Genomic DNA, 144,179 nt, shown 5'->3' on the forward strand with positions numbered 1-144,179 from the left:
TCATAAAGTGACAGTGGTCAGAATTGTAAACATTGGCCTGTTCATTTTAAGCTGCAAATTGGCTCTGTCGCTAAGGGGTTACTGGACATAAAGAGTGGCACAAAACAAAAACAAAACACCTCTACTCTATAAGAAGTTGTGATATGTACAGCTATCAGAAGGTTACATTCATGTGTAGAGCAGTGTGGATGCCTGTGGGACAGTCCTGTGGGATATGGACAGGGCTCAGTGTTACACAAGAGTAATTACAGTAATTAAGCCCCCCTCCCCCAAATGTGGGTCTAATGACACAAACTGACATCACCATAGATATCTATGATGTCATTTTGTGTCATTCCACCCATGGTTCACTTGGACTTGCAACCATAACATGGGCTTTTTTGCACTAATGTAAAACTGTCCTAAGAGACATTATAAAAGTAACTTATAATTCGAAGAATAAAACACATTCAGTGCATTTCAATCAGCCTAGTAGAACTACTATTTGTGACTGCATTATATTGCTACAGTATTAATGTGCAGTTCATTTGATGAATAATATACATAATTAATTCAGCACCAAAAAAAAAACATAAATTCACAAGATGTCTTTAAAGGGAACCTGTCATGTTGCACATGAGGGGTGATCTGTGGATATAGAGGAGGAAAAGCTGAGCAGAATGATATATAGGTTTGGTGGAAAAGATCCAGTATAAAATTTGTATTTTAATCATAGAAATCCATGGAGTCCAGTGGGCGGTCCTGCTCAGTGATTGACAGCCATCTCTGCATGCACAGTGATACAGGGAAGGCTGTTAATCACTGTGTAGCCCCTCCCACTGGACTATTCTCCTGCAGATCAGACATTTTCAGCATAACGGTTTCCCTATAAAGTACACATAAATCACATCTCCAAAATATTTAAACCTACACGTACTAATGAATGTTCATTAGCATTTGACTTGCTAGGGCAGCAGTTTGTGCTTCAGAGCTGTTCTTCCTACTGTACATGGAGACTAGAAGTTTGAATGAAATGTAGCCATTATAGTCGCCAGGTTATCCGGTCCCCCATTTGCATGCAAGTACGCAGAAAATCCTTCACCCCTCCTCCTCTCTCCACACCTCTCAGTTTGGGTTTGCCCGTAGCCTTGCCCCTGTGTCTCCTTGGCTTTGGTGAACATGGAGAAGGTAATTTGGCGCTCTATGGGAAGTATGAGCAGTTGCCGAACAAGCGTTCTCAGCAATTCTCGGATCTCTCGTATAAAAATGAACAAAGAAAGCCATGCATGATCGGCCACCTCTCCTCTTACAGCAGAGCATCAACATAGTTATTGATTTTTATTTTTAAAGGGAGTATTTGAGATGTTAACATTGATGGCCTATCCTTATAATAGGTCATCAATGTCTGTTTGAGGGAGATGGGACACCCGGCACCCCCGACGATCAACTGATCCTCATGTTGGTGGCGGCTGGAACTGCTCAGTTGTGAGACTGCACAGCACAGCCCTGCTTACGGAATAGTGGCTCTTGATTTGAATAAGGGGCGGATGTGCAGTACCTGGCCGCGGCCACTATACAGTCTGTGAAGCTGTTCTGTGCAGTTCTGGCTGACACTGGGAACAGCTGATCGGTCAGGTGTCCGGGTGTCACATCCCCACCGATCAGACATAGATGACCTATCCGAAGGATAGATCATCAATGTTAAAGTCCAAGGCAACCCCTTTAACTGAGTCCCTCCTCCAACTGGCGCTACTCCACTGCACCAGGAACAGTTTTTCTTTTTCTTAGGTGTCTCACTATTCCAAACTTATGCCCCCCCCAGAGATACAAATTTTTCTTTCAACCAATGGGCTGTATACCATGTAACCTCTCCTTTGTTTGATTGGTTGGCATCAGACGAGAAAAAGCAAATGCCTACAGAGACATTCTGTGGTAGACGCCCACTTGGTTGATGGCAAAAATGTGCGCAATTATTACCAAAGAGTATAACCTTGGACTGGAGGGGCACAAAAGACAAAGAAAAACTGTTCCAGAATCAGTTGAGAAGCGGCAATTGGAGGGAATGCTCTTTTTAAATAGTGAAAAGTTCTCTTTAAGTCCCAGTGGTGGGGCCTGTAGCCATCATACATTTATGGTTTATCCTTTTGATATGTCAGATGGAAAAAAACCCTTTTAAATTTATATTCATTTTAAAAGAAGGCATAACTATAAGGAAAACAGCTATAAATATGGTATAATATGGCAAGCTTAAAATTAAATATGGCACATCCTAAGGGACATCTGTTCACAGAATTAAAAAAAAATCTATTATCTGATTTCAATGTAAGTCAGTAAAATATTTCATAGTGTTGGTCATCCTCCTTTGATAACATTCATCTGAACCCTCATCCTTTGAGCCAACTGTTCCTGATGACCCAACGTCCACATGAACTCTTGCGTTGGCTTATCTTCCTTGAGAAAAAAAGATGGGGCATGCTGACATCCAACATGCCCAATACTTCTCTCTTATGACTTTTGATGTCAAGCAAACTTGGGCCACTACCATATACATAAACGGCTGGAGTGTATGTCCAAAACTAGCAGGTTCAGTCAACATTCATCTAATATGTATGGCAGCCTTAAGATCAGAAACCCTGAGACATGGAAGTCATCATCACATTGAAATGAAGATAAAAAAAAATAAAATCCACGACGTCCTAAATGGCACTGATGGTGAATTGGCACATTTAAGGAAATGTTTAATTGAATCCTTCAGTTTCAAGAGTAGCCTCCCTCGCTTTATTCCACGTTATTTTTCTGTAAGAGTAAAACAAAAGACAAAAGCACCGTAACGTTGTTGAATGGATGAACATTATATGGTTTACCTTGTAACTAGGGATGGGCGAATAGTGAAGTATTCGGACTCGCTATACTCGTACCGTGTATACCATAATACTCGGGTATTCGGTACGAGTCGCGAATCAATTGATAGTTAATGGAAAATGCGAGTAATTGTCTGCTGGACCCTACAAAGTGATCTGGGGGCTGAGGAAAAGGCTAAAAAATGTGTAAATGTTAAAAAAAAAGTATGCTGTAAACAAATATATATAACATGGGGGCACCTGTTCAGGCGCTGCACGAGTGGTTTTACACCACTTCTTCACTAGAATGTGCAAACACTATTTGAAGTCTTGTGGGTTTTTGCCGGAACAGCGGGACTCGTACGCCACTTACGCAGTGGCAGTGATATATCAGAAGTGCCGTAAGAGCGAGTGATGATGGAGGCAATCTTCTGACAGCTAAGTGTGTAAGTGGTGTAAGGAGATCAATCTGCCCTATGGGCTGTGTTATGGTTAACGCAGGAATAAGCCACCCATCATCATCGTCATCACAAGGGATTCACAATTAAAAAGCTTGGACTACTGTCCTTGTTGTGACACTGGCCAATGTGTAGGCATAGACATAGTGTCTTCAAAGCATTAGCCCTAGGGGCTGTATCATGGTTGATGAAGGAATGAAGGAAGCAAAACAGGTCTGAAGACTCAGAGCCAGACAATTATGACGTAGCTAGGACTACTAGCATAGAGGTTGCAGTGCCCAGTGTCCAGACATAGCCATAGTGTCTCCAAAAATTAGCCCAAGGGGCATGATACCATGGTTGATGAAGGAAGAAGGGTCTCACTCTTATCACAAGTGCCTCAGATAGGAAATATTAATTAACGTAACATTGTTTTTAGCTTATTGACCATGAGGTACTTGTGTCAGAAGCAGGTTTTGAAAACATGTGTAAGAAGAAGAAAAGGGGCTTGTATGGGAAGAGATGGATGTGATCAACAATTTAAAAAAATAGAGTTTTGGGTGACTTTAGGTAGGGATACTGTCATCTGGAGGGATTAAATACTATTGTGAAATCCAGTCCTTGTTATATTTCATCAGAGTCAGCCTCTCTGCATTCTCTGTAGTTAACAGTGTGCGTGTATCTGTGATGATTGCCCCAGCGGCACTGAAAACACGCTCTCATATCTCACTAGCAGCAGGAGAGGCCTGCACCTCCAAGGCATAGAAGCAGAGGGCGGGCCAACTATGCAGCTTAGATACCCAGAAATTAAACGGTACAGAAGTGTCAGCGAGGATGCAGGTATGGTCACTTAGATAGTCGCTGACCATCTTGTTCAATGTCTCCCTCCTTGACATTGCTACTGTTGCAGCTATTCCTTGGTGATGAGCTGGTTTATTGAAGATGGCCCAGTTTGTGGACATTTTACCTCCACCTCTTTTGGTCCTGCTTGGCGTATCTCTCCCCATTAATGCATGCTGTTGCACAGAGCTGGTATCTCTGCTAGCAGTGGTGTCTGAGGGTGCTGTTGCCATCAAATTATCGACAACGGCCTTCTTGAAGGATTCCATTTTGAAACCCCTTGGTCACTGCAACAGTAGCGAAGGAAATTTGTCCTTGTACCATGGGTCTAGAAAGATGGCCAACCAGCATAGGTTGCTATTGAAAATGTGGATTACGCGAGGGTCTTGGCACAGACAGTCAGATATGAAGTGTGCCATGTGTGCCAAGCTGCATAGAGGCAAATTTTCTGTGACCCCTGAAGGAGGAACAATACCCATCCTCTCCTCACACTGACTCTCCTCCTCCACCTCCTCCTCTTCAGCCCACCCATGCTGGACAGACATGAAGCTGGGGTTTGGATTCCCCTCTGTAGCATGACGTGTCCACTCGGTACCACTGAAATAAAATTCCTCTCCCTCCTCATTTACATCATCATCCTCTTCATCCCCCAGTGTTACCTGATGATATTGGCTGGGCTGGGTAGGATCACCCATTGTGAAATCTTGCTCCATGTCCAGCTGCTGGGCACGCAAAGATTCAATTTTTTGAATCTGCAGCGATTTTTTCAGCAGACATAGCATAGGGATGGTTACGCTGATAATAGCCTGATCACCGCTCACAAGCTTGGTGCAGTACTCAAAGTTATCAAGCACCTCGCAAACATCAGCGATCCACACCCACTTGACATTTCTTTTGTGTCTTGGCTGAGTCTCAGTGTGATGGGCATGTTTAAGCTGGTATTGAGAAAGTGCCCTCTGCTGCTCACTTACCCTTGCCAACATACAGTATGACATGCTGAGTTCCACCATGTTGGCAGGTCGCAAATCAGTCTGTGGTTTGGCAAATTAAATTGCTTTTGAAGCGCTGCAAGACTGGCAACAGCGCTTGAGGAGTGTCGGAAATGGGCGCAAATACAGAGAACTTTCTCAAGTAGGTACGACAAGTCAGGGTATGTTTTTATAAATTTCTGCACCAACAGGTTCAGCACGTGAGCCATGCAAGGCACGTGTACCAGCTTCCCGAACTTTAAAGTCGCCACCAGGTTACATCCATTGTTGCAGACAACCTATCTGAGTGTGACTCTGGAAAAACAAGCCGAGGAGTTTTTCCATTTTTCCAGACCTACACCTTATAGAGCTGTCCGCTTTTCAAACAGTTTCGTATATCTGCTGTTTAATAACGGTCAAAACTAGACAGAGACAGCGTGTGTCAGTCCGTATACAAATAGACGGAGATTGACAATTTTCCAAACAGACACCGTATAACAGTGTACGCTCCTCACAAACTACCGAGTACCGCCTTGTATCACGGATAAATAGAAGCTATCTGTGTGTGACTCTGGAAAAACAAGCCGAGGAGATTTTCCATTTTTCCAGACCTACACCTTAGACAGCTGTCTGCTTTTCAAACAGTTTTGTATATCTGCTGTTTGATGACGGTCAAAACTAGACAGAGACAGCGTGTGTCACACCGTATAAAAATAGATGGAGATTGACAATTTTCCATACACACCGTATAGAGCTGTCCGATTCTCAAACAGTATTGTTTATCTGCCATTCGCATTACAGTCACATCTATACAGAGTCAGCGTGTGTGTGTGACACTCCGTAAATACATATACGGAGATTGTCAGTTACACAAAAAACGTATACAGCTGTACACTTCTGATACAGTTCCGTATATCTGCTTCTTGGATTACGGTCAAATACATACTGTGAGAGTGTCTGTGACTAACAAAATATATACGTAGACTTAATTTTTTTAATTTACCTTACACAGGTGGACGCTCCTCATGCAGTACCATCTCTCTGCTGGTATTTTTGGTACATTTTCCCAAACATGAGGAAGTATGGTGGAAGAGGCCGCGAACGTGGGCAGGGGAGCGCAGCTGGTACTTATAGTGATGGTGCATCGGCTGGTTCTGGCAAAAGCACAATAGCAGCTAAGGCAGGAGGTGTTGAGCCTGCGTCATCGTCTGGCCCAAGAAGGCCTGTAAGGTTGCTTTTTCTTGGAGTAGGAAAACCGCTTTTAAAGCCGGAGCATCAGGAACAGGTTTTGGCGTACATTGCTGAAACAGCCACCAGCTCTCTTCTGAACGCTCGAAACCTGCAAGCACGGAGTCGTCAATGCAGGGTTCTGGTCAGGAAAAACACCATTCCTTGTGTCCTTTACCTCCACCAAAAGTTAAGGATGCGGCAGCCCACACTTCAGATTACTCTATGGAACTGTTTTCACATACCATGCCTGGGCTATCCAGTCAAATCCTGAATTCCCCAGTCCAAGATTAATCTGACATGGAGTGCACTGATGCACAGTCACTGCTAGATGATTCTGCTGGTACATTGACCCAAAGCACTACATTGTCCTTGCAGTCTATTGAGCCAGAATCTGACCCTGATGAAACTAAGGTAACCCTTCCCGCATACTATACCACCTTATATGGTGACACAGAGGAAGTTAAAGAGGAAGGTGCAGATGACTTTGAAGAGGAGGTGATGGATGACCCAGTTCTTTACCCAGATTGGCAACCATTGGGGGAGGAGGGTGGCGCTGGCAATAGTTCAGATAAGGAGAAGGATCCGCAGCAGGCATTGACATCACTGCAGCGGTTATCTGGCAGACCTGTAGCTGTCCAAAAATGTGGACCAAAAACTAAAAGTTGCAGGGCTTGGCCAGACGGTCAACTTAGCACAGCGTGCAAGGACAGAAAATGTATATCAGAGTAGGAAGAGTGCAGTGTGGCACTTCTTTGTTCAAAATCCTACTGATGAGGCAAAGGTTACCTGTAAGAAGTGCGGAAGGAACTTTAGCCGAGGTAAACAACTCAGAAATTTGAATACCAGTTACATGCTTAGACACTTAATCAACATGCACTTGCAAGCGTGGATGGACAACAAAACCTCAGGTAGCACATGTGCACCTGCTCCAACTGAAGGTAACCAGCAACGCTCCATCACTTCCACCACTGTAAGACCACCGCCACCATTAAGCATACCACCAGCGCTAAATGTGGATGTGTTGTCGCAAGGCCAAAGCACTCAGGGAATCACAATGGTTTTGCAACACAACACTGAATCTAGGCCATCACCAACAATACCATCACCAACCCCCTCTCACTCCATCCGGTCCACCGCTACTTCCCCCATATGCAGCTCTCTAGTCCAGCTCTCCCTACCAGACACTCTGAGTAGGACAAGAAAGTACTCATCCTCTCATCTGCGTACACTGTGTTTGAATGCCTACTTTGCCAAACTAATCTCAATAGAGATGATGCCCTACCGTTAGGTTGAAAGCGAAGCTTTCCATGAGCTCATGGCCTACGCTGTCCCACGCTGTGACCTACCCAGTCGGCACTTCCTTTCTCGAAAAGCCATCTCTGCCCTCCACCGGTATGTGAAAGACCGCATTTTCCATGCACTAAAACAGTCAGTGAGTGGAAAGGTGCACCTCACAACGGATGCATGGAACAGTAGGCATGGCCAGGGCCGTTATGTGTCCATCACTGCGCACTGGGTTAATGTGGTGGATGCAGGCTCCACAGGGAACAGCGGTGGTGGAACAGTGCTGCCTAGCCCACGGTATAGGAAACAGTTGGCTGTAGGCTTTCGACCCTCCTCCTCCATCAGCGAAAGCTGGTCCACAGAGCTCAGTCACATGAGCACTCCACCCACAGCTGGTAGCGTTGCACACATCAGCAGGCTGTGATAAAGATGATGTCTTTGGGTGACAACAGACACACCGCGGAGGTACTGGCCGACTACTTGCAGCGGCAAACTGAGTCATGGCTGGGCAGGCTACATCTTGAGGCAGGCAAGATCGTCAGTGATAATGGCCGTAATTTCGTGGCAGCCATAGCCCGTGCAAAACTAACACACAAACTGTACCTTGCCTGGCTCACACTTTGAACCTGGTGGTGCAGTGATTCCTTAATAATTATCCAGAGTTAACATCCCTGCTACATAAGGTGCGAAGACTGTGCTCGCACATCCGTCGCTCAAACGTCCACTCCACTCGTATGCAGAAGTTGCAGCAATTGCTCCACCTCCCCAAGCACTGCCTAATCATTGACATTGCAACAAGGTGGAACTCCACCCTGCACATGGTTGAGAGGCTGGGCTAACAGAGGCAGGCTGTAATGCATTTGTGGGAGGATACACGGGCAGGCAGTTTGAGGGAAGACATGGAATTGTCGGGCGTGCAGTGGTCAAAGATGAAAGACCACTGTAAAGTCCATCAGTGTTTTGAGGAATGCACACAGCTGGTAAGCACAGACGACGCCATCTTAAGCATGAGCATCCCACTTATGCATCTGCTCATGCAAAGTTAATGTCACGCGGGGCTTAGTTCAACTAAGGCTGAAATATCCGGGGCCCCTGTGATGTCCCTTTAACTAGGGAAAACCCTGTCTGACCCTCAACCCAGGGTTTTTGCTGATGGTGCAAATGCCTGAGCCTCCAATCTTTCCTTATCTCCTGCTCAGCCCTGCACTTAACCCTCCACCCTCCACCCAGTGAGGAGACACACCACCAAAGCCCCGACACAAATAATGACAGACAGGGAGAACTTAAACTGCACTGCGCCGCACGCACACAGGAATATACAGTAATGTGAACAGGGCACAACTAAACACAAATATGGGAAGGAGAAAGGATAACAACGGATCATACGCCACCAGATACGAATCTCTCTCTCTTGAACACCTCCACTCCAGACCAGAACCACTTGGTATGAAACACAAGCAATAATCGGTGACGCCCATAGGCCAGTATGACTATTTAAAGACCGTGGGCGTGACTAAACATCCAACCTGGTCACCAGCAAGATTAACCCCCGAGAGCCTGAAGATCAAGCCGGCACCACTGAGGCTATAGTGGACGGAGGTGGAACTACCTCTGCCTGCCGGACGCTGTGGTGTGAATAGCGTCCGACATGACAGTTTGATGTACATTAAGGATCAGGCATCTGTAGCGGAGGAGGAGGGAAGCCTTGATGACAGTCAGTCATTCTCTGGTCAGGGAACTGTCCTGGACGAGGTGGAGGAAGAAGAATTGTCACGTGCCCCGTCCTGAGTAACACGGCCAGCAGGTCGGTAAATGATACAACAGGACATGACACGTGTAATTGTCCTATGTGATGCGGCTCGCAGGCCAGTAACTAATACAATAAGACAAGGGAATAGGGAAAACCTGGGTAACAATAACATTGGTGGCCTGGCGATAGGGAACGTTGAAGTGGAGACCTCCTGCACTTCCCTGAGTCAGTGTCTCTACACTCCTAACGTTCCCCAGGCCGGTTACGCACCAGGCACCGATCAGTAGCCTAAAAACCCTGACTCGCCCTGCACCTAAACCCTTGCTAGGGAATTGGTCATTGCGGAAACTAATCCTATCACTGCACTAAACACACATAAGGAAAAGTGACAAAACAGGGGAACACCACTTAGCTTTGCTCTGTTGCATACGGTCCCAGCAACAGAGCCCACCACCTGCGTGCATCTTTTCCTCCACCGAGTCCAACATCTGGGTGCACTGTCCAGCAACGGAGTCCAGCACCTGAGTGCAGCTGTCCAGCAACCAGGCTCAGCACCTGAGTGCAGCTTCAGCAAAAGAGTCCAGCAACTGAGTGCAGCTCTACACCTTATCTGCCACTCCACCAAGCTTTGCAAGAATTCATCACTGACAACATAGCTGCCACTCCACCATGCTTTCCACGAACTCCTCGCTGACACCATAGCTGCCACTCCAGGACTCTGACTGAGTTGTCCTGGACTCTTCTCAGCACCATAGTGCAGCCTTGGAGCAAATAGAGTCCACACCTGCGTGCAGCTGTCCAGAAACAGAGTCCAGCCAATGAGTCTAGCTTTTCTGCCAAAGAGTCCAACATTTTGAGTCCAGCTTTCCGCAACCGAGTCCAGCATCCTGAGTGCAGCTCTACACCATAGCTGCCACTCCACCAAGCAATGCCAGCCCTCCTTGCAGACACCATAGCTGACACTCCACCAATCCATGCCAGCCCTCCTTGCAGACGCCATAGCTGCTACTCCAGCACTGTGACTGGGCTGCCCGTGACTCTCCTTCAGCTCCCTTCTTTACCCAGGCTTGCTTGCTAACGAGGAACTATCACCGACAGTGATTAACACACCTGATACGCTTTAACAGAGAAATCACACCTGTTACATAATCACGTGCACAAACTAAGGTAGCCAAAGTGTAATGACCCTAATGGCCACCGGGGGGAAAACTACAAGTGAAATCACCACAGTGCAATGACCGTAATGGCCACCGGAGGCAAACCCACCGTTGGCACACAACCAAAGGAAAAAAAAGGTTACTTTGTGCATTTAATCTGTACGATCCAACCTGGATCGTGACAAGAGGAAGAGGAGGAGGATGAGGGGGATGATTATTTTGGGCAGAAGGATGCTTCTTAGGGGGCAAGAGAAAATGTGGGCGTGCCAAAGTCAGGTACAGTGTTTGTGCGTGACTGTAGGGATGTGGATTTGCCAGAAAGTGCTCCTCCACCCTGCAGTAGCAGTGTAGCATTGACACCTGGAACATTGGCCCACATGTGCGATTATGCCTTGCGGATCCTAAAAAGGGACCTCCACATTGCCAAAATGATGAGGGTTGATGGCTACTGGCTGGCCAGCATCCTCGATCCACGCCACAAAGGCAAATTGAACAACATCATGCCACAGGAGAACCTAGAGATAATATTGGCTAACAAACAAGCAACTCTGGTAAACCGTTTGTTTGAGGCTTTCCCAGCACACAGCAGCGGTGCTGGTTCTCCCACGAGCCATAGTGGGAACAATGGAAGAGGTGTTCGTGGTGCACACAGCCGAAGTGGCGTTGGAGACAGGGGTTTAATGACCATGTTGTGGAATGATTTCTCAAGTACCGCTCACACAACTGCTAATACTGCATCGATTAAAAGTGACAGGAGACAGCAGTTGTCAACTATGGTTACAAACTACTTCTCCTCCCATATCGATGTTCTCCCTCACAGGTCATTCCCCTTTGACTATTGGTCCTCTAAACTGGACACCTGGCCTGAATTGGCACAATATACCTTAAAGGAGTTCGCTTGCCCTGCTGCTAGTCTGTTTTTTGAAAGAGTCTTCAGTGCTGCTGGATCAATCCTGACAGAAAAAAGGACCCGTCTGTCGACCAAAAATGTTGATGATCTAACCTTCATTAAAATGAACCATGCATGGGTTTCAAAGGATTTTGTCCCACCTTCCCCTGATGACACATAGGTTGCCAGAAAACTGCCTTGCTTTTGTCCTCCTCTTCCTTGGACTTGCCCAATAACGCCCTTTTTAGCAGCTGAATGTCCAGCCAGCACATCAACATATGCCAGTTTTTAAACCTCCCTAACTGGGCCACCCACCACCCCAAGGGCATGGGGTCAACATCTGGCGCACCCGGGCAAGTGCCATTAATCTGAACAGGTGAATGGGCCCACTGATGGCCGACGGCTCTGGCACAGGGCCCCTCATAGTACAAGACAGTGTCTCTGATGGTGGGGGGCCCACCCGCCGTCAGACGCACCAGCGTACTTTGACGGGCCCTGTGCCAGTACCGTTGACCATGAGTGTGCTCCCCCTGCTTGGTCATGGCCACAGCACTTGCAAGTTGCAATACTTACCTCTCCCTGCTCCAACGCTGTGTAATCTGGGCAGTTAAATCCTTCACAGGGATGGCCACTAGAAATTTGGGGTATTGATCGAGGATGGTTAAGATGTAGCTATGGCCTGTTCTGCTGGCCTCTTCCTTCAGATGATCAATGGCTACCTTTTGTAATGGATGTCAACTTACAAGCGGATGCAGTGGTGATTTATGATCACCTTTCACAGTTGTGATAGTCACAGACGTGTGACATTCCTGCCACCATTTTTCATTGTCTCCTCTCATGCCAATCCAATAGAATCACCTACGGCATGTGGCTTCTGTCTTTTGCACTCCAAAATGACCAGACACATCATGATAGGCAGTGAGGACCATGTCTACATCTCTAACTGTGATGACAATTTGATGGAGACAAGTAAAGGTGATGTGATCAACGCTACTGCGATAAAGCAATCCTTTCTTCACAAAGAACCGTTTTCGCTGTCTCCACAGACACAGTAATTGAAGGTCTGCATCAACTCTGCAACTTCTACGGGGAGGTGTTCCCACGATGAGTAATTCACAAATTTCTGCTAACACTCGACTTTCTGTCTGTACTTGTATCCATGCAGTTTCCAGTAGCGGAAAGTCTGGACTGGCTTACTGAGATTGAAATATATACGAAGATTTAAAAGTGCCACATCACTGTATACTGTTGTACGCTTCGACTACCTTTCCCATTTTCCACTTTTTAAATTCTGGTGTAATACATAGAGAGCCTGTGTTTGCCTGTGTCTGATGCCGGAAATATAGACGGAAATTTACAATTACGTCTAGACTGGATACACTTGATATGTGCTGATATAGTACCTTTGTTTCAAATTTAGTATTACGATATCATCCATAGTGAGTGAACGTGTGTGGTTTACGCCTTCTATATATACGGTGAATCGGAGATACCAATTTTTACCCTATACTCGATACAGCTTGTATCTTGTTATACAGTACCTTTGTTTGATATTTAGTATTACGGTCAAATCCGTACTGAGTAAGCATCTAAGAGTGACTACGGGACTATGTATACAGAGATTTCAGTTGTACCATATAATATATGTACTTGCTATTTTGTTATCCAGTACCTTTTTTACAACATTTTTTATTATTATCAAACCCAGACTGAGTGAGCGTCTGAGGTTGACTCAGGAAATATATACCAAGATTTCAAATTTGGTCAACACTGTATACAGCTGTATGCTTCTGATACAGTAACCTTTTTAGCTATTTAGATTCTGGTGTAATCCATAATGAGCCTGTGAATGTCTGTCTGTTACTCCAGCAATATATTAGGAGCTTTAAGATTACCCCAACACTGTATACAGCTGTACGCTTGTGTTACATTACCCATTTACAGCTGTTCATATTCTTGTGTAATCCATACTGGGCCTGAGAGTGTTTGTGTCTGCCTCCTGAAATGTATACGGAGATTCAGAATGTTTACACAATACTATATATACCTTGTATCTGTTGATACTGTACCCTTTTTCAACTTTTTTTTTTATTGGGTAGTTCATACTGAACCTGTGAGAGTCTGTGTATGAATCATGAAATATTTACAGAGATTTACTGTTATCCCTAGACTGTATAGAGCTGTACGCTTCAGATACAGTACCATATATCTGCTGGTATTTTGGGTCCATTTTCCAAAACATGAGGAAGTATGGTGGAAGAGGACGTGGACATGGGGGGCCATCTGGTACTGATGGTGGTGGTGGTGCATCTGCTGGTAGTGCCTAAAACACAATAGCACCTAAGGCAGGAGCTGTTGAGCCTGCGTTATGGTGTAGCTCTGGAAGGCCTGTAAGGCTCCGTTTTCTGGGTGTAGGTAGACTGCTTTTAAAGCCGGAGCATCAGGAACTGTTTTTGGCTTACATTGCTGAAACAGACTCCAGCTCTATCGTCTCCTCTTCTGAAGTTTAACAAAATGCAAGCACTGAGTCATAAGTGCAGGCTTCTGGTCAGGAGCAACCCCTTTCCTTGTGTCCCTCACCCACACCAAAAGTGAAGGATGCGGCAGCACACACTTCAGATTACTCCATGGAGCTCTTTTCACATACCATGCCTGGATTAATTAAAAATGGGGCCCATCATATACTGGAGCATTCCAAATGGGGGACATCAGACACTGGAGCAGCATTTACGGGGCCCATTATACACTGGAGCATTAGAAATGAGGCCCATTATATATGGAGCATTATTAGGGCCCATCATACACTGGAGCATCATCCATGAGGCCCATCATATACTGGAGCATTATGTGGAGCTCATCATATACTGTATGGAACATTATATGTGACCAATTATTCTGTATGGAGAAATATATGGGGCTCATTATTCTGTAGGGCGCACAATGTGGTGGCCATAATACTGTATGGAATAATATACTGTCCTTTTTTTGAGCTATTGTACAATTTAAAATAGATCAGTCATGTCATGTAAGCAGTGAAGTATTAGAAGTGGCCGCAGCAAGCCTCCCAGCCCCCCCATAGGAGGCATAGGCGGAGGCCAACATGACGGGGGGTTGGAAGGTTTTAGTGGGGGGGAGGGGTTAACAGGGAGGGGGAGTCAGGGGGTATTTAGATGATGGTCAGGGGTGTGCCCTCCCTCTGTTCCTGCTCTCCCAGCACCGAAGCAGTCCCACCCCACATCATCCACTTACCGGGATGTCCGGAATTGCAGAGGCCCTGGATCGGCTGCGGGCTGCAGCGCTGGGGCAGCCTCTTGGATGGCTGGAGGCACGGGTCGCTGGCTTGCTCCCAGGTACCCCCGGGCAGGCTGATGAGAGAGTGCGCAGATCAAGACCCCCGGGCCTCGCGTCGCCACTGGAGCCCCTCCCGGGACCCTCCAGGTCGCGCGATGCGCAATCCCCCTTCCCCTTCCATTTGTGGGGGAGGGATTTCAGGAACCTGCGTGTGCATTTTAATTGCAACAACGTGGGCGTTGTGAGCGCGATTAATGGTATTACCGGGCGTCTCCTCCAGTCCTTCGAGTTTTGCAGCAATTGGTGCTATTGTGTTTGTTTTTTAACGCACTCGTGACCGCGGTGCACGTGCTTGGCGTAAGGAACGGGTTAGCTGACTCTCTCTCTCGTTTGCAGCAGGATTGTTTCGTTCTTTGGCTCCGAAAGCAGTGATTGACGGGCTAACTTGTCCGGAGGGGCTGGGGAGGGGGCTTACGGGCTGCAGAGTCGCTGATTGAATTGTCTCTGGCATCAAGAACTTGGGAGGCTTACCGGGCTGTGTGGCGGATGTGGGGTAGAGGTCCTTACGGCTCGTCAAACTAGTTGAGTCGGACCTGATCAGGAGGGATTGTTGTTGTCCTGGTTGGGGCGAGGAGCGAGCGCGCGTTGGTCGCGTGAAAAGGTAACGCGCTTGTTAGCAGGTTTGTCTTTTGGTTTTCGGTTGCGCGGGAGCAGTGTTTTGACGTAAATAACTTTTGGTCAAACAGGCGGCGAAAGGTCTCCGCCGTTTCAGAGGTGGGGGTGATTTAAGACGGCCGGTATCGTTTAATCTGCTGGAGCAATTGGGTCAGGTTCTTGAGTCGGTCTGTTCGGATTGATGAATGGTTGTGTTGTTTCGCCTGGTCCTCTCATTTGCATTTTTTGGGGCATTGCGGGTTGGGGAGCTTGTGTCGCCTAATAAATGTCGATGGGTGGCTTATTAGCCAGGTGTACGGTATTGACCTCACAGGGGGCTGAATTATGGCTGCGAAGGTCTAAAATGGTCCAGCCTGGTAGAGGCCGGCGAGTTGTGTTGGGTGGCGTGTCGGGTTCTGTAATGTGCCCGATTTAGTGTTTGCGTAATTTTTGGGAGCTTCATCCCAGTTTGTGTGGATCCTTGTTGTCCCACACAGACGGGGGTAGTTTTCCCGGTATCAGTTGGGCGCGGGTTTTTCAAAAATCCATTAGGTATTTGGGGATAGATGGTTTTCGCTTTGCTTCTCATTCATTTAGGATGTGGGTGGCGACCGAGGGGGCAGCACGTGTTTTGGGTCCCTCTTTAGTACAGCGCATTGGTGTGTGGAGGTATAATCGGTACCGTAGTTGTGTTCGGCCTTAATGGGTCGAACAGGTGTGGTGTGGATTGGGTACAATTTATGCTGTAAGTATGTTTTTCTGATAGTGTCGTTTTGCGTGTCAGGTGCTGGACCGCTGCTGGTCTGGATTTTGGTCACTCCTTCGTATATTGGGGAGCATTGCGAGTTGATGTGAGGAACGAAGGCAGACAGCTGGAGATTCCCAGGACTGTGGTGGTGGTGCAGTGGCTCGGTTTCAGGGGCCTGGTGTGGCGAACGGTGTTGCCAGAGGTCCACGAGTGCGTTCGGTTGGACCGGGCACCAGATGTTCTCATTATTCATGATGGGGGGTAACGATCTGGCGGTTCGGCCTTTTCGGGAGTTGGTCAAGGACATTAAGCAGGATTGCTTATGGTTGTGGTGGATGTATCGGGAGATCACTTTTGTGTGGTCTTCGATGGTGCCACGCAGGCGTTTGTGGCCTATGAGATCATTGGAAAGGTTAATCGGGCCAGGAAAAAAGTTAACAGAGCGGTGTCTGTTTCTATTGTTAGAAATGGGGGTGTTGCCGTGCGGCATTTCAATTTGGAAACGGGCGAGGGTGATTTTGGTTGGTGGACGGGATCCATTGAAATGCGGTGGATTCCGATATTTGGGCCCTCACTCTTCAGGATGGTATGGAGAAGGCCGTCGCATGGCGGGTTGGGGGGTCTCGGGTCATTGAGGTGTTCAAGGCCCCTCGTTGTGGCGGTTTTGGAGGAGGGGGGAGTCCTTGAAGTCGATGGAAATTGGTTTTTGGACTCTCCTCCATTAAAAGGTATGTTGGTTGTGATCTGGTGAAAGGTGGATGGGGAGTTTTCCGCCATAAGTGGGAGGATCTCCAAATAGTTTGTGAACAATATCTATTGGTGTGCAGGTGCTCCTGAGCCTGTGGGGTAACGGCTGGGAGAAAATGGACGGGGGTTGTTCACAGTATTTTGGATTACTTCACCATGATCTTTGTGGCTTCAAGAAATCCTCCTCTCAGTGTTCAAGTCATTGTACTTATGATATTTATGATACAGTGTTTATTGTTGTTTTGTTGGTTTAATAAAAGGCTGCTGTGGCCATAAAAATTCCAAAGAAAATACTTGTGTTCGTGTCTTAGTTGGTGCTGGTGAGGTTGTGGGGTTTTCCATGGTCACGTGGGGGTAACGGGGAAAGCCAGGATGCTTGGTCTCCCCTGAGGTAAACCACTTGACAATACCAACGTCAAGAAGTGGCCGGAGCAAGCCTCCCAGCCCCCCCCCCATAGGAGGCATAGGCGGAGGCCAACATGACAGGGGGTTGGAAGGTTTTAGTGAAGGGAAGGGCATAACAGGGAGGGGGAGTCAGGGGGTATTTAGGTGAGGGTCAGGGGTGTGCCCTCCCTCTGTTCTTGCTCTCCCAGCACCGAAGCAGTCCCACCCTCCCTCCCCTTTTTGTCAGCCTGGAGCGTTATTTTAATTTTGGGTCATGGCGGTTTTGGAGGAGGGGGGAGTCCTTGAAGTCGGTGGAAATGGGTTTTTGGAGACTCGGTGTGTTGGGTCTCCTCCATTAAAAGGTATGTTGGTTGTGATCTGGTGAAAGGTGGATGGGGAGTTTTCCGCCATAAGTGGGCGGATCTCCAAGTAGTTTGTGAACAATATCTATTGGTGTGCTGGTGCTCCTGAGCCTGTGGGGTAACGGCTGGGAGCAAATGGACGGGGGTTGTTCACAGTATTTTGGATTACTTCACCATGATCTTTGTGGCTTCAAGAACTCCTCCTCTCAGTGTTCAAGTCATTGTACTTATGATATTTATGATACAGTGTTTATTGTTGTTTTGTTGGTTTAATAAAAGGCTGCTGTGGCCATAAACATTCCAAAGAAAATACTTGTGTTCGTGTCTTAGTTGGTGCTGGTGAGGTTGTGGGGTTTTCCATGGTCACGTGGGGGTAACGGGGAAAGCCAGGATGCTTGGTCTCCCCTGAGGTAAACCACTTGACAATACCAACGTCATGTCATTCTACTATACCTATATTTCTGTGCCGTATCAGAACATCATGAGTTGTGGTATGTGTTAAAGGGGCGCACTGACACTCTTTGGCCCAGGTCACACAAAAACCTGGAGCCAGCCCTACACCCACAACTTTAGCCAAATAAGCCCCAGTTTTCAATGCGTAACTATTATTATGAAGTAAATTAAGGTTGACAAGCTTCAGTAATAAGATTTGATGTTTTTGGCATTGAAATGGGCACTGTAGGTGTGTTTTTTTGTCCTCCACTCCCTGCTGACTTTGCTTCCCCATTGACTTGCATTGGGTTTCGTGTTTCAGTCGGCCTCCGACTTTTCCCTATAGTCGGCCGATTTCGTTCGACCCGACTTTTGCGGAAGTCGGGTTTCATGAAACCCGACTTGACCCTAAAAAAGGCAAAGTCGCTCATCTCTAGTGTTGATGGTCCAGTTTGAGACTTTGTCCCACCCTCCATCAGGTTGAGCCAGTGTGCCGTGACAGAGATGTAACATCCCTGGCCACAAGTACTTGTCCACGTGTCTGTTGTAAGATGGACCTTCTCGTTAGTGAGAGCAAGCTTTGGATTGTTTAAGACGTGCTGGTGTAACGCAGGGACAGCACAGCGGGAAAAATAGTGCTGGCTGGGACCGAGTATCGTGAGGCAGCCACAGCCCAAAGATCATGGAAAGACTGTGTCCCCACAAGCCTAAATGGCAACATCTCCACAGCTAGCAACTTGGCAATGTGCACGTTCAGTATTTGTGCTTGTGGGTGCGTAGCATGGTATTTACGCCTCCTTTCATACATCTGGGGCACGGACAATTGGACGCTTTCCTGGGACAAACAAGTGGATGAGCTTGTTGTGGCCTGTGTCTGTGCAACCGCAGCTTGTGAGCAAGAGGTATGATGATCACCTGCTTCCTGCCCAGCAGATTGGAAAGGACGTATCACAGGCGACATGGCAGTGGTTTGACCAGCAGTCGCAGACACTGATTTGGTACCCTGTTGTTCAGCCCACCGACTAGGGTGCTTGACTGCCATGTGTTTCCGCATAGTGGTGGTGCTTTGGCTACCTTTGCCCTGGCCTCTGCTCAGCTTCCTATGGCTGATGCTACAGATGACAACATTTGGTTCAGAAGGACTATCGGAAAAAAATTTCCAGACAGCGGCTGAACGCACCCTTGCCTTGACTTGGGGCACAGAGGGATTGCTCTTGGCAACAGTTGACACACTTTGCACTCTGCTCAAACCAGTAGCCCTTGGTGCCTTTGTTGGTAGTACTATGTATCCACCTTCTTCCTCTGTGCTACTGTGCTGGCTATGTGTGCCAATGGCCCAGGTCGGATCGGTGGTCTCATCATCGACCACCTCGTCGTCCATGTCATCCTCCTTCCGTGTTGATATTGGCGACTGGACAGATGGCAACTGTGTGCCATCACCATCAGCCTCCACCTCTTCACCCGGTATATCACGTGGATGAAAGTGGCTTTCTTCTGGACGTGGGGTTTCAAATATTTGGCCATCTTCAACAGACGATACCCCCTCACGTTCCTCTTCAATTTCGTGCGGTGAGAGGCCAGAGGCAATGAAAGAAAGTGGACCAAACAGATCCTCGGAGTGACCAAGGTTTTGGTCAAATGTTTCCTGTGACTCCTGACCGGGTAATGAACTAGGAACAGGTTGAGAATAGGATGACCCAGCGTTATCTGTATGGACAGTAGACTGTTTTGTCATGGACGATTGGGTGCTGCTAGAACATTTCGTGGAGGCCTTGTCAGACATCCAAGACAGTATCTGCTCTTGTTCTTCTGACTTCCAGGTCCTTTTTTGGTCCAGACCGGGAAATTTCACCAGGAAACTAGATGCATCAACCTTCTTCAATCTCCCAGACTCTGTGCATTGTTGGGCACCAACGACCCCACGTCCACGTCCCTGTCCCTTCACAATAGCCATTTTAGGAAATTTGGATTTTTCTGCCATAGTTGCAGATGTTCAGATGCAGATATTGGGGAACAATGAGCAGTTAGTTAGTACTGCTTTGTGTTTTACAAACAGCACCGCAGCAGCAGAAAAAAATTGCCCTGAGGTTTAAGGTGAGATTACACACCCCAGGAACCACACAAGACAGCGGTGCTGCCACTAAAAAAATTGCCCTGAGGTTTCAGGTAAGAATACACACCCCAGACACGACACAAGACAGTGGTGCTGCCTGCGTGTCAGTTTTGCAGTACCGTACGTGCGTACTATTTGCTGTTATTATGTGAGCGTAGCATGGCAGCAGCACAAGAAAATGCCCTGAGGTTTACGGCAAGAATATGCACCCCAGACACCACACAAGACAGTGGTGCTGCCTGCATGTTAGTTGTGCAGTACCGTGCGTGCGTACTATTTGCTGTTATTATGTGAGTGCAGCACGGTAGCAGCACAAAAAACTGCCCTGAGGTTTATGGCAAGAATATGCACCCCAGACACCACACAAGACAGCGGTGCTGGCTGCGTGTCAGTCGTGCAGTACAGTGCGTGCGATTCGCTATGAATGCAGCACGGCAGCAGCACAAAAAAATCTGCCCTGCAGGGGTAAATGTGACCTAAACAAAAGCTGGGAAAACAGTCACTACTCGGTCCCTGACCTTTTACTTTCAGCTCTGAAAAGAGCTTTTGGGTTTCACAGAGGATTTCTGGCTGATTTGAATCAAAAAACACAACTCTCCCTAGCAGCTGCTCACACTCTCCCTACACTAGCTGTGTTCTGCATGCAATGTGCAGAAAATGGCGACAGCAGGGCTTAGTGCCAGGCTATGATTGATGACTCATAGGACGCTGGGCGGCCAGCCAATCATAGTAATGCCGCCCACAACCAAGAAGGGTGCGGCATTACTGTGATTGGTAACTGCTATATAGGAGAACCAAATAGCGAGGCGAGTAGTGGAATACTCACTTTGGGCTATCCCCCCCCCGGAAGAAACTAGTGAGAAATACGTGTTGGGGTGAAGGAGGTCGCGTCATTCACATTCACCAGAGACCTGGCATCAGCATTTTCATAGGTATTACCCATTTTTACCTTTATTTTGAACCTTTGTGGATTTATGCAGCAATCCTCTAGTACTTTCTCAGCCGTGATATTATTTAATCGTGCTGACATTGAAGTTGATTACTTTTACCTGCAGCATATATCAGACTGGGTTACCTTCATTCAGGTGCAATTTAATGTGGGTCTCTGTTACATTCAGAGTGAGTTGCCTGTAGTGTTGTCACAGATCATTTCCACTCAGTATTTTTTTTTTCAGTCACGATATATTCAGTTATTTTGACACTGAGGTTATTTAATTAAGTTACATATATTGGGCCTGATTTATATTCAATATATTTTTTAATACTGTGGTGTGAATATTTTCTACATTTAGAGAGATATTATACTCTTGTTGGAAACTATTTTTAATTACTTATGTGCAAGGATTCATATTTGTCTGTGTGACTATAATAACTAATGGCATGAATGTTTTGAGCGCCTCCTGCTGGGCATTTTTGTAATTTTACAATTTTTTTTGTTTTTTCAATAAAATTTGATATTTTATTCTCATAATGGATCTCTTCATATATTTAGTTTGATCAAGTATAGTGAGTGCTCAATCGCCATGCTCAAGTCCCCACGCCGCATGTTTTGCAGCTGAAAATGCACCTAAAAAATGCATCACAGACAAATATCATAAATATGTATTTTTTAAAAGATGTGAAGTCTCCCTTTTTTTGGTAACCAGTCAATGTAAAGCAGACCGATCGCAGGCTTATATTATCAGATTGGGAAGGTCTATCGATATTGAGCCCTTCCCAACTTAGAAATACCAGTCCGCAGCTGCTTCAGAATTGGTGCAACACATGAGATGCTCCAATTCTGTCGCTTTACCCGACTCTTCCCGATTGCCCTGTTGTGGCAATTGGTGTAATATTTTCTGGCGTTCATGTCAGCTCAAGCCCAGGGGTTAGTAATGGAGACAATTGGTGTAATTCTTTGGGGGGTTGATGTAAGCTGTGTAATGTCAGGTGAAGCCCAGGGGTTAGTAATGGAGAGTTGTTTATAAGACACCCCCATAACTTCACCCAATCTAGAAGAAACGGGCAAAGCCCAAGAATTGGCACATTTACTGTGATATACCAATCTTGGAGAGGCTGCAGGGTTTTTTTAGGCTGGGAAGGGACAAATGATTATGGCCATCCCATCGTGATAATATGAGCCCTCAGCTGTATGCGTTGACTTACCTGGTTTTAAAAAATGATGAGGACCCCCACATCATTTAAAATTATTTACTTAGCTCCCAGCAGAGATCTTGGAGTTAGAGATGCATCCAGGCGTCTTCCACGTGGTGTTCCCATTCCATTTGAGCACAGTTTTTATCCAATTTTCAGTGATTTTCCTGCCCCTCCAGCTCTCCTGTTTGGAACTTTCCGAAAAATGCTTGAATTTCTCATTGACTTCCATTATACTCGATATTTGAGTCAAGCCCGCAATTATTTTCTATGAGGATAATAATTTCCACTACTTCAGATATCTTGTCTGTGGCTCTATTGTGTGCATTATAAATACAGACATTACATTAGGAGACACATAATTACCACTCTTGTATTTCTGTATACCTTCATAGTCATGGATCATAAATGAGAACTAACATATACAAATACCTGAGTATGAAATAAAGATATAAGGACACAGATCATTGATTTTAAACATATTTTATTAATTACAATCTCTACCCCTACCTAAAGCCAATGATCCAGAAGAAGGCAAAAAACCTGCACACATTCAGCCAATGTGTGTTACAGGGAAAAAATTCCTTCTTGACCCCGGGAAAAGGCGATCAGTTCGAGAACCCTGGACCAAGGCCATACTACAACTAACTAACTGATTTGTATAGGTCAATGATATTCAATATGGAGACTCGTTTCCGGATTGCAGATCTTCTTTGTCCTGGTAACACGCCTCACCTTTCTTCATCAGGTTGGAATCTGGAGCTCATAACCTGACTATGTTCATCTCCCCTGTGAAAAAACAGAACACTACCCCCGTACAAACACTACCCCTTAATATACAGACATATAACTGTCCTATCAGGACCCTATACAGTTGGAAAACAAATAAAGTTGCACTCTGTAGTGCTAAAGCATATAAATATGTACAGTATGCACAGACACATTAAATGATTAATACTACACAATCGCATTGATCGCTTTAGATTCTTCAGTCTTCCTTCCAGGATCCAGATTTTCTCCCTAAAAAGTAAAAAAAAAATGAGTATCTGTATAAACCCTGTAGAAAAGCATAAAGTGCCAGATGTCCATGTTCCCTTTTACTACGAATTTTAAGTTTTGATGTAGGCAATTAAAAATGGTGTAATAAATATGATTTGAAAAAAAAATTGCTTCAAATGCCTTTATATATAAGTAACATAAATAGTAAAATAAATAAATAGAAAGTATATGAATAAATATATTTCCCCCAATGTATGTACACTAACCTCTCTCCCATGTAGGGGCATTATGGTAGACTTTTTTGCCCCAATAATCTTAAATTAAAGTGACAGAACCACCAGCAGCAATCTGTGCCAGCCACTGACCGAAGTAGCTACTGTAATGTCTCCATTGGATGTGCCGTCTTTGTGTTGACCTCTCTGATGTCCCCATGTTTGCTGCATAGAACTCTCAGTGTCCAACATTCCGCTGTGTGACCTCACAAAGACCCTTCATCACCCAAGTGTAGAGATTCTACCAGCAAGGACTGAAGAAATCCAGCACCTTACAGCCCCAATCTGTAGACAATGAGGGTCCATGTTGGGGGTAAGCTCACTAAGAAATCCCTGTAAGGTTTGTTATTTACCTGTATCCTCCATCCTGGATCCTCCGCTCTCCTCGTCTTCATCTTCTGAAATGAGCCTTTTCCCCCTGAACACCCGTTTGTATAGACCCACAGTCATTGTGACATCATGCTGTGAGGTAACAATGGCCTCCTGTATTTGATGATGTCACAAATGACCATGAGTGATATCTCCACAGGTGTTAATATTGATAACAAGTAGTAATAATATGGCAGATCACATTGGTCAGCATCAAGGCTGGAGGAGTCGGCGATTAAGGGAAAGTTCCCAAAAGTAAAATGCATTTAGAACAAGAACATTGAGAGTTTCTTTGCTGGTGATACATCTAACAATACACAAATGCCATGTAAGAGCAGGAGTCATTGTCTGTGAGAGAAACCATTCCCATTGCTTCACATTTTCACACATTTAGTAGTTGAAGGAACTATGGACATTCCAGGTTTTGTGAAACTACAACTCACAGCATTCTCAGCATAGAGCACAGGATACATATAAAAATTAGTTTCCATTTTTTCCATGATATTCACCGTGCGATATAAGTGATAAGACAGCTTTATTCTTTAGGTCAGAACAATTACAGTAACATCAGATTAATACAAATTCTTTTAATGCTTTCCTACTTTTGCACACTAAAATTGATCTTTTTTTAAATTCTTTTGGGTGCCTAATATTTTTTGAACTTTTTTTATTCATATATTTTGGAATATGTACAGACATATTAAATGACTAATACTAAACAATCACATTGCTCGCTAAATTCCTCAGTTTTCCATCCAGGATCCAGATTCTCTCCCTAGTAAGAAAGAAAATAATATGAGGGGAAGTATCAGTATAGAATCTGTAGAAAGCATAACGTGCCAGGTATCCACGCTCCTTCTATTACGATTTTTTTTGTCCTCCATACATTATAATGCACGCCCATAGTCCTCCATATAGTAAAAACACACCAAAAAACAGGCAAATAAGCTTACCTGTCTAGGCCTAAAGACAAATGCACTATAAGGGTGCAGCGGACCCAAATAAAGATGGCGACTACACAGGTGCAGTAATACCGATGAGACAACCAGCCTACAATCAGGGATTGGTCGTTTGGTACACCAGTGCAAACAAATACAATCTGTATGCGGCACTGTTCACACACAAAGGATGCAGAGCATCAGGCTTACAGCCTATTAATAACGCAGCCCACCATAGGTTCTCTTTAAGTCCCAGTGGTGGGGCCTGTAGCCATCATACATTTATGGTTTATCCTTTTGATCTGTCAGATGGAAAAACCCCTTTTACATTTATATTCATTTTAAAAGAAGGCATAACTATAAGGAAAACAGCAATAAATATGGTATAATATGGCAAGCTTAAAATTAGATATGGTACATCCTAAGGGACATCTGTTCACAGAATTAAAAACATCTCCTATTATCTGATTTCAGTTTAAGTGAGTAAAATATTTCATAGTGTTGGTCATCCTCCTTTGATAACTTTCATCTGAACCCTCATCCTTTGAGCCAACTATTCCTGATGACCCACCGTCCACATGAACTCTTGTGTTGGCTTATCTTCCTTGAGAAAAAAAGATGGGTCGTGCTGACATCCAACATGCCCAATACTTCTCTCTTATGACTTTTGATGTCAAGGAAAGTTGGGCCACTACCATATACATAACCGGCTGGAGTGTATGTCCAAAACTAGCAGGTTCAGTCGACATTCATCTAATATGTATGGCAGCCTTAAGATCAGAAACCCTGAGACATGGAAGTCGTCATCACATTGAAATGAAGGTAAAAAAAATAAAATCCACGACGTCCTAAACCGCACTGATGGTGAATTGGCACATTTAATTGAATCCTTCAGTTTCAAGAGTATCCTCCCTCACTTTATTCCACGTTATTTTTCTGTAAGAGTAAAATAAAAGCACCGTAACGTTGTTGTATGGATGAACATTATATGGTTTACCTTGTATCATTAATGTACAGTTTCTACAGTATATGAATCCAATATATATAATGCTGAGTAACTTTGCGTTTTTGTGTTTTTCCAAGAGCTGTACATTTTTAAAATTTTTCCCTCGAAATAGTGATATGCTTGGTTTCATGAGATGAGTTGTAGTTTTAATAATATAATAATAATAAATTTTATTTTTATAGCGCCGACATATTCCGCAGCACTTTACATTTCAGAGGGGATTTGTACAGACAATAGACATTACAGCATAACAATAATCACATACAGTAGATTATAACAAATACCAGGAGGAGTGAGGGCCCTGCTCGCAAGCTTACAGTCTATGAGGAAAGAGGTAGACACGAAAGGTGGGTGGTAACAGTTGCCCTGATTGTATGGACCAGCCATAATGTTAAGTGTGTAACAGTACAGACACAGAGGGCTAATGGATGCATAAAGCATGTGGGAACATGATGCTGGGAACCTGGTTATGGTAAAACTTTTGGCTCTGCCACACAGGGATAGGTTAGGTTAATGTGTTGAGGCGATAGGCCAGTCTGAATAAATGCGTTTTCAGGACACGCTTAAAATTGTGGGGATTGGGGACTAATCGTATTGACCTGGGAAGTGCATTCCAAAGAATTGGCGCGGCACGTGTAAAGTCTTGGAGACGGGAGTGGGAGGTTCTGACTACTGAGGATACTAACCTCAATGGTGTTTTGAAAAACACCATTCATTTTACCGTATACTGCATTGAGAAACGCAAAGAAAAATTCCAAGTGCATTGAAGGTTGAAAAAAAAAACACAATTCCGAACTTCAGAACTTTGTAAAATAAAAAGAGCTATAACTTAATGAACGGCTTGATTTTTTTTTTATATATGCCGAGTTGCTGTTTTTAATGGCACCACTTTGGGGTACATAGGTTGCCTTCTAAATAGTTTGATATTTATATAGATTGGACCAATAGAAAAACAGCAATATTTATTCTTTTAGCTTTTTTATTTTTAAATTTGGAAAAAGTGGTGATTTGAATTTTAAGGTGTATATATATATTTTATTGCTTTTTATTTTATTACTTTTTCTTTTACTTTATTTTTAAGCTTCCTTAGGGGACCTGAACCTGGATGGAATCAATGCCGAAACTTGTGGTTGTAATGGCACATGCTGGTGGTTCAGTGTTGAAGGAGGTAATGAGGCGTGCTGTGACAGCACCAAGGGTGCGTCCCCCCTATGAGGTGCACTGCAGCTTCCACAGGAGCTGAGAGCTGGGGAGAGCAGGCGGCAGCGTGTTCCATCATACACGTGCGCACCAGCACCAAAACAGTGGCAGGTGAGGGGGCGGCTGACATCACCGCAAGTGGGGATGGGAGTGCAGGAGGACCAAACCAGTGCCGACGCTTTTCCAATGTTCACAGACCTTCTTCGTCAAGGCTGGTGTGCACGTGTACGCTGGAACATGCTGCCTCCGCCTGTTCTCCCCAGCTCCCAGCTCCTGTGGAAGTTGCAGTGCACCTCATAGGAGGGACGCCCCCTTGGTGCTGTCACATTACCAACTTTTTTATTTTTCTGTCAGTGTGCATTTTATTGCAATGTTGCTGGACCAAAAAAACATAAATCTGGCGTTTTTAATTTTCTTTTTACTGCGCCGTTTACCAATCGGATTAATTCTTTCTATATCTTGATAGATTGGGCGATTCTGAACGTGGCGATGCCAAATATTTGTATTTTTTTATAGTTTTATTTTGAATGGGGTGAGTGGAGGGTGGTTTAAATGTTTATATTTTTTTATTTGTTAATATTTTAATAACCTTTTTTTCTCGTTTTGCTTGCTTCAATAGTCTCCAGGGCATACTAGAAGCTTTAATAATTCGATCACATCTGCTACACACAGGCGATGATCAGATCACCTGCATGTAACAGAAATGCTCACTTGCTGTGATTGCCGACCGCATGGCGGTGCTCACAGCAGTCCATCAATGACAGCCACATGGATCTCCTGCAGACCACGGGTTGTCATGGCAACCCATTGGCGTCCTGCGGTCATGTGACACAGGTGCCGATGGGCAGGATTAGTGATGCGCTTCTGGCACGATCACACTAAATGCCGCTATCAGAGATTGACTACAACAGCGGCATTTAACAGTTTAAGAGCCGTGGATGGATCATGATTCCATCTGCGGCTGTTGGTAGCACATGTTAGCTGTTCAAAACAGATGACATGTGTCGGGAAAGGTGTGAGCTCAGCGCCAGAGCCCACATCAAAGGGAGGGACATGACATGCGCAGTACATGTACAGCGCATGTCGTGAAGGGGTTAAAGTAAAACATTTTTTGATGGAAAAAAATTTGTTTTTCAGCTTTGTATTCTAAAGTCTATAATGTTTTATGTTTCCTCCAACAGAACTGTACGAGGCTTTCTTTTTACGGGACACATTGATGTTTCCAGTGTTACTATACTTTTTCAATATACATATATTTGATTGTTTTGTGTTCTCTTTTTTTTTCGTGTTGATATCATGAAAAAGCTACATTTTTGTCAGTTTTTATTTATTCATGGTGTTTACAACACAAAACAAATAATGTAACAGTTTCCGATCTTGCGTTGTTACAAATGAGGCGATACCAATTTTGTGTATTATTGTATTTTTTTGTTATTTCTGTCTTTATATAAACATTTTTACACATTTGATGTCAATAAAGCCCTGGGGAAATCAATGGTGCTATATAAGTAAGTAAAAAAATAATAAATAAGCACAAATTTTTTCACAATGTTTACCTGTTTTTTTTTTATTTGTTATTAATTTTATTGACTTTTTTTCTTAGTCCTTCTGCAATACTACATCCGTACTGCTGTACTGTAGATCACTGTTAGGCCGGAGTCACACTAGAGAGAAATACGGACGAGTGCTATGCGAGAAAAAATCGCATAGCAATTGAACCAATGATACGTGAGAGAAAAATCACAGATCTCGCCCTAGATTGTATGGCAGACAGATATGGGATATTGTTCCTTTTTTATTTTGGATTTTTTTACAGTAGATCGATGGCTTCGAATGGATTGGGAGTCTAATAAAGATGGAAAAAATGTGTGTTTATTTCATCAAGTCTTTTTTCTTAATGTATGTCTGTTTTATAACCCCTTTCAGACTAGTGGATTAATAATGGATAGGTGCCTTATTAACACCTCTCCACTATTAGCCAGGGATTAATGCCACCTTACAATAGCAAGGCGACATTAACCCCTTATTACCCCATATGCCATCTACTGCAGGGCAATTGGAATAGAGCAGGTAAGTGTCAGAATTGACACATCTTATAGATGCACCTTTTCTGGGGTGGCTGGGGACAGATTATGTTAGCCAGGGGGGCCCAAAAACAATGGTCCCTCTCTTGGCTATTAATATCTACCCTCAGTCACTGGCATGCCCTCTCTGGCGGAGAAAATTGGGCGGAAGCCGATGCCAGTTTTTTCGGTGAATGAATCCTTTAATTTAACACCTACAGCTCCAAAATTTAACACACGTACACTACTAACATTATTAGTGAGGGATATGCAATGGATTACTATATGTAAACCATGTCTCATATCCTGTCGGGTTCTGTAATGATTTTACAAATGCCGACAATTGAATATTAACCTATTCTGCTATCTAAATCTCTATGAAATATAAATATATATATATATATATATATATAAATATATATATATATACACTACCGTTGAAAAGTTTGGGGTCACCCAGACAATTTTGTGTTTTCCATGCAAACTCATACTTTTATTAATCAAATGAGCTGCCAAATGAATTTAAAATCTTGTCCAGACATTGACAAGGTTTGAAAAAATATTTTAATAATTTTCTCCTTCAAACTTTACTTTTGTCAAAGAATGCTCCCTTTGCAGCTATTACAGCGTTGCAGACCTTTGGCATTCTAGTAGTTAATTTTCTGAGTTAATCTGGAGAAATTTCACCCCATGCTTCCAGAAGCCCCTCCCACAAGTTTTTTTGGCTTGATGGGCACTTTTTGCATACCATATGGTCAAGCTGCTCCCACAACAGCTCAATGGGATTGCGATCTGGTGACTGCACAGGCCACTCCATTACAGATAGAATACAAGCTGCCTGCTTCTTCCCTAAATAGTTCTTACATAATTTGGAGGTATGCTTTGGATCATTGTCCTGTTGTAGGATGAAACTAGTTGCATTCAAGCGCTGCCCACAGTGTATGGCATTGAGTTGCAAAATGGAGTGATAGCCTTCCTTATTCAAAATCCCTTTTACCTTGTGCAAATCTCCCACTCTACCAGCACCAAAGCAACCCCAGACCATCACATTACCTCCACCATGTTGACAGATGGCGTTTGGCACTCTTCCTGCATCTTTTCAGTTGTTCTGCATCTCACAAATGTTCTTCTGAGTGATCCAAACACCTCAAACTTGGATCCGTCTGTCAATAATAGTTTTTATCCATTTTCCTCAGTCCAATGTCTGTGTTGTTTTGCCCATATTAATCTTTTCCTTTTATTAGCCAGTCTCAGATATGGCTTTTTCTTTGCCACTCTGCCCTGAAGGCCAGCATCCCTGAGTCGCCTCTTTACTGTAGATGTTGACACTGGCGTTTTTCTTGTACTATTTAATAAAGCAGCCAGTTGAGGACCTGTGAGGCATCGATTTCTCAAACTACGTACTCTAATGTATTTGTCTTGTTACTCAGTTGTGCAGCGGGACCTCCCACTTCTCTTTCTACTCTGGTTAGAGCCTGTTTGTGCTCTCCTCTGAATGGAGTAGTACACACCGTTGTAGGAAATATTCAGTTTGTTGACAATTTCTCGCATGGAATAGTCTTCATTTCTGAGAACAAGAATAGACTGTCTGGTTTCACATGAAAGTTCTTTTTTCTGGCCATTTTGAGAATTTAATGAAGCTAACAAATGTAATGCTCCAGATTCTCAACAAGCTCAAAGGAGGTCAGGTTGCTTATCTAATCAGCCAAACTGTTTTCAGCTGTACTAGCATACTTGCACAAGGGTTTTCATGGGTATTCTAACCATCCATTAGCCTTCTTACACAGTTAGCAAACACAAAGTACCATAAGAACACTGGAGTGATGGTTGTTGCAAATGGGCATCTACAGTTGTGGCCAAAAGTATTGACACCCCTGCAATTCTGTCAGATAATACTCAGTTTCTTCCTGAAAATGATTGCAAACACAAATGGTATTGGTATTATTATCTTCATTTAATTTGTCTTAAATGAAAAAACACAAAAAGAATTGTCCTAAAGCCAAATTGGATACAATTCCACACCAAACATAAAAAAGAGGGTGGACAAAAGTATTGGCACTGTTCGAAAAATCATGTGATGCTTCTCTAATTTGTGTAATTAACAGCACCTGTAACTTACCTGTGGCACCTAACAGGTGTTGGCAATAACTGAGGCTGGTTTCACATTAGCGCTTTTTAAGCGCACGCACGGCCGGGGGTAGCTCCGCCCCCGAGCCGGCTCTCTGCCCGGCGTGCCCGCCCCTTGCTTGTAGCGCCGCCTCCTAGCGGACAGCGGCGCCTGCGATCGGCGCACCCTATCTTTAGCATAGGGTGCGCAGATCGTGCGCAGGCCGTGCGCTAGTTGCGCTTTGACCTGCGCTGCGCACTTTTGACGGTGCGCCGTGCGCGCCAAAATCATACTTTTTAGATTTTGGCGCGCACGGCGCACCATCAAAAGTGCGCAGCGCAGGTCAATGCGCAACTAGTGCACGGCCTGCGCACGATCTGCGCACCCTATGCTAAAGATAGGGTGCGCCGATCGCAGGCGCCGCTGTGCGCTAGGAGGCGGCGCTACAAGCAAGGGGCGGGCACGCCGGGCAGAGAGCCGGCTCGGGGGCGGAGCTACCCCCGGACGTGCATGCGCTTAAAAAGCGCTAATGTGAAACCAGCCTAAATCACACTTGCAGCCAGTTGACATGGATTAAAGTTGACTCAACCTCTGTCCTGTGTCCTTGTGTGTACCACATTGAGCATGGAGAAAAGAAAGAAGACCAAAGAACTGTCTGAGGACTTGAGAAACCAAATTGTGAGGAACCATGAGAAATCTCAAGGCTACAAGTCCATCTCCAAAGACCTGAATGTTCCTATGTCTACCGTGCGCAGTGTCATCAAGAAGTTTAAAGCCCATGGCACTGTGGCTAACCTCCCTAGATGTGGATGCAAAAGAAAAATTCACAAGAGATTTCAATGCAAGATTGTGTGGATATTGGATAAAGAACCTCGAGTAACATCCAAACAAGTTCAAGCTGCCATGCAGTCCGAGGGTACAACAGTGTCAACCCGTACTATCCGTCGGCGTCTGAATGAATGGGACTGTATGGTAGGAGACCCAGGAAGACCCCACTTCTTACCCTGAGACATAAAAAAGCCAGGTTGGAGTTTGCCAAAACTTACCTGAAAAAGCCTAAAACGTTTTGGAAGAATGTTCTCTGGTCAGATGAGACGAAAGTAGAGCTTTTTGGGCAAAGGCATCAACATAGAGTTTACAGGAGAAAAAAAGAGGCATTCAAAGAAAAGAACACGGTCCCTACAGTCAAACATGGTGGAGGTTCCCTGATGTTTTCGGGTTGCTTTGCTGCCTCTCGCACTGGACTGCTTGACCGTGTGCATGGTATTATGAAGTCAGAAGACTACCAACAAATTTTGCAGCATAATGTAGGGCCCAGTGTGAGAAAGCTGGGTATCCCTCAGAGGTCATGGGTCTTCCAGCAGGACAATGACCCAAAACACACTTCAAAAAGCACTAGAAAATGGTTTGAGAGAAAGCACTGGAGACTTCTAAGGTGGACAGCAATGAGTCCAGACCTGAATCCCATAGAACACCGGTGGAGAGATATAAAAATGGCAGTTTGGAGAAGGAACCCTTCAAATATCAAGGACCTGGAGCAGTTTGCCAAAGAAAAATGGTCTAAAATTCCAGCAGAGCATTGTAAGAAACTCATTGATGGTTACCGGAAGTGGTTGGTCGCAGTTATTTTGGCTGAAGGTTGTGCAACCAAGTATTAGGCTGAGGGTGCTAATACTTTTGTCTGGCCCATTTTTGGAGTTTTGTGTGAAATGATCAATGTTTTGCTTTTTGCTTCATTCTCTTTTGTGTTTTTTCATTTAAGACAAATTAAATGAAGATAATAATACCAAAGAATTTGTGTTTGCAATCATTTTCAGGAAGAAACTGAGTATTATCTGACAGAATTGCAGGGGTGTCAATACTTTTGGCCACAACTGTATACACCTATGAAGATATTGCATTACAAACCAGACGTTTGCAGCTAGAATAGTCATTTACCACATTAACAATGTATAGAGTGTATTTCTGAATCTTTTAATGTCAGCTTAATTGGAAAAAAATGTGATTTTTTTTCAAAAATAAGGAAATTTCTAAGTGACCCCAAACTTTTTAACGGTAGTATACACTCACTGGCCACTTTATTAGGTACACCTGTCCAACTGTGTGTTAAGACTTAATTTCTAATCAGCCAATCACATGGCGGCAACTCAGTGCATTTAGGCATGTAGACATGGTCAAGACAATATCCTGCAGTTCAAACCGAGCATCAGTATGGGGAAGAAAGGTGATTTGAGTGCCTTTGAACGTGGCATGATTGTTGGTGCCAGAAGGGCTGGTCTGAGAATTTCAGAAACTGCTGATCTACTGGGATTTTCATGCACAACCATCTCTAGGGTTTACAGAGAATGGTCCGAAAAAGAAAAAAAATCCAGTGAGCGGCAGTTCTGTGGCCGGAAATGCCATGTTGATGCCAGAGGTCAGAGGAGAATGGGCAGACTGGTTCGAGCTGATAGAAAGGCAACAGTGACTCAAATTGCCACCCGTTACAACCAAGGTAGGCAGAAGAGCATCTCTGAACGCACAGTGCGTCGAACTTTGAGGCAGATGGGCTACAGCAGCAGAAGACCACACTGGGTACCACTCCTCTCAGCTAAGAACAGGAAACTGAGGCTACAATTTGCACAAGCTCATCGAAATTGGACAGTAGAAGATTGGAAAAACGTTGCCTGGTCTGATGAGTCTCGATTTCTGCTGCGACATTCGGATGGTAGGGTCAGAATTTGGCGTAAACAACATGAAAGCATGGATCCATCCTGCCTTGTATCAACGGTTCAGGCTGGTGGTGGTGGTGTCATGGTGTGGGGAATTTTTTCTGGGCACTCTTTGGGCCCCTTGGTACCAATTGATCATCGTTGCAACGCCACAGCCTACCTGAGTATTGTTGCTGACCATGTCCATCCCTTTATGACCACAATGTACCCAACATCTGATGGCTACTTTCAGCAGGATAATGCGCCATGTCATAAAGCTCGAATCATCTCAGATTGGTTTCTTGAACATGACAATGAGTTTACTGTACTCAAATGGCCTCCTCAGTCACCAGATCTCAATCCAATAGAGCATCTTTGGGATGTGGTGGAACGGGAGATTCGCATCAGGGATGTGCAGCCGACAAATCTGCGCCAACTGTGTGATGCCATCATGTCAATATGGTCCAAAATCTCTGAGGAATGCTTCCAGCACCTTGTTGAATCTCTGCCACGAAGAATTGAGGCAGTTCTGAAGGCAAAAGGGGGTCCAACCCCTTACTAGCATGGTGTACCTAATAAAGTGGCCAGTGAGTGTATATAGTCTGTATGTATACAGATGTCACACAGATACTTTGATGCGAGGAAATTTTTTTTATACGTTGTGTGTGACTCCAGCCTTACACTGGCTCTTTGCCTGTTAGGCCATGCCATAAGCAGTGTCTAACAGGCCACCGTAGCTAGCACCCCACAATCAAGTGCCCATGGCGTTAAAGAGGGAGCTTCCTCCCACTGTTAACCATGTAGATGCTGCTGTTGCTATTGACGTATGGCTGATGCATTTTCACCTTACATCGCGCGCAAGAAAATTTTTCTTCAATTGTGTTAAAATGAAAAAAGTTGCAATGGCGGTCATTAAAGGGATAGTCCAGAACAAAAATAATATCTTGACTAAAATTGAATAAACTTATTAATATACCTATATTATGATTTCAGGCCTGATTTGTCGGTTTCACCACCGATCATACTTCACTTCTGGGTTAGTAGTAAGGGGAGGTATGTTTCGTCAAAAAGAAATCTAACAGTTGCCCCGCCCTTTATCATAGTGATATCAAAGTGTATCAAACTGATATTAAAGTATATTAAATAGATATCATAAGGATATCGTAGTGTATCAAAGTGTATTAAATAGATCTTAAAGTGTATTAAGTAGATTTCAAAGTGATAGGAGTGTTATTAGGAGGGACGTGCCACAAGGAGTGTTATTAGGAGGGACCTTCTACTAGTAGAGTTATTAGGAGGAAACTGCCACTAGCGATGTTATTAAGAGGGACGTGCCTATGACGACTCATGGAGTGGACCCTCTGGGTCGTGGCACCAACTCGCCCAGGGTGAGCTGACCTAGTGAGGACCACCCCCTATACAGGGAGTGTCAGGGGCAAGCCCCAGGGGGTTAGGTACCGCGACTGCTGGCACCCGGCTGCCAGCTCACAGGAGACACGAGTGAGTGTGTCTGCAGGAACGTGCAAAGCGGGATGCGTGCAAAGGAGCACGCCAGAATACAGAGCTAGACAGCAGGTGTGCCAGGAGGCACAACAGAGTACTGGAATGGAGTACAGGATAGAGCGAGTGCCAGGAGGCACAAAAGGGTACCAGGCAGAGTGCAGGATCAGAGCGTGTGCCAGGAGGCACAACGGAGTACAAGGCGGAGTGCAGGATCAGAGCGTGTGCCAGGAGGCTCAACAGAGTACAAGGCAGAGTGCAGGTTCAGAGCGTGTGCCAAGAGGCACAGCAGAGTACAAGGCAGAGTGCAGGTTCAGAGCATGTGCCAAGAGGCACAATAGAGTACAAGGCAGAGTACAAGTTCAGAGCGTGTGCCAAGAGGCACAACAGAGTACAAGGCAGAATGCAGGTTCAGACCATGTGCCAAGAGGCACAATAGAGTACAAGGCAGAGGACCCGAATACAGCGCACAGCCAGGCAGGGACACGGCAGACCAAGTCAGGAAGTACAACAATAATCAGGCACCTCCAATAGGAAGAGGTAGCCTGATATAGCACCTGAGTCCTAGAACTTCCGGGTCAAGTCCTCCAGTATCATAGAGAGGACAAGACCAAAGACAGAGCTGGGCAGAACACGCGTGCACACTAGAACATAGCGCAACCACGGAGCTAGGAGCGAGAGGTGTGCGTGCGCACCCGACGGGACCCTCGGAGCGGCCGCGGCACCGGAGGTGGTGAAAACGAACCTGAGGTCCCGCCCCTAAGTGGGAGCGGCGTGACAGGCGGTGTGACAGCACCCCCTTTGACACCCCCTCTTTCTAAGGCTGGAAAGAAACTTAGACAAAATCAGAGGAGCATGGATATTCTCTCTGGGTTCCCATGACCTTTCTTCAGGACCAAAACCCTTCCAATCAATTAAGAAAAGAGTTCTCCCTCTTACCTTCTTCATGGCCAGAATGTCATTTACCTCAAATTCGTCCCCCATGCCAACAGTCTGGGGAGTGTGGCCAGTAGAAGGATGGAACCGGTTCAGTACCACAGGTTTGAGGAGTGACACATGGAAGGAATTGGGAATACGGAGTGAAGGGGGTAATTTCAGTTTGTACGCAACATCATTAATGCACCTGATGACCTCAAAAGGACCAATGTAACGGGCACCCAGTTTGTAAGATGGTACCTTAAGGCGAATGTATCTGGAGGAAAGCCACACCTTGTCACCAGGAAGATATGAGGGAACGTCCAGGCGCCTCTTGTCAGCGTGTTGTTTCATCCTGTCACAGGCTTTCTCGAGAGCGGTTTTGGTCTCCTGCCATACCCTGGACAACTCCACGGATAGAGAGTCGGCCGCAGGTACCCCCGAGACAGGAAGTACCGGAAGAGGCACACTGGGATGCTGTCCGAAAACGATGAAGACGGGAGACTTGGTGGACGATTCGCTGGAGTTGTTATTGTAGGCAAATTTGGCCCAAGGAAGTAGACCGACCCAGTCGTTTTGATGAGCATTAGTAAAGTGCCGGAGATAGGATGTAAGGATCTGGTTTGTGCATTCCACTTGCTCATTGGTTTGGGGGTGATAGGTGGAAGAGAAGTCCAATGTCACCTTCATGAGTCCACAAAGAGCTCTCCAAAACCGGGACGTGAATTGAACCCCTCTGTCAGATACGATGTGCAGTGGGAAACCTTGGATTCTGAAGACGTGGGAAATGAAGATCTTCACCAATTCAGGAGCCGAGGGTAGGCCGGGAAGAGGAATGAAATGAGCCATCTTCGAGAATCAGTCTACAACCACCAGAACCACCGTGCAACCGGAGGAGCGAGGCAAATCGGTAATAAAATCCATGGCTATGTGCTGCCATGGAACCGAAGGTACAGGAAGCGGAAGCAGAAGACCGGAGGGTGGCTGTTTGGGTACTTTGTTCTGAGCGCAGGAAGGACAAGAGGCCACAAAGCCTTTGACATCATGGGAAAGGGATGGCCACCAATAGTAATGGGAAATCAAGGAAAGAGTCTTCTTGACACCAACGTGGCTGGCAATCTTGGACGAATGTCCCCAGTTCAACACTCGTCTCAGGTTGTTCTCAGCCATAAAGGTTCTTCGCGGAGGTAACGTGTTCAACCTGATAGGAACCACGGTAATCACCTTAGACGAGTCGATGATATGGGAAGGCTCTTCCCCAGCCTCAGTCGACAGGAAAGACCTAGAAAACGCATCTGCTTTAAAGTTTTTATCGCCAGGCAGAAAATTAAGTTCAAAGTCAAAGTGGGCGAAGAACAGGGCCACCTAGCTTGCCGGGGGTTGAGTCTCTGAGCGGACTGGATGTACGCCAGGTTCTTATGGTCCGTATAGATCTTGAACGGATGTATGGTGCCTTCCAGTAAGTATCTCCATTCTTCCAAAGCCAATTTAATGGCCAACAGCTCTTTGTCGCCGATGGAGTAGTTGCGCTCAGACAGGGAGAAAATTTTAGAAAAGAAGCCACAGGTGACTAGGTGTCTGGAAGATGACCTCTGCAGAAGGACTGCGCTGACCCCGGCAGAAGATACGTCCACCTCGAGGGTGAAAGGTCTATTAACCTCAGGACAATGAAGCGCTGGAGCCGAGGTGAAGGCTCGTTTCAAGGCCTGGAAAGCTTCTTCTGTCTCTGAGGACCAAGCATTCGGGTTAGCCCCTTTGCGGATTAGGGAAGAGATAGGACGAACCAACGAAGAAAAATGGGGGGCGAACTGCCCATAGTAGTTCGCAAAGCTGAGGAAACATTGGATTGCCTTCATTCCATAGGGCTGTGGCCAATCGAGAACGGCAGACACTTTTGCCGGACCCATTCGTAGACCGGAGTCTGAAATAATGTACCCCAGGAATGGCAAGGACGTTTGTTCAAAGACACATTTTTCGAGCTTGGTTTAAAAGCGGTTCTCCCTTAAGCGCAAGAGGTCTTGGCCAACGTTTTTTCTGTGAGCAGACAGATCAGTGGAAAACACGAGAATATCGTCTAAGTAGACAACCACGCAGGAGTACAGCATATTCTGGAAGACGTCATTCACGAACTCCTGGAATACCGCTGGGGCGTTGCAAAGGCCGAAGGGCATGACCAAGTACTAATAGTGACCGTCTTGGGTGTTAAAGGCGGTCTTCCACTCGTCACCGGAGCGAATGCGGACTAATTTGTAGGCCCCACAAAGATCCAACTTGGTAAAAATTTGTGCTCCTCTTAGTTGGTCGAAGAGCTCCGGGATTAGTGGTAGTGGGTACTTATTCTTGACTGTGATATCGTTCTGCCCTCGATAGTCTATGCAGGGAAGGAGGGAGCCATCCTTCTTTTTACAAAGAAGAATCCCGCTCATGCTGGTGAAGAGGACTTGTGGATGAAACCCCTGGCTAGATTCTCTTAGATATAATCTGACATAGCTTGTGTTTCCGCAGGCGAAAGCGGGTAAATTCTGCCCCTGGGTGGGGTAGCACCAAGAATAAGGTCAATCGGGCAGTCATATGGACGATGAGGAGGCAGAGTCTCAGCCTCCTTTTTGTCGAAGACATCCGTGAAAGACCAATAAGCCGACGGCAGACCTGCAGGTGCCGATGACGGACAGGTAAAGTTCATGGGATGGACGGACGACAAGCACGTCTCCTGACAAGATGGCCCCCAGCGGAGTATGTCACCCAACCGCCAGTCCAGGGTTGGCTCATGAGTCCGTAACCAAGGGAGACCAAGAAGCAGTCCATGGGAAATAGTCGACAGGACATGAAAGGAAATCTTCTCCCGATGCAGAGCCCCAATCTGCATCTCAATCTCCTCGGTGATATGGGTAACGGCCTCCTGCAAGAGTTTACCATCGACCCAATCAATTACCCGAGGAGTCTCCAGGGATCTGACAGGAATCCGGCATTTTTGAACTGCCTCGAGCCTAATAAAGTTCCCTGTCGCTCCTGAGTCTAAGAACGCCTCTTCAGAATAGCACTTAGAGTCCACATGCAACAGAACAGACACGATCAAGGGGGGAGAGGAGTCACAAATACCCAGGAAGGCCTCTCCTACCAATCCTAGGTGGAGAAGTTTCCCGGCTTTTTAGGACAGGAGCGAGGGAGATGAGAAGGCCTTCTCTCTCTGGCTGATTCACAGGCACACTCTTGGAACTGCAGGTCTATGCGTGTCGCCAGAGAGATAAGATACTCTAAAGAGGTGGGGGTATCGCTACCTGCCAGTTCATCTTTGATCCGACCGGACAGACCACGCCAAAAGACCCCTACGAGGGCCTCGTTGTTCCAACCGAGTTCGGAGGACAAGGTACGAAACCGGATGGCATACTATCCCACCAATAGGGTACCCTGATGGAGGTTAAAGAGGGACTCGGTGGTGGAAGCCAGATGGCCAGGTTCATCGAACACCTTGCGGAAGGTGTCCAAAAAGGTGGAAAGCTGAGAGATGAGTGGATCATTACGCTCCCAGAGGGGATTCACCCATGCGAACGCCTCCCCCTCTAAGTGGGAAACAATAAAGGCTACCTTAGCATGCTTGGTTGGATAGTGCTGCTGCAAAAGCTCAAAATGTAACTGGCATTGGTTCAAAAATCCACGACAAAACTTAGGATCACCACTATAACGGGGTGGCTTTCATAAGCGCGGCAGCGGGTGCGGGGCCGAGGACAGTGCAGAAACGGATTGTATGGAAAGGAGCCGATTCTCTACCGACGCCATATAGTTGAGGATATGGACCTGGGTGTCACGTTGCTGTGTGAGTTCTTGCTGGAGGCTGGCCAACTGGGAAGCATTCCCAGGGTCATAGGACTGAATGGCCGACAAACGGGACTCCATAGATTTCAAAAGGGCCATAATCCTAGTTTGATTAGATGACTGAATGGTCAACAAATGGGACTCCATAGATTTCAGAGAGGACACGATCCTAGTCTGACTCTCCCGGAGGGACACCAGTTCCTTTTGGACATGCGCCGTGCTACCAGCGGAGCCCATGGCCTGATTATACTATGACGACTCCTGGAGTGGACACTCTGGGTCGTGGCACCAACCCGCCCAGAGCGAACTGACCTAGTGAGGACCACCCCCTATACAGGGAGTGTCAGGGGCAAGCCCCAGGAGGTTAGGTACCACGACTGCTGGCACCAAGTGGCCGGCTCACAGGAGACACGAGTGAGTGTGTCTGCAGGAACATGCAAAGCGGGATGCGTGCAAAGGAGCACGCCAGAATACAGAGCTAGACAGCAGGTGTGCCAGGAGGCACAACAGAGTACTGGAATGGAGTACAGGATAGAGCGAGTGCCAGGAGGCACAACAGAGTAACAGGCAGAGTGCAGGATCAGAGCGTGTGCCAGGAGGCACAACGGAGTACAAGATGGAGTGCAGGATAAGAGAATGTGCCAGGAGGTACAACAGAGTACAAGGCAGAGTGCAGGTTCAGAGCATGTGCCAAGAGACACAATATAGTGCAAGTCAGAGTACAGATTCAGAGCGAGCGCCAAGAGGCACAATAGAGTACAAGGCAGAGTACAGGTTCAGAGCGTGTGCCAAGAGGGACAATAGAGTACAAGGCAGAGTGGAGGTTCAGAGCGTGTGCCAAGAGGCACAATAGAGTACAAGGCAGAGGACCCGAATACAGCGCACAGCCAGGCAGGGACACGGCAGACCAAGTCAGGAAGTACAACAATAATCATGCACCTCCCATAGGAAGAGGTAGCCTGATATAGCTCCTGAGTACTTGAACTTCTGGGTCAAGTCCTCCAGTATCATAGAGAGGACAAGACCAAAGACAGAGCTGGGCAGAGCGCGTATGCACACTGGAACATAGCGCAACCATGGAGCTAGGAGCGAGAGGTGTGCGTGAGCACCCGACGGGACCCTCGGAGCGGTAGCGGCACCGGAGGTGGTGACGACGAACCCGAGGTCCCGCCCCCAGGTGGGAGCAGCGTGACAGGCGGCATGACAGTGGCACTAGGAGCGTTATTAAGAGGACTGTGCCACTAGGAGTGTAATTAGGAAGAACCTGCTACTAGGAGTGTTATTAGGAGGGGCGTGCCACTAGCAGTGTTATTAAGAGGGATGTGCCACTAGGAGTGTTATTTGTAGGGGAATGCCATTAGGAGTGTTATTAGAAGATGCTAGTGATGGGCAAGGGTGCTCTCCACATGTCAATACTCGACTGCCCCCCAAAGTAAGCCACAGCGAAACACACATTGTGGCTCCGGTGCAATACTTAGGCTTAAACAGCATATGGGTAAGAGGCATGTTTCTCTGGTTTGTGCTTCTGACACCTGTCACACGATGTCATTTCTGTGCTTAAGCTCACATACTCTTTTACCTCTGACCCTTATAGCAGGCTGTGATTACAATGATTTCTGAAACAGGGGTATGTGTCATGTACACTTATATGGAAAATAGTCGATTTTCGTGAACAATCACCTCATTGACTTCTCCTGTGTATTGTAAATTTTAATAAATTTTATGCAAATCCTCACACCCCATGCCTATGGGTCATGTATTATAATGAATCTTACTCTGTATATTACCTTATATATTTTGACCCTATTTACTCACTGATACGCTGTATGCCTATTGTATTTTCCCATGGTTTTATTGTTTTTATAGTCAAAACTTTTTCTACATGGTGATTTGTCCATTTTTGAGTTTTCTTGTTTGTATAAATTTGATTAAATATGTTGTGTAATTTTTGGCAAAAGCAAGGTATAGAATCTACTTGATGTCACATCCACATATTATATTTTAGGGTTTTACGCTCCCAATGTCCTTCATTCTCTAATTGTATATTTTGGAGATTATCCCGAATTTAGGAACATGGTTCTTTTGTTATTCCTAATTTCCAGCTATATATATTTAATTTGATCAAGTATTGTGGGTGCTCAAGCTCCATGCTCAAGTCCCCACGCAGCATATTTTGCGGCTGAAAATGCACCTAAAAAATGCATTACAGACAAATATCATAAATATATATTTTTTTAAAAGATGTGAGGTCTCCCTTTTTTTTGGTAACCAGCCAATGTAAAGCAGACAGCTCGCAGGCTTATATTATCAGATTGGGAAGGTCTATCGATATTGGGCCCTTCCCATCTTAGAAATACCAGTCCGCAGCTGCCTCAGAATTGGTGCATCACATGAGATGCTCCAATTCTGTCGCTTTACCCGACTCTTCCCGATTGCCCTGTTGTGGCAATTGGGGTAATATTTTTGGGGGTTCATGTCAGCACAAGCCCAGTGGTTAGTAATGGAGCCAATTGGGGTAATTTTTGGGGGGTTGATCTCAGCTGTGTAATGTCAGGTGAAGCCCAGGGGTTAGTAATAGAGAGGTGTTTGTAAGACACCCCCATAATTTCCCTCAATCCGGAAGAAACAGGCAAAGCCTCAGAATTGGCACATTTACTGTGATGTACCAATATTGGAGAGGATGCAGGGTTTTTTAGGCTGGAAAGGGACAAATGATCATGGCCTTCCCATCGTGATAATATGAGCCCTCAGCTGTCTGCGTTGCCTTGGCTGGTTTTAAAAATAATGAGGACCCCCACATCATTTAAAATTATTTACTTAACACCCAGCAGAGATCTTGGAGTTAGAGATGCATCCAGGCGTCTTCCACGTGGTGTCCCCATTCCATTTGATTACAGTTTTTATCCAATTTTCAGTGATTTTCCTGCCCCTCCAGCTCTCCTGTTAGGAACTTTCCGAAAAATGCTTGAATTTCTCATTGACTTCCATTATACTCGATATTTGAGTCGAGCCCACAATTATTTTCTATGAGGATAATAATTTCCACTACTTCAGATATCTTGTCTATGGCTCTATTGTATGCATTATAAATACAGACATTACATTAGGAGACACATAATTACCACCCTTGTATTTCTGTATACCTTCATAGTCATGGATCATAAATGAGAACTAACATATACAAATACCTGAGTATGAAATAAAGATGTAAGGACACAGAACATTGATTTTAAGCATATTTTATTAATTACAATCTCTACCCCTACCTAAAGCCAATGATCCAGAAGAAGGCAAAAAACCTGCACACATTCAGCCAATGTGTGTTACAGGGAAAAAATTCCTTCTTGACCCCGGGAAAAGGCGATCAGTTCGAGAACCCAGGACCAAGGCCATACTACAACTAACTAACTGACATGTATAGATCAATGATACTCAATATGGAGACTCGTTTCCGGATTGCAGATCTTCTTTGTCCTGGTAACACGCCTCACCTTTCCTCGTCAGATCAGACCCTGGAGCTCATAGCCTGACTATGTTCATCTCCCCTGTGCAAAAACAGAACACTACCCCCCTACAAACACTACCCCTTAATACACAGACATATAACTGTCCTATCAGGACCCTATACAGTTGGAAAACAAATAAAGTTGCACTCTGTAGTGCTAAAACATATAAATATGTACAGTATGCACAGACACATTAAATTATTAATACTACACAATCGCATTGATCGCTTTAGATTCTTCAGTCTTCCTTCCAGGATCCAGATTCTCTCCCTAGAAAGAAAAAAACATATGAGTGGAAGTATCTGTATAAAACCTGTAGAAAAGCATAAAGTGCCAGATGTCCACGTTCCTTTTACTACGAATTTTAAGTTTTGATGTAGGCAATTTAAAATGGTGTAATAAATATGATTTGAAAAAAAAATTGGTTCAAATGCCTTTATATATAAGTAACATAAATAGTAAAATAAATAAATAGAAAGTATATAAATAAATATATTTCCCCCAATGTATGTACACCAACCTCTCTCCCATGTAGGGGCATTATGGTAGAGTTTTTTGCCCCAATAATCTTAAATTAAAGTGACAGAACCACCAGCAGCAATCTGTGCCAGCCACTGACCGAAGTAGCTACTGTAATGTCTCCATTGGATGTGCCGTCTTTGTGTTGACCTCTCTGATGTCCCCATGTTTGCTGCATAGAACTCTCAGTGTCCAACATTCCGCTGTGTGACCTCACAAAGACCCTTCATCACCCAAGTGTAGAGATTCTACCAGCAAGGACTGAAGAAATCCAGCACCTTACAGCCCCAATCTGTAGACAATGAGGGTCCATGTTGGGGGTAAGCTCACTAAGAAATCCCTGTAAGGTTTGTTATTTACCTGTATCCTCCATCCTGTATCCTCTGCTCTCTTCATCTCCATCTTCTGAAATGAGCCTTTGCCCCCTGAACACCCGTTTGTATAGACCCACAGTCATTGTGACATCATGCTGTGAGGTAACAATGGCCTCCTGTATTTGATGATGTCACAAATGACCATGAGTGATATCTCCACAGGTGTTAATATTGAGAACAAGTAGTAATAATATGGCAGATCACATTGGTCATCATCAAGGCTGGAGGAGCCGGGCGATTAAGGGAAAGTTTCCAAAAGTAAAATGCATTTAAAACAAGAACATTGAGTGTTTCTTTGCTGGTGATACATCTAACAATACACAAATGCCATGTAAGAGCAGGAGTCATTGTCTGTGAGAGAAACCATTCCCATTGTTTCACATTTCACATCCCCCTTATCTCTTCTTCCCACAACCGCATGCAAGACTTCTCCCGTGCTTCCCCCATACTCTGGAACTCCCTGCCGCAACACATCAGACTTTTACCATCACCGGAAACCTTCAAGAAGAACCTGAAGACCCATCTGTTCTGACAAGCCTACAGCCTGCAATGATCCTTGGTCTACGGAACCACAGCATGACCTGCTCTATCCTACTGTATCCTCACCCATCCCTGTAGACTGTGAGCCCTTGCGGGCAGGGTCCCCTCTCCTTATGTACTTGTGTGTCCCTTGTCTTACACATGTTTGCTATACTTGTGTATATTTCTCCTTTTCACATGTAAAGCGGCATGGAATAAATGGCGCTATATAAATGCATAATAATAATAATAATTTTCACACATTTTGTAGTAGCAGGAACTATGGACATTCCAGGTTTTGTGAAACTACAACTCACAGCATTCTCAGCATAGAGCATAGGATACATATAAAAATTGCTTTTTATTTATTTTTTTCATTAAATTCAGCGTGTGATATAAGTGATAAGACAGCTTTATTCTTTAGGTCAGAACAATTACACCAATATCAAATTAATACAAATTTTTTTAATGCTTTCCTACTTTTGCACGCTAAAATCGATTTTTTTTTAATTCTTTTGGGTGCCTAATATTTTTTGAACGTTTTTTATTCATATATTTTGGAATATGTACAGACATATTAAATGACTAATACTAAACAATCACATTGCTCGCTAAATTCCTCAGTCTTCCAACCAGGATCCAGATTCTCTCCCTAGTAAGAAAAAAAATAATATGAGGGGAAGTATCAGTATAGAATCTGTAGGAAGCATAACGTGCCAGGTATCCACGCTCCTTCTATTACGAATTCTTTCGTCCTCCATACATTATAGTGCACCCCCATAGTCCTCCATATAGTAAAAACACACCAAAAGACAGGCAAATAAGCTTACCTGTCTAGGCCTAAAGACAAATGCACTATAAGGGTGCAGCGGACCCAAATAAAGATGGTGACTACACAGGTGCAGTAATACCGATGAGACAACCAGCCTACAATCAGGGATTGGTCGTTTGGTACACCAGTGCAAACAAATACAATCTGTATGCAGCACTGTTCACACACAAAGGATGCAGAGCATTTGTCTTGAGGCCTAGACAGTTAAGCATCTTTGCCTGTTTTTTTGGTGTGTTTTTTTATAGGTTATTGGAGGATTTTTAAATCTTTTTGTGTTTTAGTCCTTCATATAGCATAATGCTCCCACCATAGTCCTCTATATACAGTGGCATGTAAAAGTCTGGGCACCCCTGGTCAAAATTACTGTTATTGTGACCAGTTAAGCAAGTTGAAGATGGAATGATCTCTAAAAGGGCTAAAGTTAAAGATGACACATTTTCTCTGTATTTTAGGCCAAAAAAATTATATATTGTCATTTTTTACATTTTAAAAATTACAATTAGGAAAATAGGAAAATGCATAAGTTTGGGCACCCTGCATAGTTAGTACCTAGTAGCACTTCCTTTTAAAAATATTACAGCTTGTAAATGCTTTTAGTAGCCAGCCAAGAGTCTTTCAATTCTTGTTTGATGGATTTTCATCCATTCTTCCTTGGAAAAATCTTCCATTTCTGTGAGATTCCTGGGTCGTCTTGCATGCACAGCTATTTTGAGGCCTAGCCACAGATTTTCAATGATGATTGAATTGGGGGACTGTGAGGTCCATTGAAAAACCTTTAGCTATCACCTTTTGAGGTAGTCTACTGTGAATTTTGATGTGTGTGATCATTATCCATTTGTAGAAGCCATCCTGTATTCAAATTCAGCTTTTTTACACATGGTGTTATGTTTGCATCAAGAATTTGTTGAAATTTCATTGAATCCATTCTTCGCTCTACCCATAAAATGTTTCCTGTGCCATTGTCTGCAACACAACTCCAAAGCATGATTGATCCATCCCCATGCTTAATGGTTGTTCTTTTCCTGAAATTCTATGCAGTTTTTTCTCTGCACATACCTTTGATCATTGCGACCAAAGAATTTTATTTTAACTTCAGCGATTCACAGGACTTGTTTCTAAAATGCATTGGGCTTGTTTAGATGTTCTTTTGCATACCTCTGATGCTGAATTTTATGGTGAGGGTGCAGGAGAGGTTTTCTTCTGATGACTCTTCCATGAAGGCCATATTTGATAAGGTGTCCTCTGAACAGTAGAACCATTACCACAACTCCACAATCTGCTAAATCTTTCTGAAGGTCTTTTGCAGTCAAGTGGGGGTTCTGATATGCCTTTCTAGCAATCCTACAAGCAGCTCTCTCTGAAATTTTGCTTGGCCTTCCAGACCTTATCTTGACCTCCACTGTTTCTGTAAACTGCCATTTCTGAATTACATATTGAACTGAGGTAAGGACAACTTGAAAACGCTTTGCCATCTTCTTATAGCCTTCTCCTGCTTTGTGGGCCTCCACCATTTTCATTTTCAGAGTGCTAGGCAGCTGCTTAAAAGAACCCATGGTGGCTGTTTTTTCGCAAAAGGTTAGACGAGGCTATGTGTTTCTAAACCTGTGGAATCTGCATCTGCTGGCCTTTCCTAACATTGAGGGTGAACAAGCCATAACCCTTATAGGCTAATTAAGGTCTGAAACCTTGGTCAAAGTTATCTGAGCACGCAAATCTCCAAAGGTGCCCAAACTTTAGCATCAGACCATTTTTCTTTTTGTAATTTTTAAAATGTGAAGAAAATGACAATGTGTATTACTTTTTAGCCTAAAATACAAAACAAATGTGTCATCTTTAACTTTAGGCCTTTTAGAGATCATTTTATCTTCAACTTGCTCAACTGTTCACAATAACAGTAATTTTGACCAGGGGTGCCTAAACTTTTACATGCCACTGTAGTATAATGCACCCCTCGTAGTCATTTTTATAGTATAATGCACCCCTATAGTTCTCCATATAGTATAATGCACTCCCATAGTTCTCCGTATACAATAATGCACCCCTCATATTCCTCCATATAGTCTAATGCACCCCCATAGTACTCCATGAAGTATAATAATCCCCCATAATGTACCCACCATAGTCCTTCTTATAGTATAATGCATTCCTGTAGTTTTCCATACAATATAATCTACCCCTCCATAGTCCTCCATATGGTATAATTCACCCCAATAGTGCTACAAATAGTATAATGCACCCACCATAGTCCTTCTTATAACATAATGCACCCCCATAGTTTTCCATACAGTATAATCTACTCTCCATTGCCCTCCATACGGTATAATTCACCCCCCATAGTCCTCCATATAGTATAATGCTCTCCCTAGTCAGCTGACGCTCCTTCCTTAATGATTTCTTTCAACTGTAATGGCATTCAGGATGACAATACATTTAACTTGAGATGATGGACGGGGGCCGGTGCCGACACTGGCAACTGCCCTCCCGCTCACGGACCCATAGCAGTAGTGTTGCTTGCCACTGCATCACAGGTATTAATTAAAGATGGCTGCAATATCTGAGCAGAGGGGCATATATGGGTCTGATGGGAAGTGTGAATTTGTAGAAGAATGGTGAGCGCTTGTTCACTTCACAAATCTCAACCCATCTTTATATTGATTCTCATAATTTGTATTCGGAAAGCAGTGGAGCAATGATGATATTTACCAACTGGGTAAATAGTTATTGTATATTGTTTAATAGAGATGAGCGACTTTGCCTTTTTTCGGGTTGAGTTGGGTTTCATGAAACCCGACTTTCTGAAAAGTCGGGTCGAATGAAATCAGCCGATTATCGTGAAAAGTCGAAGGCCGACTGAAACACGAAACCCAATGCAAGTCAATGGGGAAGAAAAGTCGGCAGTGAGTGGAGGACAGGAAATACACCTACAGTGCCCATTTTAATGCCAAAAACATCAATTCTTATTACTTAAGCTTGTCAACCTTATTTACTTTATAATAATAGTTAGGCATTGAAAACTGGGGGTTATTTGGCTCAAGTTTTGGGGGGTAGGGCAGCTAAAGTTGTGGGGGGTAGGGCTGGCTCCAGATTTTCGTGGGCCCAGGGCCAAAGAGTGTCAATGGGCTCCTTTAACACATGCCACAATTCATGATCCTCTGATACGGCAGAGAAATAGTGGTATAGTACAATGAAAAATATTTCACTTCTTACATCTCATGACTGATATTCATTTTAAATTCTCCAATAGCTCCAAAAATGGACAGTATATTACTCCATACAGTATTATGGACACCGCATAGTGCGCTATACAGAGTATTGAGGCCCATATATTTCTCCATACAGAATCATTGGTCCCATATAATGTTTGAAACAGTATATGATGAGCTCCACATAATGCTACAGTATATGTTGGTCCCCATGGATGAAGCTTCACTGTGTTATGGGCCCAAATAATGCTCCATATATAATGGGCCCCATTTCTAATGCTCCAGTGCATAATGGGCCCTGTAAATGCTGTTCCAGTGTCTGATGTCCACCTTTGGAATGCTCCAGTGTATGGTGGGCCTCATATATCATTCTCCAGAGTATAGTGCTTCCCAAAAATAGCTGTCCCAATATTGAAAACAATTAAATAAGTCTCCTCGCTAGGGAATCCCTGTACTAGTCTGGACTCCTCGTCGTCCCCATCTTCCATCTCACTGCACTTTGACTGTTTAGGCAGAGGGCGTACAGACGTGATGACATCGCTCTCTCTGACCAGAATGTCACTGTCAGGAAACGCGGAAGATGTCACGGCGGTGGAGCAGTGAGAGGTAAGTATTTCAACTTTGCAAGGGCTGTGATCCTGAGCAAGCTGGGGGGGCCCACTCATTGGTGACGGCACTGGCACAGGGCTCCTCATAGTACGCCGGTGTGTCTGACGGCAGGTGTGCACCCCCACTGTCAGAGACACTTGATTCTACTATGAGAGACCTTGTGCCAGTGCCATTGCCAAACAGTGTGCCCACCCACCTGTCCAGGGCAACGGCACTCGCACGGGTGCATGCGCCAGGTGGTGACCCCGGCTCTTTGGGGAGAGGCAGCCCAGTTAGGGAGGTGGAAAAATTGGCATATGTTGAAGTTGGACATTCTGCAGCTGCAAAAGGAGTAATTGGAGAAGTTCGCGGAAGAGGAGGACAAAAGCAAGCCATTTTTCTGGCAACCTACGTGTCAGCAGGGGAGGGTGGGACAAAATCCTTTGAAACCCATGCATGGTTCATTTTAATGAAGGTTAGATCATCAACATTTTGGGTCAACAGACGAGTCCTTTTTTCTGTCAGGATTGATCCAGCAGCACTGAAGACTCATTCAGCTAACACACTAGCAGCAGGGTAAGCGAGCTCCTGTAAGGCATATTGTGCCAATTCTGGCCAGGTGTCAAGTTTACTGACCCAATAGTCAAAGGGGAATGACCATTGAGGGAGAACATCGATATTGGAGGAGAAGTAGTTTGTTACCATAGTTGACAACTGCTGTCTCCTGTCACTTTCGATCGATGCAGTATTACCAGTCGTGTGAGCGGTACTTGAAAAATCAGTTCACAACATGGTCATGAAACCCCTGTGTCCAACACCAATTCGGCTGTGGGCACCATGAACACCTCTTTCATGTTGCCCCCTACGGCTTGTTGGAAAAACATCACCGCCGCTGTGTGCTGGGAATACCTCAAACAAACAGTTTACCAGAGTTGCTTGTTTGTTAGCCAATATTAACTCTAGGCTCTCCTGTGGCATGATGTTTTGGAATTTGCCTTTATAGCGTGGATCCAGGATGCTGGCCAACCAGTAGTCATCATCGTTCATCATTTTGGCAATGCGGGGGTCCCTTTTTAGGATCTGTAAGGCATAATCAGACATGTGGGCCAATGTGCCAGGTGTCAAAGATGCACTGCGATTGCTGGGTGGAGGAGCACTTTCTGGCAAATCCACATCCCTCCAGTCACGCACAAACCATGTACCTGACCTTGCCACGCCAACATTTTTTCTTGTCCCCTGAGAAGCATCCTCCTCCCCAAAATAATCATCCCCATCATCCTCCTCCTCCTCTTCTTCCTCTTCTTCCTCCACCTCGTCCACGAGACTTCCCTGAGCAGACAATAGCTGACTGTCATCAATGCTTCCCTCCTCCTCTTCCTCCTCGGCTGCAGAAGCCTGCTCCTTAATGTGCATCAAACTTTGCATGAGCAGACGCATAAGTGGGATGCTCATGCTTATGATGGTGTCGTCTGCCCTTACCAGCCGTGTGCACTCCTCAAAACACTGAAGGACTTTACAGAGGTCTTTCAGTTTCGACCACTGCACACCAGACAACTCCATGTCTGCCTGCAAAGTGCCTGCCCGTGCATCCTCCCACAAATGAATTACAGCCTGCCTCTGTTCGCACATCTCTGAACCATGTGCAGGGTGGAGTTCCACCTTGTTGCAACATAGATAATTAGGCGGTGCTTGGGAAGGTGGAGCAATCGCTGCAGCTTCTGCATACGACTGGAGTGTACAGGCGACCGGCGGATGTGCGAGCACAGTCTTCGCACCTTATGGAGCAGGGGTGTTAACTCCAGATAATTATTGAGGAAGCACTGCACCACCAGGTTCAAGGTGTGAGCCAGGCAAGGTATGTGTCTGAGTTTTGAAAGGGCTATGTCTGCCACAAAATTCCAGCCGTTATCACTAACTACCTTGCCTGCCTCAAGATGTAGACTGCCCAGCCATGACTCAGTTTGTCGTTGCAAGTAGTCGGCCAGTACCTCCGCGGTGTGTCTGTTGTCTCCCAAACACATCATCTTTAACACAGCCTGCTGACGCTTACCACTAGCTGTTCGATAGTGGGACACCTCGTGTGCAACACTGGCAGCTGCGGATGGAGTGCTCATGCGACTGCGCTATGTGGACGAGCTTTCGCTTCTGGAGGAGGAGGAGGAGGGTCGAATGCCTACAGCCAACTGCTTCCTATAACATGGGCTAAGCAGCACTGTCCCACCGCCGGTGTCCCCTGTGGACCCTGCATCCACCACATTAACCCAGTGTGCAGTGATGGACACATAACGGCCCTGGCCATGCCTACTGGTCCATGCATCTGTTGTGAGGTGCACCTTTCCACTCACTGATTGCTTGAGTGCATGGATAATGCGGTCTTTCACATGCACGTGGAGGACTGGGATAGCTTTCCATGAAAAGAAGTGGCGACTGGGTAGGTCATAGCGTGGTACTGCGTAGGCCATGAACTCGCGGAAAGCTTTGCTTTCAACCAACCGGTAGGGCATCATCTCTAACGAGATTAGATTGGCAATGTAGGTTTTGAGAGGATGAGTACTTTCTTGTCCTACTCAGAGTCTCTGGTAGGGTGAGCTGGACTTGAGAGCTGCATATGGTGGAACTAACGGTGGACAAGGCGGACTGAGAGAGGGTTGGTGATGGTGATGGTGTTGGTAGTGTTGCTGATGGACTAGATTCAGTCTTTCGTAGCAATAACATTGTGATTCCATGACTGCTTTGCCCTTGCGACGACACCTCGACATTTGCTGCTGGTGGTGTTCTAACCGGTGGGCTTACAGTGGGGGAAGCGATGTAGCATTGCTGACTATCTTCATTCAGAGCAGGTGCACATGTGGTACATGAGGTTTGGTAGTCCGTCCACGCTTGCAAGTGCATGGTGGTTAAATGTCTAAGCATGCAACTGGTATTCAAATTTCTCAGATTTTTCCCTCAGCTAAAGGTCTTTGCGCACTTCTTACAGATAACTTTTGCCTGATCATTAGGATTTTGTTTAAAAAAGTGCCACACTGCACTCTTCCTACTATGGAAGACATTTTGATACCTTGCACGCTGTGCTAATTTGACCGTCTGGCCAAGCTGTCCTGCAACTCCTTTGGTTTTTGTAACATGTTTTTGGACTGCTACGGTCCTGCCAGATAACAGCTGTTGCGATGTCGTTGTCTGCTGCGGATCCTCCTCCTCCTCTTCTGAGCTATTGGCAGTGGCACCCTCTTACCCCAATGGATGCCAATCTGGGTCAACAACTGGGTCATCCATCACCTCCTCTTCAATTTCATGTGCAACTTCCTCTGAGTCACCGTGTAAGGTGGTATAGTATGCTGGAAGGGGCACCTGAGTTTCATCAGGGTCTGATTCTGCCTCAGTACACTGTGAGGACAATGTAGTGCTCTGAGTGAATGTACCAGCAGAAAAATCTAGCAGTGGCTGTGCATCAGTGCACTCCATGTCAGATTGATCTTGGACTGGGAAATTCACGATTTGACTTGCTAACCCAGGCATGGTATGTGAAAAGAGCTCCATGGAGTAATCGGTAGTGGGGCCTTCCACATCCTTCACTTTTGGTAGGGGTGAAGGACACAAGGAAAGGTGTTGTTCCTGACCAGGAGCCTCCAATGATGACTCAGTGTTTTTATTTTTTGAAAGTTCAGAAGAGGAGGCGAGAGAGCTGGAGGCTGTGACAGCAATGTAAGCCAAAACTTGTTCCTGAAGCTCCGGCTTTAAAAGTGGTTTACCTACTCCCAGAAAAGAGAGCCTTCGAGGCCTTGTGGAGCCAGATGATGACACAGGCTCAACACCTCCTGCCTTAGGTGCTATTGTGCTTTGCCACTACCAACAGATGCAACACCACCACCATCGGGACCAGCTGGCATCCCACGCCCACTTCCATGGCGTCTTCCACCATACTTGCTCATTTTTGTGAAAATGTACCCAAAATACCACTAGCTATATGGTACTGCAAAAAAAGGTAGAAGGTGTATCTACTATTGGTGAGAATTTGAATCTCACTAGAGATTTGAGGACGCTGAACTACTGTCTCTGGCCATGTAGAGATTACATGTCAATCTAACAGACTGAAATTGGATGGTGTATGATAAGGTGTAGGGTATCTATAGGATTGGTGAGAATTTGAATCTCACTATAGACTTGAGGACGCAGAACTTTTGTCTCTGGCCTAGTAGAGATTACACGTCAATGTAACAGGCTGAAATTGGATGGTCAATTACAAGGTGGAGGGTGTCTATAGGATTGGTGAGATTTTGAATCTCACTATAGATTTGAGGACGCAGAACTATTGTCTCTGGCCCAGTAGAGATTACACCTCAATGTAACAGGCTGAAATTGGATGGTGAATGAAAAGGTGGAGGGTGTCTATAGGATTGGAGAGATTTTGAATCTCACTATAGATTTGAGGACGCAGAACTATTGTCTCTGGCCCAGTAGAGATTACACCTCAATGTAACAGGCTGAAATTGGATGGTGAATGAAAAGGTGGAGGGTGTCTATAGGATTGGAGAGATTTTGAATCTCACTATAGATTTGAGGACGCAGAACTATTGTCTCTGGCCCAGTAGAGATTACACCTCAATGTAACAGGCTGAAATTGGATGGTGAATGACAAGGTGGAGGGTGTCTTTAGGATTGTTGAGATTTTGAATCTCACTATAGATGTGAGGACACAGAACAATTATCTGTGGCCCAGGAGAGATTACAAATCAATGTAACAGACTGAAATTGGATGGTGTATGACAAGGTGTAGGGTGTCTATAGGATTGGTGAGAATTTGAATCTCACTATAGATTTGAGGACGCTGAACTATTGTCTCTGTCCCAGGAGAGATTACACCTCAAGGTAACAGACTGAAATTGGATGGTGTTTGACAAGGTGAAGGGTGTCTATAGGACTGGTGAGATTTTGAATCTCACTATAGAGTTGAGGATGCAGAACTATTGTCTCAGCCCGGTAGAGATTACACCTCAATGTAACAGGCTGAAATTGGATGGTGAATGACAAGGTGGAGGGTGTCTATAGGATTGGAGAGATTTTGAATCTCACTATAGATTTGAGGACGCAGAACTATTGTCTCTGGCCCAGTAGAGATTATACCTCAATGTAACAGGCTGAAATTGGATGGTGAATGACAAGGTGGAGGGTGTCTATAGGATTGGTGAGATTTTGAATCTCACTATAGATGTGAGGACACAGAACTATTGTCTCTGGCCCAGTAGAAATTACACCTCAATGTAACAGGCTGAAATTGGATGGTGTATGACAAGATGTAGGGTGTCTATAGGATTGGTGAGATTTTGAATCTCGCTATAGATTTGAGGACGCAGAACTATTGTCTCTGGCCCAGTAGAGATTACACCTCAATGTAACGGACTGAAATTGGATGTTGTATGACAAGGTGGAGGGTTTCTATAGGATTGGTGAGAATTTGAATCTCACTATAGATTTGAGGATGCAGAACTATTGTCTCTGGCCCAGTTGAGATTACACCTCAGTGTAACAGACTGAAATTGGATGTTGTATGACAAGGTGGAGGGTTTCTATAGGATTGGTGAGAATTTGAATCTCACTATAGATTTGAGGACGCAGAACTATTGTCTCTGGCTCAGGAGAGATTACACCTCATTGTAACAGGCTGAAATTGGATGGTGTATGACAAGGTGAAGAGTGTCTATAGGATTGGTGAGATTTTGGATCTCACTAAAGATTTGAGGACGCTGACAATGATGCTCTCAGTCCAAGTATGGATGCAGGCAGCCTAATAAGCAGGACTGCTGCACAGTGCACATACAAAAGGGTGGAAAAATGAATGCTTGGTAACTGTGCAGAAAAGAGGAAGAAAAGTATTTTTGCTTTTACAAAAGCTGTTTGCACAGCAGTGTGCAAACAGCAATGCAGCTATCAGGAGCCTTATAAGGCAACCTAATAACCAACAGTGCTGATGCACAAAAATAGAGCCTCCCCTGACACTACGCACAAAGTGTTGTGTTGTAAGTGGAAATCGCTAACAGCAGAAGCAGTTTTTTGGTTCTTCTTCCCTGCCTAACGCTCTCCCTACTGGATCAGCAGCAGCAGCAGCTCTCCCTATGCTAAGATCGGCATAAGTAAGATGGTGGTCGGTGTTCACACCCTTTTATAGCCCCTGTGATGCCAGCAAATCACTTGCATGCCCTTCTCAAAGATGGTGGTGACCGATGCCTATGTCATCGCGTTGCCCACAGTGTGCGTCCTCCATCATTGGCTGAAAAAGGGCGCTGGAAGCATCTTTTGAAACGCGACTTTGGCGCTCTGGTCGCCGACCTCGTGGCCAACCTCACGCTATGGTCGGGTTTCGTTTCATGAAACCCGACTTCAGCGAAAGTCGGCGATTTTTGAATATGATCGACCCGTTTCGCTCAACTCTATTGTCTAACATTCAAAAAAAACCACACAGATTGTTTTACTAATTTATAATTTTAACCCCTTAGCAATCGCCGATATGCCTTTTAACGGCGGTAATTAAGTGTACATAAACCACAGCGCCACTAATTCACGGCGCTGTGGAGAAAGTGAATAGCGCCCCCCCAGTGTCGGATTTTCTCCGGGGTCTCGGCAACCAGGGTTAGCCGAGACCCCAGAGAACATGAATAGGTCGGTTTTTACCGACCCCGCTTTTGCGGTCGCCGTTACTAACACTATAACGGCGACCGCAAAAACAAAAAGACGCGATTTTGGATTAAATTTCTCTTTCCTCTGATGTGATCGCACATCAGAGGACAGATAACTAGGGTCCTCGATCCCGGTACCTGTCCGTGGTCCAGGGTCCCCTCCTGGTGGTCCCACGTCCCACCGGCGTCCTCCAGTGGGCGCCGCCATCTTGGATCCGGAAGAAAATGGAGGGGCGCATGTGCAGTACACCCGCTGGGAATCTGCCGGCTCCGGCTGGCAGATTCCATTCATTTTGATCACTATGGGCTAGGGTTAGGTTTAGGGTTAGGAATAGGGTTAGGGCTAGGGCTAGGGTTAGGTTTAGGGATAGATTTAGGCTAGGGTTAGGGCTAGGGTTAAGGTTAGGGTTAGAGTTAGGGTTACGGCTAGGGCTAGGGTTACGGTTAGGGCAAGAGTTAGGGCTAGGGTTAGGGTTAGGGCTAGCGTTACTGCTAGGGTTAGAATTAGGCTTAGGGCGAACTAGGATTAGGGTTAGTATTATGATTAGGGATTAGGGTTGGGATTAGGGTTAGGGTTGGGATGAAGATTAGGGGTGTGTTGGGGTTAGGGTTGGAGCAAGAATTAAGTGGTTTCCACTATTTACCAACTTTGGGGGTCTAAAAATTAGGGTCTAAAAAAATCACTTTTGTGGAAATAAAAAAGACGTTATTTTCACAGCTCTGCATTTATAAACTTCTGTGAAGCGCTTGGGGGTTCAAAGTGCTCACCACACATCTAGATAAGCTCCTTGGGGGGTCTAATTTCCAAAATGGGGTCACTTGTGAGGGGTTTCCTCTGTTTAGGCCCATCAGGGGCTCTGCAAACGCAACATGACGCCCGCAGACTATTCCATCAAAGTCTGCATTCCAAAATGTCACTCCTTCCCTTCCAAGCTCTCCCATGTGCCCAAACAGTGCTCCTGTTACTATTGTAAAAATAAAAATTTGGGGGCGAAAAGATCATTTTTGTGGAAAAAAAATGGATTTTTTATTTTCACGGCTCTACGTTATAAACTTCTGTGAAGCACTTGAAGGTTCAAAGTGCTCACAACACATCTAGATAAGTTCCTTAAGGGGTCTAGTTTCCAAAATGTTGTCACTTGTTTGAGGTTTCCACTGTTTAGGCACATCAAGGGCTCTCCGAACGCAACATGGCGTCCGATCTCAATTCCAGCCAATTCTGCGTTGAAAAAGTCAAACGGCGCTCCATCCCTTGCGAGCTCTGCCGTGTGCTGAAAAAGTGGTTTACCCCCACATATGGGGTATCGGCGTTTTCTGGAGAAATTGTTCAACAAATTTTGTGGTTGATTTTCTCTTTTAACACTTGTGAAAATAAAAAAGTTGGTTCTGAAGTAAATTTTTTGCAAAAAAAAGTTAAATGTTAGTTTTTTCCTTCCACATTGCTTTAGTTCCTGTGACACACATAAAGGGTTATTAAACTTCCTGAATGTGATTTTGAGCACCTTGAGGGGTCTAGTTTTTAGAATGGTGCCACTTTTGGGTATTTTCTGTCATGTACACCACTCAAAATGACTTTAAACATGATGTGGTCCCTTAAAAAAATGGTTTTGTAAATTTTGTTGTAAAAATGAGAAATCGCTGGTCAATTTTAACCCTTATAACTTCCTAACAAAAAAAATTTTGCTTCCAAAATTGTGCTGATGTAAAGTAGACATGTGGGAAATGTTATTTATTAGGAAATTTGTGTGACACATCTCTCTGATTTAAGGGCATAAAAAAAAAAGTTTTAAAATTGCAAAATTTTCAAAATTTTTGCCATATTTCCATTTTTTTCATAATTAAACACAAGACATATTGAAGAAATTTTACCACTAACATGAAGTACAATATGTCATGAAAAAACAGTCTCAGAATCAGCAGGATCCGTTAATGCGTTCCAGAATTATAACCTCATAAAGTGACAGTGGTCAGAATTGTAAAAATTGGCCTGGTCATTTTAAGCTGCAAATTGGCTCTGTCGCTAAGGGGTTACTGGACATAAAGAGTGGCACAAAACAAAAACAAAACACCTCTACTCTATAAGAAGTTGTGATATGTACAGCTATCAGAAGGTTACATTCATGTGTAGAGCAGTGTGGATGCCTGTGGGACAGTCCTGTGGGATATGGACAGGGCTCAGTGTTACACAAGAGTAATTACAGTAATTAAGCCCCCCTCCCCCAAATGTGGGTCTAATGACACAAACTGACATTACCATAGATATCTATGATGTCATTTTGTGTCATTCCACCCATGGTTCACTTGGACTTGCAACCATAACATGGGCTTTTTTGCACTAATGTAAAACTGTCCTAAGAGACATTATAAAAGTAACTTATAATTCGAAGAATAAAACACATTCAGTGCATTTCAATCAGCCTAGTAGAACTACTATTTGTGACTGCATTATATTGCTACAGTATTAATGTGCAGTTCATTTGATGAATAATATACATAATTAATTCAGCACCAAAAAAAAAACATAAATTCACAAGATGTCTTTAAAGGGAACCTGTCATGTTGCACATGAGGGGTGATCTGTGGATATAGAGGAGGAAAAGCTGAGCAGAATGATATATAGGTTTGGTGGAAAAGATCCAGTATAAAATTTGTATTTTAATCATAGAAATCCATGGAGTCCAGTGGGCGGTCCTGCTCAGTGATTGACAGCCATCTCTGCATGCACAGTGATACAGGGAAGGCTGTTAATCACTGTGTAGCCCCTCCCACTGGACTATTCTCCTGCAGATCAGACATTTTCAGCATAACGGTTTCCCTATAAAGTACACATAAATCACATCTCCAAAATATTTAAACCTACACGTACTAATGAATGTTCATTAGCATTTGACTTGCTAGGGCAGCAGTTTGTGCTTCAGAGCTGTTCTTCCTACTGTACATGGAGACTAGAAGTTTGAATGAAATGTAGCCATTATAGTCGCCAGGTTATCCAGTCCCCCATTTGTATGCAAGTACGCAGAAAATCCTTCACCCCTCCTCCTCTCTCCACACCTCTCAGTTTGGGTTTGCCCGTAGCCTTGCCCCTGTGTCTCCTTGGCTTTGGTGAACATGGAGAAGGTAATTTGGCGCTCTATGGGAAGTATGAGCAGTTGCCGAACAAGCGTTCTCAGCAATTCTCGGATCTCTCGTATAAAAATGAACAAAGAAAGCCATGCATGATCGGCCACCTCTCCTCTTACAGCAGAGCATCAACATAGTTATTGATTTTTATTTTTAAAGGGAGTATTTGAGATGTTAACATTGATGGCCTATCCTTATAATAGGTCATCAATGTCTGTTTGAGGGAGATGGGACACCCGGCACCCCCGACGATCAACTGATCCTCATGTTGGTGGCGGCTGGAACTGCTCAGTTGTGAGACTGCACAGCACAGCCGCGCTGACGGAATAGTGGCTCTTGATTTGAATAAGGGGCGGATGTGCAGTACCTGGCCGCGGCCACTATACAGTCTGTGAAGCTGTTCTGTGCAGTTCTGGCTGACACTGGGAACAGCTGATCGGTCAGGTGTCCGGGTGTCACATCCCCACCGATCAGACATAGATGACCTATCCGAAGGATAGATCATCAATGTTAAAGTCCAAGGCAACCCCTTTAACTGAGTCCCTCCTCCAACTGGCGCTACTCCACTGCACCAGGAACAGTTTTTCTTTTTCTTAGGTGTCTCACTATTCCAAACTTATGCCCCCCCAGAGATACAAATTTTTCTTTCAACCAATGGGCTGTATAGCATGTAACCTCTCCTTGGTTTGATTGGTTGGCATCAGACGAGAAAAAGCAAATGCCTACAGAGACATTCTGTGGTAGACGCCCACTTGGTTGATGGCAAAAATGTGCGCAATTATTACCAAAGAGTATAACCTTGGACTGGAGGGGCACAAAAGACAAAGAAAAACTGTTCCAGAATCAGTTGAGAAGCGGCAATTGGAGGGAATGCTCTTTTTAAATAGTGAAAAGTTCTCTTTAAGTCCCAGTGGTGGGGCCTGTAGCCATCATACATTTATGGTTTATCCTTTTGATATGTCAGATGGAAAAAAACCCTTTTAAATTTATATTCATTTTAAAAGAAGGCATAACTATAAGGAAAACAGCTATAAATATGGTATAATATGGCAAGCTTAAAATTAAATATGGCACATCCTAAGGGACATCTGTTCACAGAATTAAAAAAAAATCTATTATCTGATTTCAATGTAAGTCAGTAAAATATTTCATAGTGTTGGTCATCCTCCTTTGATAACATTCATCTGAACCCTCATCCTTTGAGCCAACTGTTCCTGATGACCCAACGTCCACATGAACTCTTGCGTTGGCTTATCTTCCTTGAGAAAAAAAGATGGGGCATGCTGACATCCAACATGCCCAATACTTCTCTCTTATGACTTTTGATGTCAAGCAAACTTGGGCCACTACCATATACATAAACGGCTGGAGTGTATGTCCAAAACTAGCAGGTTCAGTCAACATTCATCTAATATGTATGGCAGCCTTAAGATCAGAAACCCTGAGACATGGAAGTCATCATCACATTGAAATGAAGATAAAAAAAAATAAAATCCACGACGTCCTAAATGGCACTGATGGTGAATTGGCACATTTAAGGAAATGTTTAATTGAATCCTTCAGTTTCAAGAGTAGCCTCCCTCGCTTTATTCCACGTTATTTTTCTGTAAGAGTAAAACAAAAGACAAAAGCACCGTAACGTTGTTGAATGGATGAACATTATATGGTTTACCTTGTAACTAGGGATGGGCGAATAGTGAAGTATTCGGACTCGCTATACTCGTACCGTGTATACCATAATACTCGGGTATTCGGTACGAGTCGCGAATCAATTGATAGTTAATGGAAAATGCGAGTAATTGTCTGCTGGACCCTACAAAGTGATCTGGGGGCTGAGGAAAAGGCTAAAAAATGTGTAAATGTTAAAAAAAAAGTATGCTGTAAACAAATATATATAACATGGGGGCACCTGTTCAGGCGCTGCACGAGTGGTTTTACACCACTTCTTCACTAGAATGTGCAAACACTATTTGAAGTCTTGTGGGTTTTTGCCGGAACAGCGGGACTCGTACGCCACTTACGCAGTGGCAGTGATATATCAGAAGTGCCGTAAGAGCGAGTGATGATGGAGGCAATCTTCTGACAGCTAAGTGTGTAAGTGGTGTAAGGAGATCAATCTGCCCTATGGGCTGTGTTATGGTTAACGCAGGAATAAGCCACCCATCATCATCGTCATCACAAGGGATTCACAATTAAAAAGCTTGGACTACTGTCCTTGTTGTGACACTGGCCAATGTGTAGGCATAGACATAGTGTCTTCAAAGCATTAGCCCTAGGGGCTGTATCATGGTTGATGAAGGAATGAAGGAAGCAAAACAGGTCTGAAGACTCAGAGCCAGACAATTATGACGTAGCTAGGACTACTAGCATAGAGGTTGCAGTGCCCAGTGTCCAGACATAGCCATAGTGTCTCCAAAAATTAGCCCAAGGGGCATGATACCATGGTTGATGAAGGAAGAAGGGTCTCACTCTTATCACAAGTGCCTCAGATAGGAAATATTAATTAACGTAACATTGTTTTTAGCTTATTGACCATGAGGTACTTGTGTCAGAAGCAGGTTTTGAAAACATGTGTAAGAAGAAGAAAAGGGGCTTGTATGGGAAGAGATGGATGTGATCAACAATTTAAAAAAATAGAGTTTTGGGTGACTTTAGGTAGGGATACTGTCATCTGGAGGGATTAAATACTATTGTGAAATCCAGTCCTTGCTATATTTCATCAGAGTCAGCCTCTCTGCATTCTCTGTAGTTAACAGTGTGCGTGTATCTGTGATGATTGCCCCAGCGGCACTGAAAACACGCTCTCATATCTCACTAGCAGCAGGAGAGGCCTGCACCTCCAAGGCATAGAAGCAGAGGGCGGGCCAACTATGCAGCTTAGATACCCAGAAATTAAACGGTACAGAAGTGTCAGCGAGGATGCAGGTATGGTCACTTAGATAGTCGCTGACCATCTTGTTCAATGTCTCCCTCCTTAACATTGCTACTGTTGCAGCTATTCCTTGGTGATGAGCTGGTTTATTGAAGATGGCCCAGTTTGTGGACATTTTACCTCCACCTCTTTTGGTCCTGCTTGGCGTATCTCTCCCCATTAATGCATGCTGTTGCACAGAGCTGGTATCTCTGCTAGCAGTGGTGTCTGAGGGTGCTGTTGCCATCAAATTATCGACAACGGCCTTCTTGAAGGATTCCATTTTGAAACTCCTTGGTCACTGCAACAGTAGCGAAGGAAATTTGTCCTTGTACCATGGGTCTAGAAAGATGGCCAACCAGCATAGGTTGCTATTGAAAATGTGGATAACGCGAGGGTCTTGGCACAGACAGTCAGATATGAAGTGTGCCATGTGTGCCAAGCTGCATAGAGGCAAATTTTCTGTGACCCCTGAAGGAGGAACAATACCCATCCTCTCCTCACACTGACTCTCCTCCTCCACCTCCTCCTCTTCAGCCCACCCATGCTGGACAGACATGAAGCTGGGGTTTGGATTCCCCTCTGTAGCATGACGTGTCCACTCGGTACCACTGAAATAAAATTCCTCTCCCTCCTCATTTACATCATCATCCTCTTCATCCCCCAGTGTTACCTGATGATATTGGCTGGGCTGGGTAGGATCACCCATTGTGAAATCTTGCTCCATGTCCAGCTGCTGGGCACGCAAAGATTCAATTTTTTGAATCTGCAGCGATTTTTTTCAGCAGACATAGCATAGGGATGGTTACGCTGATAATAGCCTGATCACCGCTCAAAAGCTTGGTGCAGTACTCAAAGTTATCAAGCACCTCACAAACATCAGCGATCCACACCCACTTGACAGTTCTTATGGGTCTTGGCTGAGTCTCAGTGTGATGGGCATGTTTAAGCTGGTATTGAGAAAGTGCCCTCTGCTGCTCACTTACCCTTGCCAACATACAGTATGACATGCTGAGTTCCACCATGTTGGCAGGTCGCAAATCAGTCTGTGGTTTGGCAAATTAAATTGCTTTTGAAGCGCTGCAAGACTGGCAACAGCGCTTGAGGAGTGTCGGAAATGGGCGCAAATACAGAGAACTTTCTCAAGTAGGTACGACAAGTCAGGGTATGTTTTTATAAATTTCTGCACCAACAGGTTCAGCACGTGAGCCATGCAAGGCACGTGTACCAGCTTCCCGAACTTTAAAGTCGCCACCAGGTTACATCCATTGTTGCAGACAACCTATCTGAGTGTGACTCTGGAAAATCAAGCCGAGGAGTTTTTCCATTTTTCCAGACCTACACCTTATAGAGCTGTCCGCTTTTCAAACAGTTTCGTATATCTGCTGTTTAATAACGGTCAAAACTAGACAGAGACAGCGTGTGTCAGTCCGTATACAAATAGACGGAGATTGACAATTTTCCAAACAGACACCGTATAACAGTGTACGCTCCTCACAAACTACCGTGTACCGCCTTGTATCACGGATAAATAGAAGCTATCTGTGTGTGACTCTGGAAAAACAAGCCGAGGAGATTTTCCATTTTTCCAGACCTACACCTTAGACAGCTGTCTGCTTTTCAAACAGTTTTGTATATCTGCTGTTTGATGACGGTCAAAACTAGACAGAGACAGCGTGTGTCACACCGTATAAAAATAGATGGAGATTGACAATTTTCCATACACACCGTATAGAGCTGTCCGATTCTCAAACAGTATTGTTTATCTGCCATTCGCATTACAGTCACATCTATACAGAGTCAGCGTGTGTGTGTGACACTCCGTAAATACATATACGGAGATTGTCAGTTACACAAAAAACGTATACAGCTGTACACTTCTGATACAGTTCCGTATATCTGCTTCTTGGATTACGGTCAAATACATACTGTGAGAGTGTCTGTGACTAACAAAATATATACGTAGACTTAATTTTTTTAATTTACCTTACACAGGTGGACGCTCCTCATGCAGTACCATCTCTCTGCTGGTATTTTTGGTACATTTTCCCAAACATGAGGAAGTATGGTGGAAGAGGCCGCGAACGTGGGCAGGGGAGCGCAGCTGGTACTTATAGTGATGGTGCATCGGCTGGTTCTGGCAAAAGCACAATAGCAGCTAAGGCAGGAGGTGTTGAGCCTGCGTCATCGTCTGGCCCAAGAAGGCCTGTAAGGTTGCTTTTTCTTGGAGTAGGAAAACCGCTTTTAAAGCCGGAGCATCAGGAACAGGTTTTGGCGTACATTGCTGAAACAGCCACCAGCTCTCTTCTGAACGCTCGAAACCTGCAAGCACGGAGTCGTCAATGCAGGGTTCTGGTCAGGAAAAACACCATTCCTTGTGTCCTTTACCTCCACCAAAAGTTAAGGATGCGGCAGCCCACACTTCAGATTACTCTACGGAACTGTTTTCACATACCATGCCTGGGCTATCCAGTCAAATCCTGAATTCCCCAGTCCAAGATTAATCTGACATGGAGTGCACTGATGCACAGTCACTGCTAGATGATTCTGCTGGTACATTGACCCAAAGCACTACATTGTCCTTGCAGTCTATTGAGCCAGAATCTGACCCTGATGAAACTAAGGTAACCCTTCCCGCATACTATACCACCTTATATGGTGACACAGAGGAAGTTAAAGAGGAAGGTGCAGATGACTTTGAAGAGGAGGTGATGGATGACCCAGTTCTTTACCCAGATTGGCAACCATTGGGGGAGGAGGGTGGTGCTGGCAATAGTTCAGATAAGGAGAAGGATCCGCAGCAGGCATTGACATCACAGCAGCGGTTATCTGGCAGACCTGTAGCTGTCCAAAAATGTGGACCAAAAACTAAAAGTTGCAGGGCTTGGCCAGACGGTCAACTTAGCACAGCGTGCAAGGACAGAAAATGTATATCAGAGAAGGAAGAGTGCAGTGTGGCACTTTTTTGTTCAAAATCCTACTGATGAGGCAAAGGTTACCTGTAAGAAGTGCGGAAGGAACTTTAGCCGAGGTAAACAACTCAGAAATTTGAATACCAGTTACATGCTTAGACACTTAATCAACATGCACTTGCAAGCGTGGATGGACAACAAAACCTCAGGTAGCACATGTGCACCTGCTCCAACTGAAGGTAACCAGCAACGCTCCATCACTTCCACCACTGTAAGACCACCGCCACCGTTAAGCATACCACCAGCGCTAAATGTGGATGTGTTGTCGCAAGGCCAAAGCACTCAGGGAATCACAATGGTTTTGCAACACAACACTGAATCTAGGCCATCACCAACAATACCATCACCAACCCCCTCTCACTCCATCCGGTCCACCGCTACTTCCCCCATATGCAGCTCTCTAGTCCAGCTCTCCCTACCAGACACTCTGAGTAGGACAAGAAAGTACTCATCCTCTCATCTGCGTACACTGTGTTTGAATGCCTACTTTGCCAAACTAATCTCAATAGAGATGATGCCCTACCGTTAGGTTGAAAGCGAAGCTTTCCACGAGCTCATGGCCTACGCTGTCCCACGCTGTGACCTACCCAGTCGGCACTTCCTTTCTCGAAAAGCCATCTCTGCCCTCCACCGGTATGTGAAAGACCGCATTTTCCATGCACTAAAACAGTCAGTGAGTGGAAAGGTGCACCTCACAACGGATGCATGGAACAGTAGGCATGGCCAGGGCCGTTATGTGTCCATCACTGCGCACTGGGTTAATGTGGTGGATGCAGGCTCCACAGGGAACAGCGGTGGTGGAACAGTGCTGCCTAGCCCACTGTATAGGAAACAGTTGGCTGTAGGCTTTCAACCCTCCTCCTCCATCAACGAAAGCTGGTCCGCAGAGCTCAGTCACATGAGCACTCCACCCACAGCTGGTAGCGTTGCACACATCAGCAGGCTGTGATAAAGATGATGTCTTTGGGTGACAACAGACACACCGCGGAGGTACTGGCCGACTACTTGCAGCGGCAAACTGAGTCATGGCTGGGCAGGCTACATCTTGAGGCAGGCAAGATCGTCAGTGATAATGGCCGTAATTTCGTGGCAGCCATAGCCCGTGCAAAACTAACACACAAACTGTACCTTGCCTGGCTCACACTTTGAACCTGGTGGTGCAGTGATTCCTTAATAATTATCCAGAGTTAACATCCCTGCTACATAAGGTGCGAAGACTGTGCTCGCACATCCGTCGCTCAAACGTCCACTCCACTCGTATGCAGAAGTTGCAGCAATTGCTCCACCTCCCCAAGCACTGCCTAATCATTGACATTGCAACAAGGTGGAACTCCACCCTGCACATGGTTGAGAGGCTGGGCTAACAGAGGCAGGCTGTTATGCATTTGTGGGAGGATACACGGGCAGGCAGTTTGAGGGAAGACATGGAATTGTCGGGCGTGCAGTGGTCAAAGATGAAAGACCACTGTAAAGTCCATCAGTGTTTTGAGGAATGCACACAGCTGGTAAGCACAGACGACGCCATCTTAAGCATGAGCATCCCACTTATGCATCTGCTCATGCAAAGTTATTGTCACGCGGGGCTTAGTTCAACTAAGGCTGAAATATCCGGGGCCCCTGTGATGTCCCTTTAACTAGGGAAAACCCTGTCTGACCCTCAACCCAGGGTTTTTGCTGATGGTGCAAATGCCTGAGCCTCCAATCTTTCCTTATCTCCTGCTCAGCCCTGCACTTAACCCTCCACCCTCCACCCAGTGAGGAGACACACCACCAAAGCCCCGACACAAATAATGACAGACAGGGAGAACTTAAACTGCACTGCGCCGCACGCACACAGGAATATACAGTAATGTGAACAGGGCACAGCTAAACACAAATATGGGAAGGAGAAAGGATAACAACGGATCATACGCCACCAGATACGAATCTCTCTCTCTTGAACACCTCCACTCCAGACCAGAACCACTTGGTATGAAACACAAGCAATAATCGGCGACGCCCATAGGCCAGTATGACTATTTAAAGACCGTGGGCGTGACTAAACATCCAACCTGGTCACCAGCAAGATTAACCCCCGAGAGCCTGAAGATCAAGCCGGCACCACTGAGGCTATAGTGGACGGAGGTGGAACTACCTCTGCCTGCCGGACGCTGTGGTGTGAATAGCGTCCGACATGACAGTTTGATGTACATTAAGGATCAGGCATCTGTAGCGGAGGAGGAGGGAAGCCTTGATGACAGTCAGTCATTCTCTGGTCAGGGAACTGTCCTGGACGAGGTGGAGGAAGAAGAATTGTCACGTGCCCCGTCCTGAGTAACACGGCCAGCAGGTCGGTAAATGATACAACAGGACATGACACGTGTAATTGTCCTATGTGATGCGGCTCGCAGGCCAGTAACTAATACAATAAGACAAGGGAATAGGGAAAACCTGGGTAACAATAACATTGGTGGCCTGGCGATAGGGAACGTTGAAGTGGAGACCTCCTGCACTTCCCTGAGTCAGTGTCTCTACACTCCTAACGTTCCCCAGGCCGGTTACGCACCGGGCACCGATCAGTAGCCTAAAAACCCTGACTCGCCCTGCACCTAAACCCTTGCTAGGGAATTGGTCATTGCGGAAACTAATCCTATCACTGCACTAAACACACATAAGGAAAAGTGACAAAACAGGGGAACACCACTTAGCTTTGCTCTGTTGCATACGGTCCCAGCAACAGAGCCCACCACCTGCGTGCATCTTTTCCTCCACCGAGTCCAACATCTGGGTGCACTGTCCAGCAACGGAGTCCAGCACCTGAGTGCAGCTGTCCAGCAACCAGGCTCAGCACCTGAGTGCAGCTTCAGCAAAAGATTCCAGCAACTGAGTGCAGCTCTACACCTTATCTGCCACTCCACCAAGCTTTGCAAGAATTCATCACTGACAACATAGCTGACACTCCACCATGCTTTCCACGAACTCCTCGCTGACACCATAGCTGCCACTCCAGGACTCTGACTGAGTTGTCCTGGACTCTTCTCAGCACCATAGTGCAGCCTTGGAGCAAATAGAGTCCACACCTGCGTTCAGCTGTCCAGAAACAGAGTCCAGCCAATGAGTCTAGCTTTTCTGCCAAAGAGTCCAACATTTTGAGTCCAGCTTTCCGCAACCGAGTCCAGCATCCTGAGTGCAGCTCTACACCATAGCTGCCACTCCACCAAGCAATGCCAGCCCTCCTTGCAGACACCATAGCTGACACTCCACCAATCCATGCCAGCCCTCCTTGCAGACGCCATAGCTGCTACTCCAGCACTGGGACTGGGCTGCCCGTGACTCTCCTTCAGCTCCCTTCTTTACCCAGGCTTGCTTGCTAACGAGGAACTATCACCGACAGTGATTAACACACCTGATACGCTTTAACAGAGAAATCACACCTGTTACATAATCACGTGCACAAACTAAGGTAGCCAAAGTGTAATGACCCTAATGGCCACCGGGGGAAAACTACAAGTGAAATCACCACAGTGCAATGACCGTAATGGCCACCGGAGGCAAACCCACCGTTGGCACACAACCAAAGGAAAAAAAAGGTTACTTTGTGCATTTAATCTGTACGATCCAACCTGGATCGTGACAAGAGGAAGAGGAGGAGGAGGATGAGGGGGATGATTATTTTGGGCAGAAGGATGCTTCTTAGGGGGCAAGAGAAAATGTGGGCGTGCCAAAGTCAGGTACAGTGTTTGTGCGTGACTGTAGGGATGTGGATTTGCCAGAAAGTGCTCCTCCACCCTGCAGTAGCAGTGTAGCATTGACACCTGGAACATTGGCCCACATGTGCGATTATGCCTTGCGGATCCTAAAAAGGGACCCCCACATTGCCAAAATGATGAGGGTTGATGGCTACTGGCTGGCCAGCATCCTCGATCCACGCCACAAAGGCAAATTGAACAACATCATGCCACAGGAGAACCTAGAGATAATATTGGCTAACAAACAAGCAACTCTGGTAAACCGTTTGTTTGAGGCTTTCCCAGCACACAGCAGCGGTGCTGGTTCTCCCACGAGCCATAGTGGGAACAATGGAAGAGGTGTTCGTGGTGCACACAGCCGAAGTGGCGTTGGAGACAGGGGTTTAATGACCATGTTGTGGAATGATTTCTCAAGTACCGCTCACACAACTGCTAATACTGCATCGATTAAAAGTGACAGGAGACAGCAGTTGTCAACTATGGTTACAAACTACTTCTCCTCCCATATCGATGTTCTCCCTCACAGGTCATTCCCCTTTGACTATTGGTCCTCTAAACTGGACACCTGGCCTGAATTGGCACAATATACCTTAAAGGAGTTCGCTTGCCCTGCTGCTAGTCTGTTTTTTGAAAGAGTCTTCAGTGCTGCTGGATCAATCCTGACAGAAAAAAGGACCCGTCTGTCGACCAAAAATGTTGATGATCTAACCTTCATTAAAATGAACCATGCATGGGTTTCAAAGGATTTTGTCCCACCTTCCCCTGATGACACATAGGTTGCCAGAAAACTGCCTTGCTTTTGTCCTCCTCTTCCTTGGACTTGCCCAATAACGCCCTTTTTAGCAGCTGAATGTCCAGCCAGCACATCAACATATGCCAGTTTTTAAACCTCCCTAACTGGGCCACCCACCACCCCAAGGGCATGGGGTCAACATCTGGCGCACCCGGGCAAGTGCCATTAATCTGAACAGGTGAATGGGCCCACTGATGGCCGACGGCTCTGGCACAGGGCCCCTCATAGTACAAGACAGTGTCTCTGATGGTGGGGGGCCCACCCGCCGTCAGACGCACCAGCGTACTTTGACGGGCCCTGTGCCAGTACCGTTGACCATGAGTGTGCTCCCCCTGCTTGGTCATGGCCACAGCACTTGCAAGTTGCAATACTTACCTCTCCCTGCTCCAACGCTGTGTAATCTGGGCAGTTAAATCCTTCACAGGGATGGCCACTAGAAATTTGGGGTATTGATCGAGGATGGTTAAGATGTAGCTATGGCCTGTTCTGCTGGCCTCTTCCTTCAGATGATCAATGGCTACCTTTTGTAATGGATGTCAACTTACAAGCGGATGCAGTGGTGATTTATGATCACCTTTCACAGTTGTGATAGTCACAGACGTGTGACATTCCTGCCACCATTTTTCATTGTCTCCTCTCATGCCAATCCAATAGAATCACCTACGGCCTGTGGCTTCTGTCTTTTGCACTCCAAAATGACCAGACACATCATGATAGGCAGTGAGGACCATGTCTACATCTCTAACTGTGATGACAATTTGATGGAGACAAGTAAAGGTGATGTGATCAACGCTACTGCGATAAAGCAATCCTTTCTTCACAAAGAACCGTTTTCGCTGTCTCCACAGACACAGTAATTGAAGGTCTGCATCAACTCTGCAACTTCTACGGGGAGGTGTTCCCACGATGAGTAATTCACAAATTTCTGCTAACACTCGACTTTCTGTCTGTACTTGTATCCATGCAGTTTCCAGTAGCGGAAAGTCTGGACTGGCTTACTGAGATTGAAATATATACGAAGATTTAAAAGTGCCACATCACTGTATACTGTTGTACGCTTCGACTACCTTTCCCATTTTCCACTTTTTAAATTCTGGTGTAATACATAGTGAGCCTGTGTTTGCCTGTGTCTGATGCCGGAAATATAGACGGAAATTTACAATTACGTCTAGACTGGATACACTTGATATGTGCTGATATAGTACCTTTGTTTCAAATTTAGTATTACGATATCATCCATAGTGAGTGAACGTGTGTGGTTTACGCCTTCTATATATACGGTGAATCGGAGATACCAATTTTTACCCTATACTCGATACAGCTTGTATCTTGTTATACAGTACCTTTGTTTGATATTTAGTATTACGGTCAAATCCGTACTGAGTAAGCATCTAAGAGTGACTACGGGACTATGTATACAGAGATTTCAGTTGTACCATATAATATATGTACTTGCTATTTTGTTATCCAGTACCTTTTTTACAACATTTTTTATTATTATCAAACCCAGACTGAGTGAGCGTCTGAGGTTGACTCAGGAAATATATACCAAGATTTCAAATTTGGTCAACACTGTATACAGCTGTATGCTTCTGATACAGTAACCTTTTTAGCTATTTAGATTCTGGTGTAATCCATAATGAGCCTGTGAATGTCTGTCTGTTACTCCAGCAATATATTAGGAGCTTTAAGATTACCCCAACACTGTATACAGCTGTACGCTTGTGTTACATTACCCATTTACAGCTGTTCATATTCTTGTGTAATCCATACTGGGCCTGAGAGTGTTTGTGTCTGCCTCCTGAAATGTATACGGAGATTCAGAATGTTTACACAATACTATATATACCTTGTATCTGTTGATACTGTACCCTTTTTCAACTTTTTTTTTTATTGGGTAGTTCATACTGAACCTGTGAGAGTCTGTGTATGAATCATGAAATATTTACAGAGATTTACTGTTATCCCTAGACTGTATAGAGCTGTACGCTTCAGATACAGTACCATATATCTGCTGGTATTTTGGGTCCATTTTCCAAAACATGAGGAAGTATGGTGGAAGAGGACGTGGACATGGGGGGCCATCTGGTACTGATGGTGGTGGTGGTGCATCTGCTGGTAGTGCCTAAAACACAATAGCAGCTAAGGCAGGAGCTGTTGAGCCTGCGTTATGGTGTAGCTCTGGAAGGCCTGTAAGGCTCCGTTTTCTGGGTGTAGGTAGACTGCTTTTAAAGCCGGAGCATCAGGAACTGTTTTTGGCTTACATTGCTGAAACAGACTCCAGCTCTATCGTCTCCTCTTCTGAAGTTTAACAAAATGCAAGTACTGAGTCATAAGTGCAGGCTTCTGGTCAGGAGCAACCCCTTTCCTTGTGTCCCTCACCCACACCAAAAGTGAAGGATGCGGCAGCACACACTTCAGATTACTCCATGGAGCTCTTTTCACATACCATGCCTGGATTAATTAAAAATGGGGCCCATCATATACTGGAGCATTCCAAATGGGGGACATCAGACACTGGAGCAGCATTTACGGGGCCCATTATACACTGGAGCATTAGAAATGAGGCCCATTATATATGGAGCATTATTAGGGCCCATCATACACTGGAGCATCATCCATGAGGCCTATCATATACTGGAGCATTATGTGGAGCTCATCATATACTGTATGGAACATTATATGTGACCAATTATTCTGTATGGAGAAATATATGGGGCTCATTATTCTGTAGGGCGCACAATGTGGTGGCCATAATAATGTATGGAATAATATACTGTCCTTTTTTTGAGCTATTGTACAATTTAAAATAGATCAGTCATGTCATGTAAGCAGTGAAGTATTAGAAGTGGCCGCAGCAAGCCTCCCAGCCCCCCCATAGGAGGCATAGGCGGAGGCCAACATGACGGGGGGTTGGAAGGTTTTAGTGGGGGGGAGGGGTTAACAGGGAGGGGGAGTCAGGGGGTATTTAGATGATGGTCAGGGGTGTGCCCTCCCTCTGTTCCTGCTCTCCCAGCACCGAAGCAGTCCCACCCCACATCATCCACTTACCGGGATGTCCGGAATTGCAGAGGCCCTGGATCGGCTGCGGGCTGCAGCGCTGGGGCAGCCTCTTGGATGGCTGGAGGCACGGGTCGCTGGCTTGCTCCCAGGTACCCCCGGGCAGGCTGATGAGAGAGTGCGCAGATCAAGACCCCCGGGCCTCGCGTCGCCACTGGAGCCCCTCCCGGGACCCTCCAGGTCGCGCGATGCGCAATCCCCCTTCCCCTTCCATTTGTGGGGGAGGGATTTCAGGAACCTGCGTGTGCATTTTAATTGCAACAACGTGGGCGTTGTGAGCGCGATTAATGGTATTACCGGGCGTCTCCTCCAGTCCTTCGAGTTTTGCAGCAATTGGTGCTATTGTGTTTGTTTTTTAACGCACTCGTGACCGCGGTGCACGTGCTTGGCGTAAGGAACGGGTTAGCTGACTCTCTCTCTCGTTTGCAGCAGGATTGTTTCGTTCTTTGGCTCCGAAAGCAGTGATTGACGGGCTAACTTGTCCGGAGGGGCTGGGGAGGGGGCTTACGGGCTGCAGAGTCGCTGATTGAATTGTCTCTGGCATCAAGAACTTGGGAGGCTTACCGGGCAGTGTGGCGGATGTGGGGTAGAGGTCCTTACGGCTCGTCAAACTAGTTGAGTCGGACCTGATCAGGAGGGATTGTTGTTGTCCTGGTTGGGGCGAGGAGCGAGCGCGCGTTGGTCGGGTGAAAAGGTAACGCGCTTGTTAGCAGGTTTGTCTTTTGGTTTTCGGTTGCGCGGGAGCAGTGTTTTGACGTAAATAACTTTTGGTCAAACAGGCGGCGAAAGGTCTCCGCCGTTTCAGAGGTGGGGGTGATTTAAGACGGCCGGTATCGTTTAATCTGCTGGAGCAATTGGGTCAGGTTCTTGAGTCGGTCTGTTCGGATTGATGAATGGTTGTGTTGTTTCGCCTGGTCCTCTCATTTGCATTTTTTGGGGCATTGCGGGTTGGGGAGCTTGTGTCGCCTAATAAATGTCGATGGGTGGCTTATTAGCCAGGTGTACGGTATTGACCTCACAGGGGGCTGAATTATGGCTGCGAAGGTCTAAAATGGTCCAGCCTGGTAGAGGCCGGCGAGTTGTGTTGGGTGGCGTGTCGGGTTCTGTAATGTGCCCGATTTAGTGTTTGCGTAATTTTTGGGAGCTTCATCCCAGTTTGTGTGGATCCTTGTTGTCCCACACAGACGGGGGTAGTTTTCCCGGTATCAGTTGGGCGCGGGTTTTTCAAAAATCCATTAGGTATTTGGGGATAGATGGTTTTCGCTTTGCTTCTCATTCATTTAGGATGTGGGTGGCGACCGAGGGGGCAGCACGTGTTTTGGGTCCCTCTTTAGTACAGCGCATTGGTGTGTGGAGGTATAATCGGTACCGTAGTTGTGTTCGGCCTTAATGGGTCGAACAGGTGTGGTGTGGATTGGGTACAATTTATGCTGTAAGTATGTTTTTCTGATAGTGTCGTTTTGCGTGTCAGGTGCTGGACCGCTGCTGGTCTGGATTTTGGTCACTCCTTCGTATATTGGGGAGCATTGCGAGTTGATGTGAGGAACGAAGGCAGACAGCTGGAGATTCCCAGGACTGTGGTGGTGGTGCAGTGGCTCGGTTTCAGGGGCCTGGTGTGGCGAACGGTGTTGCCAGAGGTCCACGAGTGCGTTCGGTTGGACCGGGCACCAGATGTTCTCATTATTCATGATGGGGGGTAACGATCTGGCGGTTCGGCCTTTTCGGGAGTTGGTCAAGGACATTAAGCAGGATTGCTTATGGTTGTGGTGGATGTATCGGGAGATCACTTTTGTGTGGTCTTCGATGGTGCCACGCAGGCGTTTGTGGTCTATGAGATCATTGGAAAGGTTAATCGGGCCAGGAAAAAAGTTAACAGAGCGGTGTCTGTTTCTATTGTTAGAAATAGGGGTGTTGCCGTGCGGCATTTCAATTTGGAAACGGGCGAGGGTGATTTTGGTTGGTGGACGGGATCCATTGAAATGCGGTGGATTCCGATATTTGGGCCCTCGCTCTTCAGGATGGTATGGAGAAGGCCGTCGCATGGCTGGTTGGGGGGTCTCGGGTCATTGAGGTGTTCAAGGCCCCTCGTTGTGGCGGTTTTGGAGGAGGGGGGAGTCCTTGAAGTCGATGGAAATTGGTTTTTGGACTCTCCTCCATTAAAAGGTATGTTGGTTGTGATCTGGTGAAAGGTGGATGGGGAGTTTTCCGCCATAAGTGGGAGGATCTCCAAGTAGTTTGTGAACAATATATATTGGTGTGCAGGTGCTCCTGAGCCTGTGGGGTAACGGCTGGGAGCAAATGGACGGGGGTTGTTCACAGTATTTTGGATTACTTCACCATGATCTTTGTGGCTTCAAGAAATCCTCCTCTCAGTGTTCAAGTCATTGTACTTATGATATTTATGATACAGTGTTTATTGTTGTTTTGTTGGTTTAATAAAAGGCTGCTGTGGCCATAAAAATTCCAAAGAAAATACTTGTGTTCGTGTCTTAGTTGGTGCTGGTGAGGTTGTGGGGTTTTCCATGGTCACGTGGGGGTAACGGGGAAAGCCAGGATGCTTGGTCTCCCCTGAGGTAAACCACTTGACAATACCAACGTCAAGAAGTGGCCGGAGCAAGCCTCCCAGCCCCCCCCCATAGGAGGCATAGGCGGAGGCCAACATGACGGGGGGTTGGAAGGTTTTAGTGGGGGGAGGGCTTAACAGGGAGGGGGAGTCAGGGGGTATTTAGGTGAGGGTCAGGGGTGTGCCCTCCCTCTGTTCTTGCTCTCCCAGCACCGAAGCAGTCCCGCCCTCCCTCCCCTTTTTTGTCAGCCTGGAGCGTTTTTTTAATTTTGGGTCAAAGCGGTTTTGGAGGAGGGGGGAGTCCTAGAAGTCGGTGGAAATTGGTTTTTGGAGACTCGGTGTGTTGGGTCTCCTCCATTAAAAGGTATGTTGGTTGTGATCTGGTGAAAGGTGGATGGGGAGTTTTCCGCCATAAGTGGGCGGATCTCCAAGTAGTTCGTGAACAATATCTATTGGTGTGCTGGTGCTCCTGAGCCTGTGGGGTAACGGCTGGGAGCAAATGGACGGGGGTTGTTCACAGTATTTTGGATTACTTCACCATGATCTTTGTGGCTTCAAGAACTCCTCCTCTCAGTGTTCAAGTCATTGTACTTATGATATTTATGATACAGTGTTTATTGTTGTTTTGTTGGTTTAATAAAAGGCTGCTGTGGCCATAAACATTCCAAAGAAAATACTTGTGTTCGTGTCTTAGTTGGTGCTGGTGAGGTTGTGGGGTTTTCCATGGTCACGTGGGGGTAACGGGGAAAGCCAGGATGCTTGGTCTCCCCTGAGGTAAACCACTTGACAATACCAACATCAAGAAGTGGCCGGAGCAAGCCTCCCAGCCCCCCCCATAGGAGGCATAGGCGGAGGCCAACATGACAGGGGGTTGGAAGGTTTTAGTGGGGGGAGGGCTTAACAGGGAGGGGGAGTCAGGGGGTATTTAGGTGAGGGTCAGGGGTGTGCCCTCCCTCTGTTCTTGCTCTCCCAGCACCGAAGCAGTCCCGCCCTCCCTCCCCTTTTTGTCAGCCTGGAGCGTTATTTTAATTTTGGGTCATGGCGGTTTTGGAGGAGGGGGGAGTCCTTGAAGTCGGTGGAAATGGGTTTTTGGAGACTCGGTGTGTTGGGTCTCCTCCATTAAAAGGTATGTTGGTTGTGATCTGGTGAAAGGTGGATGGGGAGTTTTCCGCCATAAGTGGGCGGATCTCCAAGTAGTTTGTGAACAATATCTATTGGTGTGCTGGTGCTCCTGAGCCTGTGGGGTAACGGCTGGGAGCAAATGGACGGGGGTTGTTCACAGTATTTTGGATTACTTCACCATGATCTTTGTGGCTTCAAGAACTCCTCCTCTCAGTGTTCAAGTCATTGTACTTATGATATTTATGATACAGTGTTTATTGTTGTTTTGTTGGTTTAATAAAAGGCTGCTGTGGCCATAAACATTCCAAAGAAAATACTTGTGTTCGTGTCTTAGTTGGTGCTGGTGAGGTTGTGGGGTTTTCCATGGTCACGTGGGGGTAACGGGGAAAGCCAGGATGCTTGGTCTCCCCTGAGGTAAACCACTTGACAATACCAACGTCATGTCATTCTACTATACCTATATTTCTGTGCCGTATCAGAACATCATGAGTTGTGGTATGTGTTAAAGGGGCGCACTGACACTCTTTGGCCCAGGTCACACAAAAACCTGGAGCCAGCCCTACACCCACAACTTTAGCCAAATAAGCCCCAGTTTTCAATGCGTAACTATTATTATGAAGTAAATTAAGGTTGACAAGCTTCAGTAATAAGATTTGATGTTTTTGGCATTGAAATGGGCACTGTAGGTGTGTTTTTTTGTCCTCCACTCCCTGCTGACTTTGCTTCCCCATTGACTTGCATTGGGTTTCGTGTTTCAGTCGGCCTCCGACTTTTCCCTATAGTCGGCCGATTTCGTTCGACCCGACTTTTGCGGAAGTCGGGTTTCATGAAACCCGACTTGACCCTAAAAAAGGCAAAGTCGCTCATCTCTAGTGTTGATGGTCCAGTTTGAGACTTTGTCCCACCCTCCATCAGGTTGAGCCAGTGTGCCGTGACAGAGATGTAACATCCCTGGCCACAAGTACTTGTCCACGTGTCTGTTGTAAGATGGACCTTCCCGTTAGTGAGAGCAAGCTTTGGATTGTTTAAGACGTGCTGGTGTAACGCAGGGACAGCACAGCGGGAAAAATAGTGCTGGCTGGGACCGAGTATCGTGAGGCAGCCACAGCCCAAAGATCATGGAAAGACTGTGTCCCCACAAGCCTAAATGGCAACATCTCCACAGCTAGCAACTTGGCAATGTGCACGTTCAGTATTTGTGCTTGTGGGTGCGTAGCATGGTATTTACGCCTCCTTTCATACATCTGGGGCACGGACAATTGGACGCTTTCCTGGGACAAACAAGTGGATGAGCTTGTTGTGGCCTGTGTCTGTGCAACCGCAGCTTGTGAGCAAGAGGTATGATGATCACCTGCTTCCTGCCCAGCAGATTGGAAAGGACGTATCACAGGCGACATGGCAGTGGTTTGACCAGCAGTCGCAGACACTGATTTGGTACCCTGTTGTTCAGCCCACCGACTAGGGTGCTTGACTGCCATGTGTTTCCGCATAGTGGTGGTGCTTTGGCTACCTTTGCCCTGGCCTCTGCTCAGCTTCCTATGGCTGATGCTACAGATGACAACATTTGGTTCAGAAGGACTATCGGAAAAAAATTTCCAGACAGCGGCTGAACGCACCCTTGCCTTGACTTGGGGCACAAAGGGATTGCTCTTGGCAACAGTTGACACACTTTGCACTCTGCTCAAACCAGTAGCCCTTGGTGCCTTTGTTGGTAGTACTATGTATCCACCTTCATCCTCTGTGCTACTGTGCTGGCTATGTGTGCCAATGGCCCAGGTCGGATCGGTGGTCTCATCATCGACCACCTCGTCATCCATGTCATCCTCCTTCCGTGTTGATATTGGCGACTGGACAGATGGCAACTGTGTGCCATCACCATCAGCCTCCACCTCTTCACCCGGTATATCACGTGGATGAAAGTGGCTTTCTTCTGGACGTGGGGTTTCAAATATTTGGCCATCTTCAACAGACGATACCCCCTCACGTTCCTCTTCAATTTCGTGCGGTGAGAGGCCAGAGGCAATGAAAGAAAGTGGACCAAACAGATCCTCGGAGTGACCAAGGTTTTGGTCAAATGTTTCCTGTGACTCCTGACCGGGTAATGAACTAGGAACAGGTTGAGAATAGGATGACCCAGCGTCATCTGTATGGACAGTAGACTGTTTTGTCATGGACGATTGGGTGCTGCTAGAACATTTCGTGGAGGCCTTGTCAGACATCCAAGACAGTATCTGCTCTTGTTCTTCTGACTTCCAGGTCCTTTTTTGGTCCAGACCGGGAAATTTCACCAGGAAACTAGATGCATCAACCTTCTTCAATCATCCAGACTCTGTGCATTGTTGGGCACCAACGACCCCACGTCCACGTCCCTGTCCCTTCACAATAGCAATTTTAGGAAATATGGATTTTTCTGCCATAGTTGCAGATGTTCAGATGCAGATATTGGGGAACAATGAGCAGTTAGTTAGTACTGCTTTGTGTTTTACAAACAGCACCGCAGCAGCAGAAAAAAATTGCCCTGAGGTTTAAGGTGAGATTACACACCCCAGGAACCACACAAGACAGCGGTGCTGCCACTAAAAAAATTGCCCTGAGGTTTCAGGTAAGAATACACACCCCAGACACGACACAAGACAGTGGTGCTGCCTGCGTGTCAGTTTTGCAGTACCGTACGTGCGTACTATTTGCTGTTATTATGTGAGCGTAGCATGGCAGCAGCACAAGAAAATGCCCTGAGGTTTATGGCAAGAATACGCACCCCAGACACCACACAAGACAGTGGTGCTGCCTGCATGTTAGTTGTGCAGTACCGTGCGTGCGTACTATTTGCTGTTATTATGTGAATGCAGCGCGGTAGCAGCACAAAAAACTGCCCTGAGGTTTACGGCAAGAATATGCACCCCAGACACCACACAAGACAGTGGTGCTGCCTGCGTGTTAGTTGTGCAGTACCGTGCGTGCTATTCGCTGTGAATGCAGCACGGCAGCAGCACAAAAAAATCTGCCCTGCAGGGGTAAATGTGACCTAAACAAAAGCTGGGAAAACAGTCACTACTCGGTCCCTGACCTTTTACTTTCAGCTCTGAAAAGAGCTTTTGGGTTTCACAGAGGATTTCTGGCTGATTTGAATCAAAAAACACAACTCTCCCTAGCAGCTGCTCACACTCTCCCTACACTAGCTGTGTTCTGCATGCAATGTGCAGAAAATGGCGACAGCAGGGCTTAGTGCCAGGCTATGATTGATGACTCATAGGACGCTGGGCGGCCAGCCAATAATAGTAATGCCGCCCACAACCAAGGAGGGTGCGGCATTACTGTGATTGGTAACTGCTATATAGGAGAACCAAATAGCGAGGCGAGTAGTGGAATACTCACTTTGGGCTCCCCCCCCCGGAAGAAACTAGTGAGAAACACGTGTTGGGGTGAAGGAGGTTGCATCATTCACATTCACCAGAGACCTGGCATCAGCATTTTCATAGGTATTACCCATTTTGACCTTTATTTTGAACCTTTGTGGATTTATGCAGCAATCCTCTAGTACTTTCTCAGCCGTGATATTATTTAATCGTGCTGACATTGAAGTTGATTACTTTTACCTGCAGCATATATCAGACTGGGTTACCTTCATTCAGGTGCAATTTAATGTGGGTCTCTGTTACATTCAGAGTGAGTTGCCTGTAGTGTTGTCACAGATCATTTCCACTCAGTATTTTTTTTTTCAGTCACGATATATTCAGTTATTTTGACACTGAGGTTATTTAATTAAGTTACATATATTGGGCCTGATTTATATTCAATATATTTTTTAATACTGTGGTGTGAATATTTTCTACATTTAGAGAGATATTATACTCTTGTTGGAAACTATTTTTAATTACTTATGTGCAAGGATTCATATTTGTCTGTGTGACTATAATAACTAATGGCATGAATGTTTTGAGCGCCTCCTGCTAGGCATTTTTGGAATTTTACAATTTTTTTTGTTTTTTCAATAAAATTTGATATTTTATTCTCATAATGGATCTCTTCATATATTTAGTTTGATCAAGTATAGAGAGTGCTCAATCGCCATGCTCAAGTCCCCACGCCGCATGTTTTGCAGCTGAAAATGCACCTAAAAAATGCATCACACACAAATATCATAAATATGTATTTTTTAAAAGATGTGAAGTCTCCCTTTTTTTGGTAACCAGTCAATGTAAAGCAGACCGATCGCAGGCTTATATTATCAGATTGGGAAGGTCTATCGATATTTAGCCCTTCCCAACTTAGAAATACCAGTCCGCAGCTGCTTCAGAATTGGTGCAACACATGAGATGCTCCAATTCTGTCGCTTTACCCGACTCTTCCTGATTGCCCTGTTGTGGCAATTGGTGTAATATTTTCTGGCGTTCATGTCAGCTCAAGCCCAGGGGTTAGTAATGGAGACAATTGGTGTAATTCTTTGGGGGGTTGATGTAAGCTGTGTAATGTCAGGTGAAGCCCAGGGGTTAGTAATGGAGAGGTGTTTATAAGACACCCCCATAACTTCACCCAATCTAGAAGAAACGGGCAAAGCCCAAGAATTGGCACATTTACTGTGATGTACCAATCTTGGAGAGGCTGCAGGGTTTTTTTGGGCTGGGAAGGGACAAATGATCATGGCCTTCCCATCGTGATAATATGAGCCCTCAGCTGTCTGCGTTGACTTAGCTGGTTTTAAAAAATGATGAGGACCCCCTCATCATTTAAAATTATTTACTTAGCTCCCAGCAGAGATCTTGGAGTTAGAGATGCATCCAGGCGTCTTCCACGTGGTGTTCCCATTCCATTTGAGCACAGTTTTTATCCAATTTTCAGTGATTTTCCTGCCCCTCCAGCTCTCCTGTTTGGAACTTTCCGAAAAATGCTTGAATTTCTCATTGACTTCCATTATACTCGATATTTGAGTCGAGCCCACAATTATTTTCTATGAGGATAATAATTTCCACTACTTCAGATATCTTGTCTATGGCTCTATTGTATGCATTATAAATACAGATATTACATTAGGAGACACATAATTACCACCCTTGTATTTCTGTATACCTACATAGTCATGGATCATAAATGAGAACTAACATATACAAATACCTGAGTATGAAATAAAGATATAAGGACACAGATCATTGATTTTAAGCATATTTTATTAATTACAATCTCTACCCCTACCTAAAGCCAATGATCCAGAAGAAGGCAAAAAACCTGCACACATTCAGCCAATGTGTGTTACAGGAAAAAAATTCCTTCTTGACCCCGGGAAAAGGCGATCAGTTCGAGAACCCTGGACCAAGGCCATACTACAACTAACTAACTGACATGTTTCCGGATTGCAGCTCTTCTTTGTCCTGGTAACACGCCTCACCTTTCTTCATCAGGTTGGAATCTGGAGCTCATAGCTTGACTATGTTCATCTCCCCTGTGAAAAAACAGAACACTACCCCCGTACAAACACTACCCCTTAATATACAGACATATAACTGTCCTATCAGGACCCTATACAGTTGGAAAACAAATAAAGTTGCACTCTGTAGTGCTAAAGCATATAAATATGTACAGTATGCACAGACACATTAAATGATTAATACTACACAATCGCATTGATCGCTTTAGATTCTTCAGTCTTCCTTCCAGGATCCAGATTCTCTCCCTAAAAAGTAAAAAAAAAAATGAGTATCTGTATAAAACCTGTAGAAAAGCATAAAGTGCCAGATGTCCACGTTCCCTTTTACTACGAATTTTAAGTTTTGATGTAGGTAATTAAAAATGGTGTAATAAATATGATTTGAAAAAAAAATTGCTTCAAATGCCTTTATATATAAGTAACATAAATAGTAAAATAAATAAATAGAAAGTATATGAATAAATATATTTCCCCCAATGTATGTACACTAACCTCTCTCCCATGTAGGGGCATTATGGTAGAGTTTTTTGCCCCAATAATCTTAAATTAAAGTGACAGAACCACCACCAACAATCTGTGCCAGCCACTGACCGAAGTAGCTACTGTAATGTCTCCATTGGATGTGCCGTCTTTGTGTTGACCTCTCTGATGTCCCCATGTTTGCTGCATGGAACTCTCAGTGTCCAACATTCCGCTGTGTGACCTCACAAAGACCCTTCATCACCCAAGTGTAGAGATTCTACCAGCAAGGACTGAAGAAATCCAGCACCTTACAGCCCCAATCTGTAGACAATGAGGGTCCATGTTTGGGGTAAGCTCACTAAGAAATCCCTGTAAGGTTTGTTATTTACCTGTATCCTCCATCCTGGATCCTCCGCTCTCCTCGTCTTCATCTTCTGAAATGAGCCTTTTCCCCCTGAACACCTGTTTGTATAGACCCACAGTCATTGTGACATCATGCTGTGAGGTAACAATGGCCTCCTGTATTTGATGATGTCACAAATGACCATGAGTGATATCTCCACAGGTGTTAATATTGATAACAAGTAGTAATAATATGGCAGATCACATTGGTCAGCATCAAGGCTGGAGGAGCCGGGCGATTAAGGGAAAGTTCCCAAAAGTAAAATGCATTTAAAACAAGAACATTGAGTGTTTCTTTGCTGGTGATAGATCTAACAATATACAAATGCCATGTAAGAGCAGGAGTCATTGTCTGTGAGAGAAACCATTCCCATTGCTTCACATATTCACACATTTAGTAGTTGAAGGAGCTATGGACATTCCAGGTTTTGTGAAACTACAACTCACAGCATTCTCAGCATAGAGCACAGGATACATATAATAATTTGTTTCTATTTTTTCCATGATATTCACCGTGCGATATAAGTGATAAGACAGCTTTATTCTTTAGGTCAGAACAATTACAGTAACATCAGATTAATACAAATTCTTTTAATGCTTTCCTACTTTTGCACACTAAAATTGATCTTTTTTTAAATTCTTTTGGGTGCCTAATATTTTTTGAACTTTTTTTATTCATATATTTTGGAATATGTACAGACATATTAAATGACTAATACTAAACAATCACATTGCTCGCTAAATTCCTCAGTCTTCCATCCAGGATCCAGATTCTCTCCCTAGTAAGAAAGAAAATAATATGAGGGGAAGTATCAGTATAGAATCTGTAGGAAGCATAACGTGCCAGGTATCCACGCTCCTTCTATTACGATTTTTTTTGTCCTCCATACATTATAATGCACGCCCATAGTCCTCCATATAGTAAAAACACACCAAAAAACAGGTAAATAAGCTTACCTGTCTAGGCCTAAAGACAAATGCACTATAAGGGTGCAGCGGACCCAAATAAAGATGGCGACTACACAGGTGCAGTAATACCGATGAGACAACCAGCCTACAATCAGGGATTGGTCGTTTCATATACCAGTGCAAACAAATACAATCTGTATGCGGCACTGTTCACACACAAAGGATGCAGAGCATCAGGCTTACAGCCTATTAATAACGCAGCCCACCATAGGTTCTCTTTAAGTCCCAGTGGTGGGGCCTGTAGCCATCATACATTTCTGGTTTATCCTTTTGATTTGTCAGATGGAAAAACCCCTTTTACATTTATATTCATTTTAAAAGAAGGCATAACTATAAGGAAAACAGCAATAAATATGTTATACTATGGCAAGCTTAAAATTAGATATGGTACATCCTAAGGGACATCTGTTCACAGAATTAAAAACATCTCCTATTATCTGATTTCAGTTTAAGTCAGTAAAATATTTCATAGTGTTGGTCATCCTCCTTTGATAACTTTCAGCTGAACCCTCATCCTTTGAGCCAACTGTTCCTGATGACCCACCGTCCACATGAACTCTTGTGTTGGCTTATCTTCCTTGAGAAAAAAAGATGGGTCGTGCTGACATCCAACATGTCCAATACTTCTCTCTTATGACTTTTGATGTCAAGGAAAGTTGGGCCACTACCATATACATAACCGGCTGGAGTGTATGTCCAAAACTAGCAGGTTCAGTCAACATTCATCTAATATGTATGGCAGCCTTAAGATCAGAAACCCTGAGACATGGAAGTCGTCATCACATTGAAATGAAGGTAAAAAAAATAAAATCCATGACGTCCTAAACCGCACTGATGGTGAATTGGCACATTTAATTGAATCCTTCAGTTTCAAGAGTAGCCTCCCTCGCTTTATTCCACGTTATTTTTCTGTAAGAGTAAAATAAAAGTACCGTAACGTTGTTGTATGGATGAACATTATATGGTTTACCTTGTATCATTAATGAACAGTTTCTACAGTATATGAATCCAATATATATAATGCTGAGTAACTTTGCGTTTTTGTTTTTTTCCAAGAGCTGTACATTTTTAAAATTTTTCCCTCGAAATAGTGATATGCTTGGTTTCATGAGATGAGTTGTAGTTTTAATAATATAATAATAATAAATTTTATTTTTATAGCGCCGACATATTCCGCAGCACTTTACATTTCAGAGGGGATTTGTACAGACAATAGACATTACAGCATAACAATAATCACATACAGTAGATTATAACAAATACCAAGAGGAGTGAGGGCCCTGCTCGCAAGCTTACAGTCTATGAGGAAAGAGGTAGACACGAAAGGTGGGTGGTAACAGTTGCCCTGATTGTATGGACCAGCCATAATGTTAAGTGTGTAACAGTACAGACACAGAGGGCTAATGGATGCATAAAGCATGTGGGAACATGATGCTGGGAACCTGGTTATGGTAAAACTTTTGGCTCTGCCACACAGGGATAGGTTAGGTTAATGTGTTGAGGCGATAGGCCAGTCTGAATAAATGCGTTTTCAGGACACGCTTAAAATTGTGGGGATTGGGGACTAATTGTATTGACCTGGGAAGTGCATTCCAAAGAATTGGCGCGGCACGTGTAAAGTCTTGGAGACGGGAGTGGGAGGTTCTGACTACTGAGGATACTAACCTCAATGGTGTTTTGAAAAACACCATTCATTTTACCGTATACTGCATTGAGAAACGCAAAGAAAAATTCCAAGTGCATTGAAGGTTGAAAAAAAAACCACAATTCCGAACTTCAGAACTTTGTAAAATAAAAAGAGCTATAACTTAATGAACAGCTTGATTTTTTTTTTTATATATGCCGAGTTGCTGTTTTTATTGGCACCACTTTGGGGTACATAGGTTGCCTTCTAAATAGTTTGATATTTATATAGATTGGACCAATAGAAAAACAGCAATATTTATTCTTTTAGCTTTTTTATTTTTAAATTTGGAAAAAGGGGTGATTTGAATTTTAAGGTATATATATATTTTATTGCTTTTTATTTTATTACTTTTTCTTTTACTTTATTTTTAAGCTTCCTTAGGGGACCTGAACCTGGATGGAATCAATGCCGAAACTTGTGGTTGTAATGGCACATGCTGGTGGTTCAGTGTTGAAGGAGGTAATGAGGCGTGCTGTGACAGCACCAAGGGAGCGTCCCCCCTATGAGGTGCACTGCAGCTTCCACAGGAGCTGAGAGCTGGGGAGAGCAGGCGGCAGCGTGTTCCAGCATACACGTGCGCACCAGCGCCAAAACAGTGGAAGGTGAGGGGGCGGGTGACATCACCGCAAGTGGGGATGGGAGTGCAGGAGGACCAAACCAGTGCCGACGCTTTTCCAATGTTCACAGACCTTCTTCATCAAGGCTGGTGTGCACGTGTACGCTGGAACATGCTGCCTCCGCCTGCTCTCCCCAGCTCCCAGCTCCTGTGGAAGTTGCAGTGCACCTCATAGGAGGGACGCCCCTTGGTGCTGTCACATTACCAACTTTTTTATTTTTCTGTCAGTGTGCATTTTATTGCAATGTTGCTGGACCAAAGAAACATAAATCTGGCGTTTTTAATTTTCTTTTTGCTGCGCCGTTTACCACTCGGATTAATTCTTTCTATATCTTGATAGATTGGGCGATTCTGAACGTGGCGATGCCAAATATTTGTATTTTTTTATAGTTTTATTTTGAATGAGGTGAGTGGAGGGTGGTTTAAACGTTTATATTTTTTTATTTGTTAATATTTTAATAACCTTTTTTTCTCGTTTTGCTTGCTTCAATAGTCTCCAGGGCATACTTGAAGCTTTAATAATTCGATCACATCTGCTACACACAGGCGATGATCAGATCACCTGTATGTAACAGAAATGCTCACTTGCTGTGATCGCCGACCGCTTGGTGGTGCTCACAGCAGTCCATCAATGACAGCCACATGGATCTCCTGCAGACCACGGGTTGTCATGGCAACCCATTGTCGTCCTGCGGTCATGTGACACAGGTGCCGATGGGCAGGATTAGTGATGCGCTTCTGGCACGATCACACTAAATGCCGCTATCAGAGATTGACTACAACAGCGGCATTTAACAGTTTAAGAGCCATGGATGGATCATGATTCCATCTGTGGCTGTTGGTAGCACATGTTAGCTGTTCAAAACAGATGACATGTGTCGGGAAAGGTGTGAGCTCAGCGCCGGAGCCCACATCAAAGGGAGGGACACGATATGCGCAGTACATGTACAGCGCATGTCGTGAAGGGGTTAAAGTAAAACATTTTTTGATGGAAAATAATTTGTTTTTCAGCTTTGTATTCTAAAGTCTATAATGTTTTATGTTTCCTCCAACAGAACTGTACGAGGCTTTCTTTTTACGGGACACATTGATGTTTCCAGTGTTACTATACTTTTTCCATATACATATATTTGATTGTTTTGTGTTCTCTTTTTTTTTCGTGTTGATATCATGAAAAAGCTACATTTTTGTCAGTTTTTATTTATTCATGGTGTTTACAACACAAAACAAATAATGTAACAGTTTCCGATCTTGCGTTGTTACAAATGAGGCGATACCAATTTTGTGTATTATTGTTTTTTTTTGTTATTTCTGTCTTTATATAAACATTTTTACACATTTGATGTCAATAAAGCCCTGGGGAAATCAATGGTGCTATATAAGTAAGTAAAAAAATAATAAATAAGCACAAATTTTTTCACAATGTTTACCTGTTTTTTTTATTTGTTATTAATTTTATTGACTTTTTTTCTTAGTCCTTCTGCAATACTACTTCCGTCCGTACTGCTGTACTGTAGATCACTGTTAGGCCGGAGTCACACTAGAGAGAAATACGGACGAGTGCTATGCGAGAAAAAATCGCATAGCAATTGAACCAATGATACGTGAGAGAAAAATCACAGATCTCGCCCTAGATTGTATGGCAGACAGATATGGGATATTGTTCCTTTTCTATTTTGGATTTTTTTACAGTAGATCGATGGCTTCGAATGGATTGGGAGTCTAATAAAGATGGAAAAAATGTGTGTTTATTTCATCAAGTCTTTTTTCTTAATGTATGTCTGTTTTATAACCCCTTTCAGACTAGTGGATTAATAATGGATAGGTGCCTTATTGACACCTCTCCACTATTAGCCAGGGATTAATGCCACCTTACAATAGCAAGGTGACATTAACCCCTTATTACCCCATATGCCATCCACTGCAGGGCAATTGGAATAGAGCAGGTAAGTGCCAGAATTGACACATCTTATAGATGCGCATTTTCTGGGGTGACTGGGTGCAGATTATGTTAGCCAGGGGGGCCCAAAAACAATGGTCCCTCTCTTGGCTATTAATATCTACCCTCAGTCACTGGCATGCCCTCTCTGGCGGAGAAAATTGGGCGGAAGCCGATGCCAGTTTTTTCGGTGAATGAATCCTTTAATTTAACACCTACAGCTCCAAAATTTAACACACGTACACTACTAACATTATTAGTGAGGGATATGCAATGGATTACTATATGTAAACCATGTCTCATATCCTGTCGGGTTCTGTAATGATTTTACAAATGCCGACAATTGAATATTAACCTATTCTGCTATCTAAATCTCTATGAAATATATATATATATATATATATATATATATATATATATATACACTACCATTGAAAAGTTTGGGGTCACCCAGACAATTTTGTGTTTTCCATGCAAACTCATACTTTTATTAATCAAATGAGCTGCCAAATGAATTTAAAATCTTGTCCAGACATTGACAAGGTTTGAAAAAATATTTTAATAATTTTCTCCTTCAAACTTTACTTTTGTCAAAGAATGCTCCCTTTGCAGCTATTACAGCGTTGCAGACCTTTGGCATTCTAGTATTTAATTTGCTGAGTTAATCTGGAGAAATTTCACCCCATGCTTCCAGAAGCCCCTCCCACAAGTTTTTTTGGCTTGATGGGCACTTTTTGCATACCATATGGTCAAGCTGCTCCCACAACAGCTCAATGGGATTGCGATCTGGTGACTGCACAGGCCACTCCATTACAGATAGAATACAAGCTGCCTGCTTCTTCCCTAAATAGTTCTTACATAATTTGGAGGTATGCTTTGGATCATTGTCCTGTTGTAGGATGAAACTAGTTTCATTCAAGCGCTGCCCACAGTGTATGGCATGGAGTTGCAAAATGGAGTGATAGCCTTCCTTATTCAAAATCCCTTTTACCTTGTGCAAATCTCCCACTTTACCAGCACCAAAGCAACCCCAGACCATCACATTACCTCCACCATGTTGACAGATGGCGTTTGGCACTCTTCCAGCATCTTTTCAGTTGTTCTGCATCTCACAAATGTTCTTCTGAGTGATCCAAACACCTCAAACTTGGATCCGTCTGTCAATAATAGTTTTTATCCATTTTCCTCAGTCCAATGTCTGTGTTGTTTTGCCCATATTAATCTTTTCCTTTTATTAGCCAGTCTCAGATATGGCTTTTTCTTTGCCACTCTGCCCTGAAGGCCAGCATCCCTGAGTCGCCTCTTTACTGTAGATGTTGACACTGGCGTTTTTCTTGTACTATTTAATAAAGCAGCCAGTTGAGGACCTGTGAGGCATCGATTTCTCAAACTACGTACTCTAATGTATTTGTCTTGTTACTCAGTTGTGCAGCGGGACCTCCCACTTCTCTTTCTACTCTGGTTAGAGCCTGTTTGTGCTCTCCTCTGAATGGAGTAGTACACACCGTTGTAGGAAATATTCAGTTTGTTGACAATTTCTCGCATGGAATAGTCTTCATTTCTGAGAACAAGAATAGACTGTCTGGTTTCACATGAAAGTTCTTTTTTCTGGCCATTTTGAGAATTTAATGAAGCTAACAAATGTAATGCTCCAGATTCTCAACAAGCTCAAAGGAGGTCAGGTTGCTTCTCTAATCAGCCAAACTGTTTTCAGCTGTACTAGCATACTTGCACAAGGGTTTTCATGGGTATTCTAACCATCCATTAGCCTTCTTACACAGTTAGCAAACACAAAGTACCATAAGAACACTGGAGTGATGGTTGTTGCAAATGGGCATTTACAGTTGTGGCCAAAAGTATTGACACCCCTGCAATTCTGTCAGATAATACTCAGTTTCTTCCTGAAAATGATTGCAAACACCAATGGTATTGGTATTATTATCTTCATTTAATTTGTCTTAAATGAAAAAACACAAAAAGAATTGTCCTAAAGCCAAATTGGATACAATTCCACACCAAACATAAAAAAGAGGGTGGACAAAAGTATTGGCACTGTTCGAAAAATCATGTGATGCTTCTCTAATTTGTGTAATTAACAGCACCTGTAACTTACCTGTGGCACCTAACAGGTGTTGGCAATAACTGAGGCTGGTTTCACATTAGCGCTTTTAAGCGCACGCATGGCCGGGGGTAGCTCCGCCCCCGAGCCGGCTCTCTGCCCGGCGTGCCCGCCCCTTGCTTGTAGCGCCGCCTCCTAGCGGACAGCGGCGCCTGCGATCGGCGCACCCTATCTTTAGCATAGGGTGCGCAGATCGTGCGCAGGCCGTGCGCTAGTTGCGCTTTGACCTGCGCTGCGCACTTTTGACGGTGCGCCGTGCGCGCCAAAATCAAACTTTTCGGATTTTAGCGCGCACGGCGCACCGTCAAAAGTGAGCAGCGCAGGTAAAAGCGCAACTAGCGCACGGCCTGCGCACGATCTGCGCACCCTATGCTAAAGATAGGGTGCGCCGATCGCAGGCGCCGCTGTGCGCTAGGAGGCGGCGCTACAAGCAAGGGGCGGGCACGCCGGGCAGAGAGCCGGCTCGGGGGCGGAGCTACCCCCGGACGTGCGTGCGCTTAAAAAGCGCTAATGTGAAACCAGCCTAAATCACACTTGCAGCCAGTTGACATGGATTAAAGTTGACTCAACCTCTGTCCTGTGTCCTTGTGTGTACCACATTGAGCATGGAGAAAAGAAAGAAGACCAAAGAACTGTCTGAGGACTTGAGAAACCAAATTGTGAGGAACCATGAGAAATCTCAAGGCTACAAGTCCATCTCCAAAGACCTGAATGTTCCTATGTCTACCGTGCGCAGTGTCATCAAGAAGTTTAAAGCCCATGGCACTGTGGCTAACCTCCCTAGATGTGGATGCAAAAGAAAAATTCACAAGAGATTTCAATGCAAGATTGTGCGGATGTTGGATAAAGAACCTCGAGTAACATCCAAACAAGTTCAAGCTGCCATGCAGTCCGAGGGTACAACAGTGTCAACCCGTACTATCCGTCGGCGTCTGAATGAAAAGGGACTGTATGGTAGGAGACCCAGGAAGACCCCACTTCTTACCCTGAGATATAAAAAAGCCAGGTTGGAGTTTGCCAAAACTTACCTGAAAAAGCCTAAAACGTTTTGGAAGAATGTTCTCTGGTCAGATGAGACGAAAGTAGAGCTTTTTGGGCAAAGGCATCAACATAGAGTTTACAGGAGAAAAAAGAGGCATTCAAAGAAAAGAACACGGTCCCTACAGTCAAACATGGTGGAGGTTCCCTGATGTTTTCGGGTTGCTTTGCTGCCTCTCGCACTGGACTGCTTGACCGTGTGCATGGTATTATGAAGTCAGAAGACTACCAACAAATTTTGCAGCATAATGTAGGGCCCAGTGTGAGAAAGCTGGGTATCCCTCAGAGGTCATGGGTCTTCCAGCAGGACAATGACCCAAAACACACTTCAAAAAGCACTAGAAAATGGTTTGAGAGAAAGCACTGGAGACTTCTAAGGTGGACAGCAATGAGTCCAGACCTGAATCCCATAGAACACCGGTGGAGAGATATAAAAATGGCAGTTTGGAGAAGGAACCCTTCAAATATCAAGGACCTGGAGCAGTTTGCCAAAGAAAAATGGTCTAAAATTCCAGCAGAGCATTGTAAGAAACTCATTGATGGTTACCGGAAGTGGTTGGTCGCAGTTATTTTGGCTGAAGGTTGTGCAACCAAGTATTAGGCTGAGGGTGCTAATACTTTTGTCTGGCCCATTTTTGGAGTTTTGTGTGAAATGATCAATGTTTTGCTTTTTGCTTCATTCTCTTTTTTGTTTTTTCATTTAAGACAAATTAAATGAAGATAATAATACCAAAGAATTTGTGTTTGCAATCATTTTCAGGAAGAAACTGAGTATTATCTGACAGAATTGCAGGGGTGTCAATACTTTTGGCCACAACTGTATACACCTATGAAGATATTGCATTACAAACCAGACGTTTGCAGCTAAAATAGTCATTTACCACATTAACAATGTATAGAGTGTATTTCTGAATCTTTTAATGTCAGCTTAATTGGAAAAAACTGTGATTTTTTTCAAAAATAAGGAAATTTCTAAGTGACCCTAAACTTTTTAACGGTAGTATATATAGTCTGTATGTATACAGATGTCACACAGATACTTTGATGCGAGGAAATTTTTTTTATACGTTGTGTGTGACTCCAACCTTACACTGGCTCTTTGCCTGTTAGGCCATGCCATAAGCAGTGTCTAACAGGCCACCGTAGCTAGCACCCCACAATCAAGTGCCCATGGCGTTAAAGAGGGAGCTTCCTCCCACTGTTAACCATGTAGATGCTGCTGTTGCTATTGACGTATGGCTGATGCATTTTCACCTTACATCGCGCGCAAGAAAATTTTTCCTCAATTGTGTTAAAATGAAAAAAGTTGCAATGGCGGTCATTAAAGGGATAGTCCAGAACAAAAATAATATCTTGACTAAAATTGAATAAACTTATTAATATACCTATATTATGATTTCAGGCCTGATTTGTCGGTTTCACCACCGATCATACTTCACTTCTGGGTTAGTAGTAAGGGGAGGTATGTTTCGTCAAAAAGAAATCTAACAGTTGCCCCGCCCTTTATCATAGTGATATCAAAGTGTATCAAACTGATATTAAAGTATATTAAATAGATATCATAAGGATATCGTAGTGTATCAAAGTGTATTAAATAGATCTTAAAGTGTATTAAGTAGATTTCAAAGTGATAGGAGTGTTATTAGGAGGGACGTGCCACAAGGAGTGTTATTAGGAGGGACCTTCTACTAGTAGAGTTATTAGGAGGAAACTGCCACTAGCGATGTTATTAAGAGGGACATGCCTATGACGACTCATGGAGTGGACCCTCTGGGTCGTGGCACCAACTCGCCCGACCTAGTGAGGACCACCCCCTATACAGGGAGTGTCAGGGGCAAGCCCCAGGGGGTTAGGTACCGCGACTGCTGGCACCCGGCTGCCAGCTCACAGGAGACACGAGTGAGTGTGTCTGCAGGAACGTGCAAAGCGGGATGCGCGCAAAGGAGCACGCCAGAATACAGAGCTAGACAGCAGGTGTGCCAGGAGGCACAACAGAGTACTGGAATGGAGTACAGGATAGAGCGAGTGCCAGGAGGCACAAAAGGGTACCAGGCAGAGTGCAGGATCAGAGCGTGTGCCAGGAGGCACAACGGAGTACAAGGCGGAGTGCAGGATCAGAGCGTGTGCCAGGAGGCTCAACAGAGTACAAGGCAGAGTGCAGGTTCAGAGCGTGTGCCAAGAGGCACAGCAGAGTACAAGGCAGAGTGCAGGTTCAGAGCATGTGCCAAGAGGCACAATAGAGTACAAGGCAGAGTACAAGTTCAGAGCGTGTGCCAAGAGGCACAACAGAGTACAAGGCAGAGTGCAGGTTCAGACCATGTGCCAAGAGGCACAATAGAGTACAAGGCAGAGGACCCGAATACAGCGCACAGCCAGGCAGGGACATGGCAGACCAAGTCAGGAAGTACAACAATAATCAGGCACCTCCAATAGGAAGAGGTAGCCTGATATAGCACCTGAGTCCTAGAACTTCCGGGTCAAGTCCTCCAGTATCATAGAGAGGACAAGACCAAAGACAGAGCTGGGCAGAACACACGTGCACACTAGAACATAGCGCAACCACGGAGCTAGGAGCGAGAGGTGTGCATGCGCACCCGACCGGACCCTTGGAGCGGCCGCGGCACCGGAGGTGGTGAAAACGAACCTGAGGTCCCACCCCTAAGTGGGAGCAGCGTGACAGGTGGTGTGACAGCACCCCCTTTGACACCCCCTCTTTCTAAGGCTGGAAAGAAACTTAGACAAAATCAGAGGAGCATGGATATTCTCTCTGGGTTCCCATGACCTTTCTTCAGGACCAAAACCCTTCCAATCAATTAAGAAAAGAGTTCTCCCTCTTACCTTCTTCATGGCCAGAATGTCATTTACCTCAAATTCGTCCCCCATGCCAACAGTCTGGGGAGTGTGGCCAGTAGAAGGATGGAACCGGTTCAGTACCACAGGTTTGAGGAGTGACACATGGAAGGAATTGGGAATACGGAGTGAAGGGGGTAATTTCAGTTTGTACGCAACATCATTAATGCACCTGATGACCTCAAAAGGACCAATGTAACGGGTACCCAGTTTGTAAGATGGTACCTTAAGGCGAATGTATCTGGAGGAAAGCCACACCTTGTCACCAGGAAGATATGAGGGAACGTCCAGGCGCCTCTTGTCAGCGTGTTGTTTCATCCTGTCACAGGCTTTCTCGAGAGCGGTTTTGGTCTCCTGCCATACCCTGGAGAACTCCACGGATAGAGAGTCGGCCGCAGGTACCCCCGAGACAGGAAGTACCGGAAGAGGCACACTGGGATGCTGTCCGAAAACGATGAAGACGGGAGACTTGGTGGACGATTCGCTGGAGTTGTTATTGTAGGCAAATTAGGCCCAAGGAAGTAGACCGACCCAGTCGTTTTGATGAGCATTAGTAAAGTGCCGGAGATAGGATGTAAGGATCTGGTTTGTGCATTCCACTTGCTCATTGGTTTGGGGGTGATAGGTGGAAGAGAAGTCCAATGTCACCTTCATGAGTCCACAAAGAGCTCTCCAAAACCGGGACGTGAATTGAACCCCTCTGTCAGATACGATGTGCAGTGGGAAACCTTGGATTCTGAAGACGTGGGAAATGAAGATCTTCGCCAATTCAGGAGCCGAGGGTAGGCCGGGAAGAGGAATGAAATGAGCCATCTTCGAGAATCAGTCTACAACCACCAGAACCACCGTGCAACCGGAGGAGCGAGGCAAATCGGTAATAAAATCCATGGCTATGTGCTGCCATGGAACCGAAGGTACAGGAAGCGGAAGCAGAAGACCGGAGGGTGGCTGTTTGGGTACTTTGTTCTGAGCGCAGGACGGACAAGAGGCCACAAAGCCTTTGACATCATGGGAAAGGGATGGCCACCAATAGTAACGGGAAATCAAGGAAAGAGTCTTCTTGACACCAACGTGGCTGGCAATCTTGGACGAATGTCCCCAGTTCAACACTCGTCTCAGGTTGTTCTCAGCCATAAAGGTTCTTCGCGGAGGTAACTTGTTCAACCTGATAGGAACCACGGTAATCACCTTAGATGAGTCGATGATATGGGAAGGCTCTTCCTCAGCCTCAGTCGACTGGAAAGACATAGAAAACGCATCTGCTTTAAAGTTTTTATCGCCGGGCAGAAAATTAAGTTCAAAGTCAAAGTGGGCGAAGAACAGGGCAACCTAGCTTGCCGGGGGTTGAGTCTCTGAGCGGACTGGATGTACGCCAGGTTCTTATGGTCCGTATAGATCTTGAACGGATGTATGGTGCCTTCCAGTAAGTATCTCCATTCTTCCAAAGCCAATTTAATGGCCAACAGCTCTTTGTCGCCGATGGAGTAGTTGCGCTCAGACAGGGAGAAAATTTTAGAAAAGAAGCCACAGGTGACTAGGTGTCTGGAAGATGACCTCTGCAGAAGGACTGCGCTGACCCTGGCAGAAGATACGTCCACCTCGAGGGTGAAAGGTCTATTAACCTCAGGACAATGAAGCGCTGGAGCCGAGGTGAAGGCTCGTTTCAAGGCCTGGAAAGCTTCTTCTGTCTCTGAGGACCAAGCATTCGGGTTAGCCCCTTTGCGGATTAGGGAAGAGATAGGACAAACCAACGAAGAAAAATGGGGGGCGAACTGCCCATAGTAGTTCGCAAAGCTGAGGAAACATTGGATTGCCTTCATTCCATAGGGCTGTGGCCAATCGAGAACGGCAGACACTTTTGCCGGACCCATTCGTAGACCGGAGTCTGAAATAATGTACCCCAGGAATGGCAAGGACGTTTGTTCAAAGACACATTTTTCGAGCTTGGTTTAAAAGCGGTTCTCCCTTAAGCGCAAGAGGTCTTGGCCAACGTTTTTTCTGTGAGCAGACAGATCAGTGGAAAACACGAGAATATCGTCTAAGTAGACTACCACGCAGGAGTACAGCATATTCTGGAAGACGTCATTCACGAACTCCTGGAATACCGCTGGGGCGTTGCAATGGCTGAAGGGCATGACCAAGTACTAATAGTGACCGTCTTGGGTGTTAAAGGCGGTCTTCCACTCGTCACCGGAGCGAAAGCGGACTAAGTTGTAGGCCCCACAAAGATCCAACTTGGTAAAAATTCGTGCTCCTCTTAGTCGGTCGAAGAGCTCCGGGATTAGTGGTAGTGGGTACTTATTCTTGTCTGTGATATCGTTCTGCCCTCGATAGTCTATGCAGGGAAGGAGGGAGCCATCCTTCTTTTTACAAAGAAGAATCCCGCTCATGCTGGTGAAGAGGACTTGTGGATGAAACCCCTGGCTAGATTCTCTTAGATATAATCTGACATAGCTTGTGTTTCCGCAGGCGAAAGCGGGTAAATTCTGCCCCTGGGTGGGGTAGCACCAGGAATAAGGTCAATCGGGCAGTCATATGGACGATGAGGAGGCAGAGTCTCAGCCTCCTTTTTGTCGAAGACATCCGTGAAAGACCAATAAGCCGACGGCAGACCTGCAGGTGCCGATGACGGACAGGTAAAGTTCATGGGATGGACGGACGACAAGCACGTCTCCTGACAAGATGGCCCCCAGCGGAGTATGTCACCCAACCGCCAGTCCAGGGTTGGCTCATGAGTCCGTAACCAAGGGAGACCAAGAAGCAGTCCGTGGGAAATAGTCGACAGGACATGAAAGGAAATCTTCTCCCGATGCAGAGCCCCAATCTGCATCTCAATCTCCTCGGTGATATGGGTAATGGTCTCCTGCAAGAGTTTACCATCGACCCAATCAATTACCCGAGGAGTCTCCAGGGATCTGACAGGAATCCGGCATTTTTGAACTGCCTCGAGCCTAATAAAGTTCCCTGTCGCTCCTGAGTCTAAGAACGCCTCTTCAGAATAGCACTTAGAGTCCACATGCAACAGAACAGACACGATCAAGGGGGGAGAGGAGTCACAATTACCCAGGAAGGCCTCTCCTACCAATCCTAGGTGGAGAAGTTTCCCGGCTTTTTGGGACAGGAGCGAGGGAGATGAGAAGGCCTTCTCTCTCTGGCTGATTCACAGGCACACTCTTGGAACTGCAGGTCTATGCTTGTCGCCAGAGAGATAAGATACTCTAAAGAGGTGGGGGTATCGCTACCTGCCAGTTCATCTTTGATCCGACCGGACAGACCACGCCAAAAGACCCCTACGAGGGCCTCGTTGTTCCAACCGAGTTCGGAGGACAAGGTACGAAACTGGATGGCATACTGTCCCACCAATAGGGTACCCTGATGGAGGTTAAAGAGGGACTCGGTGGTGGAAGCCAGATGGCCAGGTTCATCGAACACCTTGCGGAAGGTGTCCAAAAAGGTGGAAAGCTGAGAGATGAGTGGATCATTACGCTCCCAGAGGGGATTCACCCATGCTAACGCCTCCCCCTCTAAGTGGGAAACAATAAAGGCTACCTTAGCATGCTCGGTTGGATAGTGCTGCTGCAAAAGCTCAAAATGTAACTGGCATTGGTTCAAAAATCCACGACAAAACTTAGGATCACCACTATAACGGGGTGGCTTTCATAAGCGCGGCAGCGGGTGCGGGGCCGAGGACAGTGCAGAAACGGATTGTATGGAAAGGAGCCGATTCTCTACCGACGCCATATAGTTGAGGATATGGACCTGGGTGTCGCGTCGCTGTGTGAGTTCTTGCTGGAGGCTGGCCAACTGGGAAGCATTCCCAGGGTCATAGGACTGAATGGCCGACAAACGGGACTCCATAGATTTCAAAAAGGCCATAATCCTAGTTTGATTAGATGACTGAATGGTCAACAAATGGGACTCCATAGATTTCAGAGAGGACACGATCCTAGTCTGACTCTCCCGGAGGGACACCAGTTCCTTTTGGACATGCGCCGTGCTACCAGCGGAGCCCATGGCCTGATTATACTATGACGACTCCTGGAGTGGACACTCTGGGTCGTGGCACCAACCCGCCCAGAGCGAACTGACCTAGTGAGGACCACCCCCTATACAGGGAGTGTCAGGGGCAAGCCCCAGGAGGTTAGGTACCACGACTGCTGGCACCAAGTGGCCGGCTCACAGGAGACACGAGTGAGTGTGTCTGCAGGAACATGCAAAGCGGGATGCGTGCAAAGGAGCACGCCAGAATACAGAGCTAGACAGCAGGTGTGCCAGGAGGCACAACAGAGTACTGGAATGGAGTACAGGATAGAGCGAGTGCCAGGAGGCACAACAGAGTAACAGGCAGAGTGCAGGATCAGAGCGTGTGCCAGGAGGCACAACGGAGTACAAGATGGAGTGCAGGATAAGAGAATGTGCCAGGAGGTACAACAGAGTACAAGGCAGAGTGCAGGTTCAGAGCATGTGCCAAGAGACACAATATAGTGCAAGTCAGAGTACAGATTCAGAGCGAGCGCCAAGAGGCACAATAGAGTACAAGGCAGAGTACAGGTTCAGAGCGTGTGCCAAGAGGGACAATACAGTACAAGGCAGAGTGGAGGTTCAGAGCGTGTGCCAAGAGGCACAATAGAGTACAAGGCAGAGGACCCGAATACAGCGCACAGCCAGGCAGGGACACGGCAGACCAAGTCAGGAAGTACAACAATAATCATGCACCTCCCATAGGAAGAGGTAGCCTGATATAGCTCCTGAGTACTTGAACTTCCGGGTCAAGTCCTCCAGTATCATAGAGAGGACAAGACCAAAGACAGAGCTGGGCAGAGCGCGTATGCACACTGGAACATAGCGCAACCATGGAGCTAGGAGCGAGAGGTGTGCGTGAGCACCCGACGGGACCCTCGGAGCGGTAGCGGCACCGGAGGTGGTGACGACGAACCCGAGGTCCCGCCCCCAGGTGGGAGCAGCGTGACAGGCGGCATGACAGTGGCACTAGGAGCGTTATTAAGAGGACTGTGCCACTAGGAGTGTAATTAGGAAGAACCTGCTACTAGGAGTGTTATTAGGAGGGGCGTGCCACTAGCAGTGTTATTAAGAGGGATGTGCCACTAGGAGTGTTATTAGTAGGGGCATGCCATTAGGAGTGTTATTAGAAGATGCTAGTGATGGGCAAGGGTGCTCTCCACATGTCAATACTCGACTGCCCCCCAAAGTAAGCCACAGCGAAACACACATTGTGGCTCCGGTGCAATACTTAGACTTAAACAGCATATGGGTAAGAGGCATGTTTCTCTGGTTTGTGCTTCTGACACCTGTCACACGATGATGTCATTTCTGTGCTTAAGCTCACATACTCTTTTACCTCTGACCCTTATAGCAGGCTGTGATTACAATGATTTCTGAAACAGGGGTATGTGTCATGTACACTTATATGGAAAATAGTCGATTTTCGTGAACAATCACCTCATTGACTTCTCCTGTGTATTGTAAATTTTAATAAATTTTATGCAAATCCTCACACCCCATGCCTATGGGTCATGTATTATAATGAATCTTACTCTGTATATTACCTTATATATTTTGACCCTATTTACTCACTGATACGCTGTATGCCTATTGTATTTTCCCATGGTTTTATTGTTTTTATAGTCAAAACTTTTTCTACATGGTGATTTGTCCATTTTTGAGTTTTCTTGTTTGTATAAATTTGATTAAATATGTTGTGTAATTTTTGGCAAAAGCAAGGTATAGAATCTACTTGATGTCACATCCACATATTATATTTTAGGGTTTTACGCTCCCAATGTCCTTCATTCTCTAATTGTATATTTTGGAGATTATCCCGAATTTAGGAACATGGTTCTTTTGTTATTCCTAATTTCCAGCTATATATATTTAATTTGATCAAGTATAGTGGGTGCTCAAGCTCCATGCTCAAGTCCCCACGCAGCATATTTTGCGGCTGAAAATGCACCTAAAAAATGCATTACAGACAAATATCATAAATATATATTTTTTTAAAAGATGTGAGGTCTCCCTTTTTTTTGGTAACCAGCCAATGTAAAGCAGACAGCTCGCAGGCTTATATTATCAGATTGGGAAGGTCTATCGATATTGGGCCCTTCCCATCTTAGAAATACCAGTCCGCAGCTGCCTCAGAATTGGTGCATCACGTGAGATGCTCCAATTCTGTCGCTTTACCCGACTCTTCCCGATTGCCCTGTTGTGGCAATTGGGGTAATATTTTTGGGGGTTCATGTCAGCACAAGCCCAGTGGTTAGTAATGGAGCCAATTGGGGTAATTTTTGGGGGGTTGATCTCAGCTGTGTAATGTCAGGTGAAGCCCAGGGGTTAGTAATAGAGAGGTGTTTGTAAGACACCCCCATAATTTCTCTCAATCCGGAAGAAACAGGCAAAGCCTCAGAATTGGCACATTTACTGTGATGTACCAATCTTGGAGAGGATGCAGGGTTTTTTAGGCTGGAAAGGGACAAATGATCATGGCCTTCCCATCGTGATAATATGAGCCCTCAGCTGTCTGCGTTGCCTTGGCTGGTTTTAAAAATAATGAGGACCCCCACATCATTTAAAATTATTTACTTAACACCCAGCAGAGATCTTGGAGTTAGAGATGCATCCAGGCGTCTTCCACGTGGTGTCCCCATTCCATTTGATTACAGTTTTTATCCAATTTTCAGTGATTTTCCTGCCCCTCCAGCTCTCCGGTTAGGAACTTTCCGAAAAATGCTTGAATTTCTCATTAACTTCCATTATACTCGATATTTGAGTCGAGCCCACAATTATTTTCTATGAGGATAATAATTTCCACTACTTCAGATATCTTGTCTATGGCTCTATTGTATGCATTATAAATACAGACATTACATTAGGAGACACATAATTACCACCCTTGTATTTCGGTATACCTTCATAGTCATGGATCATAAATGAGAACTAACATATACAAATACCTGAGTATGAAATAAAGATGTGAGGACACAGAACATTGATTTTAAGCATATTTTATTAATTACAATCTCTATCCCTACCTAAAGCCAATGATCCAGAAGAAGGCAAAAAACCTGCACACATTCAGCCAGTGTGTGTTACAGGGAAAAAATTCCTTCTTGACCCCGGGAAAAGGTGATCAGTTCGAGAACCCTGGACCAAGGCCATGCTACAACTAACTAACTGACATGTATAGATCAATGATACTCAATATGGAGACTCGTTTCCGGATCGCAGATCTTCTTTGTCCTGGTAACACGCCTCACCTTTCCTTGTCAGATCAGACCCTGGAGCTCATAGCCTGACTATGTTCATCTCCCCTGTGCAAAAACAGAACACTACCCCCCTACAGACACTACCCCTTAATACACAGACATATAACTGTCCTATCAGGACCCTATACAGTTGGAAAACAAATAAAGTTGCACTCTGTAGTGCTAAAGCATATAAATATGTACAGTATGCACAGACACATTAAATGATTAATACTACACAATCGCATTGATCGCTTTAGATTCTTCAGTCTTCCTTCCAGGATCCAGATTCTCTCCCTAGAAAGAAAAAAACATATGAGTGGAAGTATCTGTATAAAACCTGTAGAAAAGCATAAAGTGCCAGATGTCCACGTTCCTTTTACTACGAATTTTAAGTTTTGATGTAGGCAATTTAAAATGGTGTAATAAATATGATTTGAAAAAAAAATTGGTTCAAATGCCTTTATATATAAGTAACATAAATAGTAAAATAAATAAATAGAAAGTATATAAATAAATATATTTCCCCCAATGTATGTACACCAACCTCTCTCCCATGTAGGGACATTATGGTAGACTTTTTTGCCCCAATAATCTTAAATTAAAGTGACAGAACCACCAGCAGCAATCTGTGCCAGCCACTGACCGAAGTAGCTACTGTAATGTCTCCATTGGATGTGCCGTCTTTGTGTTGACCTCTCTGATGTCCCCATGTTTGCTGCATAGAACTCTCAGTGTCCAACATTCCGCTGTGTGACCTCACAAAGACCCTTCATCACCCAAGTGTAGAGATTCTACCAGCAAGGACTGAAGAAATCCAGCACCTTACAGCCCCAATCTGTAGACAATGAGGGTCCATGTTGGGGGTAAGCTCACTAAGAAATCCCTGTAAGGTTTGTTATTTACCTGTATCCTCCATTCTGGATCCTCCGCTCTCCTCTTCTCCATCTTCTGAAATGAGCCTTTGCCCCCTGAACACCCGTTTGTATAGACCCACAGTCATTGTGACATCATGCTGTGAGGTAACAATGGCCTCCTGTATTTGATGATGTCACAAATGACCATGAGTGATATCTCCACAGGTGTTAATATTGAGAACAAGTAGTAATAATATGGCAGATCACATTAGTCAGCATCAAGGCTGGAGGAGTCGGGCGATTAAGGGAAAGTTCCCAAAAGTAAAATGCATTTAAAACAAGAACATTGAGTGTTTCTTTGCTGGTGATACATCTAACAATACACAAATGCCGTGTAAGAGCAGGAGTTATTGTCTGTGAGAGAAACCATTCCCATTCTTTCACATTTCACATCCCCACTTATCTCTTCTTCCCACAACCGCATGCAAGACTTCTCCCGTGCTTCCCCCATACTCTGGAACTCCCTGCCGCAACACATCAGACTTTTACCATCACCGGAAACCTTCAAGAAGAACCTGAAGACCCATCTGTTCCGACAAGCCTACAGCCTGCAATGATCCTTGGTCTACGGAACCACAGCATGACGTGCTCTATCCTACTGTATCCTCACCCATCCCTGTAGACTGTGAGCCATTGGGGGCAGGGTCCCCTCTCCTTATGTACTTGTGTGTCCCTTGTCTTACACATGTTTGCTATACTTGTGTATATTTCTCCTTTTCACATGTAAAGCGGCATGGAATAAATGGCGCTATATAAATGCATAATAATAATAATAATTTTCACACATTTAGTAGCAGGAACTATGGACATTCCAGGTTTTGTGAAACTACAACTCACAGCATTCTCAGCATAGAGCATAGGATACATATAAAAATTGCTTTCTATTTATTTTTTTCATTAAATTCAGCGTGCGATATAAGTGATAAGACAGCTTTATTCTTTAGGTCAGAGCAATTAAACCAATATCAAATTAATACAAATTTTTTTAATGCTTTCCTACTTTTGCACGCTAAAATCGATTTTTTTTAAATTCTTTTGGGTGCCTAATATTTTTTGACTGTTTTTTATTCATATATTTTGGAATATGTACAGACATATTAAATGACTAATACTAAACAATCACATTGCTCGCTAAATTCCTCAGTCTTCCAACCAGGATCCAGATTCTCTCCCTAGTAAGAAAAAAAATAATATGAGGGGAAGTATCAGTATAGAATCTGTAGAAAGCATAACGTGCCAGGTATCCACACTCCTTCTATTACGAATTCTTTCGTCCTCCATACATTATAATGCACCCCCATAGTCCTCCATATAGTAAAAACACACCAAAAAACAGGCAAATAAGCTTACCTGTCTAGGCCTAAAGACAAATGCACTATAAGGGTGCAGCGGCCCCAAATAAAGATGGTGACTACACAGGTGCAGTAATACCGATGAGACAACCAGTATACAATCATGGATTGGTCGTTTGGTACACCAGTGCAAACAAATACAATCTGTATGCAGCACTGTTCACACACAAAGGATGCAGAGCATTTGTCTTGAGACCTAGACAGTTAAGCATCTTTGCCTGTTTTTTTGGTGTGTTTTTTCTAGGTTATTGGAGGATTTTTAAATCTTTTTGTGTTTTAGTCCTTCATGTAGCATAATGCTCCCACCATAGTCCTCTATATACAGTGGCATGTAAAAGTCTGGGCACCCCTGGTCAAAATTACTGTTATTGTGACCAGTTAAGCAAGTTGAAGATGGAATGATCTCTAAAAGGGCTAAAGTTAAAGATGACACATTTTCTCTGTATTTTAGGCCAAAAAAATTATATATTGTCATTTTTTACATTTTAAAAATTACAATTAGGAAAATAGGAAAATGCATAAGTTTGGGCACCCTGCATAGTTAGTACCTAGTAGCACTTCCTTTTAAAAATATTACAGCTTGTAAACGCTTTTAGTAGCCAGCCAAGAGTCTTTCAATTCTTGTTTGATGGATTTTCATCCATTCTTCCTTGGAAAAATCTTCCATTTCTGTGAGATTCCTGGGTCGTCTTGCATGCACAGCTATTTTGAGGCCTAGCCACAGATTTTCAATGATGATTGAATCGGGGGACTGTGAGGTCCATTGAAAAACCTTTAGCTATCACCTTTTGAGGTAGTCTATTGTGAATTTTGATGTGTGTGATCATTATCCATTTGTAGAAGCCATCCTGTATTCAAATTCAGCTTTTTTACACATGGTGTTATGTTTGCATCAAGAATTTGTTGAAATTTCATTGAATTCATTCTTCGCTCTACCCATAAAATGTTTCCTGTGCCATTGTCTGCAACACAACTCCAAAGCATGATTGATCCATCCCCATGCTTAATGGTTGGAGAGATGTTCTTTTCCTGAAATTCTATGCAATTTTTTCTCTGCACATACCTTTGATCATTGCGACCAAAGAATTTTATTTTAACTTCAGCGATTCACAGGACTTGTTTCTAAAATGCATTGGGCTTGTTTAGATGTTCTTTTGCATACCTCTGATGCTGAATTTTATGGTGAGGGTGCAGGAGAGGTTTTCTTCTGATGACTCTTCCATGAAGGCCATATTTGATAAGGTGTCCTCTGAACAGTAGAACAATTACCACAACTCCACAATCTGATATATCTTTCTGAAGGTCTTTTGCAGTCAAGTGGGGGTTCTGATATGCCTTTCTAGCAATCCTACAAGCAGCTCTCTCTGAAATTTTGCTTGGCCTTCCAGACCTTATCTTGACCTCCACTGTTTCTGTAAACTGCCATTTCTGAATTACATATTGAACTGAGGTAAGGACAACTTGAAAACGCTTTGCCATCTTCTTATAGCCTTCTCCTGCTTTGTGGGCCTCCACCATTTTCATTTTCAGAGTGCTAGGCAGCTGCTTAAAGGAACCCATGGTGGCTGTTTTTTCGCAAAAGGTTAGACGAGGCTATGTGTTTCTAAACCTGTGGAATCTGCATCTGCTGGCCTTTCCTAACATTGAGGGTGAACAAGCCATAACCCTTATAGGCTAATTAAGGTCTGAAACCTTGGTCAAAGTTATCTGAGCACGCAAATCTCCAAAGGTGCCCAAACTTTAGCATCAGACCATTTTTCTTTTTGTAATTTTTAAAATGTGAAAAAAATGACAATGTGTATTACTTTTTAGCCTAAAATACAAAACAAATGTGTCATCTTTAACTTTAGGCCTTTTAGAGATCATTTTATCTTCAACTTGCTCAACTGTTCACAATAACAGTAATTTTGACCAGGGGTGCCTAAACTTTTACATGCCACTGTAGTATAATGCACCCCTCATAGTCATTTTTATAGTATAATGCACCCCCATAGTTCTCCATATAGTATAATGCACTCCCATAGTTCTCCGTATACAATAATGCACCCCTCATATTCCTCCATATAGTCTAATGCACCCCCATAGTACTCCATGTAGTATAATAATCCCCCATAATGTACCCACCATAGTCCTTCTTATAGTATATTGCATTCCTGTAGTTTTCCATATAATATAATCTACCCCTCCATAGTCCTCCATATGGTATAATTCACCCCAATAGTGCTACAAATAGTATAATGCACCCACCATAGTCCTTCTTATAACATAATGCACCCCCATAGTTTTCCATACAGTATAATCTACTCTCCATTGCCCTCCATACGGTATAATTCACCCCCCATAGTCCTCCATATAGTATAATGCTCTCCATAGTCAGCTGACGCTCCTTCCTTAATGATTTCTTTCAACTGTAATGGCATTCAGGATGACAATACATTTAACTTGAGATGATGGACGGGGGCCGGTGCCGACACTGGCAACTGCCCTCCCACTCACGGACCCATAGCAGTAGTGTTGCTTGCCACTGCATCACAGGTATTAATTAAAGATGGCTGCAATATCTGAGCAGAGGGGCATATATGGGTCTGATGGGAAGTGTGAATTTGTAGAAGAATGGTGAGCGCTTGTTCACTTCACAAATCTCAACCCATCTTTATATTGATTCTCATAATTTGTATTCGGAAAGCAGTGGAGCAATGATGATGTTTACCAACTGGGTAAATAGTTATTGTATATTGTTTAATAGAGATGAGCGACTTTGCCTTTTTTCGGGTTGAGTTGGGTTTCATGAAACCCGACTTTCTGAAAAGTCGGGTCGAATGAAATCAGCCGATTATCGTGAAAAGTCGAAGGCCGACTGAAACACGAAACCCAATGCAAGTCAATGGGGAAGAAAAGTCGGCAGTGAGTGGAGTACAGGAAATACACCTACAGTGCCCATTTTAATGCAAAAACATCAATTCTTATTACTTAAGCTTGTCAACCTTATTTACTTTATAATAATAGTTAGGCATTGAAAACTGGGGGTTATTTGGCTCAAGTTTTGGGGGGTAGGGCAGCTAAAGTTGTGGGGGGTAGGGCTGGCTCCAGATTTTCGTGGGCCCAGGGCCAAAGAGTGTCAATGGGCTCCTTTAACACATGCCACAATTCATGATCCTCTGATACGGCAGAGAAATAGCGGTATAGTACAATGAAAAATATTTCACTTCTTACATCTCATGACTGATATTCATTTTAAATTCTCCAATAGCTCCAAAAATGGACAGTATATTACTCCATACAGTATTATGGACACCGCATAGTGCGCTATACAGAGTATTGAGGCCCATATATTTCTCCATACAGAATCATTGGTCCCATATAATGTTTGAAACAGTATATGATGAGCTCCACATAATGCTACAGTATATGTTGGTCCCCATGGATGAAGCTTCACTGTGTTATGGGCCCAAATAATGCTCCATATATAATGGGCCCCATTTCTAATGCTCCAGTGCATAATGGGCCCTGTAAATGCTGTTCCAGTGTCTGATGTCCACCTTTGGAATGCTCCAGTGTATGGTGGGCCTCATATATCATTCTCCAGAGTATAGTGCTTCCCAAAAATAGCTGTCCCAATATTGAAAACAATTAAATAAGTCTCCTCGCTAGGGAATCCCTGTACTAGTCTGGACTCCTCGTCGTCCCCATCTTCCATCTCACTGCACTTTGACTGTTTAGGCAGAGGGCGTACAGACGTGATGTCATCGCGCTCTCTGACCAGAATGTCACTGTCAGGAAACGCGGAAGATGTCACGGCGGTGGAGCAGTGAGAGGTAAGTATTTCAACTTTGCAAGGGCTGTGATCCTGAGCAAGCAGGGGGGGCCCACTCATTGGTGACGGCACTGGCACAGGGCTCCTCATAGTACGCCGGTGTGTCTGATGGCAGGTGTGCACCCCCACTGTCAGAGACACTTGATTCTACTATGAGAGACCTTGTGCCAGTGCCATTGCCAAACAGTGTGCCCACCCACCTGTCCAGGGCAACGGCACTCACACGGGTGCATGCGCCAGGTGGTGACCCCGGCTCTTTGGGGAGAGGCAGCCCAGTTAGGGAGGTGGAAAAATTGGCATATGTTGAAGTTGGACATTCTGCAGCTGCAAAAGGAGTAATTGGAGAAGTTCGCGGAAGAGGAGGACAAAAGCAAGCCGGCGATTTTTGAATATGATCGACCCGTTTCGCTCAACTCTATTGTCTAACATTCAAAAAAACCACACAGATTGTTTTACTAATTTATAATTTTAACCCCTTAGCAATCGCCGATATGCCTTTTAACGGCGGTAATTAAGTGTACATAAACCACAGCGCCGCTAATTCACGGCGCTGTGGAGAAAGTGAATAGCGCCCCCCCAGTGTCGGATTTTCTCCAGGGTCTCGGCAACCAGGGTTAGCCGAGACCCCAGAGAACATGAATAGGTCGGTTTTTACCGACCCCGCTTTTGCGGTCGCCGTTACTAACACTATAACGGCGACCGCAAAAACAAAAAGACGCGATTTTGGATTAAATTTCTCTTTCCTCTGATGTGATCGCACATCAGAGGACAGATAACTAGGGTCCTCGATCCCGGTACCTGTCCGTGGTCCAGGGTCCCCTCCTGGTGGTCCCACGTCCCACGGGCGTCCTCCAGTGGGCGCCGCCATCTTGAATCCGGAAGAAAATGGAGGGGCGCATGCGCAGTACACCCGCTGGCTCCGGCTGGCAGATTCCATTCATTTTGATCACTATGGGCTAGGGTTAGGTTTAGGGTTAGGGATAGGGTTAGGGCTAGGGCTAGGGTTAGGTTTAGGGATAGATTTGGGCTAGGGTTAGGGCTAGGGTTAAGGTTAGGGTTAGAGTTAGGGTTACGGCTAGGGCTAGGGTTACGGTTAGGGCAAGGGTTAGGGTTAGGGCTAGGGTTAGGGTTAGGGCTAGGGCTAGCGTTACTGCTAGGGTTAGAATTAGGCTTAGGGCGAACTAGGATTAGGGTTAGAATTATGATTAGGGATTAGGGTTGGGATTAGGGTTAGGGTTGGGATGAAGATTAGGGGTGTGTTGGGGTTAGGGTTGGAGCAAGAATTAAGTGGTTTCCACTATTTACCAACTTTGGGGGTCTAAAAATTAGGGTCTAAAAAAATCACTTTTGTGGAAATAAAAAAGACGTTATTTTCACAGCTCTGCGTTTATAAACTTCTGTGAAGCGCTTGGGGGTTCAAAGTGCTCACCACACATCTAGATAAGCTCCTTGGGGGGTCTAATTTCCAAAATGGGGTCACTTGTGAGGGGTTTCCTCTGTTTAGGCCCATCAGGGGCTCTGCAAACGCAACATGACGCCCGCAGACTATTCCATCAAAGTCTGCATTCCAAAATGTCACTCCTTCCCTTCCAAGCTCTCCCATGTGCCCAAACAGTGCTCCTGTTACTATTGTAAAAATAAAAATTTGGGGGCGAAAAGATCATTTTTGTGGAAAAAAAATGGATTTTTTATTTTCACGGCTCTACGTTATAAACTTCTGTGAAGCACTTGAAGGTTCAAAGTGCTCACAACACATCTAGATAAGTTCCTTAAGGGGTCTAGTTTCCAAAATGTTGTCACTTGTTTGAGGTTTCCACTGTTTAGGCACATTAAGGGCTCTCCGAACACAACATGGCGTCCGATCTCAATTCCAGCCAATTCTGCGTTGAAAAAGTCAAACGGCGCTCCATCCCTTGCGAGCTCTGCCGTGTGCTGAAAAAGTGGTTTACCCCCACATATGGGGTATCGGCGTTTTCTGGAGAAATTGTTCAACAAATTTTGTGGTTGATTTTCTCTTTTAACCCTTGTGAAAATAAAAAAATTGGTTCTGAAGTAAATTTTTTGCAAAAAAAAGTTAAATGTTAGTTTTTTCCTTCCACATTGCTTTAGTTCCTGTGACACACATAAAGGGTTATTAAACTTCCTGAATGTGATTTTGAGCACCTTGAGGGGTCTAGTTTTTAGAATGGTGCCACTTTTGGGTATTTTCTGTCATGTACACCCCTCAAAATGACTTTAAACATGATGTGGTCCCTTAAAAAAATGGTTTTGTAAATTTTGTTGTAAAAATGAGAAATCGCTGGTCAATTTTAACCCTTATAACTTCCTAACAAAAAAAATTTTGCTTCCAAAATTGTGCTGATGTAAAGTAGACATGTGGGAAATGTTATTTATTAGGAAATTTGTGTGACACATCTCTCTGATTTAATGGCATAAAAAAAAAAGTTTTAAAATTGCAAAATTTTCGCCATATTTCCATTTTTTTCATAATTAAACACAAGACATATTGAAGAAATTTTACCACTAACATGAAGTACAATATGTCATGAAAAAAGTCTCAGAATCAGCAGGATCCGTTAATGCGTTCCAGAATTATAACCTCATAAAGTGACAGTGGCCAGAATTGTAAAAATTGGCCTGGTCATTTTAAGCTGCAAACTGGCTCTGTCGCTAAGGGGTTAATGGACATAAAGAGTGGCACAAAACAAAAACAAAACACCTCTACTCTATAAGAAGTTGTGATATGTACAGCTATCAGAAGGTTACATTCATGTGTAGAGCAGTGTGGATGCCTGTGGGACAGTCCTGTGAGATATGGACAGGGCTCAGTGTTACACAAGAGTAATTACAGTAATTAAGCCCCCTCCCCCAAATGTGGGTCTAATGACACAAACTGACATCACCATAGATATCTATGATGTCATTTTGTGTCATTCCACCCATGGTTCACTTGGACTTGCAACCATAACATGGGCTTTTTTGCACTAATGTAAAACTGTCCTAAGAGACATTATAAAAGTAACTTATAATTCGAAGAATAAAACACATTCAGTGCATTTCAATCAGCCTAGTAGAACTACTATTTGTGACTGCATTGTATTGCTACAGTATTAATGTGCAGTTCATTTGATGAATAATATACATAATTAAATCAGCACCAAAAAAAAAACATAAATTCACAAGATGTCTTTAAAGGGAACCTGTCATGTTGTACATGAGGGGTGATCTGTGGATATAGAGGAGGAAAAGCTGAGCAGAATGATATATAGGTTTGGTGGAAAAGATCCAGTATAAAATTTGTATTTTAATCATAGAAATCCATGGAGTCCAGTGGGCGGTCCTGCTCAGTGATTGACAGCCATCTCTGCATGCACAGTGATACAGGGAAGGCTGTTAATCACTGTGTAGCCCCTCCCACTGGACTATTCTCCTGCAGATCAGACATTTTCAGCATAACGGTTTCCCTATAAAGTACACATAAATCACATCTCCAAAATATTTAAACCTACACGTACTAATGAATGTTCATTAGCATTTGACTTGCTAGGGCAGCAGTTTGTGCTTCAGAGCTGTTCTTCCTACTGTACATGGAGACTAGAAGTTTGAATGAAATGTAGCCATTATAGTCGCCAGGTTATCCAGTCCCCCATTTGCATGCAAGTACGCAGAAAATCCTTCACCCCTCCTCCTCTCTCCACACCTCTCAGTTTGGGTTTGCCCGTAGCCTTGCCCCTGTGTCTCCTTGGCTTTGGTGAACATGGAGAAGGTAATTTGGCGCTCTATGGGAAGTATGAGCAGTTGCCGAACAAGCGTTCTCAGCAATTCTCGGATCTCTCGTATAAAAATGAACAAAGAAAGCCATGCATGATCGGCCACCTCTCCTCTTACAGCAGAGCATCAACATAGTTATTGATTTTTATTTTTAAAGGGAGTATTTGAGATGTTAACATTGATGGCCTATCCTTATAATAGGTCATCAATGTCTGTTTGAGGGAGATGGGACACCCGGCACCCCCGACGATCAACTGATCCTCATGTTGGTGGCGGCTGGAACTGCTCAGTTGTGAGACTGCACAGCACAGCCCTGCTTACGGAATAGTGGCTCTTGATTTGAATAAGGGGTGGATGTGCAGTACCTGGCCGCGGCCACTATACAGTCTGTGAAGCTGTTCTGTGCAGTTCTGGCTGACACTGGGAACAGCTGATCAGTCAGGTGTCCGGGTGTCACATCCCCACCGATCAGACATAGATGACCTATCCGAAGGATAGATCATCAATGTTAAAGTCCAAGGCAACCCCTTTAACTGAGTCCCTCCTCCAACTGGCGCTACTCCACTGCACCAGGAACAGTTTTTCTTTTTCTTAGGTGTCTCACTATTCCAAACTTATGCCCCCCCCAGAGATACAAATTTTTCTTTCAACCAATGGGCTGTATACCATGTAACCTCTCCTTTGTTTGATTGGTTGGCATCAGACGAGAAAAAGCAAATGCCTACAGAGACATTCTGTGATAGACGCCCACTTGGTTGATGGCAAAAATGTGCGCAATTATTACCAAAGAGTATAACCTTGGACTGGAGGGGCACAAAAGACAAAGAAAAACTGTTCCAGAATCAGTTGAGAAGCGGCAATTGGAGGGAATGCTCTTTTTAAATAGTGAAAAGTTCTCTTTAAGTCCCAGTGGTGGGGCCTGTAGCCATCATACATTTATGGTTTATCCTTTTGATATGTCAGATGGAAAAAAACCCTTTTAAATTTATATTCATTTTAAAAGAAGGCATAACTATAAGGAAAACAGCTATAAATATGGTATAATATGGCAAGCTTAAAATTAAATATGGCACATCCTAAGGGACATCTGTTCACAGAATTAAAAAAAAATATATTATCTGATTTCAATTTAAGTCAGTAAAATATTTCATAGTGTTGGTCATCCTCCTTTGATAACTTTCATCTGAACCCTCATCCTTTGAGCCAACTGTTCCTGATGACCCAACGTCCACATGAACTCTTGCGTTGGCTTATCTTCCTTGAGAAAAAAAGATGGGGCATGCTGACATCCAACATGCCCAATACTTCTCTCTTATGACTTTTGATGTCAAGCAAACTTGGGCCACTACCATATACATAACCGGCTGGAGTGTATGTCCAAAACTAGCAGGTTCAGTCAACATTCATCTAATATATATGGCAGCCTTAAGATCAGAATCCCTGAGACATGGAAGTCATCATCACATTGAAATGAAGATAAAAAAAAATAAAATCCACGACGTCCTAAATGGCACTGATGGTGAATTGGCACATTTAATGAAATGTTTAATTGAATCCTTCAGTTTCAAGAGTAGCCTCCCTCGCTTTATTACGCGTTATTTTTCTGTAAGAGTAAAACAAAAGACAAAAGCACCGTAATGTTGTTGAATGGATGAACATTATATGGTTTACCTTGTAACTAGGGATGGGCGAATAGTGAAGTATTCGGACTCGCTATACTCGTACCGTGTATACCATAATACTCGGGTATTCGGTACGAGTCGCGAATCAATTGATAGTTAATGGAAAATGCGAGTAATTGTCTGCTGGACCCTACAAAGTGATCTGGGGGCTGAGGAAAAGGCTAAAAAATGTGTAAATGTTAAAAAAAAGTATGCTGTAAACAAATATATATAACATGGGGGCACCTGTTCAGGCGCAGCACGAGTGGTTTTACACCACTTCTTCACTAGAATGTGCAAACACTATTTGAAGTCTTGTGGGTTTTTGCCGGAACAGCGGGACTCGTACGCCACTTACGCAGTGGCAGTGATATATCAGAAGTGCCATAAGAGCGAGTGATGATGGAGGCAATCTTCTGACAGCTAAGTGTGTAAGTGGTGTAAGGAGATCAATCTGCCCTATGGGCTGTGTTATGGTTAACGCAGGAATAAGCCACCCATCATCATCGTCATCACAAGGGATTCATAATTAAAAAGCTTGGACTACTGTCCTTGTTGTGACACTGGCCAATGTGTAGGCATAGACATAGTGTCTTCAAAGCATTAGCCCTAGGGGCTGTATCATGGTTGATGAAGGAATGAAGGAAGCAAAACAGGTCTGAAGACTCAGAGCCAGACAATTATGACGTAGCTAGGACTACTAGCATAGAGGTTGCAGTGCCCAGTGTCCAGACATAGCCATAGTGTCTCCAAAAATTAGCCCAAGGGGCATGATACCATGGTTGATGAAGGAAGAAGGGTCTCACTCTTATCACAAGTGCCTCAGATAGGAAATATTAATTAACGTAACATTGTTTTTAGCTTATTGACCATGAGGTACTTGTGTCAGAAGCAGGTTTTGAAAACATGTGTAAGAAGAAGAAAAGGGGCTTGTATGGGAAGAGATGGATGTGATCAACAATTTAAAAAAATAGAGTTTTGGGTGACTTTAGGTAGGGATACTGTCATCTGGAGGGATTAAATACTATTGTGAAATCCAGTCCTTGTTATATTTCATCAGAGTCAGCCTCTCTGCATTCTCTGTAGTTAACAGTGTGCGTGTATCTGTGATGATTGCCCCAGCGGCACTGAAAACACGCTCTCATATCTCACTAGCAGCAGGAGAGGCCTGCACCTCCAAGGCATAGAAGCAGAGGGCGGGCCAACTATGCAGCTTAGATACCCAGAAATTAAACGGTACAGAAGTGTCAGCGAGGATGCAGGTATGGTCACTTAGATAGTCGCTGACCATCTTGTTCAATGTCTCCCTCCTTGACATTGCTACTGTTGCAGCTATTCCTTGGTGATGAGCTGGTTTATTGAAGATGGCCCAGTTTGTGGACATTTTACCTCCACCTCTTTTGGTCCTGCTTGGCGTATCTCTCCCCATTAATGCATGCTGTTGCACAGAGCTGGTATCTCTGCTAGCAGTGGTGTCTGAGGGTGCTGTTGCCATCAAATTATCGACAACGGCCTTCTTGAAGGATTCCATTTTGAAACCCCTTGGTCACTGCAACAGTAGCGAAGGAAATTTGTCCTTGTACCATGGGTCTAGAAAGATGGCCAACCAGCATAGGTTGCTATTGAAAATGTGGATAACGCGAGGGTCTTGGCACAGACAGTCAGATATGAAGTGTGCCATGTGTGCCAAGCTGCATAGAGGCAAATTTTCTGTGACCCCTGAAGGAGGAACAATACCCATCCTCTCCTCACACTGACTCTCCTCCTCCACCTCCTCCTCTTCAGCCCACCCATGCTGGACAGACATGAAGCTGGGGTTTGGATTCCCCTCTGTAGCATGACGTGTCCACTCTGTACCACTGAAATAAAATTCCTCTCCCTCCTCATTTACATCATCATCCTCTTCATCCCCCAGTGTTACCTGATGATATTGGCTGGGCTGGGTAGGATCACCCATTGTGAAATCTTGCTCCATGTCCAGCTGCTGGGCACGCAAAGATTCAATTTTTTGAATCTGCAGCGATTTTTTCAGCAGACATAGCATAGGGATGGTTACGCTGATAATAGCCTGATCACCGCTCACAAGCTTGGTGCAGTACTCAAAGTTATCAAGCACCTCGCAAACATCAGCGATCCACACCCACTTGACATTTCTTTTGTGTCTTGGCTGAGTCTCAGTGTGATGGGCATGTTTAAGCTGGTATTGAGAAAGTGCCCTCTGCTGCTCACTTACCCTTGCCAACATACAGTATGACATGCTGAGTTCCACCATGTTGGCAGGTCGCAAATCAGTCTGTGGTTTGGCAAATTAAATTGCTTTTGAAGCGCTGCAAGACTGGCAACAGCGCTTGAGGAGTGTCGGAAATGGGCGCAAATACAGAGAACTTTCTCAAGTAGGTACGACAAGTCAGGGTATGTTTTTATACATTTCTGCACCAACAGGTTCAGCACGTTAGCCATGCAAGGCACGTGTACCAGCTTCCCGAACTTTAAAGTCGCCACCAGGTTACATCCATTGTTGCAGACAACCTATCTGAGTGTGACTCTGGAAAAACAAGCCGAGGAGTTTTTCCATTTTTCCAGACCTACACCTTATAGAGCTGTCCGCTTTTCAAACAGTTTCGTATATCTGCTCTTTGATAACGGTCAAAACTAGACAGAGACAGCGTGTGTCAGTCCATATACAAATACACGGAGATTGACAATTTTCCAAACAGACACCGTATAACAGTGTACGCTCCTCACAAACTACCGTGTACCGCCTTGTATCACGGATAAATAGAAGCTATCTGTGTGTGACTCTGGAAAAACAAGCCGAGGAGATTTTCCATTTTTCCAGACCTACACCTTAGACAGCTGTCTGCTTTTCAAACAGTTTTGTATATCTGCTGTTTGATGACGGTCAAAACTAGACAGAGACAGCGTGTGTCACACCGTATAGAAATAGATGGAGATTGACAATTTTCCATACACACCGTATAGAGCTGTCCGATTCTCAAACAGTATTGTTTATCTGCCATTCGCATTACAGTCACATCTATACAGAGTCAGCGTGTGTGTGTGACACTCCGTAAATACATATACGGAGATTGTCAGTTACACAAAAAATGTATACAGCTGTACACTTCTGATACAGTTCCGTATATCTGCTTCTTGGATTACGGTCAAATACATACTGTGAGAGTGTCTGTGACTAACAAAATATATACGTAGACTTAATTTTTTTAATTTACCTTACACAGGTGGACGCTCCTCATGCAGTACCATCTCTCTGCTGGTATTTTTGGTACATTTTCCCAAACATGAGGAAGTATGGTGGAAGAGGCCACGAATGTGGGCAGAGGAGCGCAGCTGGTACTTATAGTGATGGTGCATCGGCTGGTTCTGGCAAAAGCACAATAGCAGCTAAGGCAGGAGGTGTTGAGCCTGCGTCATCGTCTGGCCCAAGAAGGCCTGTAAGGTTGCTTTTTCTTGGAGTAGGAAAACCGCTTTTAAAGCCGGAGCATCAGGAACAGGTTTTGGTGTACATTGCTGAAACAGCCACCAGCTCTCTTCTGAACGCTCGAAACCTGCAAGCACGGAGTCGTCAATGCAGGGTTCTGGTCAGGAAAAACACCATTCCTTGTGTCCTTTACCTCCACCAAAAGTTAAGGATGCGGCAGCCCACACTTCAGATTACTCTATGGAACTGTTTTCACATACCATGCCTGGGCTATCCAGTCAAATCCTGAATTCCCCAGTCCAAGATTAATCTGACATGGAGTGCACTGATGCACAGTCACTGCTAGATGATTCTGCTGGTACATTGACCCAAAGTACTACATTGTCCTTGCAGTCTATTGAGCCAGAATCTGACCCTGATGAAACTAAGGTAACCCTTCCCGCATACTATACCACCTTATATGGTGACACAGAGGAAGTTAAAGAGGAAGGTGCAGATGACTTTGAAGAGGAGGTAATGGATGACCCAGTTCTTTACCCAGATTGGCAACCATTGGGGGAGGAGGGTGGCGCTGGCAATAGTTCAGATAAGGAGAAGGATCCACAGCAGGCATTGACATCACAGCAGCGGTTATCTGGCAGACCTGTAGCTGTCCAAAAATGTGGACCAAAAACTAAAAGTTGCAGGGCTTGGCCAGACGGTCAACTTAGCACAGCGTGCAAGGACAGAAAATGTATATCAGAGTAGGAAGAGTGCAGTGTGGCACTTCTTTGTTCAAAATCCTACTGATGAGGCAAAGGTTACCTGTAAGAAGTGCGGAAGGAACTTTAGCCGAGGTAAACAACTCAGAAATTTGAATACCAGTTACATGCTTAGACACTTAATCAACATGCACTTGCAAGCGTGGATGGACAACAAAACCTCAGGTAGCACATGTGCACCTGCTCCAACTGAAGGTAACCAGCAACGCTCCATCACTTCCACCACTGTAAGACCACCGCCACCGTTAAGCATACCACCAGCGCTAAATGTGGATGTGTTGTCGCAAGGCCAAAGCACTCAGGGAATCACAATGGTTTTGCAACACAACACTGAATCTAGGCCATCACCAACAATACCATCACCAACCCCCTCTCACTCCATCCGGTCCACCGCTACTTCCCCCATATGCAGCTCTCTAGTCCAGCTCTCCCTACCAGACACTCTGAGTAGGACAAGAAAGTACTCATCCTCTCATCTGCGTACACTGTGTTTGAATGCCTACTTTGCCAAACTAATCTCAATAGAGATGATGCCCTACCGTTAGGTTGAAAGCGAAGCTTTCCACGAGCTCATGGCCTACGCTGTCCCACGCTGTGACCTACCCAGTCGGCACTTCCTTTCTCGAAAAGCCATCTCTGCCCTCCACCGGTATGTGAAAGACTGCATTTTCCATGCACTAAAACAGTCAGTGAGTGGAAAGGTGCACCTCACAACGGATGCATGGAACAGTAGGCATGGCCAGGGCCGTTATGTGTCCATCACTGTGCACTGGGTTAATGTGGTGGATGCAGGCTCCACAGGGAACAGCGGTGGTGGAACAGTGCTGCCTAGCCCACGGTATAGGAAACAGTTGGCAGTAGGCTTTCGACCCTCCTCCTCCATCAGCGAAAGCTCGTCCGCAGAGCTCAGTCACATGAGCACTCCACCCACAGCTGGTAGCATTGCACACATCAGCAGGCTGTGATAAAGATGATGTCTTTGGGTGACAACAGACACACCGCGGAGGTACTGGCCGACTACTTGCAGCGGCAAACTGAGTCATGGCTGGGCAGGCTACATCTTGAGGCAGGCAAGATCGTCAGTGATAATGGCCGTAATTTCGTGGCAGCCATAGCCCGTGCAAAACTAACACACAAACTGTACCTTGCCTGGCTCACACTTTGAACCTGGTGGTGCAGTGATTCCTTAATAATTATCCAGAGTTAACATCCCTGCTAAATAAGGTGCGAAGACTGTGCTCGCACATCCGTCGCTCAAACGTCCACTCCACTTGTATGCAGAAGTTGCAGCAATTGCTCCACCTCCCCAAGCACTGCCAAATCATTGACATTGCAACAAGGTGGAACTCCACCCTGCACATGGTTGAGAGGCTGGGCTAACAGAGGCAGGCTGTAATGCATTTGTGGGAGGATACACGGGCAGGCAGTTTGAGGGAAGACATGGAATTGTCGGGCGTGCAGTGGTCAAAGATGAAAGACCACTTTAAAGTCCATCATTGTTTTGAGCAATGCACACAGTTGGTAAGCACAGACAACGCCATCTTAAGCATTAGCATCCCACTTATGCATCTGCTCATGCAAAGTTAATGTCACGCGGGGCTTAGTTCAACTAAGGCTGAAATATCCGGGGCCCCTGTGATGTCCCTTTAACTAGGGAAACCCTGTCTGACCCTCAACCCAGGGTTTTTGCTGATGGTGCAAATGCCTGAGCCTCCAATCTTTCCTTATCTCCTGCTCAGCCCTGCACTTAACCCTCCACCCTCCACCCAGTGAGGAGACACACCACCAAAGCCCCGACACAAATAATGACAGACAGGGAGAACTTAAACTGCACTGCGCCGCACGCACACAGGAATATACAGTAATGTGAACAGGGCACAACTAAACACAAATATGGGAAGGAGAAAGGATAACAACGGATCATACGCCACCAGATACGAATCTCTCTCTCTTGAACACCTCCACTCCAGACCGGAACCACTTGGTATGAAACACAAGCTATAATCGGCGACGCCCATAGGCCAGTATGACTATTTAAAGACCGTGGGCGTGACTAAACATCCAACCTGGTCACCAGCAAGATTAACCCCCGAGAGCCTGAAGATCAAGCCGACACCACTGAGGCTATAGTGGACGGAGGTGGAACTACCTCTGCCTGCCGGACGCTGTGGTGTGAATAGCGTCCGACATGACAGTTTGATGTACATTAAGGATCAGGCATCTGTAGCGGAGGAGGAGGGAAGCCTTGATGACAGTCAGTCATTCTCTGGTCAGGGAACTGTCCTGGACGAGGTGGAGGAAGAAGAATTGTCACGTGCCCCGTCCTGAGTAACACGGCCAGCAGGTCGGTAAATGATACAACAGGACATGACACGTGTAATTGTCCTATGTGATGCGGCTCGCAGGCCAGTAACTAATACAATAAGACAAGGGAATAGGGAAAACCTGGGTAACAATAACATTGGTGGCCTGGCGATAGGGAACGTTGAAGTGGAGACCTCCTGCACTTCCCTGAGTCAGTGTCTCTACACTCCTAACGTTCCCCAGGCCGGTTACGCACCGGGCACCGATCAGTAGCCTAAAAACCCTGACTCGCCCTGCACCTAAACCCTTGCTAGGGAATTAGTCATTGCGGAAACTAATCCTATCACTGCACTAAACACACATAAGGAAAAGTGACAAAACAGGGGAACACCACTTAGCTTTGCTCTGTTGCATACGGTCCCAGCAACAGAGCCCACCACCTGCGTGCATCTTTTCCTCCACCGAGTCCAACATCTGGGTGCACTGTCCAGCAACGGAGTCCAGCACCTGAGTGCAGCTGTCCAGCAACCAGGCTCAGCACCTGAGTGCAGAGTCCAGCAACTGAGTGCAGCTCTACACCTTATCTGCCACTCCACCAAGCTTTGCAAGAATTCTTCACTGACAACATAGCTGCCACTCCACCATGCTTTCCACGAACTCCTCGCTGACACCATAGCTGCCACTCCAGGACTCTGACTGAGTTGTCCTGGACTCTTCTCAGCACCATAGTGCAGCCTTGGAGCAAATAGAGTCCACACCTGCGTGCAGCTGTCCAGAAACAGAGTCCAGCCAATGAGTCTAGCTTTTCTGCCAAAGAGTCCAACATTTTGAGTCCAGCTTTCCGCAACCGAGTCCAGCATCCTGAGTGCAGCTCTACACCATAGCTGCCACTCCACCAAGCAATGCCAGCCCTCCTTGCAGACACCATAGCTGACACTCCACCAATCCATGCCAGCCCTCCTTGCAGACGCCATAGCTGCTACTCCAGCACTGTGACTGGGCTGCCCGTGACTCTCCTTCAGCTCCCTTCTTTACCCAGGCTTGCTTGCTAACGAGGAACTATCACCGACAGTGATTAACACACCTGATACGCTTTAACAGAGAAATCACACCTGTTACATAATCACGTGCACAAACTAAGGTAGCCAAAGTGTAATGACCCTAATGGACACCGGGGGGAAAACTACAAGTGAAATCACCACAGTGCAATGACCGTAATGGCCACCGGAGGCAAACCCACCGTTGGCACACAGCCAAAGGAAAAAAAAGGTTACTTTGTGCATTTAATCTGTACGATCCAACCTGGATCATGACAAGAGTAGGAGGAGGATGAGGGGGATGATTATTTTGGGCAGAAGGATGCTTCTTAGGGGGCAAGAGAAAATGTGGGCATGCCAAAGTCAGGTACAGTGTTTGTGCGTGACTGTAGGGATGTGGATTTGCCAGAAAGTGCTCCTCCACCCTGCAGTAGCAGTGTAGCATTGACACCTGGAACATTGGCCCACATGTGCGATTATGCCTTGCGGATCCTAAAAAGGGACCCCCACATTGCCAAAATGATGAGGGTTGATGGCTACTGGCTGGCCAGCATCCTCGATCCACGCCACAAAGGCAAATTGAACAATATCATGCCACAGGAGAACCTAGAGATAATATTGGCTAACAAACAAGCAACTCTGGTAAACCGTTTGTTTGAGGCTTTCCCAGCACACAGCAGCGGTGCTGGTTCTCCCACGAGCCATAGTGGGCACAATGGAAGAGGTGTTCGTGGTGCACACAGCCGAAGTGGCGTTGGAGACAGGGGTTTAATGACCATGTTGTGGAATGATTTCTCAAGTACCGCTCACACAACTGCTAATACTGCATCGATTAAAAGTGACAGGAGACAGCAGTTGTCAACTATGGTTACAAACTACTTCTCCTCCCATATCGATGTTCTCCCTCACAGGTCATTCCCCTTTGACTATTGGTCCTCTAAACTGGACACCTGGCCTGAATTGGCACAATATACCTTAAAGGAGTTCGCTTGCCTTGCTGTTAGTCTGTTTTTTGAAAGAGTCTTCAGTGCTGCTGGATCAATCCTGACAGAAAAAAGGACCCGTCTGTCGACCAAAAATGTTGATGATCTAACCTTCATTAAAATGAACCATGCATGGGTTTCAAAGGATTTTGTCCCACCTTCCCCTGATGACACATAGGTTGCCAGAAAACTGCCTTGCTTTTGTCCTCCTCTTCCTTGGACTTGCCCAATAACGCCCTTTTTAGCAGCTGAATGTCCAGCCAGCACATCAACATATGCCAGTTTTTAAACCACCCTAACTGGGCCACCCACCACCCCAAGGGCATGGGGTCAACATCTGGCGCACCCGGGCAAGTGCCATTAATCTGAACAGGTGAATGGGCCCACTGATGGCCGACAGCTCTGGCACAGGGCCCCTCATAGTACAAGACAGTGTCTCTGATGGTGGGGGGGCCCACCCGCCGTCAGACGCACCAGCGTACTTTGACGGGCCCTGTGCCAGTACCGTTGACCATGAGTGTGCTCCCCCTGCTTGGTCATGGCCACAGCACTTGCAAGTTGCAATACTTACCTCTCATTGCTCCGACGCTGTGTAATCTGGGCAGTTAAATCTTTCACAGGGATGGCCACTAGAAATTTGGGGTATTGATCGAGGATGGTTAAGATGTAGCTATGGCCTGTTCTGCTGGCCTCTTCCTTCAGATGATCAATGGCTACCTTTTGTAATGGATGTCAACTTACAAGCGGATGCAGTGGTGATTTATGATCACCTTTCACAGTTGTGATAGTCACAGACGTGTGACATTCCTGCCACCATTTTTCATTGTCTCCTCTCATGCCAATCCAATAGAATCACCTACGGCCTGTGGCTTCTGTCTTTTGCACTCCAAAATGACCAGACACATCATGATAGGCAGTGAGGACCATGTCTACATCTCTAACTGTGATGACAATTTGATGGAGACAAGTAAAGGTGATGTGATCAACGCTACTGCGATAAAGCAATCCTTTCTTCACAAAGAACCGTTTTCGCTGTCTCCACAGACACAGTAATTGAAGGTCTGCATCAACTCTGCAACTTCTACGGGGAGGTGTTCCCACGATGAGTAATTCACAAATTTCTGCTAACACTCGACTTTCTGTCTGTACTTGTATCCATGCAGTTTCCAGTAGCGGAAAGTCTGGACTGGCTTACTGAGATTGAAATATATACGAAGATTTAAAAGTGCCACATCACTGTATACTGTTGTACGCTTCGACTACCTTTCCCATTTTCCACTTTTTAAATTCTGGTGTAATACATAGTGAGCCTGTGTGTGCCTGTGTCTGATGCCGGAAATATAGACGGAAATTTACAATTACGTCTAGACTGGATACACTTGATATGTGCTGATATAGTACCTTTGTTTCAAATTTAGTATTACGATATCATCCATAGTGAGTGAACGTGTGTGGTTTACGCCTTCTATATATACGGTGAATCGGAGATACCAATTTTTACCCTATACTCGATACAGCTTGTATCTTGTTATACAGTACCTTTGTTTGATATTTAGTATTACGGTCAAATCCGTACTGAGTAAGCATCTAAGAGTGACTACGGGACTATGTATACAGAGATTTCAGTTGTACCATATAATATATGTACTTGCTATTTTGTTATCCAGTACCTTTTTTACAACATTTTTTATTATTATCAAACCCAGACTGAGTGAGCGTCTGAGGTTGACTCAGGAAATATATACCAAGATTTCAAATTTGGTCAACACTGTATACAGCTGTATGCTTCTGATACAGTAACCTTTTTAGCTATTTAGATTCTGGTGTAATCCATAATGAGCCTGTGAATGTCTGTCTGTTACTCCAGCAATATATTAGGAGCTTTAAGATTACCCCAACACTGTATACAGCTGTACGCTTGTGTTACATTACCCATTTACAGCTGTTCATATTCTTGTGTAATCCATACTGGGCCTGAGAGTGTTTGTGTCTGCCTCCTGAAATGTATACGGAGATTCAGAATGTTTACACAATACTATATATACCTTGTATCTGTTGATACTGTACCCTTTTTCAACTTTTTTTTTTATTGGGTAGTTCATACTGAACCTGTGAGAGTCTGTGTATGAATCATGAAATATTTACAGAGATTTACTGTTATCCCTAGACTGTATAGAGCTGTACGCTTCAGATACAGTACCATATATCTGCTGGTATTTTGGGTCCATTTTCCAAAACATGAGGAAGTATGGTGGAAGAGGACGTGGACATGGGGGGCCACCTGGTACTGATGGTGGTGGTGGTGCATCTGCTGGTAGTGCCTAAAACACAATAGCAGCTAAGGCAGGAGCTGTTGAGCCTGCGTTATGGTGTAGCTCTGGAAGGCCTGTAAGGCTCCGTTTTCTGGGTGTAGGTAGACTGCTTTTAAAGCCGGAGCATCAGGAACTGTTTTTGGCTTACATTGCTGAAACAGACTCCAGCTCTATCGTCTCCTCTTCTGAAGTTTAACAAAATGCAAGCACTGAGTCATAAGTGCAGGCTTCTGGTCAGGATCAACCCCTTTCCTTGTGTCCCTCACCCACACCAAAAGTGAAGGATGCGGCAGCACACACTTCAGATTACTCCATGGAGCTCTTTTCACATACCATGCCTGGATTAATTAAAAATGGGGCCCATCATATACTGGAGCATTCCAAATGGGGGACATCAGACACTGGAGCAGCATTTACGGGGCCCATTATACACTGGAGCATTAGAAATGAGGCCCATTATATATGGAGCATTATTAGGGCCCATCATACACTGGAGCATCATCCATGAGGCCCATCATATACTGGAGCATTATATGGAGCTCATCATATACTGTATGGAACATTATATGTGACCAATTATTCTGTATGGAGAAATATATGGGGCTCATTATTCTGTAGGGCGCACAATGTGGTGGCCATAATACTGTATGGAATAATATACTGTCCTTTTTTTGAGCTATTGTACAATTTAAAATAGATCAGTCATGTCATGTAAGCAGTGAAGTATTAGAAGTGGCAGCAGCAAGCCTCCCAGCCCCCCCCATAGGAGGCATAGGCGGAGGCCAACATGACGGGGGGTTGGAAGGTTTTAGTGGGGGGGAGGGGTTAACAGGGAGGGGGAGTCAGGGGGTATTTAGGTGAGGGTCAGGGGTGTGCCCTCCCTCTGTTCCTGCTCTCCCAGCACCGAAGCAGTCCCACCCCACATCATCCACTTACCGGGATGTCCGGAATTGCAGAGGCCCTGGATCGGCTGCGGGCTGCAGCGCTGGGGCAGCCTCTTGGCTGGCTGGAGGCACGGGTCGCTGGCCTGCTCCCAGGTACCCCCGGGCAGGCTGATGAGAGAGTGCGCAGATCAAGACCCCCGGGCCTCGCGTCGCCACTGGAGCCCCTCCCGGGACCCTCCAGGTCGCGCGATGCGCAATCCCCCTTCCGCTTCCATTTGTGGGGGAGGGATTTCAGGAACCTGCGTGTGCATTTTAATTGCAACAACGTGGGCGTTGTGAGCGCGATTAATGGTATTATCGGGCGTCTCCTCCAGTCCTTCGAGTTTTGCAGCAATTGGTGCTATTGTGTTTGTTTTTTAACGCACTCGTGACCGCGGTGCACGTGCTTGGCGTAAGGAACGGGTTAGCTGACTCTCTCTCTCGTTCGCAGCAGGATTGTTTCGTTCTTTGGCTCCGAAAGCAGTGATTGACGGGCTAACTTGTCCGGAGGGGCTGGGGAGGGGGCTTACGGGCTGCAGAGTCGCTGATTGAATTGTCTCTGGCATCAAGAACCTGGGAGGCTTACCGGACAGTGTGGCGGATGTGGGGTAGAGGTCCTTACGGCTCGTCAAACTAGTTGAGTCGGACCTGATCAGGAGGGATTGTTGTTGTCCTGGTTGGGGAGAGGAGCGAGCGTGCGTTGGTCACGTGAAAAGGTAACGCGCTTGTTAGCAGGTTTGTCTTTTGGTTTTCGGTTGCGCGGGAGCAGTGTTTTGACGTAAATAACTTTTGGTCAAACAGGCGGCGAAAGGTCTCCGCCGTTTCAGAGGTGGGGGTGATTTAAGACGGCCGGTATCGTTTAATCTGCTGGAGCAATTGGGTCAGGTTCTTGAGTCGGTCTGTTCGGATTGATGAATGGTTGTGTTGTTTCGCCTGGTCCTCTCATTTGCATTTTTTGGGGCATTGCGGGTTGGGGAGCTTGTGTCGCCTAATAAATGTCGATGGGTGGCTTATTAGCCAGGTGTACGGTATTGACCTCACAGGGGGCTGAATTATGGCTGCGAAGGTCTAAAATGGTCCAGCCTGGTAGAGGCCGGCGAGTTGTGTTGGGTGGCGTGTCGGGTTCTGTAATGTGCCCGATTTAGTGTTTGCGTAATTTTTGGGAGCTTCATCCCAGTTTGTGTGGATCCTTGTTGTCCCACACAGACGGGGGTAGTTTTCCCGGTATCAGTTGGGCGCGGGTTTTTCAAAAATCCATTAGGTATTTGGGGATAGATGGTTTTCGCTTTGCTTCTCATTCATTTAGGATGTGGGTGGCGACCGAGGGGGCAGCACGTGTTTTGGGTCCCTCTTTAGTACAGCGCATTGGTGTGTGGAGGTATAATCGGTACCGTAGTTGTGTTCGGCCTTAATGGGTCGAACAGGTGTGGTGTGGATTGGGTACAATTTATGCTGTAAGTATGTTTTTCTGATAGTGTCGTTTTGCGTGTCAGGTGCTGGACCGCTGCTGGTCTGGATTTTGGTCACTCCTTCGTATATTGGGGAGCATTGTGAGTTGATGTGAGGAACGAAGGCAGACAGCTGGAGATTCCCAGGACTGTGGTGGTGGTGCAGTGGCTCGGTTTCAGGGGCCTGGTGTGGCGAACGGTGTTGCCAGAGGTCCACGAGTGCGTTCGGTTGGACCGGGCACCAGATGTTCTCATTATTCATGATGGGGGTAACGATCTGGCGGTTCGGCCTTTTCAGGAGTTGGTCAAGGACATTAAGCAGGATTGCTTATGGTTGTGGTGGATGTATCGGGAGATCACTTTTGTGTGGTCTTCGATGGTGCCACGCAGGCGTTTGTGGCCTATGAGATCATTGGAAAGGTTAATCGGGCCAGGAAAAAAGTTAACAGAGCGGTGTCTGTTTCTATTGTTAGAAATGGGGGTGTTGCCGTGCGGCATTTCAATTTGGAAACGGGCGAGGGTGATTTTGGTTGGTGGACGGGATCCATTGAAATGCGGTGGATTCCGATATTTGGGCCCTCGCTCTTCAGGATGGTATGGAGAAGGCCGTCGCATGGCGGGTTGGGGGGTCTCGGGTCATTGAGGTGTACAAGGCCCCTCGTTGTGGCGGTTTTGGAGGAGGGGGGAGTCCTTGAAGTCGGTGGAAATTGGTTTTTGGACTCTCCTCCATTAAAAGGTATGTTGGTTGTGATCTGGTGAAAGGTGGATGGGGAGTTTTCCGCCATAAGTGGGAGGATCTCCAAGTAGTTCGTGAACAATATCTATTGGTGTGCTGGTGCTCCTGAGCCTGTGGGGTAACGGCTGGGAGCAAATGGACGGGGGTTGTTCACAGTATTTTGGATTACTTCACCATGATCTTTGTGGCTTCAAGAAATCCTCCTCTCAGTGTTCAAGTCATTGTACTTATGATATTTATGATACAGTGTTTATTGTTGTTTTGTTGGTTTAATAAAAGGCTGCTGTGGCCATAAAAATTCCAAAGAAAATACTTGTGTTCGTGTCTTAGTTGGTGCTGGTGAGGTTGTGGGGTTTTCCATGGTCACGTGGGGGTAACGGGGAAAGCCAGGATGCTTGGTCTCCCCTGAGGTAAACCACTTGACAATACCAACGTCAAGAAGTGGCCGGAGCAAGCCTCCCAGCCCCCCCCATAGGAGGCATAGGCGGAGGACAACATGACGGGGGGTTGGAAGGTTTTAGTGGGGGGAGGGCTTAACAGGGAGGGGGAGTCAGGGGGTATTTAGGTGAGGGTCAGGGGTGTGCCCTCCCTCTGTTCTTGCTCTCCCAGCACCGAAGCAGTCCCTCCCTCCCTCCCCTTTTTTGTCAGTCTGGAGCGTTATTTTAATTTTGGGTCATGGCGGTTTTGGAGGAGGGGGGAGTCCTGGAAGTCGGTGGAAATTGGTTTTTGGAGACTCGGTGTGTTGGGTCTCCTCCATTAAAAGGTATGTTGGTTGTGATCTGGTGAAAGGTGGATGGGGAGTTTTCCGCCATAAGTGGGCGGATCTCCAAGTAGTTTGTGAACAATATCTATTGGTGTGCTGGTGCTCCTGAGCCTGTGGGGTAACGGCTGGGAGCAAATGGACGGGGGTTGTTCACAGTATTTTGGATTACTTCACCATGATCTTTGTGGCTTCAAGAACTCCTCCTCTCAGTGTTCAAGTCATTGTTCTTATGATATTTATGATACAGTGTTTATTGTTGTTTTGTTGGTTTAATAAAAGGCTGCTGTGGCCATAAACATTCCAAAGAAAATACTTGTGTTCGTGTCTTAGTTGGTGCTGGTGAGGTTGTGGGGTTTTCCATGGTCACATGGGGGTAACGGGGAAAGCCAGGATGCTTGGTCTCCCCTGAGGTAAACCACTTGACAATACCAACGTCATGTCATTCTACTATACCTATATTTCTGTGCCGTATCAGAACATCATGAGTTGTGGTATGTGTTAAAGGGGCGCACTGACACTCTTTGGCCCAGGTCACACAAAAACCTGGAGCCAGCCCTACACCCACAACTTTAGCCAAATAAGCCCCAGTTTTCAATGCGTAACTATTATTATGAAGTAAATTAAGGTTGACAAGCTTCAGTAATAAGATTTGATGTTTTTGGCATTGAAATGGGCACTGTAGTTGTGTTTTTTTGTCCTCCACTCCCTGCTGACTTTGCTTCCCCATTGACTTGCATTGGGTTTCGTGTTTCAGTCGGCCTCCGACTTTTCCCTATAGTCGGCCGATTTCGTTCGACCCGACTTTTGCGGAAGTCGGGTTTCATGAAACCCGACTTGACCCTAAAAAAGGCAAAGTCGCTCATCTCTAGTGTTGATGGTCCAGTTTGAGACTTTGTCCCACCCTCCATCAGGTTGAGCCAGTGTGCCGTGACAGAGATGTAACATCCCTGGCCACAAGTACTTGTCCACGTGTCTGTTGTAAGATGGACCTTCCCGTTAGTGAGAGCAAGCTTTGGATTGTTTAAGACGTGCTGGTGTAACGCAGGGACAGCACAGCGGGAAAAATAGTGCTGGCTGGGACCGAGTATCGTGAGGCAGCCACAGCCCAAAGATCATGGAAAGACTGTGTCCCCACAAGCCTAAATGGCAACATCTCCACAGCTAGCAACTTGGCAATGTGCACGTTCAGTATTTGTGCTTGTGGGTGCGCAGCATGGTATTTACGCCTCCTTTCATACATCTGGGGCACGGACAATTGGACGCTTTCCTGGGACAAACAAGTGGATGAGCTTGTTGTGGCCTGTGTCTGTGCAACCGCAGCTTGTGAGCAAGAGGTATGATGATCACCTGCTTCCTGCCCAGCAGATTGGAAAGGACATATCACAGGCGACATGGCAGTGGTTTGACCAGCAGTCGCAGACACTGATTTGGTACCCTGTTGTTCAGCCCACCGACTAGGGTGCTTGACTGCCATGTGTTTCCGCATAGTGGTGGTGCTTTGGCTACCTTTGCCCTGGCCTCTGCTCAGCTTCCTATGGCAGATGCTACAGATGACAACATTTGGTTCATAAGGACTATTGGAAAAAAATTTCCAGACAGCGGCTGAACGCACCCTTGCCTTGACTTGGGGCACAGAGGGATTGCTCTTGGCAACAGTTGACACACTTTGCACTCTGCTCAAACCAGTAGCCCTTGGTGCCTTTGTTGGTAGTACTATGTATCCACCTTCATCCTCTGTGCTACTGTGCTGGCTATGTGTGCCAATGGCCCAGGTCGGATCGGTGGTCTCATCATCGACCACCTCGTCGTCCATGTCATCCTCCTTCCGTGTTGATATTGGCGACTGGACAGATGGCAACTGTGTGCCATCACCATCAGCCTCCACCTCTTCACCCGGTATATCACGTGGATGAAAGTGGCTTTCTTCTGGACGTGGGGTTTCAAATATTTGGCCATCTTCAACAGACGATACCCCCTCACGTTCCTCTTCAATTTCGTGCGGTGAGAGGCCAGAGGCAACGAAAGAAAGTGGACCAAACAGATCCTCGGAGTGACCAAGGTTTTGGTCAAATGTTTCCTGTGACTCCTGACCGGGTAATGAACTAGGAACAGGTTGAGAATAGGATGACCCAGCGTTATCTGTATGGACAGTAGACTGTTTTGTCATGGACGATTGGGTGCTTCTAGAACATTTCGTGGAGGCCTTGTCAGACATCCAAGACAGTATCTGCTCTTGTTCTTCTGACTTCCAGGTCCTTTTTTGGTCCAGACCGGGAAATTTCACCAGGAAACTAGATGCATCAACCTTCTTCAATCTCCCAGACTCTGTGCATTGTTGGGCACCAACGACCCCACGTCCACGTCCCTGTCCCTTCACAATAGCCATTTTAGGAAATTTGGATTTTTCTGCCATAGTTGCATATGTTCAGATGCAGATATTGGGGAACAATGAGCAGTTAGTTAGTACTGCTTTGTGTTTTACAAACAGCACCGCAGCAGCAGAAAAAAATTGCCCTGAGGTTTAAGGTGAGATTACACACCCCAGGAACCACACAAGACAGCGGTGCTGCCACTAAAAAAATTGCCCTGAGGTTTCAGGTAAGAATACACACCCCAGACACCACACAAGACATTGGTGCTGCCTGCATGTTAGTTGTGCAGTACCGTGCGTGCGTACTATTTGCTGTTATTATGTGAGTGCAGCACGGTAGCAGCACAAAAAACTGCCCTGAGGTTTACGGCAAGAATATGCACCCCAGACACCACACAAGACAGCGGTGCTGGCTGCGTGTCAGTCGTGCAGTACCGTGCGTGCGATTCCCTATGAATGCAGCACGGCAGCAGCACAAAAAAATCTGCCCTGCAGGGGTAAATGTGACCTAAACAAAAGCTGGGAAAACAGTCACTACTCGGTCCCTGACCTTTTACTTTCAGCTCTGAAAAGAGCTTTTGGGTTTCACAGAGGATTTCTGGCTGATTTGAATCAAAAAACACAACTCTCCCTAGCAGCTGCTCACACTCTCCCTACACTAGCTGTGTTCTGCATGCAATGTGCAGAAAATGGCGACAGCAGGGCTTAGTGCCAGGCTATGATTGATGACTCATAGGACGCTGGGCGGCCAGCCAATCATAGTAATGCCGCCCACAACCAAGAAGGGTGCGGCATTACTGTGATTGGTAACTGCTATATAGGAGAACCAAATAGCGAGGCGAGTAGTGGAATACTCACTTTGGGCTCCCCCCCCCGGAAGAAACTAGTGAGAAATACGTGTTGGGGTGAAGGAGGTCGCGTCATTCACATTCACCAGAGACCTGGCATCAGCATTTTCATAGGTATTACCCATTTTTACCTTTATTTTGAACCTTTGTGGATTTATGCAGCAATCCTCTAGTACTTTCTCAGCCGTGATATTATTTAATCGTGCTGACATTGAAGTTGATTACTTTTACCTGCAGCATATATCAGACTGGGTTACCTTCATTCAGGTGCAATTTAATGTGGGTCTCTGTTACATTCAGAGTGAGTTGCCTGTAGTGTTGTCACAGATCATTTCCACTCAGTATTTTTTTTTTCAGTCACGATATATTCAGTTATTTTGACACTGAGGTTATTTAATTAAGTTACATATATTGGGCCTGATTTATATTCAATATATTTTTTAATACTGTGGTGTGAATATTTTCTACATTTAGAGAGATATTATACTCTTGTTGGAAACTATTTTTAATTACTTATGTGCAAGGATTCATATTTGTCTGTGTGACTATAATAACTAATGGCATGAATGTTTTGAGCGCCTCCTGCTGGGCATTTTTGTAATTTTACAATTTTTTTTGTTTTTTCAATAAAATTTGATATTTTATTCTCATAATGGATCTCTTCATATATTTAGTTTGATCAAGTATAGTGAGTGCTCAATCGCCATGCTCAAGTCCCCACGCCGCATGTTTTGCAGCTGAAAATGCACCTAAAAAATGCATCACAGACAAATGCATCACAGACAAATATCATAAATATGTATTTTTTAAAAGATGTGAAGTCTCCCTTTTTTTGGTAACCAGTCAATGTAAAGCAGACCGATCGCAGGCTTATATTATCAGATTGGGAAGGTCTATCGATATTGAGCCCTTCCCAACTTAGAAATACCAGTCCGCAGCTGCTTCAGAATTGGTGCAACACATGAGATGCTCCAATTCTGTCGCTTTACCCGACTCTTCCCGATTGCCCTGTTGTGGCAATTGGTGTAATATTTTCTGGCGTTCATGTCAGCTCAAGCCCAGGGGTTAGTAATGGAGACAATAGGTGTAATTCTTTGGGGGGTTGATGTAAGCTGTGTAATGTCAGGTGAAGCCCAGGGGTTAGTAATGGAGAGTTGTTTATAAGACACCCCCATAACTTCACCCAATCTAGAAGAAACGGGCAAAGACCAAGAATTGGCACATTTACTGTGATATACCAATCTTGGAGAGGCTGCAGGGTTTTTTTAGGCTGGGAAGGGACAAATGATTATGGCCATCCCATCGTGATAATATGAGCCCTCAGCTGTATGCGTTGACTTACCTGGTTTTAAAAAATGATGAGGACCCCCACATCATTTAAAATTATTTACTTAGCTCCCAGCAGAGATCTTGGAGTTAGAGATGCATCCAGGCGTCTTCCACGTGGTGTTCCCATTCCATTTGAGCACAGTTTTTATCCAATTTTCAGTGATTTTCCTGCCCCTCCAGCTCTCCTGTTTGGAACTTTCCGAAAAATGCTTGAATTTCTCATTGACTTCCATTATACTCGATATTTGAGTCAAGCCCGCAATTATTTTCTATGAGGATAATAATTTCCACTACTTCAGATATCTTGTCTGTGGCTCTATTGTATGCATTATAAATACAGACATTACATTAGGAGACACATAATTACCACCCTTGTATTTCTGTATACCTTCATAGTCATGGATCATAAATGAGAACTAACATATACAAATACCTGAGTATGAAATAAAGATATAAGGACACAGATCATTGATTTTAAACATATTTTATTAATTACAATCTCTACCCCTACCTAAAGCCAATGATCCAGAAGAAGGCAAAAAACCTGCACACATTCAGCCAATGTGTGTTACAGGGAAAAAATTCCTTCTTGACCCCGGGAAAAGGCGATCAGTTCGAGAACCCTGGACCAAGGCCATACTACAACTAACTAACTGATTTGTATAGGTCAATGATATTCAATATGGAGACTCGTTTCCGGATTGCAGATCTTCTTTGTCCTGGTAACACGCCTCACCTTTCTTCATCAGGTTGGAATCTGGAGCTCATAGCCTGACTATGTTCATCTCCCCTGTGAAAAAGCAGAACACTACCCCCGTACAAACACTACCCCTTAATATACAGACATATAACTGTCCTATCAGGACCCTATACAGTTGGAAAACAAATAAAGTTGCACTCTGTAGTGCTAAAGCATATAAATATGTACAGTATGCACAGACACATTAAATGATTAATACTACACAATCGCATTGATCGCTTTAGATTCTTCAGTCTTCCTTCCAGGATCCAGATTTTCTCCCTAAAAAGTAAAAAAAAAATGAGTATCTGTATAAACCCTGTAGAAAAGCATAAAGTGCCAGATGTCCATGTTTTTACTACGAATTTTAAGTTTTGATGTAGGCAATTAAAAATGGTGTAATAAATATGATTTGAAAAAAAAATTGCTTCAAATGCCTTTATATATAAGTAACATAAATAGTAAAATAAATAAATAGAAAGTATATGAATAAATATATTTCCCCCAATGTATGTACACTAACCTCTCTCCCATGTAGGGGCATTATGGTAGACTTTTTTGCCCCAATAATCTTAAATTAAAGTGACAGAACCACCAGCAGCAATCTGTGCCAGCCACTGACCGAAGTAGCTACTGTAATGTCTCCATTGGATGTGCCGTCTTTGTGTTGACCTCTCTGATGTCCCCATGTTTGCTGCATAGAACTTTCAGTGTCCAACATTCCGCTGTGTGACCTCACAAAGACCCTTCATCACCCAAGTGTAGAGATTCTACCAGCAAGGACTGAAGAAATCCAGCACCTTACAGCCCCAATCTGTAGACAATGAGGGTCCATGTTGGGGGTAAGCTCACTAAGAAATCCCTGTAAGGTTTGTTATTTACCTGTATCCTCCATTCTGGATCCTCCGCTCTCCTCTTCTCCATCTTCTGAAATGAGCCTTTTCCCCTGAACACCCGTTTGTATAGACCCACAGTCATTGTGACATCATGCTGTGAGGTAACAATGGCCTCCTGTATTTGATGATGTCACAAATGACCATGAGTGACATCTCCACAGGTGTTAATATTGAGAACAAGTAGTAATAATATGGCAGATCACATTGGTCAGCATCAAGGCTGGAGGAGCCGGGCGATTAAGGGAAAGTTCCCAAAAGTAAAATGCATTTAAAACAAGAACATTGAGTGTTTCTTTGCTGGTGATACATCTAACAATACACAAATGCCATGTAAGAGCAGGAGTCATTGTCTGTGAGAGAAACCATTCCCATTGCTTCACATATTCACACATTTAGTAGTTGAAGGAACTTTGGACATTCCAGGTTTTGTGAAACTACAACTCACAGCATTCTCAGCATAGAGCATAGGATAAATATAAAAATTAGTTTCTATTTTTTCCATGATATTCACCGTGCGATATAAGTGATAAGACAGCTTTATTCTTTAGGTCAGAACAATTACAGTAACATCAGATTAATACAAATTCTTTGTAATGCTTTCCTACTTTTGCACACTAAAATTGATCTTTTTTTAAATTCTTTTGGGTGCCTAATATTTTTTGAACTTTTTTTATTCATATATTTTGGAATATGTACAGACATATTAAATGACTAATACTAAACAATCACATTGCTCGCTAAATTCCTCAGTTTTCCATCCAGGATCCAGATTCTCTCCCTAGTAAGAAAGAAAATAATATGAGGGGAAATATCAGTATAGAATCTGTAGGAAGCATAACGTGCCAGGTATCCACGCTCCTTCTATTACGATTTTTTTTGTCCTCCATACATTATAATGCACACCCATAGTCCTCCATATAGTAAAAACACACCAAAAAACAGGCAAATAAGCTTACCTGTCTAGACCTAAAGACAAATGCACTATAAGGGTGCAGCGGACCCAAATAAAGATGGCGACTACACAGGTGCAGTAATACCGATGAGACAACCAGCCTACAATCAGGGATTGGTCGTTTCATATACCAGTGCAAACAAATACAATCTGTATGCGGCACTGTTCACACACAAAGGATGCAGAGCATCTGTCTTACAGCCTATTAATAACGCAGCCCACCATAGGTTCTCTTTAAGTCCCAGTGGTGGGGCCTGTAGCCATCATACATTTATGGTTTATCCTTTTGATCTGTCAGATGGAAAAACCCCTTTTACATTTATATTCATTTTAAAAGAAGGCATAACTATAAGGAAAACAGCGATAAATATGGTATACTATGGCAAGCTTAAAATTAGATATGGTACATCCTAAGGGACATCTGTTCACAGAATTAAAAACATCTCCTATTATCTGATTTCAGTTTAAGTGAGTAAAATATTTCATAGTGTTGGTCATCCTCCTTTGATAACTTTCAGCTGAACCCTCATCCTTTGAGCCAACTATTCCTGATGACCCACCGTCCACATGAACTCTTGCGTTGGCTTATCTTCCTTGAGAAAAAAAGATGGGTCGTGCTGACATCCAACATGTCCAATACTTCTTTCTTATGACTTTTGATGTCAAGCAAAGTTGGGCCACTACCATATACATAACCGGCTGGAGTGTATGTCCAAAATTAGCAGGTTCAGTCAACATTCATCTAATATGTATGGCAGCCTTAAGATCAGAAACCCTGAGACATGGAAGTCGTCATCACATTGAAATGAAGGTAAAAAAAATAAAATCCACGACGTCCTAAACCGCACTGATGGTGAATTGGCACATTTAATTGAATCCTTCAGTTTCAAGAGTAGCCTCCCTCACTTTATTCCACGTTATTTTTCTGTAAGAGTAAAATAAAAGCACCGTAACGTTGTTGTATGGATGAACATTATATGGTTTATCTTGTATCATTAATGAACAGTTTCTACAGTATATGAATCCAATATATATTAACCCCTTCCTGACATGAGACGTACTATCCCGTCCACGGTACCCGGGCCCGTATGACCGGGGACGGGATAGTACGTCTACCGCGATCAGCGGCGCCCACGTGGTGAGCGCCGCTGATCGCGGCCGGGTGTCAGCTGATTATCACAGCTGACACCCGGCACTATGTGTCAGGGGCGGTCACGGACCGCCCCCGACACATTAACCCCTTGCACACCGCGATCAAACGCGATCGCGGTGTACCGGGAGTTAAAGGGAAGCATCGGCAGGGAGGGGGCTCCCTCCGTGCTTCCCTGAGCCCCCCACGGCAGCGCAATGTGCAGCGCTGCTGCGGGGGACTCCTATCCTCCAGGCCCCCGAATCCAAGATGGCGACGGGGGCCTTCGGGGGCCTGGGGAAGCTGGCTTCCTCAGTGCCTGCAAAGCGCAGGCATGAGGAAGCCTTGTGCACTGCCTGTGACAGATTGCTGATCTGTCACAGTGATCTGTGATGTGACAGATCAGCGATCTGTCACAGGACAGTGATGTCCCACCTGGGACTATGTAATAAAGTAAAAAAAAATTTAAAAAAAAGTGTAAAAATAAATTAAAAAAAATCGCCAAATAAATTAGTAAAAAAAAAAAAAAATATTCCCCAATAAATTCATTTTTTTAAAATAATAAAAAAAAAAAACAATAAAAGTACACATATTAGGTATCGCCGCGTCCGTAACGACCTGCCCTATAAAACTGTCCCATTAGTTAACCCCTTTAGCGAACCCCTTAAAAAATAAAAATAAAAAACGAAGCAAAAAATAATGATTTATTATCATACCGCCAAACAAAAAGTGCAATAACGCGAGATCAAAAAGACGCATATAAATATCCATGGTACCGCTGAAAACGTCATCTTGTCCCGCAAAAAACAAGCCGCCACACAGCATCATCAGCAAAAAAATAAAAAAGTTATAACTCGCAGAATAAAGCGATGCAAAAATAATTATTTTTTATATAAAATAGTTTTCATTGCATAAAACCGACAAAAACATAAAAAAATGACCTAAATGAGGTATCGCTGTAACCGTACTGACCCGAAGAATAAAAGCGCTTTATCAATTTTACCGCACGCGGAACGGTGTAAACGCACCCCCCCCAAAAGAAATTCATGAAACGCTGGTTTTTGTTCATTCTGCGTCCCAAAAATCGGAATAAAAAGCGATCAAAAAATTTCACGTGCCCGAAAATGGTACCAATAAAAACGTCAACTCGTCCCGCAAAAAATAAGACCTCACATGACTCGGTGGGTCAAAATACGGAAAAATTATAGCTCTCAATATGTGGTGATGCAAAAACTATTTTTACAATAAAAAGCGTCTTTTAGCGTGCGACAGCCGCCAAACATAAAAACCGCCATAAATAGTAAATCAAACCCCCCGTTATCACCCCTTTAGTTAGGGAAAAATAATAAAATAAAAAAAATGTATTTATTTCCATTTTTCCATTAGGGTTAGGGCTAGGGTTAGGGCTAGGGGTGTGTTGGGGTAGGGTTAGGGCTAGGGTTAGGGTTAGGGCTAGGGCTAGGGCTAGGGTTAGGGCTAGGGCTAGGGTTAGGGCTAGGGTTAGGGCTAGGGTTAGGGGCGTGTTGGGGTTCGGGTTGGAGTTAGAATTGGGGGTTTCCACTGTTTGGGCACATCAGGGGCTCTCCAAATGCAACATGGCGTCTGATCTCAATTCCAGCCAATTCTGAGTTGAAAAAGTCAAATGGTGCTCCTTCCCTTCCAAGCTCTGCTATGCGCCCAAACAGTGTTTTACCCCCTCATGTAGGGTATCAGCCTACTCAGGACAAATTGCAAAACAATTTTTGGGGTCCAATTTCTCCTGTTACCCTTAGGAAAATAAAAAATTGGGGGCAAAAATATCATTTTTGTGGAAAAAAAATGATTTTTTTATTTTCACGTCCGAGTGTTATAAACTTCTGTGAAGCACTTGGGGGTTCAAAGTGCTCACCACACATCTAGATAAGTTCCGTGGGGGGTCTAGTGTCCAAAATGGGGTCACTTGTGGGGAGTTTCAATAGTTTAGGTACATCAGGGGCTCTCCAAACGCACATGACAACCGCAGACCATTCCATCAAAGTCTGCGTTCCAAAACGTCACTGCTTCCCTTCCGAGCCCCGACGTGTGTCCATACAGTAGTTTTCTCCCACATATGGGGTGTCAGCGTACTCAGGACAAATTGGACAACAACTTTTGGGGTCCAATTTCTCCTGGTACCCTTGGGAAAATAAAAAAAATGGTGACTAAAAGATCATGTTTGTGGAAAAAATACGAATTTTTTATTTTCACGCCCGGGCGTTGTAAACTTCTGTGAAGCACTGGGGGGGTCAAAGTGCTCACCACACATCTAGATAAGTTCCTTGGGGGGTCTAGTTTACAAAATGGTGTCATTTGTGGGGGGTTTCCACTGTTTAGGTACATTAGGGGCTCTCCAAAGGCAACATGACACCCGCAGACCATTCCATCAAAGTCTGCATTCCAAAACGTCAGTACTTCCCTTCCGAGCCCTGACGTGTGCCCATACAGTAGTTTTCTCCCACATATGGGGTAGCAGCGTACTCAGGACAAATTGGAAAACAACTTTTGGGGTCCAATTTCTCCTGGTACCCTTGGGAAAATAAAAAAAATGGTGACTAAAAGATCATGTTTGTGGAAAAAATACGAATTTTTTATTTTCACGCCCGGGCGTTGTAAACTTCTGTGAAGCACTGGGGGGGTCAAAGTGCTCACCACACATCTAGATAAGTTCCTTGGGGGGTCTAGTTTACAAAATGGTGTCATTTGTGGGGGGTTTCCACTGTTTAGGTACATTAGGGGCTCTCCAAAGGCAACATGACACCCGCAGACCATTCCATCAAAGTCTGCATTCCAAAACGTCACTACTTCCCTTCCGAGCCCTGACGTGTGCCCATACAGTAGTTTTCTCCCACATATGGGGTAGCAGCGTACTCAGGACAAATTGGAAAACAACTTTTGGGGTCCAATTTCTCCTGGTACCCTTGGGAAAATAAAAAAATGGTGACTAAAAGATCATGTTTGTGGAAAAAATACGAATTTTTTATTTTCACGCCCGGGCGTTGTAAACTTCTGTGAAGCACTGGGGGGGTCAAAGTGCTCACCACACATCTAGATAAGTTCCTTGGGGGGTCTAGTTTACAAAATGGTGTCATTTGTGGGGGGTTTCCACTGTTTAGGTACATTAGGGGCTCTCCAAAGGCAATATCACACCCGCAGACCATTCCATCAAAGTCTGCATTCCAAAACGTCACTACTTCCCTTCCGAGCCCCGACGTGTGCCCATACAGTAGTTTTCTCCCACATATGGGGTATCAGCATACTCAGGACAAATTGGACAACAACTTTTGGGGTCCAATTTCTCCTGGTACCCTTGGGAAAATAAAAAAATGGTGACTAAAAGATCATGTTTGTGGAAAAAATACGAATTTTTTATTTTCACGCCCGGGCGTTGTAAACTTCTGTGAAGCACTGGGGGGGTCAAAGTGCTCACCACACATCTAGATAAGTTCCATGGGGGGTCTAGTTTCCAAAATGGTGTCATTTGTGGGGGGTTCCACTGTTTTGGTACATCAGGAGTTTTCCAAACGCGACATGGTGTCCGATCTCAATTCCAGCCAAAAACGTCAAATGGCGCTGCTTCCCTTCCGAGCTCTGCCATGCCCCCAAATAGTGGTTTACCCCCACATGTGGGGTATCAGCGTACTCAGGACAAATTGCACAATAACTTTTAGGGTCCTGTTACCCTTGGAAAAATAAGAATTGAGGGTGAAAAGATCATTTTTGTGGAAAAAATATGATTTTTTAATTGTATGGCTTTATGTTATAAACTTCTGTGAAGCCCATGGGGGTTCAAAGTTCTCACCACACATCTAGATAAGTTCCTTAGGGTGTCTAGTTTCCAAAATGGTGTCATTTGTGGGGGGTTTCCACTGTTTTGGTACATCAGGGGTTTTCCAAACGCGACATGGTGTCCGATCTCAATTCCAGCCAAAAACGTCAAATGGCGCTGCTTCCCTTCCGAGCTCTGCCATGCCCCCAAATAGTGGTTTACCCCCACATGTGGGGTATCAGCGTACTCAGGACAAATTGCACAATAACTTTTAGGGTCCTGTTACCCTTGGAAAAATAAGAATTGAGGGTGAAAAGATCATTTTTGTTTAAAAAATATGATTTTTTAATTGTATGGCTTTATGTTATAAACTTCTGTGAAGCCCATGGGGGTTCAAAGTTCTCACCACACATCTAGATAAGTTCCTTAGGGTGTCTAGTTTCCAAAATGGTGTCATTTGTGGGGGGTTTCCACTGTTTTGGTACATCAGGGGTTTTCCAAACGCGACATGGTGTCCGATCTCAATTCCAGCCAAAAACGTCAAATGGCGCTGCTTCCCTTCCGAGCTCTGCCATGCGCCCAAATAGTGGTTTACCCCCACATGTGGGGTATCAGCGTACTCAGGACAAATTGCACAATAACTTTTAGGGTCCTGTTACCCTTGGGAAAATAAAAATTGGGGTGAAAAGATCATTTTTGTGGAAAAAATATGATTTTTTAATTGTACCGCTGTACGTTATAAACTTCTGTAAAGCCCTTGTGGGTTCAAAGTTCTCACCACATATCTAGATAAGTTCCTTGGGGGGTCTAGTTTCCAAAATGGGGTCACTTGTAGGGGGTTTCCACTGTTTAGGTACATCAGGGACTCTCCAAACGTGACATGGCGTCCAATCTGAATTCCAGCCAATTTTGCATTGAAAAAGTCAAACGGCGCTCCTTCCATTCTGAGCTCTGCCATGCGCCGAAACAGTCGTTCCCCCCCACATATCAGGTATCTGCGTACTCAGGACAAATTGCACAATAACTTTTGCAGTTCAATTTCTCCTGTTACCCTTGGTAAAATAAAAAAAATTGAACCTGAAGTATTTTTTTTATGAAAAAAAGTTAGATGTTCATTTTTTTTTAAATATTCAAAAAAATTCCTGTGACGCACCTAAAGGGTTAATAAACTTCTTGAATGTGGTTTTGAGCACCTTAAGGGGTGCAGTTTTTAGAATGGTGTCACTTTTGTGTATTTTCTATCATATAGACCCCTCAAAGTGGCTTCAGATGTGATGTGGTCCTAAAAATAAAATGGTGTTGTAAAAATGAGAAATCGCTGGTCAACTTTTAACCCTTATAACTTCCTAACAAAAAAAAATTTTGGTTCCAAAATTGTGCTGATGTAAAGTAAACATGTGGGAAATGTTAGTTATCAAGTTTTTTGTGTGCCTTATCTCTGTGATTTAAGGGCATAAAAATTCAAAGTTGGAAAATTGCGAAATTTTCAAAATTTTCGCCAAATTTCCGTTTTTCTCACAAATAAACGCAAGTTATTTGAATGAAATTTTACCACTAACATGAAGTACAATATGTCACGAGAAAACAATGTCAGAATCACCGGGATCCATGGAAGCGTTCGAGAGTTATGACCTCATAAAGGTACAGTGGTCAGAATTGTAAAAATTGGCCCGGTCATGAACGTGCAAACCACCCTTGGGGGTGAAGGGGTTAAAATGCTGAGTAACTTTGCGTTTTTGTGTTTTTCCAAGAGCTGTACATTTTTAAAATTTTTCCCTCGAAATAGTGATATGCTTGGTTTCATTAGATGAGTTGTAGTTTTGAAAAACACCATTCATTTTACCGTATACTGCATTGAGAAACGCAAAGAAAAATTCCAAGTGCATTGAAGGTTGAAAAAAAAACCACAATTCCGAACTTCAGAACTTTGTAAAATAAAAAGAGCTATAACTTAATGAACGGCTTGATTTTTTTTTTATATATGCCGAGTTGCTGTTTTTATTGGCACCACTTTGGGGTACATAGGTTGCCTTCTAAATAGTTTGATATTTATGTAGATTGGACCAATAGAAAAACAGCAATATTTATTCTTTTAGCTTTTTTATTTTTATATTTGGAAAAAGGGGTGATTTGAATTTTAAGGTGTATATATATATTTTATTGCTTTTTATTTTATTACTTTTTCTTTTACTTTATTTTTAAGCTTCCTTAGGGGACCTGAACCTGGATGGAATCAATGCCGAAACTTGTGGTTGTAATGGCACATGCTGGTGGTTCAGTGTTGAAGGAGGTAATGAGGCGTGCTGTGACAGCACCAAGGGTGCGTCCCCCCAATGAGGTGCACTGCAACTTCCACAGGAGCTGAGAGCTGGGGAGAGCAGGCGGCAGCGTGTTCCAGCATACACGTGCGCACCAGCGCCAAAACAGTGGCAGGTGAGGGGGCGGGTGACATCACCGCAAGTGGGGATGGGAGCGCAGGAGGACCAAACCAGTGCAGACGCTTTTCCAATGTTCACAGACCTTCTTCATCAAGGCTGGTGTGTACGCTGGAACATGCTGCCTCCGCCTGCTCTCCCCAGCTCCCAGCTCCTGTGGAAGTTGCAGTGCACCTCATAGGAGGGACGCCCCCTTGGTGCTGTCACAGTACCAACTTTTTTATTTTTCTGTCAGTGTGCATTTTATTGCAATGTTGCTGGACCAAAAAAACATAAATCTGGCGTTTTTAATTTTCTTTTTACTGCGCCGTTTACCACTCGGATTAATTCTTTCTATATCTTGATAGATTGGGCGATTCTGAACGTGGCGATGCCAAATATTTGTATTTTTTTATAGTTTTATTTTGAATGGGGTGAGTGGAGGGTGGTTTAAATGTTTATATTTTTTTATTTGTTAATATTTTAATAACCTTTTTTTCTCATTTTGCTTGCTTCAATAGTCGCCAGGGCATACTAGAAGCTTTAATAATTCGATCACATCTGCTACACACAGGCGATGATCAGATCACCTGTATGTAACAGAAATGCTCACTTGCTGTGATTGCCGACCGCTTGGTGGTGCTCACAGCAGTCCATCAATGACAGCCACATGGATCTCCTGCAGACCACGGGTTGTCATGGCAACCCATTGGCGTCCTGCGGTCATGTGACACAGGTGCCGATGGGCAGGATTAGTGATGCGCTTCTGGCACGATCACACTAAATGCCGCTATCAGAGATTGACTACAACAGCGGCATTTAACAGTTTAAGAGCCGTGGATGGATCATGATTCCATCTGCGGCTGTTGGTAGCACATGTTAGCTGTTCAAAACAGATGACATGTGTCGGGAAAGGTGTGAGCTCAGCGCCAGAGCCCACATCAAAGGGAGGGACACGACATGCGCAGTACATGTACAGCGCATGTCGTGAAGGGGTTAAAGTAAAACATTTTTTGATGGAAAATAATTTGTTTTTCAGCTTTGTATTCTAAAGTCTATAATGTTTTATGTTTCCTCCAACAGAACTGTACGAGGCTTTCTTTTTACGGGACACATTGATGTTTCCAGTGTTACTATACTTTTTCCATATACATATATTTGATTGTTTTGTGTTCTCTTTTTTTTTCGTGTTGATATCATGAAAAAGCTACATTTTTGTCAGTTTTTATTTATTCATGGTGTTTACAACACAAAACAAATAATGTAACAGTTTCCGATCTTGCGTTGTTACAAATGAGGCGATACCAATTTTGTGTATGATTGTATTTTTTTGTTATTTCTGTCTTTATATAAACATTTTTACACATTTGATGTCAATAAAGCCCTGGGGAAATCAATGGTGCTATATAAGTAAGTAAAAAAATAATAAATAAGCACAAATTTTTTCACAATGTTTACCTGGTTTTTTTTTATTTGTTATTAATTTTATTGACTTTTTTTCTTAGTCCTTCTGCAATACTACTTCCGTACTGCTGTACTGTAGATCACTGTTAGGCCGGAGTCACACTAGAGAGAAATACGGACGAGTGCTATGCGAGAAAAAATCGCATAGCAATTGAACCAATGATACGTGAGAGAAAAATCACAGATCTCGCCCTAGATTGTATGGCAGACAGATATGGGATATTGTTCCTTTTTTATTTTGGATTTTTTTACAGTAGATCGATGGCTTCGAATGGATTGGGAGTCTAATAAAGATGGAAAAAATGTGTGTTTATTTCATCAAGTCTTTTTTCTTAATGTATGTCTGTTTTATAACCCCTTTCAGACTAGTGGATTAATAATGGATAGGTGCCTTATTGACACCTCTCCACTATTAGCCAGGGATTAATGCCACCTTACAATAGCAAGGCGACATTAACCCCTTATTACCCCATATGCCATCTACTGCAGGGCAATTGGAATAGAGCAGGTAAGTGTCAGAATTGACACATCTTATAGATGCGCCTTTTCTGGGGTGGCTGGGGACAGATTATGTTAGCCAGGGGGGCCCAAAAACAATGGTCCCTCTCTTGGCTATTAATATCTACCCTCAGTCACTGGCATGCCCTCTCTGGCGGAGAAAATTGGGCGGAAGCC

The sequence above is a fragment of the Dendrobates tinctorius genome, unplaced genomic scaffold (genome assembly GCF_039654945.1).
Source record: "Dendrobates tinctorius isolate UK_male_01 unplaced genomic scaffold, ASM3965494v1 ptg000097l, whole genome shotgun sequence".
In the NCBI taxonomy this organism is placed as follows: Eukaryota; Metazoa; Chordata; class Amphibia; order Anura; family Dendrobatidae; genus Dendrobates; species Dendrobates tinctorius.